Raw genomic sequence first — 127,200 nt, 5'->3', positions numbered from 1 at the left:
CAAAGTGTCACTCGGGAAAAATTCAATAATTTTAGAGCTCTTGTGTAATTACTACTGATAATTACACTCCAAAACGGTCATTTACTAGGCTATTAGTTTATTCATGCACTGTTTATGACAACTTACATTTTTCATCTTTATTGGTATAGTATAAATAGAAAAAAAAATAATAAACGACTACATTATAACATAGTATTATTCTATGAGATGAACAACTTTCTTTAATATATTCTACAATTTTATTAATACATACAATACATACATTCGATACATTGTATCATCTGATGGGCAACCTCATTTTCAATACTGCATTGCTTAAAAAACGTTGCGTATGTATGCGCAAAATAATATAACAATAACACATTTTTACATATATTAGACGACAAGATGGGGCCTCTGACATATTGGCCCCCGGCAAGCTTCATGCTGCGGGGGCCTCTGTTACGCCCCTCCCTGGGGTGAACCCATTTTACAAATTATCCAAGCTGTATGATCGCGCCCGTTAGGTAAATTATTCCGATTCGTTTTTTTTTGCACAACTTACCCGAAAAGAGGTCCTTATAACAAATCCAAATGGTACCAGACGGTGCCTGAGTCGGAAAAATTTTAAACATTTTTTTTAACTAATTCAACTTCACTTCGAACAATTTTTTTTTAGATTCTTTCGTTCATTTCGAGCAAAAAAGGTCATTTGTGATTTTTCTCTAAAATTAATTGTTGTCGAGTTATATGCGATTTAAAATTTGAAAAACGCGAAAATTGCCATTTTCAAGGCTTAATAACTGGGTTAAAAATTATTATTATGAAAGTCAAAAAATGACCAGGTCAAAGTTTAAAGCCCTTCGACAAGATCCTGAAGAAATTTGTGTCATTAATTTATTAATAAGCTGTTATTTTTAATTATTAACAATGAGCGCTAAGCGCCTATTGAGGCGGCCGTCAATGTGAGTGCGAGTGAGATGCACCATTGGACGGCCGGAATGGTGCATCTCTTTCGCACCCATTATTGAGGGCCGCCTACTCATCTAATCATCTTTGATTTGGTCACTTTTTGACTTTCATAATAATAATTTTTAACCGAGTTATTATATTAAGCCTTGAAAAATCACGATACTTCTTTTTCTCATAATGGCCCAAAGAATCTAAAACAAAAAGTGAAAAAATAATTGATTTTTTTAATTTATTTAAAGAAAATGTTTAAACAATTTTCCAACTGCAGTACCTCCTGGCACCCTGTGGATTTGTTATAAGGACATTCTTTTTGAGTACGTTTGTGCAAAGAAATGAATCGGAATAATTTACCTAACGGGGGCAAGTATACAGCTTGGACTAAAAATAAGTGCAATTTAAAACCTACAATCTACAAGTAGCCCAGTAAATGAACGAGAATTACGGCGATACCGTGCAATTTTTAGGGTCAACTATAAATTGAATGAAAATTTTGATTTAGGTTCTACTTACCCTCCACTTCAAAGTTGGACTTGTGCCGTTGGTTGCTTTTACTTGGGGGGTGACAGTCACCCCTGCTCGGAGGTGAAAAAACGCGTATTTAAAATAAGACTGAGAATTTATAAATTGACTAATTCTAAGCAACTAACTATTTTATCGAAAAAAAAAATATTCTTAGCCAAAAAATAAAGCATAGAAAAAACGAAAAAAATGTTCATTTGTGAAGTCTTTAGACCCAGCAAAAGCAAAGTTGTAGCTCATGGAAATTACTTGGTTATTCGTCAAATTCTAAATCGAATATTTCAACGTGAAAAAATTAGGCATTTTTGGCTAATTTGGGGTAAGACCCCATTACGACTTCTTTAACTTGTTTAAGAAAAACTTTATTTTTATTATTTACAAAAGTTTATAGCATCAAAGCTAAGCGAGTTACGCTTAAAATAAAGTTGGCTCCTTTTTTTGTAAAAAAATTGTGAAAATATCCTACTGTTTAGCACCCAAAATAAAATTAATCGCTTACTGCTTTACAAACTGTTTCCTTTACTTATGCATTTTTATATGATCTGTAAGTTTCGCCTGTTTAAAGTGCTTATTCCTGAAAGGGTTTTAGTTGAAACGGCTTGAACGAGTCACTAATCACGAGTGTATGCACCACTGCGTGGTATCATGGCATCTCTACTCCTAGCGGAGTGATTGCCGCCCTCTTTGGGCTCTTCCGATTCGTTTGTAGCGGTGAATCAATCCGCATTAACAATTTGGTTTTACAATTGGTTGTGTGACTTGACATCTTCTACAATTTTTCTCCATTCGTTCCTGTTTTTGCTTCTGGTTACCCATTCTCTGATTCCCATCTTTTTAAGGTCCTCCACTATCTGGTTCTCCCATCTAGTTTTGGGTCTTCCTCGTGGTCTGCCTGATACAGGTCTCCATTTGGAAATTTTCTTGATAACAGCTTCTGGATTCTTCCTTTCTATATGTCCCATCCATCTCTGTCTCTGTGCCTTGATAAATCTGACGATGTCTTCTCCTTTCAGAAGTTCTCTTATTTCGTGGTTCATGAGTTTTCTAAATTCCTAAAATTTCTAAATACCTAAGTTTAGTGGTCCTGCTATCCTCCGAATTATTTTCCTTTCTAGGATCCTCAATCTTTCTTCCTCTTTCTGTGTCAGATACATTACTTCAGCACCATATGTGATTACTGGCCTAATTGCTGCTTTGTAAATTTTCAGTTTTGTATTCTGAGTAAGCTTCTTATCTTTGAGGAAGTTACTGTATTTCCAGTAGGTTCTGTTTCCTGCCTGGATTCTTTCATTAATTGCGATACTTCTATCATTAGTTCCATTATCTGAGACTCCAAGATATTTAAAATATTCTACCATTTCAAAATCATATTCACCAATATTTAAGCTTATCATATTAACTGGGTTTTTTCTTGAACATATTAGGTATTTTGTTTTGTTTTGATTTATTTCTAAACCCCTTTTGGATGCTTCTTTGCATAACTTCATAAATTCTTCCTTTAAACTGTTTAGGTTTCTGCTAATTAATGCTATGTCGTCAGCATACGCCACAAGTTGCGACGTCGATGTTATAATAGTACCTTATTTATTTCTGTAGCTTTTATTGTTCCTTCTATAGCGACATTAAATAGTGACGTTGATAGGGAGTCGCCTTATCGTACTTACTCCACTTGCTATTTCTATATTTTTGGTGATTCCGTTATCTGTAATTATTGCTGCAGTCGATCCTTTCATTGTCATTTTCGTAAGCTTTATAAGTTTCATTGGTATATCTAGGTTTTGCATGTCTTCTATTAGGTCGGGTCTTGTTAAGCTGTCAAAGGCTTGCTTGAAGTCTATGAAAAGGATGTGTAAGTCGATATCATGCTCGTAACATTTCTTAATTGACTGTGTGATTATGTGAACTACGTCTATTGTTGATCTTCCCTCTCTAAATCCGTGCTGGTAGTCTCCTATTTTAGTTTCAATGTGTTTTGAGAGTTTTTGTCTGATTAATGATGTCAATATTTTGTAGCAGCTATTTAACAGTGTTACTCCTCTATAGTTGTTACATTTTGTGGTGTCCCCTTTCTTAAGAATCGGAAATATCCATCCAGTTTTCCATTCTTCGGACAATCTTTCTTCTTCCCAAATCCTTATTATTAGGTCGTATATTTTCCGTTGTAATTTTTCTCCGCCTCGTTTTATCAGCTCATTTGGGATTTCATCTGGGCCTGCTGCTCTCTTTTGTTTTAGATTTCTTATCACACGTAAAAAGTCCTTATATGACATGACGGCTTTTCGATTTCGATTTCATTATCAATGTCTGTTTCTTCTGTATATTCGAGAGTACTTTCTCTCTCCTTAAATAACTCTTCGTAGTATTTCTCTCATATTTTGGCATTAATCTTAACTGTTGATTTCTTCTTGTTTTGTGATTTTATATATTTGTAAAGCTTTACATTATTAAAAATAAAATTGTATACCATTTTTATTCAGTTGCAATGCGAAGGCAAAACAATCTTATTTTTCACTCAGAATACGAAGCACCTTCCAGCACTCTGAATCGACGATTTTCGACTCTTATTGGAGTTTCATGGAGTAATGATAAGGAAGGTAACTTACTTACCAACAAAGAGGATATATCTGTTATGATGGGTAGAGCACTTTCGAGAGTTACTGGAAGGGGAAGCTACTAACAATATAGAGCTGGAATACCGAAATGAGGAACTCGTGGCACCCCCCTGGGTAGAAGAAGTGAAAATATCTATAGAAAAACTAAAAAACCACAAATCCCCAGACAGCGATGGCATCCCAGCAGAGTTATTTAAGCACGGTGGAGAGCAGCTTACCAAGGTGATGCGAGAGATTGTTTGTAAAATTTGGTCTGAGGGAGGAGCAAATGCCTGAAGAATGGAGCTTAGGCTTAATATGCCCGTTACACAAAAAGGGAAACCAACTGGAATACAATAATTACCGCGACTATTCGCTGATCGTTTCAAACCGTTTGAAACCATCAGCGAATAGCGGACCAGCGCGAGTAGAGGAGATAGCACTGGTGACTGTATTGTTCTCTCACTGACCAACTGTTTGCTGACGGTTTCTGACTAGTTTGACTGTTTGCTAGAACAAACCTAATATATACCCACGGTTCTTCGACATTACTACGGTCACAGCCTACGATTGTCTGGATTGACTAACCAATGAACATTATATATAATGAACAGTATATTAATATTACGTCACGAGTATACTGTAATTTGAATCGTAATATGACTAATCGGTATTTTTATGTCTTTGATGTATGGAAAATAGTCAAGATAGTTAAGATGTAAATATGCTTAGTGGATTATAATACCTAATTATGGAAAACTGTTGATATTTATTCAATGGTTTACAGTGGCGGCTCGTATAACTTTAGGAAGGTAGTGCCAGAATCCGGGCAGCTGCCTAAATTTTTTGTGGCGGTTTTACGATATGGTCAAAAAGGATATAAAATATAAATAAAAAAAAATATCGATTCTTATCTACCTGTTAATTATGTTTAATTAGAGTATCACGATAAGCTGAATTTAATTGGATTTTTATATTTAACTTACCAAGCATTGAAAAGCTAAAAACGTTATTCATGTGCACTTTAGATTTTTCATGGGATTTCAATTTCTCCCATATATGTACAAGATCATCGGTGCCTTTGTTTGACCAAGTCTCGTCACCTCCAAACAAAACGCATACAAAACAGAAGAGTTTATTAGTTTGTTCGCAACCACACAACCAGCTATTTTTATCATAAATAATTTTATTAAACTTACGACAGCGAAGTTTTTGTCCATTTCCACTTTGTTTTTCAATTTTTAAATCGGGTAAAGGCCGACCGAGTTCTTTAATTTGTAGTTTTTTTTCTAACGAAAAACCACCAAAAGAGTTTTTTAATATACTAATTTGATTCATTGTCAATAAATAAATTAAACGTAGAAAATAATCAAAATATTATTTTTATACCTACGACACCCACGATTACAACGCACTAACTAATAATTACAAATTAAAAAATATAGTAGAGTATAAACACAAATATACAATACAGTAGTAGACAATAAACACAATAGCGTCAAGCGAACGCGTAAAGAAACTAGAAATATGTAGATCTAAAACATTGTATCTTAAGATCCACTAACTTCCTTTTCGAGATTTCGAGCCTGGCACGGAGACTCCAATTTAAACGTATGTTAAAAGTGCAATACCGCTCTCTCTCTGTCACTTACACAGGATGCTCATACAATCTTTCTCTTTTCTCACGAGCCACTATGCCGTTCGGCACTGGGATTTTTATGATTTTATCCTTTATCCGGTCAGCTGTGGGTGGCCAGAGTCGGTAGATTTGCATTGCGCTACACAGTTGCCAGATTTGATATAATTTATAAAAATAAAGAGAAATATTCACAAAAAAAATAAACAGGCATTAAAATGTTTTTAAGATAAAAAATATGTTTCTGCATAGTTAGCAAGGTAGTGCCATGGCTCTATGGCACTACCTCACGGGCCGCCACTGATGGTTTATGCAATATTTACGGAAATCTAGAACTTCAATCTCCATTCTACACTGAAAATTTGTCGCTGAATTTCCATTAATACTGGATTAATTATTCCTTAGAGGTCAGCTAGGATTATGTGAATTAGAATTACCCTATGTATAATCATGGGCGCCCATATGAAGATTTTCAGGGGGGGGGGCCAAACGTGAAGATGTTGCACATTATATTTTGTATAATTTGGATAACCATATATAGTATACAGCACCCGAAAAGCTAGGGGGGGCCACGGCCCCCCCTGCCCATGGGTATGGGCGCCCATGTGTATAATTCATTTTAAGAATTTAAATAATATAGGTAACAAATTTGGCCACACTACAGCCTGTATTACGTTAATATATAATGAAATTTTAACGTTTTAACCTACCTTATTACCTTATAAATATATTATTCTTATTTAAGCTCCTACAATATGTACGATGTACCGGGTGTCCCAATAAGAATGGCTCTCGGCCATATCTTAGGAACCGTTTATAATACAGCTTTGAGAAAACAATTTTTGTTACAAAAGTAGTCTCGGAAAGAGCCTGGAAATTATTTTTATAATTGTAGATTAACCGCTAGAGGGCGTAATTGTATATTAAAAATTAAAAAATCAAATTTAAAAAAAAAATGGCCTAATGGAAGTGCACTGAAAATCCGATCATGGTATTGTTCATAAAATTCTGCGTATATTTGATTTCACAAGTTTAAGTCTACCTTTGCAAATAAGAGGTAGGGGTGAGTGGGAACCTTGTTATGAAAAAATGGCTGTAAGTCCGGCTCTGCTAAATCGAATTTTACAAACTTGGTCTTGTTGAAAACTGCTCGTTTTCATCAATGTAAAAGTTATAATTTCGAACCAGTTTACTAAGTAATATGCCAGCTAGGAGGCGTTATTTCATTTTTTTTTCAGAAATCTAGTTTTCTTTGGAAAATATTAAATACAAGTATACATTTTTAATCCCATATTACAAAATTAGACCAATTATCATCAGAATAGCGAAAACCGCATGTTGATATCTTTTTTATATCTCGAGATATCTTACGAAACGTGTAAATTTAAAAAGGTAATTGTTACTGTCACCGGAAATTTAGTTAAGGAAAAGTAGTGTGCTATGGAATAAACAAAGGAACATTTTCCAGATATCAACGTTATATAATAGGGCTTTCCACTGCTTCTCATTTCTTTCGAACCTCTGTCATATTTGGTACATTAATATTATACACGAATTATATAAAATTATGACAGATGCTCGAAACAAATGAGAAGCGTTGAAAAGCCCTATTAATTAAAGCAACAATAAGACAAAAAACACTATAAAATATAACAAAGAAATAAAAACAACTATTTAGTGATGTCCTAAATGTTCAAATTGTTGCCCATCATTTTCGATGCAAGCATTTATTCTTTCTAGAGTAGATTGAAGAGCAGTCTCAATTTCTGATCTGGAAATGTTTTCTCGAGTAATATAGTATTTAAATGCTTGCATCGAAAATGATGGGCAACAATTTGAACATTTAGGTCGTCACTAAGTAGCTGTGTTTATTTCTTTGTTATATTTTGTGTTGTTTGTCTTATTGTTGTTTTAATTAATTTTATTTATATACGTTAACATCTGGAAAATGTTTCTTTGTATTTTCCATACCACACTACTTTTCCTTAACTTAGTTTACTGGTGACAGTAACAGTTATGTTTAAAATTTACACGTTTCTTAAGATATCTCGAGATAAGGTATCGACATGCGGTTTTCGCTATTCTATTACCAATTTAATCTAATTTTATAATACAGGATTAAAAATGCACACTTGTATTTAATATTTTCCAAAGAAAACTTGATTTCTGAAAAAAATTAAATAACGCCTCCTAGCTGGCATATTACTTATTACGCTGGTTCGAAATTATAACTTTTACATTTAAGAAAAAGATTTGTTTTCAACAAGACCAAGTTTGCAAAATTCGATTTAGCAGAACCGGACTTACAAGGTTCCCACTCACCTCTACGTCTTATTTGCAAAGGTAGACTTAAACTTGTGAAATAAAATATGCGCAGAATTTTATGAAGAATATGATGCTCGGATTTCCAGTGCACTTTCATTAGGCAAATTTTGTAAAATCTAGATTTTTTAATTTTTAATATTCAATTACGCCCTCTAGCGGTGAACCCACAATTATGAAAATAATTTCCAGGCTTTTCCCGAGACAACTTTTGTTATAAAATTTTTTTCTCAAAGCTGTACTATAAACGGTAACGGTTCCTGAGATATGGCCGAGAGCCATTCTTATTGGGACACCCGGTACAACATGTAATGTACAACTACATGTAACATGTAATAAATGACTTCATGAATCATTCAAAATAAGTTTTTACGGGAAACAACACCAAAATTACAAATACAACAATATATAGTAAACTAGAATATAAACGATAAAAAATAACACAAATAATACACATACATACACAATAATACACATTCATTGATCGAAAATCGTTTAAAAATATGGGCTTGTGAAGTAAAGTCAAAAATTTAAGTCTCTCCACTCTCCACCACCGTCGGACAAGACAACCGTAGTAAAAGTCTAATAACCGCGATAAATAATACCAGTCTGCTTTTTGCATGAGAGTTTAATGAAAGGGTAACAAATCAATTGGAAGTTCTGTCCGACCAGTGGCGCACCCAGGGGGGCGTTTTGGGGGTTAAAACCCCTCCCAGGCCATATAACAAAGATATATTTTATAAAGAATAGTAGTAAAGCACTAAAATCGCCTAAACCTCTAACTTTTTTAAAGTAAGACGGATCCTTATGAAACCTTTTGCATTCGATTCGGGAGAGCTTCAGGGAAATTCTTGAATACTTGGCATGAATAATTACAAATGAGAACTGCATTCTTCTAGGCGGAAAATCCATTTTCCAAAGTGCATCTCAAAGTGTTTACACAATAAAAATTCACAACTTGGAAAATAATCATGAGAATGAGTTTAATTTTCATATTCGGAGGATTTTGAGGTCGTTTGAGGAATGTAGGGTCGGCGAAGCTGTAAGAGGTATCTGGTGCCAGGAATCTACGCCATCTCTAGGAGTTTTATAGAAATTCGTTATTGAAAATAATTTATTATCTCGGGGTTTTAAGATCGCTGAACAAGAATATTGCAACGAAGACGCTGTACGAGATACCTGGTGCCCTGTATCTACGTCGTCTCTGGGAATTGTATGAAAATTCGTAATAAAATTTGTTGCAACTTGTTATTCCGGGGTTTTAAAGGTAGGTAACTAACAGTTTTAATCATATACTCGAGGTTCTGGCATCGCTATATCTAAAAATTATTAAACTGCGCGTCATAGAAAACGGGCACCCTAAAAAATGGGTCATTTTTGATGTCGCGTATCTACTAAACCTGTTGTCCGATTTAAATGATTTTTTGAATATGTTATAGCCCTATTCTTTGTCAATATCATTTTAATAATATTTTTGCAAAACAGGTAAATTTTCATTGTATACCGGGTGTACGAATCAAACTGTGTTTTTTCTCAAAGTTCGCAACACCCTGTGGATTATTCTAGGATTTATAAAATACTGAAATTAAAATTCAACTATAGCCTCAGGTTTTCTTAACATTCTGTTTTTTGATTCATTCGCTTATGTTGGATAATACAAAAGTTATGTACTTTAACAACTAGCCATGTTCTTCATCAGTACAGGGTGTTATAAGTCTAAAGTGTTTTAGGGACTAAGTAAGTTCGACAAACTTTAAGGGGTAATTCTGCATTAAAAATAATGACAGTTTGCTTTATAATCATATATCCGCAAAAGCTTCGTTTCCGAGATACGGGATGTTAAATTTTTTCTTACAAACTGATGATTTATTTATTGCTTTAAAACCGGTTGAGATATGCAAATGAAATTTGGTAGGTTTTAAGAGTTGGTTATTGCGCATTTTTTGACATTCAACTAAGAATTTTATATTCACTATTGGAGCGCATACGGGTAATATGACCGATCATATTATTCGTATGTACGCCAATGGTGAATAAAAAATTCTTAATTGTATATCAAAAAATGTTCAAAAATTACGTCTTAAAACCCACCAAATTTCATTTGCATATCTCAACCGGTTTTAGGGTAATAAATAAATCGTCAGTTTTTAAGAAAAAATTCAACATCCTGTATGTCGGAAACGAAGCATTTGCGGACATATGTTTATAAAGCAACCGGTCATTATGTTTTCATGCAGAATTACCCCTTAAAGTTTGTCGTACTTCTTTAGAAACACCCTGTACTGATAAAGAGCATGCCTAGTTGTTAAAGTACATAACTTTTGTATTATCCATCATAAATGAATGAATCAAAAAACTGAATGTTAAGAAAACCTGAGGCTATAGTTGGGTTTTAATTTCAGTATTTTATAAATGCTAGAATATGCCACAGGGTGTTGCGAACTTTGAGAAAAAAACACAGTTTGATTCGTACACCCGGTATATAATGAAAATTTACCTGTTTTGCAAAAATATTAATACAGTGATATTGACACAGAATAGGGCTATAACATATTCAAAAAATCACTTAAATCGGACGACAGGTTTAGGAGATACGCGACATCAAAAAGGACCCATTTTTTAGGGTGCCCGTTTTCTATGACGCGCAGTTTATTAATAGCAAAAAAAATTTTCGAATTATTTTTTTCATAATTTTCGCTCTGAACTAAAATAATTTACTGGTATTGTTACTCACCGTTGAATTTTTATAAAACTTCAGAAGACGAAGTAGAGTCCGGGCACCAGGTAACTCATACTCAGACAGCATCTTCCATGCAATATTTATTGCAAAGCTCCAGGAGATAATATAGATACCGGGCACGGTACCTCGTACATCATCGTCGAAGCAATATTCGGGTTCAGCGACCTCAAAAACCTCGGAATAAGTTTCAATGATTTTCATAATGAATTTCCATAAAACTCCAGGAGATGACGTGCCTATTGGGATACCGGGCACCAGGTACCTGTTACAGCTTCGCCGAACCCATATTTCTGTTTAGCAACCTCAAAACCCCCAAGTATGCTTTTCGCGAACGCACACGATGTTTAGAGCATGAGCGACAACGGAGCGAGTGCTATACATCGCGTAAATTCGCAAAAAGTACTTCACGCACAGTTTCATACAATATTTTACCTACGATAAACAAAAAAAAAACTGTAACTCTTCGTCTCTCGAATTCATTTCTATTCTACAATTTTTAGAACTTTGACATTTAAAAATTCTAATTTCATTCAAACCACAAAACTGTCAAAATTTTTGTTGTAATTTATTGCTCATTATGTCATCACCATGACAACGCGAAAGTTAAGGATATTTGATTATATGAAAGTGTGCCAAAAACAGTGCGAAAAAGTAAATTCCATTTAAAATACATTGTTACTTTACGCACACTTTAAACTCTTCACGCACTGCTATCTATAATAACAGTTTTTACTATATAATGTATACCATGTATTTATCTACTCTATGTCATATTATGTATAAGTTTTTAGTCTGTGAAAACTGTAATTATAGATAGCAGTGCGTGAAGTAACAATGTATTTTAAATGGGATTTACTTTTTCGCACTGGTTTTCGACACACTTTCATATAATCAAATACCCTTAACTTTCGCGTTGTCACGGTGATGACATAATGAGCAATAAATTACAACAAAAGTTTTGACAGTTTTGTGGTTTGAAAGAAGTTAGAATTTTTAAATGTCAAAGTTCTAAAAATTGTTGAATAGAAATGAAATCCAGTGACGAAGAGTTACAGTTTTTTTATTTGTTTATCGTAAATAAAATATTGTATGAAACTGTACGTGAAGTACTTTTTGCGAACTTACGCGATGTATAGCACTCGCCCCGCTGTCGCTCGTGCTCTAAACATCACGTGCATTCGCAAAAAGCGTACTTCACGAACTGTTTCATAAATAACTATTCTGTTTACAACAATGCAATTTTTATTTGTACCTCATGCCGAGCATTCAAGAATTTTCCTAATGCTCTCTCTAATCGAACGCAAAAGGTTTCATAATGTAATGCTTTACATCCTCGCCTACAGGAAAATGTAACTTGTTTTTTACAAACAATACAAAACAAATCTGTGTCTAAGTCAACCCCTCCCAGAGGAAAATTCTCGGTGCGCCACTGTGTCCGACAAAATACATGGGGCGTTTTTGTAGTCCTGTTCCACAATTAAAACTTCCCCTGTTTCAGTGTTCCCATACATCAAAGTTTGTCCGACGAGACACCGTTATTAAGAGGAAACAGTAGCGATCAACAGCAGGTAGCAAAAACGCGTTCCAAGATTGCGGCTGTAATTTTGAGTATTTTTTCGAGATATTTGCCACACGTATTCGTATAATATAATAAAGAATGGCAGTACAGAGCCCAATTTGAAAAATATATTAATATGTGGAAATTACTCTGTAATTAAATACAATATTAAAAAAACGAGCCTGTACCGCCATTAAGAAGAACAAAAAAATACACTTTCTTCAAATAAACTTTTTTATCCGATGCCTAGATTTTGTGTCATTTTGGAACTACTAAAATTTTTTATTTCATTAGTAGTTCCAAAACGACACAAAATCTAGGCATCGGATAAAAAAGTTTATTTAAAGAAAGTGTATTTTTTTTGTTCTTCTTAATGGCGGTACAGGCTCGTTTTTTTAACCTTTAACTACACGCGCCGGCGTATTTTGTACGCCAGATATAAGAATTATACTGCAAATATATTTAAAAATTTAATTTTTGACCTTGTTTATCTCTCTAACCTATCACTGGAATGTGCTTTGCAATTTGGTATTAGTTTCGTTATAATCGGCGTTCTGGGAAGATCGTAATTTAGTTTATTATTTGTTGTTTCTGGTGGCGGACAATATACGCCACGATTATATTAATATAAGTAATAATATAAGTAATATTTCAATGGTTTTTAGTCATTATGGCACAAAATATATTTTTGTTTATAAACAAAACTTTTTCTCCTGTAAAAAATCACATTTCAAAAAAATTTTTATTAGTAATTTTATTTATTATGGAATCCAGTTATTCCATGATTCCAGTTATAAATCCCAATTGGCTTACTGAGAAGGAACTCCAAGTATTCACTGATGCCGAATAAGGTTTATACAAACAACTAAGTGTATTTAAAAAAAAATATAAACAAATCCGCTATTTTTAAGAGTATTTCCTTGTGGCGTATAAAGTACGCCACGCGTGTAGTTATGTTATAACTTAATGCGCGGGTACAGAGTAATTTCCACATATTAATATATTTTTCAAATTGGGCTCTGTACCGCCATTCTTTATTATATTACGAATACGTGTGCCAAATATCTCGAAAAAATATTCAAAATTACAGCCGCAATCTTGGAACGCGTTTTCGCTACCTGTTGATCGCTACTGTTTCCTCTTAACAAATTTTCAGCTTTTGATCAACTTTTTTTTGGTACGCGGGATCCAGGCCTATTTGTGGGGTGGGAGCTAGTTTGCCTTGTTTCTCTTATTCGCAAAATTAAATTCCAACAGAGGGCGCTCAAAATTTCAAAGATGGACGACAACTCTAGGAAAACAATTCATTTTGTCATTTGAATTCACAGTTCTAAAACGTTAAATTAAAATCATTTACAGGAGTGTTTTGCCAAAGTAACCACCAAGTTTTGCAGCTAAGACATCTTATAAGTTAAAGACGAGTCAAAATTATGTTTAATCTGTATGCATTCATTAAAATTTCATGCTAACTACTGATTTGTTTTTACCTTTTTTTCATAAAAAAAATCTGGCCCCCGATAATCACGCAGCGCTCTAAAAATTACTAATCTATCTTAGGATTTCTAATTTTATTTTTAATTTAATTAATAGGTGCACTACAGTTTATTTTACACCAACTGATAACAATTTTTAATTAAATAAAAACTGGAAATTTAGTAGGTGAATTTATTTTATCATAACTGTGTTCTGGACATTACGAGGTGGTCAGGGTATTTTGCACAACTAGCACATTCTATGTACAGAAAATATACTACATTTTATTTATTTATTTAATTTTGCAGTTGCTTAAACATTAAAAAATACTACGTTTAATACAAACGTTAAATTAACATAATGTGTGATTTGGCATTGGTTAATTTAGGTCATTACGTAGAGTATAATAGAAATGAATACTGAGGAACACTGCAATAGTTTTTTTAAGTCGAAATTATTGTTAATTATAACATAAACTGACAGCAAATATGTACACTTCGCGTCAAAAAAAAACTGGTACAACTCTTATAACCGAAAATCGTGTTTTTCAAGTTGTGTAAGTTGGTCTTGTCAAATGTGTCATTCACAGACCATACATACTTAAGTATGTATGGTCTGTGGTGTCATTCCAATTTCTAGGGCAACGTTGTCAGTTCAACGAAAATATTAGGTTTGTTCCAACACGACCGAGAACCGTCACGAAACGGTAACGCTTCTGCGCAGTAAACAAAATCCGTTCCAACAAAAATATGATCGTCATCGGATCGTCCTTCCCACTGTTCCAACAAGAATTGTGATCTTTCGGTGACGGTTTCGTGATGATCATTTCAGTAATCGGGTAAATGCATAATGTGCTGGTTGGACTGACTTGCGCACTAGGATTTAATTCTTTAAAGTTTTTGAGCCTTTGATCGACTAAAAGCACACAAGCTGTCACCAACAAAAATGACAAATATATGATTACCGTCATGGGACGATAACTGGGCGATACAATTACGAACATGCGCACAACAAACGGTACAAGTAGTTTCGTGACGGTTTCTGGACCGTCCAAAAGTTCATGTTGGAACAAACCTTATATATCAAACTAGGTAAAAACGGGGCTGTGCGACAGACCGCATTTTTTAATATACTAAAAACTAAAACAATTGTAATTTTCCGTCATCTCAATTAAGTATCCATTCATTGATTCGTGTTTTATTATAATTTATGAAAATATTTCAATTCAAAAATAATGATAGATAATAAATCTTGACATGACTTTGAATTATTGATGTCAAATCGAGAGGTGTGATTGGTTTCTCGTAAATTGTAGGACAAAACTGCATTAAGTTGTGTAGAATAAATAAAACACACTGGAAAAATTAAAAATTTAATTTGAAATTAATACAAAATGAATAATTTTTACAGTGAACAAGTGTGTAATTTAAATACATGTATTACAATTCGAAATATACATTTTAAACGTTATTTTTTTGTATTTAGATGCAATTTTTTAGATGCGATTTTGTATTTAGTGCAATTCCGTTATCTGTGATGGCAACAACGAAGTGATTCACGAACAATGGGTGCATTCAGCAGACGCAATCGCTAACTAATCGATTAGTGATTTTCTGTTGAATGCCACATAAATTGTGGCATTCAGCACGGTTCTTAGACATTACTACGGTTGCCTAAATCGACTAACCAATGAACATTAGGGTGAGATTACGTCACGAGAGTTTACTGTCATTTGAATCGTAATATGATTTTTTTCGAATCCTGAGAAAACCAAGTATTTTAGAAAAATTTAAACGCAGGATGCAAGATTACAATATTACCGAGGGCGGAAAGCCCCTTAGAATAAACAAGCAGATTCTATTGAATGAAATATTTGAAATTAAATATCACACTTCTCTTTTATTTTCAGCCCTGTAACTTATTAAAATAAACATTATAGAAGTTTTCAGGTACTTTCAGCCCTCGGTAAAAATGTAGTCTTTCATTCTGAGTTTAAATTTTTCAAAAATATTTATTAGTTTTCTCAGGATTCGAAAAAAATGAATACAATTAAAACACATTGAGAATTTTGACATGCGTCAAAATTTTGCACTAACTCAATGTAAAATTCTGAACTGTTGAATTCCAGCTTCCCTAATAATTATTGTACATCAAAAGACATTAGAAACTATTTGTAGAGGATTGAAATCTGTATTGGAAATAACTATTAAAATTGGTATACGTAATTAAACATATTCCAAAATTTTGTAAAAATGCAATACATTTTAGTTTTCAGCCCAAACTTAGGCCACACACAATTCAATAATGTTCACATTTTTGAACTGTCAATATTTTTATTTTATCATTTATTGTTTAAAAACAATACAGTTGATAAGATACCCTCAGTTGCGGAGAAAGGATTAATAATAAAGATTTTTTTATTCGGTCAATGGTGTGAGCACTGTCAGTTAAATAGTAACGTGTGGCCTTACTTTTACAATACCTTTTGTGGCAAATGTATCATATTTTTCAAAATTTTTGAATGCATTTAAATCGTAGAACAATTTTAACTTTTGATTTTAATACAGATTTTAATTCTCTACAAGTATTCTCTCATGACTTTTGATGTAAAATAATTAGGGAAGCAGGAATTCAACAATTCAGAATTTACATCGAGTTTCCTATGACCCTTTTTACGATTCACCACCCGGTATAAGATAACATGTGTACCTACTATTTGTCTAATTATTTCATAATAACACAAACAATACACATATATACACAATAACACACATTCAATGATCGAAAATCATTTAAAAATATGGGAATGTAAACTCTTGTGACGTAAAGTCAAAAATATAAGTCTCCCCACCACCGTCGGACAAGACAACCGTAATAAAGTCTAATAACCGTGGGCATTCAGCTTAGACAAGGAAAAAAGAGAGGACGGGTAACACTCATTTAACACACACGTTCCAAAAGTGAAGCTTGGTTTGTTTGTCACCAGAAACCACCAGAAACATGGCGGTCACGTCAAAAATAACAATGGGTTGCCAGTGGTGGGTGTTCGTTGAAGGTTAAAATTTCATAAAAAATAAAGTAAATCATCATCTAAAATTCGTAATAAAAACATATGTATGTATTGAAACATATGTACGTAATATGAGAAACTTAATAAAACATTTACCGTACACAAATTCTTCATTTTAAATACATTTCATGTTTTTATTTTAAATACTCAATGCATAAAATACCCCAAAGATACGTCGATGATCAAAATCTCTGGTGTCAGTTTGGCTTCACTTTTGGTCATAGGATTACTCGTCCTCTCTCTTTCCTTGTCTAAGGCATTCAGCATGTAAATCACAAATCGATTACTAATCGATTAGTTAGCGATTGCGTCTGCTGAATGCACCCAATAATGGGTGGGGAAATCGATTTGTGATTTACATGCTGAATGCCACAATTTATGTGGCATTCAGCAGAAAATCTCTAATCGATTAGTTAGCGATTGCGTCTGCTGAATGCACCCAATGGCACCTATGTACGCCGTTGCTCCCGCCTGGCGGCGCTAGTGTAGTTGGAGCCTTGGAGGTCAAAGTTTTGAATATTCGTGAAGTTTGTATATGGTGTTTTTGATTACGATTTAATAAATAATAAATTATGGCCGAAATATACGGATCTTGGAGACTGTTTGTGCGTTGAAAAACGAATTGAGAAGGAATGCGAGAGTTACTGGAAAAAGGAAACACTTATCGAATGATAAACTATATTAATCATCGTCTCAATGTTTTATTTCTATAGCTCAGAGTGTATTTATTTGGTATTGATTAACTCCCAGGGTTGCCAGATGAAGTGAAGCAAAAATCGTGAAACTCGACTACTGAAAATCGTGTAAAATCGTGTAAGTCGGAAAATGCTTAATAAACCGTCCTTGAATGGTTACGAGTCTGCGCAGTAACGAAACCTGTGTTACTGCGCATAATTATTCGCTATCGCGCATGCGCGTAACCATTCAACAACGGTTGGTGACTGGCTAATATTTAATACCTTCCTAATATTTTCAGGGGATTCCCCTATATTTTACTTTAGTGTAAATTAGTACTTAACTTGAGACTCTTCCAATGATGTTTATGTTATCATTATTCATTATGGTATGTTATGATTAGGTAAGAAAGTATAGATTACAAATATCCGAGGATTTCTCTTTCTCTGCAAAGTAATTTTTAAAAATACAGGGAAGTATTAAGTGAATTTTAATAAAAATGTATTAAAAACACTACTGAAAATTTTTAATGGTAAAAATCGTAAGATTTCGTACTTGATTCGTGTAATCGTGTAAAATAGGAACAAATCGTGTAATTACACGATAATTCGTGTAATATGGCAACCCTGTTAACTCCCCACACGAGTCTGACAACTGTGTATAATATGATATGTGCGATCTGCCTTACTTTTTTTATCAATTTAAAATTCACAATTAAGTGCGCTCAGCATTAATTTTTGTGTTTATCTTATTTAAAAATGTGATATTTTCAAAATATGGCTGCCATGACAGTTGCGCATTTGGTGTAAATTTGGTTTAAGCATGCAATGCAATGTTGTCTTATTTAAAAAAAAATTATAATTCCTTATGGAAATATAGAATGTGTTAATAGGGCTTTTCATTCACAGTCATTTGTTTCGAGCTTTTGTCATATTTAGTATAATCTGTGTATATTAATATTATAGACAGATTATACAACATCTGACAGAAGCTCGAAACAAATGACAATCGATGAAAAGCCCTATTTAATAAGTATAATTATTTGGGTGTTTGTCTACGTGAAAGGCGACCTTAAATTTAAGGTGAAATTAGAAAAAATTAGGGTTAGGTTTGATCAGGTTATGTTTTAGTCACTAAAGAATATTTGAATGGTCACTTTAATTTTCAGTTAACTTATTTATATTATTTTCGATTAGGTTAGGTTTGCTCAGGTTATGTTTTAGTCATTTTAAAACATATTTTAAAGATAATATATCTCTAAAATGTTCAGTTATTAACTTTTTTTATATTATTTTCGATGACGCTAGGTTAAGTTTGGTCAGGTTATGTTTTAGTCACTAAAAAATATTGAGAACTTGAGAAATATTTAAAATTAGTATTTCACATTTTTCTATATTATTACTTCAAATATAAATTTTTTTACACGTTCACTCCATAAAAAGCGATTGTAGATGTGGCAACAGTGTGAATGTATATAGGGAGAGATCAGGGAGAGATTAATCTCTCCCATGTATATAATGCATATCTTGATCCGTGCGTTTATAATAAATTTTGATCTGAATTTTATAGTGAAGTATTCTATTTTTACAGTCGAATCTGGGGTCAACTTAATCTGTTTCAACAAAATGTTTATTGCAGATACGTGCATTTATTCTCGGCACATATTTATCCCTTCTTATTGCTACAATCCACTTTTTTCTCATCAGAATATCTTTGGGAAACCTGTATCCTGATGTTCTCGATGAGCACAAATGCACAGCACAACATTGAGGGATTTTATTTTCTCAAGCTTAATTCACACAGTGAAACAAATATGCAATATTTACTTGGAAATAGATTGATTTGAAATATTCACGTAAGTTGACATGACCTCCAACTACACGAGCGCCACCTACGTTGAGCTTTCCAGATTAGTCAGTCTGAACACAGGTTTACATTGGGAAAAAAAAGTGTACCAGTTTTATATGACGCGAAGTGTACATATATTAATGTTAATGGCAAAGTCATAGCCCCCTTTACTTTACAAGCCATGAAGTTGAAACTTGGCAACATCTAAGCGTAGACCGGTTAATTCTGACAGTTCTCATTTATTTTTAAATGTTTTTAAATAATATTCACTGTATTTACAGAAAAACTCAAACATTTTACAATATTTCGTGCTCCAAATTATAAAGAATATTAAAAGGTATGTATTAAGATGATTTTAGTTCAATATAATATATTTTTATATACTATATTTTATAGTATAATATATTTTTATATAAACTTACGTGCATATAGAAATGCGTCCACTTAAAATTTTTGTCATTTTTGATGTCTTATATTTACTAAACCTGTTGGCCGATTCAAGTGATTTTTTTAATATGTTATAGCCTGATTCTTTAACAAAATACGCTGTAATAATATTGTTGCTAAGCAGTTAATTCTAAACCCCAACACTTCACATCAAACCATGTGAGAAATTGTTGTTATAGTTATTTCTAGCGATATTTGTATATAATTTAAAATAAGATATTATTTATTTAAAATAAAGTACTTTACACATATTCTTGTTATTGGTTTTTTTTGTATAATAATAATAATATATTAAAACCCAACTATTCGCGATTGAAACGGAATATAGAGGGCAGGTCGAATGCAAGAAAATGGCCGATATAAATGGTATAAACAAACATTCAATTGAGGAATAGAACAATACCGATTTGATTTAAAATATTTTAATGTACTCATAATGCTAAAATTTACTAAAAATTTCTTAATAATGACCAAATTCCATTCAAATCAACAATTTTCTGGTTTGTTTATACCACTTATAGTAGTTTAAATTTATTCCACCAGAGGTCAGCTACTTTGGTTTACAGACTCTGGTTTTCTTAATAACATTCTGTTTTTTTTATTATTTCGTTTGTGTTGGATAATAAAAAAAAGTTAGCTACTTTAACAACTAGATTTTTGTTCTTTATCAATTCAGGGTGTTTCTAAATAAGTGCGAAAAACTTTAAAGGGAAAGGAACAAAATGCAAAATTTTGACTCCTGTGACACAAATTGACACAAATTTTCAGTGTATTTTAAATGCAATCATTTTTTTCGAATCCTGAGAAAACTAATAAGTATTTTTGAAAAATTTAAACGCTGAATGAAAGATTACTTTATTACCGAGGGCCGAAAGTCCCTTAGAATGAATGAAAAGTTGTTTTTGAATGACATATTTGAAACTAAAAATCACACTAAATTTTCTTAATTTTTCGCCCCTGTAACTTATTAAAATAAACATAGAAGTTTTCAGGGACTTTCGGCCCTCGGTCCTAACGTAATCTTTCATTCTGCGTTTAAATTTTTGAAAAATACTCATTAGTTTTCTTAGGATTCGAAAGAAATTAATCCCATGTATATTCTTGTTATTGGTTTTTTTTTGTATAATAAACGTTACTTACAAGGAAGTACTTTTAATTTTATTTTGTACAAACTTCTAATTAATAATATTTTCTTGTTCGACTCAAAAAATACTATAAATTTTACCAGAATTTCTACTTTAAAATTGTGTTTTCAAAAGCGGTAGTCCGAAAGTCGGACTACGCACGTCATCAATTGCGATGTTGCCTTTTTCTCTTCATGGCTTGTTAAGTAAAGGTGGCTATGGCAATACCATAGCCACCTTTACTTGGTGGCTTTGGCCTTAGACAAGGAAAAAAGAGAGGACGGGTAACACTCATTTAAAACACACGTTCCAAAAGTGTTTGGTTTGTTTGTCACCAGAAACATGGCGGTCACGTCAAAAATAACAATGGGTTGCCAGTGGTGGGTGTTCGTTGAAGGTTAAAATTTCATAAAAAATAAAGTAAATCATCATCTAAAATTCGTAATAAAAACATATGTATGTATTGAAACATATGTACGTAATATGAGCAACTTAATAAAACATTTACCGTACACAAATTCTTCATTTTAAATACATTTCATGTTTTTATTTTAAATACTCAATGCATAACAATACCCCAAAGATACGTCGATGATCAAAATCTCTGGTGTCAGTTTGGCTTCACTTTTGGTCATAGGATTACTCGTCCTCTCTCTTTCCTTGTCTAAGGGCAATACGCATGAAGGTTCCAAAAGAGAAGAAGTAGTGACAGTGACATTGGGGTGTCAACTTGTCATATTTGAAAATATGAAACTGAAACCGTTTGTTTTGAAGTTTGAAGTATGTTTACAAGTGCTTTAAAAGTTTGAATTAATAAGAAACCAACTTAAATGAATTAAAGTTTTTATTCCTTTATTATTTTCAGATTGTCACTACAAAATCATGTCCGATAAAAAAATGGAGAAAAAACCAAGTAGAACTTCCGTAAGTATTACACTGTTTTAAAATAATAATTGAATTTATGTAATACTCAATTTTTTTGTTGTATAGAAAAGTTCTGTATGTAGTTTTATAATAGTAAAGATTTACATTATGATCTTCATAATTTGATTACAAGAGAACTTGTATATCAAAAATTATTAAGTACAGTGGAACCTCGATTATCCCTCAGGGCACCCGACCAAGGGTATGACGGATAATCGAAAAGACGGTTAACAGAACAATAACAAAACTTAATTGATCAATCGACTAAGTGACACAATCAATGTTCGAATTTGAATCAAACTTAATTATGGTGACACACAGATATTGACTAATAATTCTTGTGCTGTGCATTTTTATTTTCGGATTGCGATTCTAAAAACAGAACTCCAAAAGCACGGTATCATTTATCACCTATTTAAATTGAAATTTAATCCAGAGCCCTGAATAAGAACAAAAATTATTTACATAAAAAAATGTGGTGGTGGCAAAAATACACATGGGTGTTTCTTCCAAAATAAATTTTTTGGGCTTGACTAGATTTAAAAAAAAATATTGTTGTTAAATTTTTGAAAATAATGTATAAAGCACTTTGAGAGGTTCTTAATTAAATGTGATAGAAAGTTGAGCTTAATTCTTTTTATATATAGGTTTTTTGAAAAAAAATGTCCATTCTAATGATTTACCTGCCACTCTAATGATAAAAAATAAAACAACCCCTAAGTTTACATCAAAAATCAACTTATATTAAAAGAAAAAAGAACATTTCATTTTAACATTTTGCCCCAAAAAAATGTAGAAATAATAAAAAAAGAAACATCAGCTATGTGAAACCATTCACTTGATTTCATTCCTTTACCATACAACATCTAAACTGAAGATTTAAATAAATTATCAATATAGTCATATTCTTGTATTTTGTAGAATCTATTGGAAACTGGTTCAGGTGGATGCACTAGCTGACATAAGATTCCATTTCTAGTAGTCACAGTTTGACGATCAGCGATATCTGGCCAGAAAAAACTTTTACCATTTTTCATCATAAAGTTAACAGTCATAATGTTTCGATCAATTTTTTCAATGATTCCTGAAAAAAAGTGTATAGCTTAATAAAATTTAACAATTAAATTTTAAAGTAAAGAAAAGCAGTATAGTAAAAAACTGTAGTCTCTTACCTGGATACCAATCATTATCAAAAATAGCTGTAACCCAGGTATCTTCACTAAATTCTTCTATTCCTGTAGGCCGAGCAGTGGCTCTTCCATTGTCATTTTCCTCACTTAAATATGAAGACTGTAGCGGCGCTACTTTATTTTCAATCGCATAATGAATACAATTCTCAAAGCTGCATTTAAAGCAGCTTAAAGTTCTAAAACTCAGCTCTCGAGTAATGTGATTCCAAGTTACTTGATGTGTTTGCATTGTCCCTTTATATGGTTTTGGTAGTGGAGGCAGAAAAGCATCAAATTTTTCAATATTATTTTCATTAAGACATTTGATATGTATATTGCTGATGTTTTCTTGAATACATTTCACAAAGACATCAAAGTTATTTATGTCATGGTTAAATGTTATGAGTTGATCTGCAGTTCTTTTAATGGTTGCACCAATACCATCTGGAGCTCCCTTTCCATGTCCTGCCTCTGAATAGTTCCAAGAAATATGTTGGATTTGTGGAAATAATTTTGGTAAGACTTGCTGTAGGTAAAAGAACATTTTTTTATTTCGATACTGGCTGCTTGGACTGTCTGAGAGAAAATGAATTGTTTTAAATTCAGTTTCTAACTCATGCTGGTAATGGTTTATAATTATTTCCATATGTGCCATTATGGAGGCAGGATCATGTCTTAAGGACTTGGAGACGGTACAAAAACCCTCTTTTTTTGATTTATGGTACATCATACCAGTATGAAGTGTTATTTGGTCTCGGGATGCTCCAAAATGCACAGACTGTGCTTCATTTGCATACTTGCAGAGAAAATTTTCGGAAAAATCTATATGAAATAGAATTTCATTTTCAGTTAGGCTTTCTTTTAATGTCTTCATTACTGAATATTGATGGTTAATTGTCAAAATATGTCGTAAAATTTTATTTTGATATAGTTCTAATTTCTGAATTAGTGTTGCTGGATTAGGCCTCACTTTCTCCTTTTTGGTAATCTGAACAAGAATGTCCTTTTTAGTTTTGACACTAATTCGTTTTTCTTTTAGCGTAATCCACCTCTCATATTCAAATTTTCTTATCCACATTTCATCTTCCACATGGTAGAATATCTTCTTAAATTTGCAATTTTCACATTTTCGTTCCAAACATGCTTCATTGTATTTTGAACAGCACAAAGTTTCAAGAAGTGTATCTATGTCCTTTTCCAATATTATTTTATTTGTATATAAACTTGTTATAAGCAATTTTACATTTTCATGCAGTATACAAAGGCATGTATCCCTTCCCGTTAATTTTTGAGAGATGACCCAAAATGGGCGAACTTTACAAAATAAGGCATATGACACTTTCAATGATGGATACTCTGACTGAAACTTGTGAAATAAATTCTTTAAGGTATTGTTTAGGTATCTTTTTTGCATTTTTTGGCATTTTCTTGTAACTGTATCTTTTTTACCAGGGCATATACGAGAGTTTTCTTCTTGTAAGTAGAAGTCATGTATGGTCTTTTTTAAAAAGCTAAAACCAGTAAATGATTTTCTTTCGTATTTAAAAACTTCTGTTCTATTCCTATTGGCCCTTCTTAAACCTGGAGGAAGGAATTGTTTGGCATCTTTGAGTAGTTTATATTTTCTCAAGTTGGGACCCTCTATTGCCTTTGTAAATATTTGTTTGGACTTGTCATCTTTTAGGGATAAAAATTTAGAAGAAAGATCTCCTTTTAGAGCTTCTCCAAAAAGTAATTGTCGTTTTACTTCCTTAGGGACTGTTGGTGAATTTTTAAGTAGTTCTGTAACCTTTGACTGAGGAGATAAAACCGACTTTTTTTTCTTAATGGCTCTGTAAAATCTTTTTTTATACATTTCAAATTTACATTTTAATTTTTTATTTTCCTGTTGAGTTTTTTTTTAGTTCCCTAAATAATTTCGTTTGGTTTCGTCTTTTAACCCTTTTTCCTTCCCTTTTTTGTCTGCTTACACTGCTAATAGGTGTACTACTAAATGACGAAGCAAAACTAGTGGACGGTTCATTTTCCTCAAAATTTACTTCTGGGTTTTGTTCTTCAGGCTCACCATTCTCACTGACTGGAGGTGTATTGTCATTTAAATTTTTGAAAAATTTCTGCCGGTTTCTATATTTTTTTGAATTCTCCTTCCAAGATTTCCTTTTTGCTTTTAGTTCCCTGCGACTTAAATCCTCTTTTAATTTAACAATGCCCTTTTCCTTAGCTTTTTCATATATTTGATGTTTTTTTCCTGCTCTATTTTATATCTTTCTACGATATTTTTAATTTTTTGTCTCCTTTTTTTTCGCATTCCCTTTTTTTATTTTTTTTTTCTTCTTCACTTTGCTTTTTGCGTGCCATTATTTACTAGTCAAAGTTAGTTTTTCAAAGTAATCTACAAAGATAAAAAATAAATCATTAGCATGGCATAACGTCATTAGCGTGGTTTAATTTGTGCACGCTAATGACGAAAATAAATAGCCACTCTAATGACAAAATGTGTATATTTTCTTATAAAAATTCCCTCAGTATTTTTTGAATAAAGAAAGATATTCTAATTAAAAGCTTATTTATTAGTGCCAAATATGATCATAAGTTAACTTTTTTAATTTTGATTTTTTCTGAAAAACTTACCTCCACTCTAATGACGAAGCTTAATACACGACCACGTGCACGTACTTTTTAACGCGTATCTATGAAGACTAAATAAATATTGCGCAGGAAAAATACCTTAACTGTATTGTTGGAGGGGATAGAAATTTAAATATAAACGGTAATTTCCGGTTGGGTATATCACGCGGGAATTTTAAACTGTTAACTGTTGGTCCACGCTAATGACGCGGACAGTTGGGGACAAACTTTAAGCTGTCATATTAAGTTATTTATATTACATTTTAAAACTGTTGTTGTATGGTTGGAATAAGTGGTTATTAGGGTACATGTAAACTATTACAAAATAAGTTATTAAACCTCCATGATGAAAATATTGCTATGGATTCATTGAAAAATCAGGTCGGGGACATCCACGCTAATGATTTTTAAAATTTATTTATTTTTGTTAAATAAGAAAAAGAGCAAAATATATAAGTTTTTATAAATTGTTTAAATTATTCTAAGGCCAAATGTTCTAACAAAGCAAAAAAAAATTGGTTTCTATTAGTTATTTAAAAAAAAACAAGAGGGACCTTAAAATGTTAGCTTGGGGAGAAAATACCACATGTACATTTCAACGAATTTCGTTTGGCTTATCGCAATGCTCAAACAAAATGAATTGATGACTAAATTTTTACTTATGTAGTCAATATAACTTATGTAGGTATGGACCCTGATGGTTAACAGAGGTGACGGTTAATAGAGAGACGGATAATCGAGGCTCCACTGTATTGCTAAAATTGCAATTATTTTACATTTTTTTATATCATTCTGGCATAGTCTACTTATAATCTTCATCAGCAGTGGTATTACAACTCTGGGTTCTAGTTTAGAACAAGGGTAGACGGTCTACAGATATGAAATTTATATCAATGAATTCTGTTTAGCTTACGGAGACTGAAAAGACAATAAACCTTATTGTTTTATTTCCACGGGACAAGCCAAATACAGTTACAATTTTTTTATAAATTTTAGAACAATTTAGTAGATACTAAATATAAGTCATATATAACACATAAAATATAATAGTTAAAAGAAATAAATTACATACAGAACAAATTAGAAACAGAGTGGTAAAGGTGGACAAGACAAAACAATTAAGAGGCAATATTAATGTGTTGCAAGTCACGTATACATTGGTTAGGTGTGGAACTAAAATTAAGCCTCTCAGTATTTTGATTTGCTAGACGTAACATTCTAGTTATAGGTTCATTGAGGCCATAATTACATCGATGAAATGGTACATGAAAAGTGGTTTCAACTGCATTTCGAGTACTGTATGAAGGAACTTTAAAACCAACCTTAGACAATAAATAATGACTATTTGCTGTACCATTTAACAAACTATACAGAATTTTCAAATCATGGTGATAACGATGTTCTTCCAGGGTATTGATATTTATATAAGCTCTAATTTCGTCATTACTATAAAACCTGTTACTCCCATCAATAGCTCTAATTTTAAATCACAAGAAAAGGAATTTATTTTGAACTTTTTCAATTTTTTCTGCGTAAACATTATAGTGAGGTGACCAAATACTACAACAGTATTCCAAGTGAGGTCTAACAAAAGAACAGTATAACAATTTAGGGCATTGGGACTTATCATAGCAGTTTCGTTTTATGAAGCCAAGCATCTGTAATGCCTTTGAAATAATAGAATCGATATGATCTGCGAATTTTAGCGATTTTTCCAACAGTAATCCAAGATCTCTTATTGTATTAACACAATCTAGTGGTATGTTATCAAGTTTATATTCAAACGGAATATACGTTCTACCTTGATAAAAACTAATTTTATGGCACTTTTTGACATTTAGCTCCATTTTGTTTTCTTTACACCAACCCTGTATTTTATTTAATTGAAATTGCAGATTTTCGGAATTGTCAGGGATAGGTATTTTCAAAAAAAATTTTAAATCATCCGCAAACAAAAGCACAGTTTATATCTGCATTATCATTTATAAATATAATAAATAATACCAGACCCAGATGTGAACCCTGAGGGACACCAGAACTGACAACTACATCCTGAGATAGACAATCCTGGATCCTTACTGCTTGGCGCCTTCCTATTAGGTAGCTTTTCAGCCATTCAAGCAGTTTCCCATTTACTCCAGCAGCTTCTAATTTAGACAATAGGATGTTATAATTTTACCCTGTCAAATTCCTTGGAGAAGTCTGTATAAATAGAATCAGTTTGATACCCACCCTCCAAAGCACTTGACAACGCATCCAAATAGCAAAGAAGATTTAATTCCGATGATTTGTGTTTCTGAAAACCATATTGCTCATCTACTGGAAACAATTTGAAACATACTGAGAGGCAGTCTGACATTAAGCTTTCAAATAACTTAGGAATAGTACTTAACCGCTTAACGCACACATTTATTTCCAAAAATACGTCAAAAAATTACCTGTTTATTTTATTACAGTAAAATAAACTACGAACAAGACTATTGTCACTAGATATAATCTAAAGTAAAAAAACGCATATTTTTTTAGAAAAATATAAAATATCAAATACTCTCATGCGGTCACCCGAGTTAACTCGGTCGTAACTTTTTACATACAAAATACTACAAGTAAGAGAAGAAAATCGCAATTATTCAAGTATAATAATGTTAAATATTGCTAACAGTGTGATACACTCTAAAACAAGGGGTTACACACAGAGGTACGTCACAGTCAGGGCAGAACGTGACGTCAGCAAAATAGAATTCTACTCATCGTGATCCCACCCCAGTCGGTAGTCGATCGTAGAAAGTTTAAAATTAGAAACGAAAAAACAAATGGGCACGGGCGCCCATATAAAAATTTTTAGGGGGGGCAGACGTGAAGATGTTGCAGATTACATTTCGTATACTTTTATAACCATATATAGTTTAAAGCACCCGAAAAGCTAGGGGGGCCACGGCCCCCCTTCCCATAGGTATGGCCGCCCACGCAAGTGGGGATACCGTTATTTAGCGCTAGAGGAGTTAAAACACGTAGGCGCCTTATATATCGTACAAATATTTTACACACGAGTTAACTCGGTTAAGCGAAAATAGAAACGTAGTTTAAAACCGAGTTAACTCGGGTAAGCACGTTAAGCAGTTAATATAGAAATTGGTCTGTAATTTGTAATGTCGGATCTACTACCAGCTTTATGTATTGCCGTTAAAAGACTTAATTTCCAAGGATGAGGAAAGTAACCAGTATACAAAGAAAAATTAAAAATGTTCCACAATGGTCTTGCCAAAATAAAACTGCATTTCTTTAAAACTATAGGAGGTATTTTGTCAGGACTAGAACCTCTGTTCACATCTAATGTCATTATTTTTTTATATACTTGAGATATTGTAATATTACAGGAATTATTCGTTATATTGGTGGTGGGAGGTAAAACACGTTTACTGATTGCTTTCTCAGAATAAACTGATGAGAAATATAATGCAGAAGCATTTGCAATATTACTTGGAGTTGTATAAGTGTTATTGTTCAAAGACATTTCATTTGGTAAACCTGTCCTTGTTTGTTTAGAATTGATGAATGACCAAAACGATTTAATGTAACTATGAATGGAATTCTCAGTTTTTTCTGTAAAGTTATTATGACATGTTTTTGTTAGAGCTTTACATTTACTTCTAAGGCTCGAAAATGCATTATAATCATTTAGAGAGGAACTAACTTTAAATTTTAAATGTGATAACTTTTTTTCAATTACTTGTTTCTTTAGTTCTGGCGAGAACCATCTTGGAAACTTTTTTGTTGACATCATTTTTTTGGCACAAAAATTTCAAAAGCACAGTACAGTGGAACCTCGATAACTCGGATTAATCGGGACCGCGACCGATCCGGGTTATCGAAAATCCGAGATAGCCGGAGAATATGGTAAAAATTAATAAAATACGGTATACTTACAGATAAACTCCGTTAGAATTGAAATAACATGAAATATATTGATAAATATGCACAGTACCTACTCATTAAAATTACCAAAAAAAAAACACCAAACACAAACGTAAGCAAATGGAAGCGAACAATACAAGACACACAATACAGTCCCAATGATGTAATGTTATTATTTAAGAACAGTGAAACCTAAAGACCATTGTTTATAAAAGAATTTTTTTAATAGTCTTTCCTAAACAATGCTGACAGTTTGAAATAAAAAGGAATAGATACTACAGACAGGTGGCTGTTGTTTCTGCGGCGTGTGCTATGAGTCATTTTTAATATCCTATAGTTCAAGTTACACACATACACATTATCTCTCAAATGTTATATTACATACATTTTTATTGTTGAAAGGTTTGTCTGATAATTAACTATTTTGATGGGAAATAAGCCACAAATAAATTGAAAAATACAAAATATTGAAAATCAAAATGTTTATCTGATGAAAATCGGTCCGGGTTATCGGGGACCGACTTATCGGGGTTCCACTGTACATGACTTCGTAGAATCAATATAACATTTTATCTAGACTTTGATTTTCAAGAATTTGATCCCAGTTAATACAAGAAAGGCATTAAAATCAGTGTTATTAAAATCCAAATAGTAAGAACTGTTCTGGTTTGTTGAGCAGTTATTACTACAATGAAAATCTTTTATGGCAATGTTCAAGGCATAATGATGCCTATCTAATGGAACTAATTCCTCATCAGAAGCTACAACTTGAATAGAACTGTCGTTAGCAAATATCAAGTCCAGTAAAACCCCACGAGAATTGGATATTATGTTGATTTGAAATAAATTGTGAAAATTACATAGATTTGACAATATCCAAGCAGATTGAGTTTCACTAGGAGTACAATATTGACTAAAAGTAACATTGGAAAACATCATTAGACCACATAATGTTTGGCAGATTAAAGTCTCCGAACAAAAATAATTTGGAAGCTGGATACTTTTCACTAACTTCACAACACTTTCACTGAATTCGGTATATACAGCTGGTTCTGCTTTGGGTGGAATATAAACAGTTCCAAATATTGCCATAGACTTACCACTGCCAACAGTAATAAACACCTGTTCAATATTACTGCTGCTTATAAATAGGGCACTCGAGATTGACTTCCTGACTGCAATCAAAACACTGCCACCCCTAGTGTGGATGCTAGTTTCACTTAATCTATCTTTTCGGTACATTTATTATACATTTTAAAGTAGAAGACTTTAAAATGATATCGCCAATATTTATGAGTTGCGTTCCTGGGACGACTTTACTAAAAGATAGTTCATTCGATTACATGAAATCAATCCCAACTCAAGAATATCCGTCACAAAAAAATCATAGCATGTGATCTGTCTTTAAAACGACAACCAAATGCAACGATGACAGTAAAATTCTCGCGTTAGAGAATCCATAGTAAATCGGAAAAAAAAAACAGAACAACTTAGAACGGGATCCTACAACATTCACAAGAAATAATACGAGGAAAATATCAATACCATATATAAGAGGACTATCCGAGAAACTTAAAACAATTGGAAATAAATTCTTTCAACAACATTCAAAACAACAAACACATTGAGATCTATTCTATCTAAAACTAAACCTAACAATGAACAAGAAAGAACAAATAATTGCATTTATAAAATACCTTGTGAATGTGAACCATTTTATTTAGGTGAAACATCAAGACCATTAAACGTTAGAATAAGTGAACATCAGTCTTATATTAAAAATAGAGAATTTGATAGATCTCAAATATGTCAACACGCATGGGATAATGAATATAGAGTTCAGTGGAGAGATTCAAGTATAGTCCTGAAAGAATCAGATAGTAAAAAGAGAAAAATCAAAGAAGCGGCTCTAATTATGCTAAATGAAACCAATTGTGTAGCAAATTCCTCGGTAGAATGCAGTAGGATGTGGTTACCCATACTGAAAGAGGAAGTCAATAGAAAGAAAATACCACGATTAGTAAGTCAATAACATATCGAGTACAAATTTTATATTTTAGTATTATTGTATATCTATGTATTATTAATATTATTTAAAATTTAAACATATTAAAGTCAGAATTTGGTATTAGTTTTTTGAAAGTAAATTAAATGTAAGACCAAATGCTTACGATGTCGGGATAGTATCACGAGGTTTTTTCCTGGTTTTCCCTCGTGACTTACTATGGAATCTAACGCGAGAATTTTACTGTCATCGCTGCATTTGGATGTCTTTTTAAAGACAGATCACATGCTATGATTTTTTGTGACGGATATTCTTGAGTTGGGATTGATTTCATGTAATCGAATGAACTATCTTTTAGTAAAGTCGTCCCAGGAACGCAACTCATAAATATTGGCGATATCATTTTAAAGTCTTCTACTTAAAAATGTATAATATACGTCTGAATTGCCAATATAAATGAGTCAGATTAAATAAATTATTAAAAGAATTTTTTTACTTAGCAACAACATTTTTGTTTATTTTAGTAGTATTTTGTATTTTGACAACGAAACCCGATTTGGGCTTCGAAACGTTAATAAAATCATTTTTTTGGTCAAATTGTGGCTTATTCTCATTAAAAATAGTTGATTATAAAAAATGCCACAAGGAAATAGCTTCAGAACAACATTAAGCATATATTGTTTAAAAATAGTCCTACAATTTTTTTCAATACACCATTTTAAAGTAAATAAAATAAGATTTCTTTTTTATTGTACACTGTATATACCTAAATATACAATAAAAAAAGTTATAATGAGAAATTTAAAAATAATCGTAAAATATATCAAAAATCATTAAAAGCATAAAATTTTGAACAACCATCTTGCTTAACAATAGTCATACAGCCTTCTACAATAGACCGTTTTAAAGATAATTGACTTTTCTTCCTATTAAATGTAACATTGCATATACCTAAAGCTGCGTAGAAAAAAGTTACAGAACAATGTTTGAGAAGTAACAAGGAAAATGGGCAAAAATCGCTGTGAGTGGTAAACTTTGAAAAATCATATTTTGAAGAGTATAAATCGTAGAGACTTCTACTAAACGTCATTTTAAAGAAGAAGGATGGAAGTTTCTTTTCTTTGAAGCAATACCTATACCTATATCCCCGTGGAACGAAGTTATGGGGCAAAAAGCAAAATTGCTATCTTTCGTGTTTTTTTCTGGCTTTTCTTTTGAATATACCTTTTGTAAAAAAAATATTTTTGACTTTAAAATGTGATCTTTCGATAATAAAATTATCCTGGAACAATTTTCCTGTAGACGTGTTTGTACCAAAAGTGCATATAACTCACTCTAATTCGCCCTGTGCCTAGGGACTAATCCAGCCCTTTCTCAAAAACGCATCCCTTTAAATGGTAGCACTCCGCGGGTTTTTCATATTTAGAGGTCCATTGACTATATGAAACAATAAAACCCCGTTAACGTTGCAGTTCCTTTCTAAAATACATAATCAATAGCCTAGTATAGGTATTTCGAGAATAAGGTTCAACCACAAGTTATACCAGTATTACAAAGAACTATGCAATTAGACATTCAACATACACCACTCACTCAACCGATCAAGATCATGTTGAAGATTAATACAATCTTCTGTATTGTTGATAATTGTGTAGAACTTTAGATCATCTGCAAAAATAAGAGGTGAACTGTGCCGGAAGCAGTGGTGTATATCATTAATGAATATGTTAAAAATATATGATGTTATTCTCTATAAATTATTCCTTCGCAATTAAGAAAATGTATACCAACTTTTTTTCTTTTCAATTTAGTCAAAACAGGATCAAAAACAATCATATTATCATCAGAAGACGACATTTTGCTAGAAGTTATAGACACAACTGACAAATTTGAACGATTTTTCTCGCTTTTATCCGTATTCACTGTGTAACCATTCACGCGCACGATAACCGCTCAGATTCGCGCGGTTTATTTTTTGTTTATTTATTTTAACGGTAGAACCATTTACAAAAGAATACAAAAAAATAGTAAAAGTAACGATCATGTACAAAAAACATAAAAAAATCAACGAATAAAAGACAATTAAACAGTAAAATTTGTAAAATAATACAGTGTATCAAATCACAGAAGATGAGAAATATCCCATATTTAAATCATTAAACTCCCAAGTTGTCTTGGACAGAATGGATCCAGTAGCGTGTCATTGTAAAAGCTGAGCATTCTCGACAAGGGAAAATGACAAGCATACTCAGTTCTATGAAAAGGAATATAAAAGAGTGCAGTGTGTCGAGTTCTACGTATTGTGTTTAAGTACACATTGTCCAATAACGAGGGACAATTAATAGCAATGCTTAGAATTTTAAATAGAAATAACATATCAGCTCTCAACCTGCGGTTCTTCAGTGTAGCAATGTTAAATTGATACATTATTCCAGAATAATCTATGACGAAATTTTCAATATTTCTTATATTAGTATGTGCTTTAACACGTTAAGTCCCGCGTGAGACAGCATCTGTCTCACGGTGGTGTGATCTTGGCGGACGGCGTGACCTGACCGTGTCTCTCACAGCCGTATTAAAATTAATTGCTGGTCCACAGATCTCACAAAAAAAATTCATTCACACGGGGCTTAACGTGTTAAAAGCTAAAGATCTTAGAAACTTCCGCTGAACGCTCTCCAATCCATCAATGTATACTTAATGAAATGGAGACCAAACAACAGAGCAGTATTCAATACCAGAGCGCACTAGAGAGCAATACAGTAATTTGAATACGGTAGGTGAGAGATCATGACTGTTACAATAAATAAAATCAAGATTGCAAAATCCTGTTTCCTTAATTTTAAGATAGTGGCTTCTAAATGTCAATGCACAATCCAATGATACACCCAAATCTCTAATCTCAGTAACTGAATCCAAGAGTACATCATTAAGAACATATTATATCTATTAGCTGTTAGATTATTTATACGATATACGACTAAATGAAATACAAGAACATTTAGTCGGGTTTATGCTTAAACCATTTTGTTTTGACCATAAACATATATTATTAACATTATCTTACAAGAGATCTCTATCTGATATATCATGTATTAGTCCAAGTATTGAAGCTTAAAATAGGACAAAACCTCGCAATTTTTACAGAATGGATCGATTTATTGAAAATTTGAGGATAAGTAGTGGATAGTCCAAGGATCAAAATCTATATGATGCCGAAAGGCGCCATTACCATGGGGGTGGTTGCCACCCCATTTCGGAGTTGGAAATTTTTTATTATATTTTGACCGCAAAAGTTGGTAAAACATTCATTCTAAGCAAAAAAGGTTCTATCCATTTTTTTGATAAAATCAATAGTTTTCGATTTATTCGCTATCGAATGTGTTTTATATCGAAAATGTCAATGTTTTTAATCAGTTTTCTGCTAATAACTCCAAAAGTTTTCGTTTTATCAAAACAACTTTACTTAACAAAAATGCATCTTTTGAAAAAATAAACAAAGCGTTTTTTTTTAATTTTCTTTAAGACCAATAGTAATCGAGTGATACTTTATTATATGTTAGCTCTTCTTCGTCAAATGCTAAATATTGTAGTTTCAAAGTCAAAAGACGGATAAACTATGCATTTTTCGAGGATAACTTGTTCAAACTAATTTAAAGTATTTAAAAAGATTTATCTCCAGAAATACAAAAGAAGTCTGTAATTCAAAAGTTAAGTGACTTATAATGAAAAGAATGTCAGTCCCTATTTTTTTTCAGCGAAAATGTGATGGGAAACAATCTCCTAATCACCACCCTAATTAAAATGAGTCATTGACCTTATTTGATCATCTTTATTTGTGTATTGTTAATAGGTTAAATATAGTAAATAGAGTTAAAAGCGAATAACGAATTTTTGTAGTTTGGTAAAAACTGCCCTTTTCTTCAGAATAGAAAGATTAGTATCAGAGATACAAAAAATGTTTAAATATGAAATTGTAGCTTATTTAATTCCCAAGAACTAGGTTTCCAAAATTTTTTTCTGCGGCAAAAATTGAGTGAGCTATTGACAATTAAAACTTGTAATAACATGCAACAACCACCTTTACTTACCCTTTCAAAGTCACCTCTTTTTGCGACCGAGGCTTTTAAAATGATTTAATATTATTAGTCTTATAGATCTTGTAAAAATCTACAAAATTCTTTTTTACCAAACTTTTTAAGATAAAAAATAAAAAAGTTACGGTTAAAAAATCAATATATTTTTTTGAAAAAAATAAAATGGAGAAATCCAATTGGAAGCACAATAATGTAAGTTAGCGGTATTTTTAGTCATTGGCCTTACTCAGTCTTCTTTATCTATGTAGTATTAATAGATTCTAGAAGTATGACTGGCTTAGAATGATTAGTTTGAAAAAACTGGAGTTAAAAGCGATTAATGAATTTTTGTAGTGTGGTAAAAAATGCCATTTTCCTTAGAATAGAAAGATTAGTATCAGAGATACGAAAAAATGTTTCAATATGAAATTGTAGGTTATTCAATTCTCAAGAACTTGGTTTGAAAAAATTTTTTCTACGGCAAAAATTGAGTGAATCGTAAATGAGTACCTATATCGAAAAACATTGATATTTTCGATATAAAACTAACACTTTCGATACCGAATAAATCGAAAACTATTTTATCAAAAAAATGTATAGAACATTTTTTGCTTAGAATGAACATTTTTATTAACTTTTGTGGTCAACATATAAGAAAAAATTTCTACTCCTGAGATGGGGTGGCAACCACCCCCATGGTAAAAGCGCCTTTCGGCATCATATAGATTTTGATCCTTGGACTATCCACTACTTATTCTCAAATTTTCAGTAGTAATTGCACAAGAGCTCTGAAATTATTGAATTTTTCCCGAGTGACACTTCGACAGTTTTAATTTCACGAGCCTTCGGCTAGTGAAATTATGTCAAAGTGTCACGAGAGCAAAAATTCTATATTAATTTCAGAGGTCGAGTGCAATTTGTTGCGATTATTTCATGAATAAAACTGTTCAAAACCAAAATTTTATTGTAATTTATTTATGTAAGTACCATTAAACACACAGTTTTTATAAATATTTGACGATTGAAAGTCATCACTTTTATAATTTTTAAAACATTAATTGTCATTAATGTCACTGAATGTATTTTTTCGTAGCAACGAAGGGCATCTGACGTAATATACTTAACGACGGGAGATTATCAAAAATTATCGATTTAATTCAGATTTCTGTAGCTTTCTATTGGTCAGAATCTCCTATGAATGAAATAATCAGTAGTAATTGCACAAGAGTTCTAAAATTATCGAATTTTTCCCGAGTGACACTTTGACAGTTTCAATTTCACGACCCGAAGGAAATGAAATTATGTCAAAGTGTCACGAAGGCAAAAATTCGATAATAATTTGAGAGATCGAGTGCACTTTGCTGCGATTATTTCATGAATAAAACTGTTCAAAACCAAAATTTTATTGTAATTTATTTATGAAAGTACAAATTAGTACAATTAAACACACAGTTGTTATAAATATTTGACGTTTGAAAGTCATCACTTTTATAATTGTTAAAACATTAATTGTCATTAATGTCACTGAATGTATTTTTTCGTAGCAACGAAGGGATCTGACGTAATATACTTGACGACGGGATATTATCAAAAATTATCGGGTATAATATCACAAGAGAGTGAGAATAAATTGAAAATAATGCGACAGTTTTCGAAAATTTGTTGTCTGGCAATAGACACGAGATCCCGCAGGGCTTGAGTGGCTATTGCCAAATGACAACAAATTTGAGTAAAAATGAAGCATTATTTTCTTATTTATTCTTACTCTCGTGTGATATTCGTAAGATTATTTTTTAATACGTATATTATGGATATTTTCTTAAATGTGACAGTTGTCAAAACTAGGAAAGTGGTTGCCATTAAACAAAAACAATCTACTTAAAAAAATTCTCTCTGTAATTTTCTACAGTAGATAATTCTCAGTATAATTTTAATCTGATTGGACAGAATTAAACACGTGATCAAATATCTTACTATACGATTGGAAGTTAAAATCATCAAAAAATAATGACTTTAATTTTTATTTATGTAGCTTTCTATTGGCCAGAATCTCCTATGAATGATATAATCAAGCAAATCGATCTATCCTGTAAAAATTGCGAGGTGAAAAGCTTCGGTTCCTAGACTAATATGTAACGAAATAACTTAAGATTACCAGCAAATATGTAGTAGAAAGTGCGAGTTTTTGATAGCCTTACCAATATTTTTAATGAACAAGTTAAAGAGCAAGGGACCGCAATGAAACCCTTCTGGGACACCAGAACAACAATGGAATTCTTTAGAAATGTAATTGTTAATACGAACTTGGTTTGCCGTAAGCGGATACCACTTCCACTGTGTTTGTACCCTAAGGCCGCGTTCAGAGTGGACGAGCAAAGAGCAACGAGCAAAGAGCAAAGAGCAAAAAGTGCACGTTCAGAGTGGACGAGCAAAGAGCAAAGAAGTGCTAATAGCGTGTAGTTACGCTATAATAGACGAGAGTTTAGTTTTTTTCCACTCGGCAGTATGGATAGGAGCGGTATACTTCGACAATTTTTAATTGAAGGTGTTTCATTGGCAACATCGCACTTAAAGCAAGTCACCGATAGTTCTCTTGTCAAATTTGCAGTGGCGTACCAAAGTAATATTTTAATTATTTATTACTTATTTATACACGTAATTACGTAAAAGTTAAATCTAAGATCGATGTAATTATTAAATTATCATGTATGTTTTGACAGATATTTTCTAGTTGTCTAACAAAATAAAGTAAATATTCTTCTGAATCTATTTCTTTGTGGCATCTTATGCAATTACATACAGTATGGTGCAAATGTTTGGAATAAATTGGTTATTTCGTAAGCCACCGACTTTAAGGAAAAATCCTAACAGGTCGATTTTTACTTTTAAATTATGATTTTTTGAGACATATATCCCACTAGTGACGTCATCCATCTGGGCGTGATGACGTAATCGATGATTTTTTTAAATGTCAATAGAGGTCGTGCGATAGCTTATTTAAAAGGTTATTCAATTCTCTATTCAGCAATATAAACATTAACATAATTATTTATACAAGCTGTTCAAAAAATTTTTTTTGAATTAAATTGACACAAAAAAAAAAAGAAGAAGGCATGTAATTTATTTAATTTAGAATACATTCTATTGCTTTCAGAAGACAAAAAAAAAATGGTTTTTGATAAATAAACATTGTTTTTCGCTTAATTTCAATACTCGAGCTGCCACCCATCTGCCCCTTGACAGTTTGAACATTATTTAATTTAAGCGAAAAACAATGTTTATTTCTGAATTAAACATTTTTTTCTATTTTCTATTTTTCTATTTTCCATTTATATCCAATATTAGTTATATGTTGGCTCCGTGCGTCTCCCCTCTACTTACAGTCACGTGACACGCTGTCAGATTTTCTCAAGACGTTTTAACATTGAGTCTTATGGGATTATTTTGTTAACCTTGAATATTTTATTTTGTAGTGATAATAACCGAATACAATTGTTAGAATTCATTCGTTATTAATTTATACTGTAATTTATAGTGCAACAAAAATATTTTCTTTTTCGTTAATAAAGATTTATTGACATAAACTGCGATAGTGAGGTTATGTATACAAAATCAAACTGATAATCAATATTGGAAATAGAAAAATTTATATCAGATTAAGTGCGTTTTTATTTTCTGTTTATATTAATACATAATATCACTACCGTGACACGGCATTTTTTTAAATGTCTCATTTAAACATACACAAAGCGTCCTGATAAATTTTCAAAAAACCGCCACCATGAGCAGATCGGTCGATTTTGCTTTGACACTTTGTTAACGCTCAGAGCGAATACACTATTTTACTTGGCAAATAATTTTGCATTTTGGCATATTTTCGACTTCCACTTCTGAAAGTGTTATTAATATTTTGTATTTTGATAACGATTTCCGAAGTGGAAGTCAAAACGTCAAATAAATTGAATTTTCAAAGTGGGCTTATTTTCGAAGTAAAATAATAAATAAAGTAAAATTTTATTAATTAAGAGTACCTATACAGTATTTCAAGGTCAATTTCCACTTTAAATTGTCATTATGATGTGTGTTTATAATAAGTATTGAGTTTCATTTACTATCCTTGATCTTTGGGAACGGCATGAATAATATTTTACAGATATTAAAACGTGAAAGAATAATGGCAATTGGCACCACCAAAAAGCAATGTTTGGTTTCATTTTAATGAACTATATCTCCAATTTACACGCCTACTAAAAATAGAAAGATGGTGGAGCATTTCTTTTAATCAAGTAAACGAAAGACAAGACAGTGAGAATACGAACAAGAGTGAAGACAATAAATCGAAGATTAAGATTTAATAGATAAATCTACTTTAAAATGTATAATATATTATGTCTGAATTGTCAATATGAATGAGTGAGATAAAATTAAATTATTAGAGAAGAATTTTTTACCAAGCAACAAAAACAAAATTTGTTTAAATTATTAAAGTTGTGTATTTTGATAATAATTTCCAAGTTGGAAATCGAAACGTCAAATAAATTTAATTTAAAACTTAATTGTGACTTATTCCCATGTCACAAGAAACAAAACACCCCACGTCGACGTCTATGCGGATAAGGACACTTGTTGACGAGTAAAATATTTCTAAGAATTCTCACCCTTCGACGGACATAAATATATAGACCAGCGAAGTATTGATAAGGTTACCAATGATTCACAGTATTCAACGAATTTGTTCAACTTAGCCACTTGTAAATTTGACCCATCGGCTGGAGGTATATTGCTACCGAGGCAAATTTTCGGAAATCATCTAATTTTTTCACTTATCCACATTGGCAAAGGATACACAATCTATAGGACTATAGGATATTTGCTCTTTACTCTCACAGTAGTCCATGTAGTGAGACCGCTCCCGTCTGAAAAAATTTCCGATTCGGTCTCTTTGTGGATTCCTATTTAAAAATATTTTAAAATTTCCTTTAAACAAATCTGAAGGGTGCCGGACGGAATTTTTGGGCAGAAATTGTTTAAACAATTTTTTTTAAACAAATACAAAAGATCACGTTTTTTGCTCTGGAACATATATTTTTAAGTTTTGTGGGTCATTCTAAACAACAAAGGTATCTTGTAAATGTTCTCAAAAATTGATAGTTTTCGAGTTATAGGCAATTTAAAATCTGAAAAATGCGAAAATACGCATTTTCGAGGCCTAAAAACTCATATTTAAATTAGTATTTTTGAGGTTGCCAGATACTTAAATTGAAGTTTAAACATTGAGCCTCAAGACTCTGAAGAGTGATCGCGTTTAACCTTAATTTATACCGTTGTTTTTTAATTGTTAAATATGCGTGTTTATCCGATTTTTTGCCGATGTGGCGCGCTCTATTTCAAAAATCTCCTATTTTCCTCCAAAAATTATTTTTTCTAGATTGTTTGGGATTTTCTAAATAAAATAAGTTTCTTGACATTTTTCTCAAAAGTTAACAGTTTTAAAGTTATAAGCGATTTAAAATCCAAAAATGAGTTTTTTTATTAACTTATAACTTTAAAACTATTAACTTTTGAGAAAAATGTCAAGAAACTTATTCTATTTAGAATATCCCAAAAAATCTAGAAAAAATAATTTTCGGAGGAAATAGGAGATTTTTGAAATAGAGCGCGCCGCACCGGCAAAAAAATCTGATAAAGACGCATATTTAACAATTAAAAAACAACGGTATAAATTAAGGTTAGACGCGATCACTCTTCAGAATCGAAGCTGAATGTTTAATCATCAATTTAGGTATCTGCTAACCTCAAAAATACTAATTGAAATATGAATTTTTAAGCCTCGAAAATGCGTATTTTCGCATTTTTCAGATTTTAAATCGCCTATAACTCGAACACTATTAATTTTTGGGAAAAATTACAAGATACCTTTTTTGTTTAGAATAACCCAAAAAACCTAAAAATATATAATAATAAAAATGCGAACTGAATAAAAATGGTATACATTTTTATTTTATAGTCGTATTACTCCGTAGAGTAAGTGCACACCTACATTGGATCCGATTTTCTCCGATCAGATCAGATCAGATCAGATCCGATCCGATCCGACAGGCGGTGCCTACATAGGGCTTTTCATTCACAGTCATTTGTTTCGAGCTTCTGTCATGTGTCACATAATAATAATTTATCTACGTCATACGTTATTGGTATATAAACAATACAAACCAAAGACGTATGGCGTAGATATATCAATATTATGTGACACATGACAGAAGCTCGAAACAAATGACAGTCGATGAAAAGCCCTATTAGATCCGTCTTTCTCCGATCAGATCAGATCCGATCAGACCGGTTTTCCGGCGAGGATGCCTACATTGGTTCAGTTATCTTCCGACCACCGACCACCGACAATAAGTTGCGATGAAGTGTTGAGATGATGACATTGAATATATTTAAACATGTTAGCTTGCAACCCCCAACTTGCAACCAACTTGCAACCAGTTTGCAACCAGTTTGCAACCAACTCGCAACCAGTTTGCAACCAATTTGCAACCAACTTGCAACCATCTTGCAACCAATTTGCAACCAACTTGCAACTAAAATTGCAACTCAACGTGCAACCAATCGGAATGAAACCAAACACTTCTCGATGAGAATAGGAGAAGCTACTCCCGACGTCGGCCGATATCGGATCTGATCTGATCGGATCGGAGAAAAACGGATCCAATGTAGGCACTCCCATTTAATACTATGGGTTTATTTTTTATTCCGACGTCGGCCGACGTCGGATCTGATCTGATCTGATCGGATCGGAGAAAAACGGATCCGATGTAGGCACCCCCATTTAATACTATGGGTTTATTTTCTATTCCGACGTCGGCCGACGTCGGATCTGATCTGATCGGAGAAAATCGGATCCAATGTAGGTGCGGCCTAACTAGGTGCATTTTTCCGTTGGAACTGTACCAGCTGCAGACGGGGGATGTGAATTACATAGTGTAGAATTCCTTCCCTCTCGTCTTCACTGCAGCATCCATTTGACTTGCAAATTGTAGAAGTCTTGGTGGTGTCACCAGGAAAGTGTACCAATAAGTTTGCAATTTAAAAATCTTTTAGTAATATTTTTAATATTTTCAATATTAATAATTTACTATTAGGATTGAAAACTACTTCGTCTAAAAATATATGTTCCGGAGCAAAAAAACGTGATCTTTTGTATTTGTTTAAAAATAGTTATTTATGAAACAGTTCGTGAAGTATGCTTTTTGCGAACGCACGCGATATTTAGAGCACGAGCGACAGCGGAGCGAGTGCTATACATCGCTAAGTTCGCAAAAAGTACTTCATGCACAGTTTCATACAATATTTTATCTACTCTACCATAAACAAATAAAAAAACTGTAACTCTTCGTCACTGGAATTCATTTCTATTCTACAATTTTTAGAACTTTGACATTTAAAAATTCTAACTTCTTTCAAACCACAAAACTGTAAAAACTTTTGTCGTAATTTATTGCTCATTATGTCATCACCATGACAACGCCAAAGTTAAGGATATTTGATTATATGAAAGTGTGTTAAAAACAGTGCGAAAAAGTAAGTCCCATTTAAAATACATTGTTACTTCACGCTCACTTTAAACACTTCACGCACTGCTATCTATAATGACAGTTTTCACAAACTAAAAACTTACACATAATATAACATAGAGTAGATAAAATTGTTTAAACAATTTCTGCCCAAAAATTCCGCCCGGTGCTCTTCAGATTTGTTTAAAGGGGACATTTTTGAATAGGAATTGACAAAGAAACCGAATCAAAAAATTTTTCAGACGGGAGCGGTCTCACTACATGGACCAAAGAAATCAAACTTGTTTGGTTTCGCCGCTTTGCTCTTTGCTAGCACTCTGTGCACCTCCGTTTGCCAGTATGAGTTTGATTTCTCCGCTTTGCTCTTTGCTCTTTGCTCTTTGCTCTTTGCTCTTTGCTCTTTGCTCGTCCACTCTGAACGTACGCTTAGTTAGGCTGTAGCACCTTACGAGATAGTGACCTGTTATAAACGGGAGGTATCAGAGATAAAGTAAAAGACATTTAATTTTCAAGAAGACAAGAGCAACCAGTATGTTCTAAAATTCATACCAAATATATTAATTTACTAATTATTTTGTTCCAGATATTAAAACCAAGAAAAAGTATAAACCAGTCTGACTTGAATGATTCTAATTCTGAAGTTCCTGCCAGAGATGCTAGACGAGTTAGTTTTGCAAGTAGTAATTTTGTCAAGTGAGTAGTTGTTTTAATTCTATTAATTTCAGCAAGATTTTGTAAGCAATAGTATATTGTACAACAAGAGAGAAAAAAGACATATTTCTCACGAGCGCAGAAGTTTGTTGGCACGAGCCGAGGCACGAGGCGAGTGCCGCAAATCAAGCGAGAGATAATTATGTCATTTTCTCTCGTGTTGTACACTGTACTTTTTCTATGGATGCGTTTTTGTCAAGAGTTCAAACTTCAAAATTAAATAATTTAGGTGCTTTTAGGTATATTATATGCCTAAATTGAAATAAAATACATATATGCACATAGGTATTTAATATTCTTAATATTTATATACTTTATTTATTTAAAATTATAATTCACAGTTGAACAGTCTTAAAAAGTAATTTTTGATAAGTTTTGACAAGTTTGAACACATTTTGTTTGACAAAAATAATTGTGTTTGTATTGTGCATGTTACCATGGAAATGGCGATCATATGTATGTAAACCGGCGGTGAACCCGTGAGAAAAAATATTTCTCACTGCAATGGCCGACTTTTCTCACTGCCTGAGAAATTGTTCGTTTTGAATGTATGTAAGTAAGTAGTGAGAGAAGTTGCACATTGTATAGCATCCATAGAAAAAGGCCATATCTTCACACTAGTTTCAAAAAAAGTAGTTTTCATCACTCTCTACACCTCTTCCTATCACCCCCTCCATAATTCCTTTTTCCTACCCTCTGTCTCTCTCTCTCTATCTCTCTCTCTCTCTCTCTCTCTCTCTCTCTCTCTCTCTATCTCTCTCTCTCTCTCTCTCTCTCTCTCTCTCTCTCTCTCTCTCTCTCTCTCTCTCTCTTTCTCGCTCCTTTAACTGATAATCCGCCCTCCTCATTTCACGACTCTTCGTTATCTTGGGCCAGTGTAATAGTGATGTTGATTATAGTTACTTTCGACTATTCGTTACAAATCGTTACGTTTGTATAAGTAATCATTTACAGTATTCGTTCCTTTGATTACTATGATTACTTTTGTTACTTTTGTATTTAAGTACCGGTGTAATCATATCGAGAATCGTATTTCTCAGTAGGTAGGTATTTTGTATAGGTATTCCGATATAACAACGACCTTCACCGATCTGTTAAGGGATAAAAATGATTTGATTACTGTGATTACTTTTGTATTTGAGTACCGGTAATCATATCGAGAATCGCATTTTTTAATAGGTAGGTATTTTGTATAGGGATTCCGATGTAATAACGACCTTCACAATCTGTTTAAGGGATAAAAATGATTTGATTACTATGATTACTTTTGTATTTGAGTACCGGTAATCATATCGAGAATCGTATTTCTCAGTAGGTAGGTATTTTGTATAGGTATTCCGATATAACAACCACCTTCACCGATCTGTTTAAGGGATAAAAATGATTTGATTACTGTGATTACTTTTGTATTTGAATACCGGTAATCATATCGAGAATCGTATTTTTTAATAGGTAGGTATTTTGTATAGGGATTCCGATGTAACAACGACCTTCACAATCTATTTAAGGAATAAAAATGATTTGATTACTATGATTACTTTTGTATTTGAGTACCGGTAATCATATCGAGAATCGTATTTCTCAGTAGGTAGGTATTTTGTATAGGTATTCCGATATAACAACCACCTTCACCGATCTGTTTAATTAAGGGATAAAAATGATTTGATTACTGTGATTACTTTTGTATTTGAATACCGGTAATCATATCGAGAATCGTATTTTTTAATAGGTAGGTATTTTGTATAGGGATTCCGATGTAACAACGACCTTCACAATCTATTTAAGGGATAAAAATGATTTGATTACTATGATTACTTTTGTATTTGAGTACCGGTAATCATATCGAGAATCGTATTTCTCAGTAGGTAGGTATTTTGTATAGGTATTCCGATATAACAACGACCTTCACCGATCTGTTTAAGGGATAAAAATGATTTGATTACTATGATTACTTTTGTTACTTTTGTATTTGAGTACCGGTAATCATATCGAGAATCGTATTTCTCAGTAGGTAGGTATTTTGTATAGGTATTCCGATATAACAACCACCTTCACCGATCTGTTTAATTAAGGGATAAAAATGATTTGATTACTGTGATTACTTTTGTATTTGAATACCGGTAATCATATCGAGAATCGTATTTTTTAATAGGTAGGTATTTTGTATAGGGATTCCGATGTAACAACGACCTTCACAATCTATTTAAGGGATAAAAATGACTTGATTACTATGATTACTTTTGTATTTGAGTACCGGTAATCATATCGAGAATCGTATTTCTCAGTAGGTAGGTATTTTGTATAGGTATTCCGATATAACAACGACCTTCACCGATCTGTTTAAGGGATAAAAATGATTTGATTACTATGATTACTTTTGTTACTTTTGTATTTGAGTACCGGTAATCATATCGAGAATCGTATTTCTCAGTAGGTAGGTATTTTGTATAGGTATTCCGATATAACAACCACCTTCACCGATCTGTTTAAGGGATAAAAATGATTTGATTACTGTAATTACTTTTGTATTTGAATACCGGTAATCATATCGAGAATCGTATTTTTTAATAGGTAGGTATTTTGTATAGGGATTCCGATGTAACAACGACCTTCACAATCTATTTAAGGGATAAAAATGATTTGATTACTATGATTACTTTTGTATTTGAGTACCGGTAATCATATCGAGAATCGTTTTTCTCAGTAGGTAGGTATTTTGTATAGGTATTCCGATATAACAACGACCTTCACCGATCTGTTTAAGGGATAAAAATGATTTGATTACTATGATTACTTTTGTTACTTTTGTATTTGAGTACCGGTAATCATATCGAAAATCGTATTTCTCAATAGGTAGGTATTTTGTATAGGTATTCCGATGTAACAACGTCCTTCACCGATCTAGATAAAAATATAGAGTTCTCGCATTCGATCTTTGTTAATGACATACATTACATATTTTACGAATACCATTATATCTCCCTCTGTTTCATCTTCTATCTTCTCCTCACCCTCACAGTGTGAGGCTCTGAGGCTCACACCCTTAAAACGCTTCACACCGATAACGATATTCGATAACACTCGTAAAATACCGATCCCGTCCGTTACTCGCTGGGATACAATGTATTAGAAAGTAATCAAGTGTATTGGTTGTAGATACAATAGTCGTTACTCGCTCTGATACGATTGGTACGAAGTAATCAGAGTAATCAAAGTAACGATTTGCCTCTCTGTACATACAGAGTGGGCCAAAGAAAAGACTCCACCTCGATATTTGGCAGTATTTATTAGATTTTAAGGAAATGACGAAACAGGTTGATTTTTGATCTAAGGGGGACACATTTTTACGCTACATACATCTGTCATTTGTCAATCCCCTCCCTTCCACTTCCCCCACCCCTTATTTTTAAATAGGGAATAGGGGTTGTGTGCTAGCTCATTTGAAAGGTTATTCAGTCCTCTATTCAGTAATATAAACATTAATATAAATATTTATACAGGGTGTCCAAGAAAAATGTTTTTAAATTAAATTAATTGACACAAAAAGAAGAATGTATGTAATTTATTTAATTCAAAATACATTCTACTGCTGTCACAAAACAGAAAAAAATGTTTTTTGATAAATAAACATTGCTTTTTGCTTAATTTCAATGTTCAAGCTGTCACCCATCTGTCTTGGTAGGTTAAATATTGAATTTAAGCAATAAGCAATGTTTATTTATCAAATAAACATTTTTTTTCTATTTTCTGTCAGCAGCAGAATGTATTTTGAGTTAAATAAATTACATACATTCTTCTTTTTGTATCAATTAATTTAATTCAAAATCCACGAGGAAAATAAACTTCCTGTAGCTGGCTGTATACCATAAATCACAAAAATACCAAAAAACTTACAAGAAAACTAAAAAAAACTTACAAGAAACTTGGTATTTTTTTTTAATTCAAAATAATTTTTCTTGGACACCCTGTATAAATAATTATGCAATGTTAATATTACTGAACAGAGAATTGAATAACCTTTCAAATGAGCTAGCACACGACCCCTATTGTCTATTTAAAAATGACGGGTGGGGCATATGGAAGGGAGGGGGTTGACAAATGACAGATGTATGCACCGTAAAAATGTGTCTCCCTTGGAACAAAAATCGACCTGTTTCGTCATTTCCTTAAAATCTAACAAATACTGCCAAATATTGAGGTGGACTCTTTTCTTTGGCCCATTCTGTATATTGGTACGAAGTAATCAGTAATCAAAGTAGCGATTTGCCTTTCCAACGGCGGATCCAACAACCTTGCAAGGTGAGGGCAATGGAATAAAAATTATCTCGTGACTGACGTACGCAGGATTCTTTTTCGGGATGGGCTGTTATTTTCTTATTCTTCATGTACCATGTCTTTTCAGAACGTTGGTTACCATCATAGGTATCTTAATTTTATTTATTGTCACCCTAAATCAACCATGAAGTTCTTCTTCGTCCTGGACTGCGTTTGCCTGCTATTTTCACTTAAATAATATTTTGTAGCCACTCATATTTGGGACCTCTCATTAAATGTCAGAAATAATCCAGCTATCTCTTCTTGATGCTTTTTATAATCGCAGTAGTGTTGCTGAGACATTCTAGTATTGTGTAGTTTCGGATCTTCTCTATCCAATAAACTTTTAAAATTCTTCTCTTGCACCACATTTCGAGAGCCACAAGGCGATTTAGTTCGATTTTATTCACAGTCCAAAACTCGACACCATACAGTAAGACCGAGAACACGTAGCAGCGAAGTAGTCGGATCCTTAATGCCAATTTTATGTCTCTGTTACATAATACTTTGGACATCCTTCTAAAAGCGGCTCTTATTCTGGGGGTTTTACTAAATGATCAAATTACCATAACATTTTATTTTTTTTTATAGCCTTTTTTTCTATTCGAAATGTCGAATAAAGGCCTCTCCCATTTCTCGCCATTCATCTCTGTTGTGTGTGAGGCGTTTCCACATTGGTCCTGCGACTCTTCTGATGTCATCGCTCCAGCGCATTTGAGGTCTTCCTCTTGGTCTCTTCGCTTCGTACGGTCGCCAGTTTCCAACTTCCTTGCTCCATCTACCATTTTCGAGACGTTCGTTGTGTCCAGCCCATTTCCATTTTAATTTAGCCGCTTGTTCCACGGCATCCCTTACTTTTGTTTTGTTTCGAAAACAAAACGAAACCATAACATAGCACCGGCAATTACTATTTTTATCTCGTCTCTGGCACTGAATTGAATACTTTTTCATTTATTATGTTCCAAAGACTTAATAATTTTCGATTTCATGGAATTCTTCCATATTTATGTTTCAGTTATCAACAGGACACAAAATTCACTATTTATAGGGGAGTGCATTTAGATTTTCACTTCGGAAAAAATCAAACAAGATAAAACTTTTTGTAATTTCATTAAGAAATGTTTAATAAACAACATATAAAAAACTTCTACTCGAGAAGTGGGTGCTTCATTTTTTATTAAACAAATGAACAGCGAAGTTAGATGTTTTTTTTAAATAACTCCGAAAATATAATTTTTAGAAAAAAACTGACTTGACCATTGAAAAACTCAGAAAATTTTACAAAAAAAACCTTATATAAATATTTTTCTAAAATTAAATCTCTAGCTTCCGTAATTTTTTATTTATAACGCTAAAGTCACCCTTCTCACACACATTGGCGCACTGTAAACTAGCGTTTGAAGAAGTGCACGGTTGAGTTTTTTTAATGTAATTCTTTAACTAATGGATCAAAAGAAATTTTACAAATTGGACATGAAACAATATGAAATAAGCTATTTTATGGTTGTAATAAAAAGAAATAAAATGTATGGATATAAGTACGGTGTGGGCGGAAAGTGAGACTTACATGAATTTTGTTTAAAAATGATTTAAAAATCTGTAACTAATACAATTTTACTTATAAAGCTCTCAAATTTGCACAACTTACCTCTCAATCATCTTACTAAACGATGTTTCATTCAAAAAAAATCTCAAAAATGTAATTCAAATAATACGCTGTCTCAAAAAATGTAATTTTTGAAAACTTCGTAGTTCTACAGAATTCCCACCACTTTAAGACGGTATTACTCAAGTTTGAATAAATCTAATACAATTTTTTTTGATATTTTTTTAAAGCCTAGGATGTGATCTTTATAAAACACTGAATTATTTTAGTCTAAAAATGAAATAAACAATTTGTTTTTGAGAAAACTAAGTAAGATAACAAAAATGTAATACAAAAACCGAAAATTACCAGCTGAAAAATGTATATACAGAGTGATCAAACCTTTTTTCTGTAAAACTTACCTAAAATTAATTTAATAATAAGCTTCAATGTTCAACAAAAAATTTTTTTTTAGCTCTTATACAGTATGTTTGCGTAACTTGGAACCTATTGATAACTTTTTTAATATCAGTTTTACGAAAAAAAGTTATTCTTTATAAAATACTCTGCATCGTATATAACATAAGATCCAACCATCAAATATCAAATTTTGTTAATTTTGTAAGAGGTATGTCAAAAAATATGAATTTCACTCAAGAGTAAAGAAAAAGACATAGAAAATTTGTTTTTTTTTAATATTGTTTCAAATTAATTATACCAAACATCATTAAATTTTCACTTATTATTTATGATAACTGATTTATTATTAATTTTATGAAGAAAGTTATTCGTCATATTCGTGTTCATGGTCTAACACTTAATATGCAAATATAAAATATTATATTTTATCAATATTATACGAGGTATTATGTAAAAAAATTGCATAAAAGTGTAACTGCATATTGACACATCGTTTTTAATTTTGAACAGCTTTCCATAATAACAATTTTCAGTATTATGAAAAATATAGGTATTTTACTCCTAACTGAAATTTTTATTTATTGACATATCTTGTACAAAATTGATAAAAATTGATATTTTATGATTGCATTTAAAGTTTTAGAATATGCAGAGCTTTTTACTAAGAATAACTTTTTATTTATGATCCCATTGCAACAATTTTTTGAATATTGAAGAGATAGATTTTGAATAATTTGTTCTTTCTTTCTAATACATTTTAATTTTTAATATTATTGTGAAAATTATTTGTTTATCTTTTTTTTTTAAGAATGAAATTTCATATTTGTTTGATTGGATTCTACTTGTTTTTCATTTAAATATCCGCCATTTTGGATCCGCCATTTTGAAATTTAAATTTTTAATCTTTAATTCAGATTCAACAACCTGTTAAAAATAAAGACAATAAATGTTTTAGAAAAATGTTCTTTTTTATGTTCTTTTTATAAAATCCGCATTTTGGATCCGCCATTTTATAGTTTATAATGTTAACATTTAAGTTAGGTTTATCAAAGCTCTCAAAAATAAATATATGTAGAAATAAATACATTTTGTAAAGAAATTATGATTTTACAACTATTTTTTAAGTTATCCGCCATTTTGGATCTGCCATTTTATAATTTAAATTATCAAAATTTTATTCGGGTTCAGCAACCTCTCAAAAATATCCACATATATGTAAACAAACACGTTTTATAAAAAAAATTCGGATTTTACAACTGCTTTTTAAGGAATTTTAGGAAAAAATCCGCCATTTTGAATCCGCCATTTTGAATTTGCAAATTGTAATGCCAGATTCGGGTTCAGCATAATCAAAACTAAAATAAAAACATTTTTTATCAAAATAAAATGTTGAATTCACCCATATTCTTAACATTATTTATACAAAACAATTGTTATTGTTTAAACAATTAATAAACAATTAGCGGCGAAATTTGTGAGTAGAACTTTTTACTTTAACATATTTATAAACTAACAAAAAAAGTTTTAGAAAAATATAACCTTGTTTGATTTTTTCCGAAACATTGTATCTTCTCGTTCTAATTGCACTCCCCTATTATGTTCAATCATAATGTCTTTCTTAAAAACATTGTCAGTAGACACCAGGCGAGATCACAAAGAGGGGGCAATTGACTCCAATGATCCCCCCTTGGATCCGCGCCTGTGCCTTTCTGTATAGTAATCGTTACTTTCGGTATTCGTAAGTACGGAGTACTTTGTAACGAATAGATACTTTTTCAACATCGCTACAGTGTAATATATTCATCACCGTCAATGGCATTACAACTCTTTGCGAGTATTTGCCGCGTTTACCATTGCATTCTATACATATTTGACGGCCATGTGTCACTGTTTGTCATTGTCCCACTCCTATTTACTCGAGATCTTCTCTGACTGCATCTTTCCATCTTTTCCTAGGCCGTCCTAGAGACCGTCTTCCATTTGGTCTTTCCCAAAAAACATTATTTATAAGGTGATTGTCATTACTGCGTATCACATGCCCTGCCCATCTTAGTCTATTGGCCTTTAAATATATCTGACTAGATTTTCCTTTCCAAAGGGAGACTCTAACTCATTATTGTGTCTGCACCGTCATTCGTTTATCACACTGCCTCTGCAAGTTCCGCATATCACTCTTTGTAGCATCCATGTTTTGCTTCCATACGCAACTGCTGGTCGTATTATGGTCTAATATATCGGGATTTTTGCATCTTATGAGAAAAGTTGATTATTTCATTATCTGTCAGATCTGTTTCCCATCATTATTCGCTTTTCAACTTCTCATTTTATTGTGTTGTCATTGGTGATTGTTGCTCTTAGATATTTAAACTCTAACCACTTACAAGTTATGATCGTTTATAGTCATATTTTGTCTTATTCGCCGTCGTACTTATTTTGAAACGACCATGTATTTTATTTTGTCTTGATTTATTTTTAGACCGATGTTTAATGCAGCTTCTTCAAAGGTCCGGCAAATATCCTTGACTATTAACTTTTACTGCATCTAGTTCATTGGTAAAGGCAATTTTTCGCATGACATATTCTAAGGCCATATTGTTGAACAATTGATTGAATCATTAGCCTGTTTAAAATCTACACTAAGCATCAAAATTATTGCACCACCTTAAAAATGGGACATTTTTGATATCTCGTATTTCTTAAACCTGTTGTCCAATTTGAGTGATTTTTTTAGTATATTCTTCAAGCTTTATTCTTCAAGAATATCGATGTAATAATATTATTGCTAAAGAGGTAAGTGTCATTGTATATCGGGTGTAACAATGATAGTGTGTTTTTTCCTCAAATTTTGGAACACCCTGTGGAATATTCTAGCGTATACAAAATATTGAAATTAAAACTCAACTGTAGCCTTAGGCTTTTTGTTAAAGGTTGGATAATAAAAAAGTTACTTTAAAAAAGGTACTTTAACAACTAGCAATGTTATTTATCAAAACAGGATGTTTCTAAACAAGTGCGACAAACTTTAAGGGGTAATTCTGCATGAAAAAATAATGACTGTTTGCTGTATAAATATAATGTCCACAAATGCTTCGTTTCCGAGATACGGGATGTTGAATTTTTTCATAGACTGACGATTTATTTATTGCTCTAAAGCCGGTTGAGATATGCAAATGAAATTTGGTAGGTTTTAAGAGGTAGTTATTTCTCATTTTTTTAACCTACAATTAAGGATTTTATATTCACCATTGGCGTGCATTCGGGATGTATCTACAATGTTTATACCCGTATGCACGCCAATGGTGAATATAAAATTCTTAATTATATGTCAAAAAATTACGCAATAACTACCTCTTAAAACCTACCAAATTTCATTTGCATATCTCAACCAGTTTTAGAGCAATAAGTAAATCGTCAGTTTGTCAGAAAAAATTCAACATCCCGTATCACGGCAACGAAGCATTTGCGGACATATATTTATAAAGCAAACGGTTATTATTTTTTCATGTAGAATTACCCCTTAGAGTTTGTCGCACTTATTTAGGAACATTCTGTATTGATGAATAACATTGCAAGTTGTTAAAGTACTTTATTACATTGCTTTTTTATTATTCAACATAAGCGAATGAATCAAAAAGCAAAATGTTAAGAAAGCCTAAGGCTATAATTGGCTTTTAATTTCAGTTTTTTATAAATGCTATAATATTCCAGAGGGTGTTGCGAATTTTGAGAGAAAAACACAGTTTGATTCGTACACCCGGTATACAATGAAAATTTACCTGTTTAGCAAAAATATTATTACAGGGATATTGACAAAGAACAAGGCTATAACATATTCAAAAAACAGGTTTAGGAGATACGCGACATCAAAAATGATCTATTTTTTAGGGTACCCATTTTCTATGACGCGCAGTGTAGATTGCCCTGTACTTGTTAAATATTCAGTAACAGAGACGTTGGTAGTAAACTTGATGTACAGTAGTGAACGCATATTTTTGGCTGATATGCGGACTTTTCCAAACTTTAAGGAAAAAACACACTATCATTGTTACACCCGGTATACAATGACACTTACCTCTTTAGCAATAATATTATTGCATCGATATTCTTGAAGAATAAAGCTATAATATACTAAAAAAATCACTCAAATCAGACAACACGTTTAGGAAATACGAGACATCAAAAATGTCCCATTTTTAAGGTGGTGCGTTAATTTTGATGCTTAGTGTATAAGATCTGATGCATGTCTTAATTATACTCCCTATATTTTTCAAGCACTTGTCTTATAGTAAATATTTGATCAATAGTCTACCGTCCACGCCTGAAATCACACTGGTTGTCACCAACTATTTCTTCAACGTATGGTAGTAATCTTTTTAGTAATTCCGAAGCCAATATTTTATAGTATTGATTAGTGGAATTCCTCTATAGTTCATACATGATTCCTTTTTTCCTTTCTTGTTCATTGGTACAGTAATACTACTATTCCATTCTTTTGGCATTATTTCTTGTTGCCAGACCTTTTCTATTAATTGATGGATTTTACTTACGAGTTTATGACCGTCTTTTTTAATTAACTCGGTATCAATATTTTCCAGACCATATAATAATATATTGGCACCCTTTTTTTTGTGAATTTGATGGCTTTGGCCGAGCCAATTAGCCAGACATTTTGTTATTTTAAAAACAAACTTTGTTTTTTCAATCATAGGAATTTTTTCTGTATTTCTAACTCTAAATACATAACAAACTAACATATTACAATTAGTATCTAAATAATACACTGTTTTGGTTGTAAATATTTTTTTTGTACATATTTATTTTTTTATATTTTTTTAATTTTTTTATATCTTTAATTGGAAAGTGGCTGAGGTCATAATGATCCTTAAACCTGGAAAACAACCAAATACAGTATCATCGTACAGACCGATTTCATTGCTACCCGTAATTTCAAAGCTGTACGAGAAGCTTTTGCTGAAAAGGTTGAAACCTCTCATAGATGCTAAGGCTCTAATTCCATCACACCAGTTTGGGTTTCGAAAAAGTCATTCAACTATCGACCATGTCCATAGAATAACGGATATAATAGAGAGGTCGCTAGAAGGAAAGAAAGTTTGCTCCTCTGTCTTCCTCGACGTGGCGCAAGCTTTTGATAAGGTATGGCACGAAGGACTTAAGTACAAATTAAGCAGGATTTTGCCAAGACAATACACATAATTATTGGAATCTTATATATCAGAGAGAGTTTTTAGGGTTAAGCAAGAAGAAGCCTACTCGGAACTAAAGGAAATCAATGCAGGGGTACCACAAGGTAGTGTGATAGGACCGGTCCTATACCTATTATACACTAGTGATATTCCTGAAGTACAACATAATACAATAGCTACCTTTGCTGATGACACTGCCGTCTTAGCCGTAGGTGAAGACCATGAAGAAGCAGCAAGAAAATTACAAATATCTCTTAACAGACTTAACGAGTGGACTAAACGCTGGCGAATTAAATTAAACGAAATGAAGTCAGTGCATATAAATTTTACAAACAAGAAAAATCAATACATTCCTGTTAACTTAAATAATACTCAGATACCATATGCCGACACCGCAAAGTATTTGGGTATTACACTAGACGCTAGGCTACGCTGGAAGGCCCATGTTAAAAAGAAACAAGAACAGCTTAACATGAAGTATAAAAAATGTATTGGCTATTGGGAAGACAATCCACTCTCTCGATCTATAATAAAATACTTTTGTATAAACAGATTATAAAACCTATATGGACATATGGCATCCAACTATGGGGCTGCGCTAGTAATACAAATTTAATTATCATTCAACGATTCCAAAACAAAGTGCTAAGGAGCATTGTCAACGCTCCATGGTACTATAGGAACAGTGATCTCCATAGGGACCTAGACATGGATACTGTTAACAAGACCATAGAAAAATTTGCCAAGAGTCACGAACAACGACTTCTTCAACACGTCAATGTTGAGGCCATCCAGCTCCTCGACAACACGGATCTAGCTATAAGACTCAAGAGGAAGAAACCCTTCGAGTTAGTTAAGTGAAAAATAGTGCACGGTGCAAGTGATGGTACAAGTTAAAATTTGTGCAATATATTAACAGAATCTAGGGGGTACTATCGAGTTTGTCCTTAGTCTTAAGTTTTTTAGTAGTAATTTAGGTTAGAAATAAGTTGCTCATTGATCACATTATTTGATCAGATTGTAATGTCCTTAAGCATCTTATTGGTGTTTAATAAAAAAAATATCTTTAATTTGTTTTTTTTTATTATTACTTTTTATTAATTGTTTTTTTGCTACGTTAAGACGTAAACCCGATTCAACATCTCGGAGGTTTACATCTTCTTAGTTTTTTTTTTCTTTTTTATATTGTGGCATTCTTATATTTATATATTTCCAGGCCATTTGCTGCCGATCCCGAGAAAAATACTATTTGGGATAATACATATGAAGAAGAGGTGAATCATACAGATTCAACCAGTGAAACTAAAGGATTTTTGGATAAACATTCTGTAAATGCTCTTACGTTTAATGATGGGAATGAGGAAATTAAAGCAGAGCCATTTTTTATAGGGCAACAAAATACTTCAGTTAGATCTCTGAGTATAAACACTACAAACATTGATGAATTCAACAAAGAAAATTATGTTCCGGTAATACTGAAGAACCCATTTGTCGCAGAGGGTAGTATACATGTTCATGACAGTATGTTTAAAACAGAAATGAAGACTTCAAAAATTCAATTTACAGATTTAGACAGTATACAAACTCAAAATCAGGAAAATACTATGGAACTGACGTGTATGTCTAGTATTTTACCAAATAATAATATTTCTGTTGAAAATACAACGCAAGACATGGAACTTACAGATATTTCGTTAAAACTCACAGATTTTGCACCAACTTCAAATTTATTTTATACACAGACAGTAAAAAGATTTGAATCTGATCTGAACAAAGAAAACATTGTTGATTTTAATATTCCTATAATTGCAGATAATAATTTAACAAATGTTTTACCAACAACCAACAATACTCAAAAGGTTCCAGATTTTTTTCAAAACCCAGAATTATTTCGAAAAAATAAGATCCAAGAATTAGAAATTACAATAGTAGATCAGACCAATACTGTAGCCTGTCCAGATATGCAACTCACCTGTACCCATTCAAAAGAAGATAACAATATTCCTGAAAAAGATTTTAATAATTCAGAAATTAGTATGGAAATAACCTCTGACATACTCGTAGATGAGAGTAAAAATGTAAGTATGATAAATGTCGAAAATTCAGGAGCAACCATGCAACTCACACAAATAGTTTCTACAAATAATAACGGTCACATTTTGGAGAGATCCTTAGGAAATCGAGAAGTAAATGATACAAAAAAAGATAATGATACCAGCTCTATGGATAAAAGATCTGTATATGCTGGTGGGAATTGTGAAAAATCTTCTGAAAATACTACCAAAAACAATATTGACACCAGTATGAAATTTACATGCGTTTTTCCACCCATTGGCCAACTAATTTCAAGTAATATAAATGATATAAAAACAGATATGGATAACAGTATGCAGATGACTTGTGTTCATCCAGATACCAGCAAAATCATTAAAAAATTTGCTGATATGGGTAATCAAAAATCTTCTGATAGTATTACCAGTAAGAATACTGACAGCAGTATGCAATTTACTTGCGTTTTTCCAAACCCTAGTCGAATAATTTCAAATAATGTAAATGATACAAAAACAGATATAGACAACAGTATGCATATGACTTGTATTCATCCAGATACTAGCCAAATCATTAAAAATTTTGCTGATGTGGGCAATGAAAAGGGTTCTGAGAGTATTACCAGTAAGAATATTGACCCTAGTATGCAATTTACTTGCGTTTTTCCAAACACTGGTCAAATAATTTCAAATAATATAAATGATACAAAAACAGATATAGACAACAGTATGCAGATGACTTGTATTCATTCAGATACTAGCCAAATCATTAAAAATTTTGCTGATGTGGGTAATGAAAAGGATTCTGAGAGTATTACCAGTAAGAATATTGACACCAGTATGCCATTTACTTGCGTTTTTCCAAACCCTGATCAAATAATTTCAAATAAAATAAAAGATACAAAAACAGATATGGATAACAATATGCAGATGACTTGTATTCATCCAGATACTAGCCAAATCATTGAAAATTTTGCTGATGTGGGCAATGAAAAGGGTTCTGAGAGTATTACCAGTAAGAATATTGACACCAGTATGCAATTTACTTGCGTTTTTCCAAACCCTGATCAAATAATTTCAAATAAAATAAAAGATACAAAAACTGAGATGGATAACAATATGCAGATGACTTGTATTCATCCAGACACTAGCCAAATCATTGAAAATTTTGCTGATGTGGGCAATGAAAAGGGTTCTGAGAGTATTACCAGTAAGAATATTGACACTAGTATGCAATTTACTTGCGTTTTTCCAAACCCTGATCAAATAATTTCAAATAAAATAAAAGATACAAAAACAGAGATGGATAACAATATGCAGATGACTTGTATTCATTCAGATACTAGCCAAATCATTAAAAATTTTGTTGATGTGGGAAATGAAAAGGGTTCTGAGAGTATTACCAATAAGAATATTGACACCAGTATGCAATTTACATGCGTTTTTCCAACCAGTGGCCAATCAAATATAAATGGTACAGATAAGGATAATAGTATGCAGATGACATGTACTGATCCAAATACTAGTAAAATAAATGAAAATTTTGCTGATATGGGTAGTGAGGGTAATACCAATAAGAATCTTGACACCAGTATGCAGTTTCCGCCCACTGATCAAATAATGTCAAATAATATACATGATATTAGACAAGCTAGTATGAAGCTAGAAGAAATAGTTCCAAATAATGTACATCATAGTAACAGGGATATTGATACTAGTGTGCAGATTAGTTGTCAATTCCCAGAATCCAACAAAAGTGTTAAAACATCTTCAAATAAAAACATCATCACTAAAACTTCCGAAGAAAATACCAATAAGAGTTTTGGCACCAGTATGCAGTTAACCTGTGTGTTCCCACAACCCGAAGACGACATCTTAGTTAATTACAAATCTTATAGTGGAACTGTAAATTGTGAAAATTCAAATATACAATTAACCAATGAAATTGTATGTAAGGATGCTGTAAACACAGACACATCTATGGTTAGCAAGAGAAATATTAATGGAACATTGTGTGATATAACTATAGATAAAACAGCTGGCGTACATGCAACAGTGTGTGATATGAGTATTGATGAGACACACAATTTAGAAGATATTGCAGTCACTTATGTCATACCCAATGATGGTACCAACCAGAAAATAACAGATAATCTTAGTAAAAATTTGTGCAACATGAGTATTGATGAAACACATAATTTAGAAGGTATGGCAGTCACTTATGTTGTACCCAATGATGGTACCAATCAGAAAATAAGAGGTAATCCTATTAAAAATGAGTGCAACATGAGTATTGATGAAACACATCATTTAGAAGCTATAGCAATCACTTATGTCGTACCCAATGATGGTACCGACCAGAAAATAATAGATAATCCCAGTAAAAATGCAACGATCGAAAATGGTACAAATATTTCAGACAGAGTGGATAATATTAAACCATATGAACAAGCAAAAGATGAAGAATATTTGGTACCTATTAAAAAAACTAAATTTGCAGATACACTGCAACATATTGCTTATACTGACCAAGAACATACAGGAGTTGATGAATATAAGAGAAAAACTCAAGAAAAATCTTTAGAAGGTGGAGCAATATCTAAAACCCAGATTAAAAAGTCTTGTGAAGAAGATAATATGCGTAGTGAACACAAAATATTTCCCCTAGAAAATGATGAAGATTCTAAAATGCGTCTTAAAGAGAACAAACACAGTTTCGCTGGCAAAATCCAAGAAAATCCTACGGTGTCAAAAATACTAACTAGATCTCGAGAACAGTTCCTTAAATTTCGTGAGGAATTTAACTCGGCCAAACAGAAACAGGATAATACAACCACTAACTTAGCGGAAATTAAAGACAGACCAGTACTTATTCATAGCAACGAAGAAGATATTGACAAAACTCCAGTAGAGATGCCGACATATGCTCAAAGTAAAAATCTTCAGTTGTGTGAAGATTTTAATATAAAGAAACGTGTAGAGTTAGAGTATAATGTTGCCGAACACCAAACCAGCGCAGGTATCTTTAAGAGTCCGGTTCCTACATGTGACGATCCGCTTGTATCGTCACATGTACTAACCAGATCTAAGCATGCATTGCTACAACCTGGCGAAGATTATAATTTAAAAACAAGCAAAATAAATAATAAAATGAATATCCTGGAAGAAGATACAGAACTAAAATTGACAACTTCAGGAATTGTAACTAGATCAAGAAATAAAGTATTGAAATCGTGTGATGATCTTAAACCGAAACATCATGAAGACCACGATAAAAATAATGATAATGCAAATATAAGCAAAGATTCTAGTTGTATTCAATATCCAAGGGGTGATCATGTGTCATTGTCCGATAATAACTCAATGGACGAGAGTTTTAAAACTAACGAGGCAAGATTAACAAGCCCTACAAATAAAGGATTTCCTTCAATTGTAGAAAGTAGATTAAAAACCACAGATAAAAGTGAAATAAATGCAGGACATCTATTGATCCCTAGAATACAAGAAGAGTTTGGTCCCAATGATACAACTTTAACAGTATATGATTCATCTTCGCTCAAAGAGTCCTCGGTGACTTCAAATGATTATCAAAATAGTCAGGAAGCAAAATCTACCAACAGCCAACTAAGCAATAATCTTCTGGATTGCGCCAGCAATGCTGGTAAGCCAGCTTTTTCATTTGACATTGGTCGTAGCAGTACTTTAGTAAATAGAACTGTTATCAATGATGATGATGAAATAGTCGACACTTGTAACCTCAAGAAAGAAAAGATAATGAGACTAAATTCCGATGTTTTACGAATGGACGATGCATCTTCATCATTCGCTTTGATGTTAAGTAATAGCCCTTATCCTGAATATCCAGGAAAAAAGATTTATTCCACACGCACTAGACCTCTACTTGGCGTAAAAAGAGATGGTAAGTACGTATTTTCTGTAATGTATAATGTATTTCTTAATATTTGACAGCACACTAAACTGCCAATCAAGCAGAAGTAAAAGTACGGGATCCGAATAGGAGGTCGAAATGTACCCATCTGCTTGCCGGATGAAACATTTTTTTTTATTAAGTTTCATATATAGACAAATAATTCTATTCTTTTTCTCATGATCATCTTTCAGTGCGTCACAGTTTTTCGATTTCTCTCTAACGCATTAAATTGTATGTGACAGAAAAAAAGGCACGTCTGGGAATACTTCGGTAATTATTCTAGTTCGGTGATTATTCTAGTTGTCGATAGATGGCGCCATAATCAAAAAAGAATTATTTATTAAATAAAATAATAATATTATCAATATAATCTGTACAATTTATAAGACTATACAAATGAAAGAAAATACCATTTTATAAATGCAATAGACACAATTGATTTGGTTTTATTCCAAATTGAAAATAAAATTTGACAACTGTCAGATTTAACTAAAATGTCACGTTAGAATAAATGTCATAAATATGTATTATCACGGACTTACCTTTTTTTCTATAATTTGTGACGCACTGAAAAATGTTCATGAAAAGGAGAATAGCATGGGTTGCCTATCAAAATCGTGTCATAGCTATCTTTAAGGGGGGGCGTAGGGGTTGAAATCAACATTTTAAGCACATTTTTGTGAATTTTTTTTGAAAGTATCCCTTTCAGACCTGAATTTTTTTTGAGTGAAAATGAAGTTTCCCTTTGAATAAATACGATATACGGTATCTAAAAAAAGTGTAGAAAATGCAGAAAAAAATTCATTGTTTGAATCTGTCACAAATGACATGTCACGTTCGTGCGCTCTGGGCTTATGTTCTATGAATGCAGGATCGTAAGTGTATGAAAAAATTCATTTTTATTAAACGTAAAACACCATTAGGGACAAATAAACATTATTTTTATAATTGTTTAATATGCTATTACATACTAACTAAAATAGAACAAATTTTTTTTGCTGAAATGTCATGTCTTTCCATTGCCTCTTTGCTCAAGAAGAGCTCGTTAAGGGAACAGGTTCTTCATTCAATACAGGTTCTTCTTCTAATACAGTTTCTTCAATATCATTGTCATCGGTGTTATTTTTAAACATTTCAACGTCAAAAGCAACATCATTTTCGCCATCTAAATCTTCTATTTCGGACTAGTTACCATCATTTCACACCTCTAGAGCCAAATTGTGGGCGAGAGGCACACCTGTAATAATTAGAAAAACTACTTTTATCATTAAAATGTAGAAAAATTAATAAAAAGTCACACTAATAAATATTTAGTATTTTAATTTCCTGCTTTGAAAATTGAATGTGTGACGGCAACTCACTATCGTGATATTCAAATTTTACGGGACAAGATCTCTACAAACAAACCAATAATTTCTTAAATTTTGTTTATAATTTTGAAGTTGAAACTTTATCTATACCACAACCCCGTTACAATAACATAAACACTTATAAAAAACAAGATATAATTTACTTACCTTTATCGGTTTTGTCGTCAAAATACACAGCCTTCTTTTAAGGGTATTCTATTGCAAAGTAAACGGGAATTCGTTAAAGTTAAATAATTTCAGTTACTCTGATAATACACGATAGACACAACATATTGATATCATCTTTCCTAGTAAAAATATGTTTATTTTGATATTGATACTCACATAAACATGAGCTCACGATCGTGTCAGCCGGTCACGAAAGGGGTATGAGAGAATAATTTTATTTTTAAATTAAATAAGCATATTAAATCTGTGGTGTTATGGCAGAAGTTGATATGTCCAAAAATTCGTGTTTTTGGTTTTCAATTTCAAATAAAAAGGATGTTTAACAAGGTGACATAAGAAGATATGTGCCTAAGTGAAAAGTGAAGGTGTTATATGCAGTGGCATAAGTTGATATGTCAAAATTAAGAAAAGTTTAAGTAGCCAGAACATGATATGTTACATATCAAGTGATAGTAAAATGAATAATTTGTAAATATTGATACTAATTAGTTTTATCTTTTATACTATTTACTTACTATGGACCAATACAATACGTATTTGTTTTCTTAAGTTTGCAAATAATTTTGTAATTATTATCAATCTCCTTATTTTGATATGTCCTACCAAAATTAAAAAAAAAAGATGACAAAAGTTGATATGTTTTTCCCCCTCCGATTTTTCCCCTCCTATGTAATAAATTGTATTTGAAAGTAAAAAATTTACATAATGCTTTCCATATATTTTTGTCTAATACTATTTGATTCACATATTCGAGTGCAACCGTTTTATATTAGCCGAGCAAGTTGTTAAAAAAAAGAGATGGCAAAAGTTGATATGTTTTTCCCCGTCCGATTTTTCCCCTCCTATGTAATGAATTTTTTATGAAAGTATAAACTTTATATACTACTGTCCATATATTTTTGTCTAATACCATTTGGTTGACATTTTCGAGTGCAACGATTTAATATTAACAGGACAAGTTGTTTTTATCATTTGCCAACAAATAGCAATTTGGACATATCAACTTTTGCCATAACGCCACAGAAATATAATTCAAGGAATATTCAAAAAATCATTCCAGAAAAAATATTGAAAAATAAGCCAACGGTGGCAAATTTTTAAAGATACCTCAAAAAAAAACAATGAATTTTGCGGTGGACATCAGAATTTATCATTGGATCAGGATAGACAAAAAATTCAAAAAGATTTTATGAGCTTATGAGTTTCTAGCGGTAACGCTGTCAAGTTTCTTTTAGTTTTAATGGTCTTTGACTTTTTAGTATCACTCAGAAGTCAAAACAACGAAAGTTTTTACAGAAAAAAGGTGAAAATCAACATATTTATTATCGTTAAACAAAATATAAGCATAAAACAAAAAATATCTTGACAGTGTTACCTCAAAGAATGTCTAATAAAAAAAGAATGTGTGTGTACTTTGTACGCACGTAAGAAGTTATACTTCTATTATATGATTTCTTAAAAATCAATATACTTCAAACAGTTTGTTTTAATTTTTTTTTCAAAACACCAAATTAATTTTGTGCTGACCGCTTTCAAAAAAATAAAAAAAAAGTATAGGATTGCACTGGATTCGAACTCAAGACCTCTCGATCTCTGGCCGAATGCTATACCAAATACGCTACGACGACTGTGTCTGTATCGGTTCGAACGTACCTAATGACAATTCACGGTAACAAACAGACAAGGTGACGTATAATAAATATACAATAAAATGTTTTAATAATACTCATCTTACTCCTGAGGAAGACAAATCCAAAGACACAAAAATTATAATAAATATATTTACTAAAAACACTAATATATTCTTTTCAGACCTTTTCTTGCACTGATATATTTATACATAACCAGAAAGATTTAGCAACTAAACGCCATACTATCTGTGTGCGCATTCGCGCAGTATTATGAAATTTTACTCTCAATCGCGTCTAAAGAAGTATAAATTCAAAAAAAGTTTTAGAAAAATATAAAGGTATCCGAATATCTTCCAAGAATATGCGTTCTCTTCTCTATATCAGGAAATTTACTACCAACGTTTCTATCACTGAATATATCACCAAGTACAGGGCAACCTACCTTAAACTTATAAAATCAGCTAAAAAAGACTACTACCATAACCGTTTGGGAAGCTCAAAAAGTGTTGCAAAAGAAACTTGGTCCATAATAAACGATCTTCGAAATAAAACCCACACTGCTAAAACAATTTCCCTTCCAGACCCTGAAAATCTAAATGAATACTTTGTTAATGTGAGTAAAAATATTACATCAACTATTCTGCCACAACAAGATCCCATTGCTTATCTCCCTAATTCAAGAAAGGTCTCGAATTCATTCTTTATAAAACCAGTCGATAAATCTGAACTGATCCAAACAATCAATAGTATCAAAAGCAAATCCTCCTGTAGTACCGATGGTCTATCGATAAAAATTTTTTCTAATCTCCCAGAAAATGTGTTAGAAGTCCTCATCTCACTAATTAATGATTCCTTTGAGAAAGGTAAATTTCCAGAGTGCCTGAAGACAGCCATCATTATTCCTCTTCATAAGGGTGGTGAAATATCTAATACCTGCAATTATAGACCTATTGCACTACTACCGGTACTCTCCAAAATTATTGAGAGACTCATAAAAGCCCGACTTATGTCCTTTCTAGTTGAAAACAACATTTTATCACAAAATCAGTTCGGCTTTTTAAATAATAAATGCACCACTGATGCCATCTTTTCTGTACTACATGAGGTTTATCAAGCACTGAACAATAATCTTCACACTGCCACCGTTTTTTGTGACTACGCCAAAACTTTTGATTGTGTAAATCATAACATTTTCATAAGAAAACTAAATTTCTACGGAATTCGAGGTATTTCTTTAGATTGGTTCCAATCTTACTTGGATGATAGGAAACAACTGGTTAGAGCAAATGATACAGACTCTAGTCTCAAAAACATTGTATGTGGGGTACCTCAAGGTTCAGTATTGGGTCCTCTACTTTTCCTTATCTTTATTAATGACATCACTAGTTTAAAAATCGATGGAAAAATCTTTCTTTTTGCTGATGATACCAGTATCACTTGGAGCAACTCAAATATTGCAACTCTTCATGCTACTATAACTTCTGATCTACTTACAATAAAAACCTGGTCTGACTCTAATTTACTCTCGTTTAACGTAGATAAAACAGTAGCATTGTCTTATAAAGGAGTCCTTCAACCCTTACCTCTTAATAACAGCCAGATCAGTACCGTTGATTCTGTGAAATTTCTTGGTATTTTTTTAGACAGCAACCTTAAATGGTCCCACCATATCGATTTGTTAAGGAAGAAACTATCCTCAGCTTGCTATGCTATAAGATCTGTTTCGAATGAACTCAATTTAGCATCTTCCAAAATAACATATTTTTCTTTGTTCGAGTCACATCTTCGTTATGGTCTTCCTTTTTGGGGTTCTGGTACAGCTGCCCAATTCGATGTTATTTTCAAATTACAAAAAAGAGCAATTAGATATCTGTTTGGCCTCAGAAGAACAACACATTGCAGAAGTTACTTCAAAGATCACAGAATTTTAACCCTTCCATCTTTGTATATTTTAGAAACTGTTTGCTTAATTCGTAAACATCTACATGTCTTTCCACCAAGACCTAATCATGACTACTTCACGAGAAATTCTACGTTTGACGTCTATATGCCGACCCCGTCCTCTGAGTTAGTAAAGAAATCTATATTATATTCCGCAAAAAAACTTTACAACCTTCTCCCTCTACAACTTAAATCTGCAGCATCTTTCCCCAAATTCCGTAAACTGACAAAAGCCTACCTATCTGAAAGACCATATTATTCAGTAGAAGATTTTCTTAATCAATAACTAAGAAATTACAGTACCCTTTGCACACGTAGTATTTTTATTATCATTTTTTTTTTGTCTATATTTGGGTGTCATATGCAGCAGCTTAACTTTTAAATTTATTAATTGCTAGGTAGACTATGCATTTGCCATTTACTTAAATTTTGCAATTGATTACTTCTGTTTAACTTCATTATTATTGTTATTATTGTAAATATATTGACGATTTATGTAATTTTAGTAAATTGGATTGTTATTGTTTTGTTTTCTTGACTTTTTATAAGCTTTGTCGATAAAGTTGTACAATTTTTCATGACAATAAAGCATATTTCTATTCTATTCTATTCTATAAGATTGTTTCATTTTTTCCGAAACAATGCATGTTTTCGATCTACATTGACTCCCCTGTTACAGAGTGACACTTAATTTTGAAGTATTACGTAATTTAATACCTAAAATTTTACTTTTTGGAATTAAAACAAAATGATCAATTTTTGCTATGTTGCATTGCTTGTCATTTTTTAATACAGATACGTTTTTTTAGACAGCACTACCGAAGAGTATTCCAAATATGAAATAAATCCAGTGCTAACAAACGAAGAAAGAAAAGAATCAGTAATTGCTAATATAGAGGTGGAACCAACTACACATTTAAATAACACTCCCAAAAACCAGAGCTTGCTTTTGTGCGACACTAGCCCGGTAATCGTGGATATGACTATTGATGATGAATATATTCAAGAGACTGACAAATCAAAAATAGATACACTTAAAACACGTCTTTCAAACTCTTTCAATCAACACCCTTCAGAATACAGTATTTCTTTGGCAAAACTTTTAGATGAGTATCAGCAGTGCTTAACTCTGCCAAATATAGAAATTCCGGAAACTGACAACGATTTAATCATAAAATTTGATAGCGTTTCAAAGAAAACGGAACAATTATTAAAAAATTTAAATTTTTACAAACGAGATGTTGTAGATTTAGAAGAATTGGACAAATTAGAAAACTTTGGAAGCTCTAGTACCAGCAGGTTTAGCGAGGAAATGTTAAGTGCAGACTGTGTAAGTAATAACACTGGAGAAGATACCGGATGGGGTGATATGACAGTCTCTAAAAGTTTAGAAGATAAAATAAAAGAAGCAGCTTCAAGGTAAATTAAATATAGAAATTTTCTCAAATGTTGACTATTTTAATTTTATGAAACTAAAAGTAAAGATGATTCAGATTTTATTACAGAACAGGGCATCTACTACAGTCCGTCCAATATACTTAACGTTGCACGTCATTATCTACGTCAGAGATATAAGTTGACATTGTTGCATAAGTACAAAAAAAAAAATGTGTGTACCTACTTTGTACGCACGTAAGAAGTTATACTTATATTATATGATTCCAACGAAATTAATATATACTTTAAACAGTTTATTTATATTTTATTTAAATATTAAACTAATTTTAATACTTAGGGTAGGTGGTCGGCAAAAGGTGGTAGGTGATAGGTAACCTAGGGTAGGTGGGGGCACAAGTACGCACGGGGCAAAGGTACGCACTTACATTTTTCAGTAACTTCTTATATGTTGGCGACAACATCTTGTGGCATATGCTTGTACTACTCAGTAGCATTGGATGAGAAACTGGCGCAATCAGGGCGAATACAACAACAAAAATGAGGTAAAAATTATTTTTGTACCTTTTGATCTAATTTTTCTTAAAAATTGATTGATTCTAATTCTTAATCTTTCAAACTCAGATTATTATTGGTTAGGCATGTTGAAAGTTTATTGTTAGAAGACTTCTTCTACATGACAGTTTGAAGTTCACATGTGCATAGTTTCATATTGAGGTTAGATATATTATTGGTTGCCGGATGGGGCAAAAGTACTCACACAAATGGAGCAAACGTTCGCAGTGCGTACCTTTGCCCCCAGTGAGGTAGACTTGACAAATGCATGTTTTAAGTCAATCTTCAAAGCGAATGTCAAGTTGAGCTTGATATTATATCAGCTAATTTTGTCTCAATTGCAAAATGTCTCAAATCCGCAAAAGTACGCACATGCGTACTTTTGCCCCATTGGCTGCGGCAAAAGTACGCATTTACATTTTTTTTTCAAAAAGTTATAAACACTCCAAAAATAATATTGAAGAATTTCCATTTGCCTAATATGATTACAAAATGTATCAATTTCACTTTCATCTATACTCTGTGCCAATTCAAGCATTAGGAAATTCACTAGAGATGAAAATTTAGAAAATGCATACCTTTGCCCCCACCTACCTACTTTCCAAAAATTTTTATTAAAACAATACCAAAAATTTAAAAAATAAAAGAATAAAACACACAAACACATTGAAAAATGCCTCAAAGAAATAATGATTTCTGAACAATAATTGTTGGCAAAAATTTGAACTAAATATAAAATATAAAAAGGAAAGGATCCCTCTCATTTTACTTCTTCAGTAATTTTAACTAAATACACATGTTCTGAAAAAAAATTATACAAATATACTTACAATCATAAAATGTATAAAAAAAAATAAAAACTTGCATTAGGATTCGATCCCGCGTTTATTAGGCTGCTAAGGATTTGAAAACGAAGCCTCTACTCATTTAACCACTTACACACACCCGTCATGTGCGAAGATAGGCCAACTGAACGTTTTACTTTTTGACAGTTCTGAATTTAATCAAATTAGTTTGATTTTTGTGTTAAAATACAACAAAACATAGATAAGAAAACAATATTAGATGAAGATTGGTAGAAATTTTGTTGGTAATCAAATTATGTAAATCAAAGCATTACTTACTAGATAGGTACACCTGGTTCCAAAAAAAACTGATACGACTCTTGAAGCGTATTTTGTAGAAAATTGAGCAGTGTATTTTGAAGGATAAATACTTAATATTTACATACTGTCAATGTCACTGCCAAATCTTAAAATTTGTCAGATAGCTTATTCTGTTCCACGGTTATTAGACTTTATTATTAATCTTTATTATTAATACTTTCTCCGCAACGGAGAGTATCTTATCAACTGGGTTTTTTTTTAAACAATAGATGATAAAATAAAAATATTGACAGTTCAAAAATGTGAACATTATTGCATTGTGTGTGGCCTAAGTTTGGGCTGAAAACTGAAATGTATTACATTTTTACAAAATTTTGGAATATGTTTAATTACGTAGACCAATTTTAACAGTTGTTTTCAATACAGATTTCAATCCTCTACAAATAGTTTCTAATGTCTTTTGATGTCAAATAATTAGGGAAGCTGGAATTTAACAGTTTAGAATTTTACATTGAGTTAATGCAAAATTGTGACGCATGTCAAAATTCTCAATGTATTTTAATTGTATTCATTTTCTTCGAATCCTGAGAAAACTAATAAATATTTTTGAAAAACTTAAACTCAGAATGAAGGACTACATTATTACCGAGGGCTGAAAGTCCCTGAAAACTTCTATAATATTTATTTTAATAAGTTACAGGGCTGAATTGAATATTAATTTGTTTTGTTGTATAATCCACGTTTACAATAATTATGTGATCTATTTGATGTAAAAACTATCATTTAGATAGTTAATATAAAAGTTTAGATAGATTTAAAATAATATAAACATTTAGACCTTAATAATTAGTACAATTTATGAATTAACATAATATGTAATCAGTTGTTTGTTGTTTGTTTATTTTATTATTTGTATGTCATAATAAATATAATGTCAGATCAATCAAATACACTGCTCAACATGATCAAATCTTACTAAGAGTCGTATCAGTTTTTTTAGGAACCGGCTGTACATACATTTTCCAAATAGGTAAGTACCTATGTAATTTTTTATTACAATACTGAAACATTTACAATTAGGTACGTACCTGTTGCTTTTAAAAATCAGTTAAAAAGTCACTAGAATTATTATAAATTTGCTTTTTTTTCTGTCCTCAGAACAATAAAAACTAATATACACAACATTTGTTTACCCATAACCGACATATTGAACAATTGTTGACAGGTCATTGTAATTACCCAATCAGAGCCCGTATTAACTTCATGATGTTTATTTAGGAATAACAATAAATATTTACAAAATAAAAAGCATAATGAGTACTACCTAAATAAACATAAATAACTCACTGAAGTTGAGCTACCCTGTATATATATTACTAATATACATACAAAAGTATCACCCCTTGTGCGTGAGACTTAAAAATATAATATACTAATTTACAAATATAAACAAACACAAAAAATATTTAACAAATGTATAAATGTATACAGTTATATGAAAATTTATAAAAATACTAAAAACTCTAACATTAATCAAGAAAAAATAAAAATATAATAATTTTAATATAATTTGTGATATAAATGTGGCCATCAATAATTCAAGAAATGTCGCAGTTGATAATAAAAATCTATTTAGATACAATTTTTATTTTCGATATAATTTTTTATTTCTTATTGAAGTTTATTTATTACAATTATTGTCCATTGATAAGTTCTTCGCAGAAATTTGTTGATTTGTTCCCAATCCATTGTTTAATTTCATATTTATATCTATGTTTTTTATAATTTTTAAATTGTTTTAAATTATCCGGTAGCAAATTGTACAATTTGGGCCCTATGTAACCAACATATCTTTGAAGGATGGATTTATTACATTTTGGTAGAATTGTATTATGTTTTATATATCTAGTTTGGTGGGCATGACTGTTAAAATTTAATATTATCTTTTTTTCATGTATATGTATAAGAGCTTTATAACAGAATAATTTACGTACATTTAAAAATTTACTTTCGTTATATAACAGCTCACTAGAATATCTTAAATTTTTCCCGTATTAATTAGCCATTTCTGAATAATATTTATAGAATGTAAGTAATTATTGCGTATTCCACCCCATCCTAAAGGCCATATGTGAGTTGAGATTGTATAAGTGCATAATAAAGAATTCGCAAATGAGTTATTCCTAAAAATTGTTTTAAAAATTTAAATCTTGATAAGAGTCCTCTTAATTTATTTACTATATTATTTGCTTGGGTGTTCCATCGTAAATGTTTATCAATTATTATACCTAGATATTTAATCTCGTATGTATGTGGAATTTCATTTTTTGCATCAATTTTTAATGAGCCAAGATTTGGGAGGTTATTAACATATGATGTAAATGGTATATATTTTGTTTTTTTTTAATAATATATATTTTATAATACTCAATTTAAATAAATAAAAACTTTAGAAATAGAAAACACGAATAAGTTATAATCTTACGTTAAAGTAAATAATAAAAACGGTAAATATAATAAATCAAATACTTATACGCTGTGAGCTCGTAGGTAGAGGGGATATTTAAAATTTCGTGAGCGCCAGTAGTGACAAATCAGTGAACGTTCGGTGGAAATTTGACATAATTGTACTTTTTTTTTTTTTGAAAAATGGCTTTGGCAGAGCCAGTTAGCCAGACTTGTTTGTGATTGATTGCAGATTCATAGTCATAAATTTCTTATTTCATAAAATAAGTACATACTACAATATTATTTTTAGATACATAGGTACATTGTGTTGCTTTTTTTTATTTTGTTTTTTTTTTAATTATTTTACTGTTTTTTTAATATATATTTTAATTTGTGCTAAACACTTCTTTTTTACTTTCTTTTTTTATTTTTCTTTTCTTTTTTTATTTTTGTTTCATTTTTTTTATATTTTTTTTTTGTTATTATTTTACTATGTGTTTTTTATATATTTTTTTAATTTTTTCAAACCACATTAACAAATTATGCCTAGTTAGTAGGTATATATTACATTTACAAATTGTATTTACATAATTTAACATGTTTATAAATGAGATGAAGAATTTCCATATCATTTGTAAATTTTAAAGTATTAAAGGGTTATTGGGAAAAAATATTTAAAATTTTTTAATTCCTTATAAAGGTTGTTTATATTATTTATTTGTAAATGACGTTCTACTATGACATGTGTTAGATCTCCGATTTTGCCACAAGTACAATTAGGAGTATCTGACAAGCCGATTCTATGCATGTAAGATGGCGTAAGAGCATTATTGGCTCTCAGCCGATTAATGGTCTTTATAAAATGTCTATTATATTCTGTGTAAAACCATCTTCCTGAGAATATCCTAGGGTTACAATGAGCAAAATTTGAGCCAGTATTACATTCTCTGTAATACATTTGCCAATTATTTTTAAGTTTTTGTCTGCTGAAGTATCGATATCTGAAGCTGGAATTAAATTTTTGTTTATTTTTTCTCCGATCATATAAGCTGATTTAGCAAAATTGTCAACTATTTCATTGCCTTTTATTCCAGAATGGCCCTGAATCCAAGCAATTGTTACATTTACTCCCAATTGTATAGTTTCAAACAGAGTTTTAAGAATATTCAATTCAATGTGGTTTATATGTTTGACTGTTTGAATGTTACTCAATCTGTCCACCACGCTTTTACTGTCAGTAAATATAACATAATTACTAGTTGGATTCAGTAGTACATACTGAACAGCAAACATTACTGCTATCATTTCTGCTGTGTATATTGAGCATTCAATAGGTAGGCTATATTGATGATGGTAATTTTTATTTTCGTGGAACACTGCACAGCCCGTTCCATTTGCGTCTTTTGACCCATCGGTAAATATGTACTGAAAATTTGACCATTTCTCTTTAATAAGTATATCAAACATATTTGGGGGTAAATGTGAGTTTAAATAACATGTTTTAACCTTGTTAGAGAATAATGCTTTTGTCATTTCATTGTAGTAAGGCGGAATTTGGCTTTTATAGATAACGTCACTGTACTTTACCGTACTTAGATAACTTTCTACCAAAGGTATAGATTTTTTAGTTCTCCAGTACCTATGAGTGAGGTATAAAACTGATAGCTCATGTAGATCTTGAAGGTATTTACATTTTTTGGACAGAATTCGAGTTGTAAATTTATCACTGAGAAATTGCTGGCGTAAATGCAATGGAGGTTCCACTGCTTCATTTTCCATTATTTGGACTGGAGTGGATTTTAAATAACCTAGGCATAATCTCAAACATTTATTTTTTTAAATTTCAAGTTTATTTAGAAGTGTATTGGTCGCTGATCCAAATAAATGACAGCTATAGTCGAAAATGGGCCTGATCATGTTACGGTAAAACATCAAAGCGATATTTGGGTCTGCTCCCCAATTTGTTTTACAGAAAGCTCTTAAAATATTTATTGAGTTTTCTGATTTTTTAACAATATGATGAATGTGATCTTTCCATGACAATTTCCTGTCTAGATAGGTACCAAGATACTTAACACAGCTTTTAATAGGAAAATTAAATTTTCCAATATTAAGATTGCCTTGTGGAACAAGGTATTTGTGTCTCAGTTTTTGTGTCAGAAATTTATAATCCTACTTCTTCATAGCACTGATTTACGATTTCTAATGCGACTTTTAAATTATCCTCACATCTACTTAACAATTTTCGCAAGAACGCAGCTGCTGTAGACTTATTTCTTGTAAAGTTAAGCTGAATTGACGTAACTAGAGCTGCAGTTGCATCTTTAGTGGACCTAGACTTGCGAAAACCATACTGGGATCTTGGAAGTATACCATCATGTTCTAACCAATGTTCAAATCTATTTTTAATTATTCTTTCGAATGTTTTTAAAAGACATGAAGACAAGGAGATAGATCGGTAAGAACTTGGATCACGGTCTGGTTTTCCAGGTTTTTTAATAGGAATTATCAGGTATTCTTTCCAACTATTTGGTACTGGTATCTTATTTGTCCAAATATTGTTGAAAATGTTTAGTAGTGAAATTTTATGTTCAATCGGTAAGTTGTACAACAGCGAATATGACACATTGTCTATACCTGGAGAAGTATTATGTCTTTGTTCAAGGGCTCGATGCAATTTCCATAGATGAAAATTTTCGTTTAAATTGTGGTTTTGTCTGGATACTGTTTGAATATGATCTTGTAGGATGTCGTCATTTGGAACCCATGCCGGAGCAATTTTTCTGTGGAAATCTTGCAACCATGTATCTTCTGGATCAATAGGTACTCTGTTGGCTTGTTTGCGGTTTTTAAAACAATTAACTTTTCGCCAGACATCTTTTAATGGTGTTCTTGAGTTTAGGCTTTCGCAAAAATCAATCCAATTCTTCTTTTTTTTTTCTGTTTGAAGATTTTCTTTGCAACAGCGTCAAGTCGTTTATAATCTATCAGATTTTGGAGCGTTGGATTCTGTTTATAATTAATGAACGCATGTTTTCTACTTTCAGCTGCTCGTTGACAATGATTATTCCACCATGGTTTCGGAATATGGCTTCTGATTTTTTCGTTAATGGAGGAATATTTTGGAATAGCGATCTTGGCTGCCTGGTTTATATTTGTTAACAATTCTTCGTACATTGATGGAACTTCCATTGTTTAAAAAGTACTGGCATAACTCGTCCAATTGGCTCTGCTAAGGTTCCATATTCTATGTTTTCTACTGGATGTGGCTTCTGTTGCGGAGAAACTTTGTGATGAAATAATGATTGTCACATGATCAGATCCATGAGGTTCTTGTAGAGTATTCCAATGGAAATAAGAGGCAATATCTTTGAAACAAATGGTTAAGTCTACAGCAGAAGGTTTTTTCGAAATAGCGAGAGTGGGAGACCCATCGTTTAAATATTCTAAATTACAATATTCTATAGCATCCAAAAGATCTTTACCTAATCTATCATCAACTTCACAGCCCCACGCCAAATTGTGTGCGTTAAAATTGCCTCCTATTATAAATGGTTTTGATCATTGTTGAATTGAAACTTTATTATTGGGTTCATTATATAGGGAAATTATATGTAAAGGTTTTCTGAAAGGTGAAATTTTAATTGAAATACATTTATATGTAAACGAATACGTATTTGGAAAAATTATTTCTTCACATTTTATGTTAGATTTCAAAAGGATGGCACATCCACCGTATCCATCAGGGCGATCAGCTCGAAAACAATTAAATTCTTTAAAATTATAATATTTTCCCGGTTTGAACCAGGATTCGGATAATAGAGCTATACTGATGTCGTTCTGATGAAGTAAATATTCTAAATTCTGTTTATTAGCAACTGCCGAACGACAGTTCCATTGTAATATGTTTATTTTAGTTAGGCCTGCGATTTGATGTTACATTTTGGTTAAAATGGTTACTAATTAACTGAATTACATCAGATTTTGAAATATTAAAATAATTATTTTGTTTAATTGAATTAACAATTGTAAGAACTGATTCTAAAGTGACATTTATTACAGAAGAATCTAACTCTTCTGACTGTGAATCTGCAACGTTTGAGTTTTGTTGGTAGAATTGACTTTTAACTATTTCCTCAGAATGTTTTGGAGGGGAAACTACAGATATTATTTCTTTTCTGGCTATATCAGTTGGGTCTGGACTATTTGGCTTCTGCCTTTTATTTGGCCTACTGGTGTTGGTGTGGGGATTAAATATAAATTTAGCAAAGTTATTTCCTTGGGCAGAAGTAGAAGGTTGTGAATTTTGTGAAAAATTTGTATCATTGTTTGTTACATTGGTTCTAACAATACTAGCATAAGAATTCTTTGGTATATTTTTATTTGCATCGTAAAAATTAACGTTTGTTAAACCCATCGTCTCTTTTATTAACTTTTGTCGTGTGAATTCTGGACACGCGCTTAAATTCGTAGTCAAGTGATTCCCCTTACAGCTGAAACATACTTGTGTGAACTCAACTTTAGTACAATTCTTAGAATTATGAGGTTCTTGGCATCTGTTACATCTTTGCTGACTCCTACACTGATTTCCTAGGTGCCCGTACCTAAGACAGTTGAAACATAACAGAACTTTTTGCTTATACACTTCAATTTCTTTAATAACCTTATTTATGACTACATATTTAGGTAAAGTTTGCGATTTAAAGGTCACAATACAAGATTTAGTAGGGACATATTCGACAATTTTTTCCTCATTAACAATTTTTTGTAATTTACGCGTAATTCTTTTAACGTTTGCAATTTCAAATATACAATGACTATCATACTGTTTTATTTTATTTTTTATATACTCTTCAGAGAAATCTATGTCTATGTCTCTAATAACTCCTTGTCTGTGTAAAATAAATTTTGAAATATAAAGATCTAAATTATTTGATTTAAAAATTTCCAGATATTTGTTTTTAATAAGATTATTTGCAGTTTTATAATCTTTGCATTTGACTCTAATTCTATTTCGTCCGATGGCGTCTATACTGGAAATCATATTGTCTGCTTCAGGAAAGTTAGACAAAATAATTTCACCAATTTTTAAAGAATTTAATTTACCTTTAAAATCCGAAGAACTATTTTCAATATAAACGTGATATGGTCCTAGGTCATTACTATTAAATAAAAATGTTTGCCTTACCTCTTTTGAGATCAGTTATGTTTCATTACAAACATTCATATTCGGTGTATTTGAATACTGGTTGTTGTTTTGGTTTGTCAAACTTATAGGAATGGGAGTACTTACAGAATGTTCCATTTCTGCATCAGTTTGACTATCAAATATATTAGATTTTATGGGTGGTGGATCAGGCGGCCTACCTCTACTATTGACACTCATATTGTAGTTTTACGTCGTTCAGCAAACGATATTGCAGCCGTAAAAAATGTAAACTAAATTAAGACAATGGGGGTTATCTGTAGTCTCAATTATAGTTGTACCGAAGGTACGTCCGATTTCTATGATTATTACTATAAACTGTAGAAAATAACGTCGAAAACTAATATTTTTTAAAGAGCAATTTAAAAAATTGGTTTTCACTTTGACATTTTTCTGACAACTCGACATAAATGTCAAAGTGATTAATTTAAAAAACATTGAAATTAAAAACATTAATAGGAAAAAATATTAGTTGGTCAAAGCTATTTTGGTGTATATTTTTACCTTAAATATACTTACGTTTTAAATACTCAATTTAAGTATTTTTAATATTTCGTAATATGTAATTATAAATTAATCTAAACGCCATCTACACGATAATTGTGAAAGTATCCTTCTTCTTCTTCTTTTTATATAGACATTACTCTGTCTGTTTTTCAATGTGCATCCAGTAAGTTGTCATTCCATCTTTTTCGTGGTCTTCCCACTGATCGTCTTCCTATTAGGGAACTGTTTCTCGCCGTCCTTACTACTCTATTTGTTGTCATTCGGTTTATGTGGCCGTTCCATTCTACTCGTCTGCTTTTCACCCAGTTGTTAATGTTGTCCACCTTGCATCTCCTTCGTATATCTGCACTTCTAGCTCTATCCCACAGCGTCTTACCATCGATTTTTCGCAATGTTTTCATCTCTGCTATTTCTAGCATTCTTTTTATCCTTTCTGTATCAGGTCGTGTTTCTGCCGCGTTTGTCATTATTGGTCTGATGACTGTTTTGTAAATTCTGCCTTTCACTTCTTTTCCGATGTTTTTATTTCTCCATATTGTTTCATTCAGGTAACCTGCGGCTCTGCTTGCTTTATTCGCCTGATCTTCCACTTCTGATTCGAGCTTTCCGTAGCTGCATAGTGTGATGCCTAGATATTTAAACTCCATGACTTGTTCTATTATTTGACCCTCCAGCTCTAATTTACACCTTATTAGATCTGCTGTTATAACCATGCATTTAGTCTTTTTTGGGGAAATGAACATGTTAAATTTTCTAGCGGTTATATTAAATTCGTGCAGCATACGTTGTAAATCATCTTCACTTTGAGAGATTAGTATTGCGTCGTCTGCATAGAAGATTATTTTAAGTTGTTTTTCTCCCATTTGGTATCCTTTTTTTTTCTTACTTTTTTTATTATTTCGTCCATGATCAGGTTGAACAACAGAGGACTCAGGGAATCTCCCTGTCTTATCCCATTGCCAGCTTCAGTTGGGTCAGTTAGTTCTTCATCTACTTTTACTTTTATTGTGTTCTGGTAGATATTTTCGATCGTTTTAATTATTCCTAGAGGTACCTCTCTTGCGTACAATAAATGGATAACGTCCTTTAATTTGACCCTGTCAAATGCCTTCTTAAGGTCCACGAAACATAAGCATGCCGGTTTGTTGTATTCTAACGATTTTTCTTGAATCTGCCTCATTATAAATATAGCGTCAGTGCATGATCTTCCAGACCTAAAACCTTGTTGTTCTTCTGCTAATGTTATAATTTTATTCATTTTGTTTGTTATCACTTTGGTCGTTAATTTTAGTGTTGTGTTTAATAAGTTAATTCCTCTGTAATTCTCCGGGTCCGATTTTTCTCCCTTTTTGAAGAGAGGTATTAGGATGCTAAATCTCCATTCTTGTGGTATTCTGTTTTGTTCTATTATTTTTTGGATAAGTTTTAATCATTGTGTGGTCAGGTCTTGTCCTCGATACTTTAGGAGTTCATTCGATATTCTGTCCTCTCCTGGTGATTTTCTATTTTTTAATTTCCTTAATGCTTCCGTTACCTCTGCTTCTTCAATATTTATTTCTTCGTTTGTTGTCACTTCAGGTGTTGGTGGTTCGTTATCGTTATCTTTAGCAAACAGATCGAAAATAGTCTGCTTAAGTTTCCTTCTGCATGTGTTTCGTTTTTATTAGTTCGTTCATCTCTTTTCTTTGTCCTCTGATCATTCTCCATATTTCCTTATGTGTTCCGTACAAGTCGTGTTCCATCTGTTTTGAGAAACTCTCCCAGTGTTCTCTTTTTATTTGTCTGACTAAAGTGTTTGTTTCGTTTCTAATTCTTTTATAGTTGTTGTATGCCTGTTGTGTTTGTTGTGTTCTGTATTGTAAAAGGCTTTCTTCTTGTTTTCACATTTTATCTTCACTTCCTCTCGAAACCATGGGTTTTCTTTTTTGATATATTGGTATTCGTTACTTTCCTCTCTCCAAGTGATTCTGTTGCTGCGTTAATTATGTTACTTTTGAGTTTTTCCCAGCTTTCCTCGATGTTATCGTTTTCTATTATTTCATTATCAGCAATCTTCTCTGATATTCTTTAAGTACTCCGTGGATTCCGTACTTAGTCCTTTGACTTTGATTTTTGTTTGTGTTGGTGCCACTCTCTTAGGTGTGAAGCATTTCATGGTGATTCTAATTTTACATAATACTAGAATGTGGTCACTACCGACATCTGCTGAGTTGAGACATCTTACGTCAATTATTTTTGATGGATGTATATCTCTGTTAGTTACAACATAATCTATCATAGATCTTTGTCCACGGGTATTATTGAATGTATATTTGTGTTGGTCTTTGTGGTCAAAAAAGGTGTTGTTTATTCGAAGTTCGTTATTCGTGCAGAAGTTTATCATCAGTTCTCCATTTTCGGTTTTGACGTGAAAGTATCCGAAGTAAGAAATTAATATTTTATTAATAGAACGTTAAAATGATTAGCAAAATCTTTAAAAAATCGTTTACAATTTAATTACTTTTTTGCGTTGTAAATATTAAGCGATAACAATTAAATAATAAATTAAAAAATTACCGGCGAACGTTGCATTAGTAATCCGCTAGTAGCGACACCAGCGAAGCTCAGAGCGTATAGTAAAGAATAAAAACAAATATGAAGTGTTATCACCGCAACTGTCAAATAAATGTTACCAATTTATGCCAAAATGTCACCTTTGCTCGATCTCAGTTAGAGTGTAATCCGAACAAGTGTGCTTTATAAAAACGCTTTGTATTCCACTTATACAAATTAAATGAAACAAATGATACTTTTTTGCGTTGTAAATATTAAGCGATAACAATTAAATAATAAATTTAAAAATTACCGGCGAAAGTTGCATTAGTAATCCGCTAGTAGCGACACCAGCGAAGCTCAGAGCGTATACGCTGTGAGCTCGTAGATAGAGGGGATAATGAAAAATTCGCGAGCGCCAGTAGTGACAAGTTTGTAAACCTTTACTGGAAATTTGCTTTTTGACGTTCTGCATTAAGAGTTGCATATTATAGCTTTTAAATGTCTCACGAAAGTTGTTGTGTATTAAAGAGTGTCGAAATACTGGTTACAATAGTAACTGTGTATTTTACAACTTTCCTTTCGCTAAGCATAAGGTGATTTAACGACAAAAATGGATTGATGCAATTAGAAAAAAGTAAGTAAACACAATTTTAATTTTAAAACGGTAGAAAATTTGAGCTAAAGGATCAGTTAGCACACTCTCGAATTTTGACGGTTTTAATTTTACAATCCAATCCTGAAACAAAATTTGAATGCGTGAAGATAACGACCAATCACAGCAAACGTAGGATGCCATTAACTGTCATTCATAAGTTAATATTTAAGAAGTAGTATTATACTATAATTATATTAAATTATTATACTTTTTTGTAGAATAAATTTTTTCTAATATTAGTTGTCAACATAAACGTCAAAACGATAAGCAAAATCTATGAATAATAAATTCTGTACTTACTGCTATTAATTATCGATTACAATCCAATTACTTCTTTACGTTGTAAATATTACACGATAAGAATTAAAAAATTAAAAAAAGTTTGAAACAACTATTATTTGCTTTTCTGCTGTCCTCCTTAAAATTCCGGCCGAAATAGGAACACTAGTCAACCGTTAGATGGCGATAGCAGCCATACCAGCGAAACTCACAGAGTATAGGCAACACTTTTTCCTTTCCAGAAAATTTCCGGTAAAAGTTATACTAGTAATCCTGTAGGTAGGTGGCGATACCAGCGAAGCTCGGAGCGGATAGTAAAGAATAAAAACAAATATGAAGTGTCATCACCACAACTGTCAAATAAATGTTACCAATTTATGCCAAAATGTCACCTTTGTTCGATTGCAGTTGAGTGGAATCCCAACAAGTGTGCTTTATAAAAACGTGTTATATACCACTTATACAAATTAAATGAAACAAGTAAGGGTATGTTTCTTTAAATGTACATTAATAGAAATCTTCCAATATTAGTTCTACGCGTATATAATAAAATATGTCTAGTGGCTGTAATTCCCGTGTACTCGGCTAAATGATTCCAAAAAGGAACAGACCTACCGCCTAAATATTTCGTGTTGGCATCATGTGACGTCACGGGCTATGACGTGGATGACGTGCAACGGTAAGTATATTGGACGGACTGTGTGTGCTTATATGTATTTCGGGTTTAACTTAGCCTCATCGGAGCACCTGTGTAGAGACACTGAACTGGAATCAAATCTTTTCATCTTTTCGGTGTAATTACTAAAATAATTACAAAATATGCAACAGCTCCATCTATGAATAGTTAGCTCAAAGAGTCAGGAACTAAAATTCGAATTGTTATCCTCTGAAGCATTTTAAGATGTAAATATAATGTAATACAGAGTGATGCTAACTATTCATAGATGATGTTGCATCTTTTGTAATTACTTTATAGTGTAGGAAACAGGTTGAACCTTGCAAAATGGACACAAGTCCGGTTTTATTTTTTTTTCTATTATATCAAGGGGTGCTTATTATAAGACTAACTTTTTCTGAAAAAACTTCGCCCCGGAACCCCCCTTTTCACCCGTTTAAAGGGGGTAATTTGTGGTTTTTGCGGAACGTAGCCCTTCCTGTACCTTTTACAAAAAATTTTTTAATAGAAATATGAAGAGGACTATATTTTCTACGATTTATTTCCCAACAGGATATGTCTATCATCCACCGTTTAGCGGGGGTGGCGCCCCAAAGTTGACAAGTTTTTAAAAAAGATGTTTTTAAAAAAATATATTTTTCCCTAACTGTAACGGAAATTAAGAAGAAATTCTGCGACAATTATTCACAAATAAGTGACTGATTTTTTGGTATGGGTTTCACTTAAGGGTAATTGCCCTATTTTTAATTACAGGGTGTTACATTTTAAAAAACCCCTTTTTATACCATCTGAACCGTTTATGCTAGAGTAAAAAGACTTTCAGCGATTACCCATGTACTGGTGCTATTTACAAATTTGTTTATTTCAATTTACAAATAAATGAAGTGATTTTCTTGGAATCCTTCACACACAATGCCCTTTATTAATATGCTTTATATATCATTTTGTGCACCTTATTATTACCCATGCATGGACACCAAAAGCAATTTCCTAGTGCAACCCCTGTAGCAAAAAAAAATAAAATGAGGGGTTGAAATTTTTTTTTGTTCTTTGCTTTTTGATCCATATGGGCATATGCTTCATCAATAGTGCTTTTCAAAAATATATATGGTTATTGCAACATCCCTGCGGAAACCACCCCTATCCTTGAAAATATACTGCAGAAACTACCCCTATCCCTTGGCGAGGATGTTTTTACGATTTTCTCATTACCTATGCATTATTTTTAAACAAAACTTATACAAGGTTAAAGACCACTATTTACTCTAAAAGTTAGGTCCTATTCATTTTTTTCGTATAAGCAACCGTTACGGCACAGTGGCGCCGTAAATCTCATATATGCTTTGGCGGGCTCCAGTTTTTGTTTTTTTTTTCTTCATCTGTTCGTTTTATTGATAAAGTACTTATATAAAATAAAACAACACAGTGTAACCTACAAATTATGACCTATGCACATTTTACATTCTTTGCTCCCCAAAGCCACAGTGGTGGCCCAAAATCAATTTTTGCATATTTTCGCCACCTACACGCATTTTATTGCAATAATGCTACCTTAATAGCACAATATTCACCCTTAAGTGGTCGCTAAGCAGTGGCGGATCCAGAGAGGGGTGATGAGGGCGATCACCCCCACCCCTCTCAAACCAAGTGATGTTATATTTAAAGATTATAAAAATATTCATTTATTGTTATAGAAATACTTATATTAATATAATTTTTATAAGAATGACTTTTTATGCTCTAGCGACAGTGGCGGATCCAGCATCGTTAAGAGGGGGGGGGGTGCCAATTGGCTAAATTTCTATAAAAATAAATGAATATTTTTAGAATCTTTGAATATAATATCATTTGGTTTGAGAGGGGGGGGAGGTGAACACCCCCATCACCCCTCCCTGAATCCGCCGCTGCTTAGCGACCACCTAAGGGTAAATATTGTGCTATTAAGGTCTAAGGTAGCATTAATGCAATAAAATGCGTGTAGGTCGAAAATATGCAAAAATTTATTTTGGGCCACCACTGTGGCTTTGGGGCGCAAAGATTGTAAAATGTGCATAAGTCATAATTTGTAGGTTATACTGTGTTGTTTTATTTTACATAAGTACTTTATCAATAAAACGAACAGATGAAAAAAAAAAACAAAAACTGGAGCCCGCCAAAGCATATATGAGGTTTACGGCGCCACTGTGCCGTAACGGTTGCTTATACGAAAAAAATGAATATGACCTAACTTTTAGAGTAAATAGTGGTCTTTAACCTTGTATAAGTTTTGTTTAAAAAGAATGCATAGGTAATGAGAAAATCGTAAAAACATGCTCGCCAAGGGATAGGGGTAGTTTCTGCAGTAGATTTTAAGTATTTTTAAGTGAAACCCATACCAAAAAATCAATCAATTATTTGTGAATAATTGCCGTAGGATTTCTTCTTAATTTCCGTTACAGTTAGGGAAAAATATATATTGTTTAAAACATCTTTTTTAAAAACTTGTCAACTTTGGTGCGCCACCCCCGCTAAACGGTGGATGATAAACAGATGCTGTTGGGAAATAAATCGTAGAAAATATAGTTCTCTTCATATTTCTATTAAAGAAATTTTTTGTAAAAGGTACAGGAAGGGCTACGTTCCGCAAAAACCACAAATTATCCCACTTAAAGGGTTGAAAGGGGGGTTCCGGGTCGAAATTTTTTCAGAAAATGTTAGTCTTATAATAAGCACCTCTTGATATACCAGAAAAAAAAAATAAAACCGGACTTGTGTCAATTTTGCAAGGTTCAACCTTTGTTTCCTACACTATTAATAATTACACCTAAAAGATGAAAATATTTGATTCCAGTTCAGTGCCACTACACAGGTGCTCCGATGAGAGTAAGGTAAACCCGAAATACATATAAACACATAGTAGATGCCCTGTTCTGTAATCAAATGTGAATCATCTTTACTTTCATTTTATCTGTATTTTTTTTTGTGAATATAAAGGGAACTAGTTCGCTAAAGATTGTTTCATCAGGTCGTGGATGAAATTATTGATTCCCTTGGCGACTAATTCATCACTCTGTATTGGATTATATTTACATCCAGAGGATAAGAATTCGAATTTTAGTCTCCTTCCTGCAGATTTCTTCTTTCCATTGCTTGGTCCACTTCATCTCTGAAAGATCTTCGAGGTCTGTCTCTCGTCCTTCCGGGTCCCACTCTGTTATTTTATTTATCCAACGATTTTAGTCTGCTCTTCTGACATGTCCGTACCAGGTTAATCTCTTCTGGTCGATGTAGTCTACTATATCTGAGTTCACTCCCATTCTTTTCTTAATCTCTATGTTATTTATTCTATCTCTCCCTGTTACTCTGCAGCTTCTCCTTAGGAATTCCATCTCTGTTGCTCTTATTTTATATTGGATTTTTTATTTATTGTCCCATTTTCACACCTATAAGTGAGGATACTTCTTGTCATGGTATTATATATTCTTCTTTTTGTTTTTATGCTGATGTTCTTATCCCACAGTACCGGGTTCAATTTTCGTATGCAATCTCTTGTTTGTCCTAGTCTGTTTTTTATATCTTCTTCCGTTGCTCCTTTGTTTGGATATTATGAAACCTAAATACACTGCGCGTCACAGAAAACGGGCACCCCAAAAAATGGGTCATTTTTGATGATTTGTATCTCCTAAACCTGTTGTCCGATTTAAGTAATTTTTTTAATAACTTATAGCTTTATTCTTTAAGAATATCGCTGTAATAATATTGTTGCTAAACAGATAAATTCTCATTGTATACCGGGTGTACGAATCAAACTGTGTTTTTTTCTCAAAGTTGGCAACACCAACAAATGAAATTAAAACCCAACTATAGCTTCAGCTTTTCTTAACATTCTGTTTTTTGATTCATTCGCTTATGTTGGATAATACAAAAGTTAGGTACTATGCTATTTTTAGGTGCTATGCAAAAGTCCGCAGATAGTGTGCTACTTTTTTTATTAACAAAATGGCGCCCCCAAATCGTGTTGTTTTCAATTATTGGTCTATAAATTCGAAGATTTTAACTTTACAGCAAAAACATTAAAATAAAAATTCACCCCAATTTAATTCTACATAGAGGCATGTTTTTCCCGATTTGCTCCGACGAAAATTTTCCTCGGAAAATGTGGGTTTTCCCAACAAAATCTCGAATTTTCAAACAAATTTTTTTGGGCAAGAAATTATTTATCTATAATTAAATAACTTGGTGAAATAAAAGCTTTCTTGGTATAGATTATAACTGACGAAGCCGGTGAAAATTAAACAAATATGTTAGCAACAATTCAATTGTTAATTAACAATTTACAGTCGCAATAACAACTAAAGTAATCATGAAACATTGATTAAACTTAGAAAGATTATAAAGATGTGATGCCTATTTAATATTTTGTCGACAAAATATAAATTTTTCATTTTTTTACATAATCTTTAAATGTTTAACAAAAACAGTTATAAACAAATTAACATTTCTCAGAAATTGTTTATTATATTATAATTTTAAAAAATGCTTAAAATGCGTATTTCAAAGGTCTTGAAAACGAATGCTTTAATATTTTTTTCCAACCATTTGCAAAAAAGTTATGAAAGAGCAAAGTAAACATACGATTACTCCGTTTTTTATAGTTTGTTTTAATTGTTTCAAAGCGTAAAAATGAGTTTATGGTACAAACTAATTACTCTCAAAAAATATCAAACATTAGTTTAATGGTTATATATTAATCAAAGATTAAAAATGTTTTTTTTTTGTAATTTTTAGCGCGAAAATAGGCTTGATAAAATTTAAATATTTATAATCTTTAATTAAAATGTAGCCATTAAACTAATAATCGATATTTTTTGTAAGTAATTAGCTTGTACTTTAAACTCACTTTTACGCTTTGAAAGAATTAAAAAAAATTATAAACAACATAGTAATCGTATGTTTACTTTGCTATTTCATAACTTTTTTGAAAATGGCTGCAAAAAAGTTTTAAAGCATTCATTTTCAAGATCTTTTAAATACGCGTTTTACCTATTTTTTAAAATTGGAATATAATAAAAACTTTCTGAGAAACGTTAATTTGTTTATATCTATTTTTTTTAAACATTTAAAGATTATTCAAAAAAATTAAAAATTTATATTTTCTTGACAAAATATTAAATAGACATCTTATATTTATAAGATTTCAAAGTTTGATTAGTGTATCATAATTATTTTGGTTATTATTGCGACCGTAAATTATTAATTAACAATTGAATTTTTGCTAAAATATTCGTTTAATTTTCACCGGCTTCTGGAACTATAATCTAAACCAAGAAAACGTTTATGTCACCGAGTTATTTAACTATTGGTAGATAATTTCTTATCTAAAACTTTATTTGAAATTTAAAGATTTTGTTGGGAAAATTTTCCGAGGAAAATTTTCGTCGGAGCAGATCGGGAAAAACATGTCTATATGCAGAATTTAATTTTGGTGAATTTTTATTAGGGTGTTTTTGGTGTAGAGTTAAAATGTTCGGAGTTATGGAGCAAAAATTAAAAAAAAACACGATTTGGGGGCGCCATTTTGTTAATAAAAAAAGTAGCACACTATCTGCGGACTTTGCATACCTATATTATTAATATATATATATAATCATAAGCTTCGATTCCAGCAATAAAATTGCTGGTAAATAACTTTTCCCAAAAATGGCCTATTCTCCGATAATCAGCCCAGACTATAATAAGTAGTTGAAACGGTCAAAACAAAGAAACGCACACTCATCAAAAATACACTTGAGATTCTCGTATAATCAACATTTACTGAATCGATCCAGAAAGAGTCCACTCCAACTAGTAAAAGTTGATTTAAATTTTTAAAATCAACTTTTACTTCTCGTTTCAGTTGGAGTTGACTCCAACTAGTTGGAGTCAACTCTAACTGAGAATCAACTTGAACTGTAACGTATACATCTCAAAAGCATCTATTCTCTTTTCTGTTTCAAAGTCCATTGTCCAACTTTCACAGCCTTACAAGACAGAAAACACATAACATCTGATCATTCGGATTTTGAGCACCAGACTAAGGTCTGATCTTGTAAAAAATGTTTTCATGTTCATGAGTGTTTTCCTCAACTGTTCGATTCTTGATAGGATTTCTCTTTTTTATGGACGTTGAGCTCTATTATTTGTCCCTTGCATATAAATGTACGTTTATTGGTGTCTTTGAGAATACTAAAATTTTTAAATTTAGTTGAGATAAAGAGTCATAGAAAAAAGTATGAGATGTCAAATATTGGAATTAATTCTGTGACCGTTTCCCAAAAGCTGATATGTCCACTTTTTGTGAATTGGCCTTTTTTGTGCCAGTTGATAGTGTGTGATTATATGCTCCATCTGTCCAAAGTAGATATGTCCAGTGTACTGTGAAATGCAGTTTACCTTCCATTTTTAAATCTGGATATGTCCACATGACCAAATCAACGTTTGCAAAAAGCTGATATGTCCCTTGTCAGTTGTAAGTCATAAAATATTGCGCGTGCCAAAAGCAGATATGTACACTTGAAGTGCATTTATCATATTTTGGCAGACATTTTTTTCTATATTTTTTGAACTTATCTTGTTTCTTTAGGAGAAGTATTTTTTTATTTTGTATAAAGATTTTGTTTTAAAAATGTTTAAACTATATTGTGTTGGCAATATTTTTGTTATTTAGGAAGCTTACATATAAGCTTATAGTATACAGAGTGTTTCGAAATAAGTTTGACAAACTGTAAGGGGTACATAAAATAAGTACATCAAAAATGAATATCCATTTTCAATTTCGTTGCAACACGAAACTACAGCCGCATCATTATTCCAGTTCAATCAGAGAGTGCAGCAAGCACCTCTACCGGTTTCGAAACTTATTAGACTCTCATCAGGAAGCACATATGCTGCTCTCTCTGACCCAACTAGGACAAACCCCGGCGTGCAGTCACAGATTGCAACGAACGAAATGGCAGGGATGCCCTAGCGGCAACTGCTATCAAAAAACTAATTTTCAATCTAATAGCACATAAAACAACATCCAAAAATGTTATTCTACATCCTACCAGACTGAGGACTTTTTTTTTTAAATAAGTACAGTTTGCTCGATAAACATATGTCCGCAAATGCTTCGTTTCCGAAATATGGGGTGTTGAAATGTTTTTTCAAGCTGCCAATTTTTTTAGTACTCTAACACCGGTTGAGCTATGAAAATGAAATTTGGTAAGTTTTAAGCAGTAGTTATTGCGCATTTTTTTACATACAAATAAGAATTTTTTATTCATCATTGGCGCGCATAGGGTAATGGTCTGAATTTTTTTAAATAAAAAAATTGTACGCCACTGAGATATTCAAAATTAAAAATTATTTTTTAATTCCGTGGTTAATTTCTGATAAAAAACCTCTCTTGCGGTATTGTCATATATGATGCACCATTTTTATGCACAAAAATAAACATCTTAGCGCGTATTTTTCATTTCATTAATACATTACCAAGAACTATCTAATACAATAATACTAAACTAAATACTAATAAGATTTTAACTAGGCGCAAAGCTACAACATATACTCAAAATGACCTTCTTCACTGGTGGCAGAAGAATTTTATATTCATCACTGGCGCGCGTATGGGTATTGGTCTGAATTTCTTTTTAAGAAAAAAATACTATGCCACTGATATATGTCAAATTAAAAATCATTTTTGAATTGCTCGTGTAATTTGTGACAAAAAATATACCTTGCCTTTTTCATATGAGGCGCCGTTTTTATACAAAAAAATAATACATCTTAACGCTTAGAAAGTATTCAAGGTAGTTTCCATATGTATAGAAGCTTATTTCAAATACTTGGTAAAATCATCTTCATCGTATGAAAAAAAGACAAGATTATCGTACCTTGAACGAGAAATTCAAACATGATCTTTAATTTAGAATATCGCAGTGGCGTACTATTATTTTAATTAAAAAACTCAGACAGTTACCCGTACGCGCGTCACTGATGAATATAAAATTCTACTGTCACCTCTGAAAGAGGTAATTTTGAACATTTGTTGTAGCTTTGAGCCTAGTTTAAATCTTATTAGTGTTATTTTCTATTATCGTTCTAGTTTACTATTATTTTATTAGCGAGTTCTTGATAATGTATTAAATAAATGAAAAATACGCGTTAAGATATTTATTTTTTTACATAAAAATAGTGCACCATATGAAAATAAGACAAGAGAGGTTTTTTATCATAAATTAAACGAGGAATTCAACGATAATCTTTAATTTGAAATATCCCAGTGGCGTACTATTTTTTTCTTTAATAAAATTTATACCATTACATGTATGCGCGCCAATGGTGAATAGAAAATTGTTAGTTGAATGTAAAAAAATACGCATTAACTACCTCTTAAAACCCACCAAATGTTATTACAATGTTGCCAGTAGTTTATTTAAAAAACGTTTGCCAAAAGCTGATATGTGCACTTAGATCCGTAAATTTTTTGCATTTTGCAAAATTAACAGAAAATTTTTATGAAATTTGTAGCTAGGTTATATGTAAACTCATATGGATAGGTGTAAGAAAATTAAACTTAAAACTAAATATGATATTTCTAAAACTGTGATTTTATCTACGTCGTAGAAGTTTGAATTTGCTCTTCTGAAAAGTAGCAAAAATGGACATATCGGCTTTTGGCAAACGACCACTCAATTTAGTATTTGTTTTAGATCTGACAGGTATTGGGAATATGTAAAAGCAGATGATGAGTTTTACTATTTTTATACATATTATAGAGTAGTTCCATTTAAAGTGAAAGTGCATCCAGATTCAGGAATTGTGGATAAAATTTATACTTATACTAATTTAATAGGTAGGTAAATTTAATAGGTAGGTAACGTTAGATAAATAGATTTTACGTAAAATTATCCTTTCGTTAAAGTGAATGAAATCTCGAGGACCATACGATAATCAATTCTCGTTTCTCGTACTAAAACCATCTCATACTCTCTGGAATGTATGAGCCCAAACTTTAGAAGTTATTTGCTAGACAAATAAAAATACTTTAATAACGATAAGTTTTGAATGTCTTTATGGCCTCAAAAGTATGTGAAAAGTGCCTTAAAACTCACTATTTTACACCTAATTTTTAAACATTTTCTGTACTTCATTCTGTTGTTTTACAACACTTCCCCATCAATTTCCAATAAAAATTGATTTCGCTAAAAAAGTAATAATTAAATTTATTGTTTTCAGAGCTTTGTCCTCTTTTCATTTTTTGGTTTGTTTCCTTTGTATTTTTTTTCTTAAGGTGCCGTGAATTTCTGCGTAAGTGTCCACCGTACACCGTCAGTTAAGATGTTAGATACTCAGGTTTTAATAATTCTGTTTTTAGCAGTATTACGAAGCATTTCATAGCTGTGGATTCCTGTATAATGGCGAATATTACGCAGCCCTGACATATTTTTACGTCACATACCCCTCTTACCCTCTATCTTTCCTTCAAATATCAGTTTCTGAAAAGTGTATCTTTCTCCTCGTAATATGTGCCCCAAGTATAAAGTCTTCTTACTTTTAACATAATTAAAAACTTCCCTATCCTGTAAACCCGCTCTTCTTAGTACTTCCTAATTTCTGCCTCTATCCGTCCATGGTATTCTAAGCATTCGACGCAGGCACCACATTTAAAACACTTCAAGTTTGTTAATGGAACTGGCCTTTAACGTCCATGCTTCCATTACGTACAAGAGCACAGGCCAAACGTAACAGTTTATCATCTTGTATCGGAGGTTGAAATCCAACTTGCGATCTTACCCTGCTCTTTATTTCATTTTCAGGGTCCCAACCCTCGTTCAGCAAACAACCCAAGTATTTAAATTGCCTGACTTTTTCGATTTCTTCTCCAGAGACATATTTTATATTTTTGCGATGGGGTAATTGTTTCTACTTATGATCTTTGTTTTTGTCTTCTTGATATTTATTTTCAAACCCCGAGCTTCATTTGCAAGAGTTAGATCATTTAAAAGGCATTGAAGATATTCGATGTTATCTGCCACTCTCGCTGTGTCATCTATTCAAGATATGTCATTAACTTTAATACCCTTATCAGAGTTTGCAACTGCTTCTGTGAAGGCTTTTTCGACGTATAAATTGAACAACATTGGAAACAGTATACAACCTTGCCTTACTCCTTTTTTAATTGAGAAATCTTCTGTTTCTTTGAAATTTTGCTGTCTGGTTTCAATACAGATTGGTGATAATTCTTATATCCTTGGCAGACAATTCTAACTATTGTAGATATTTTACAATCAGTTCATGTTTTACATTATCGAATGCTTTCTCATAATCGATGAAACAGATAAAAACATCCTTTCTTTGATCTAAACAATTCTGTATTAATGTTTGCATACTAAAGATTGCTTCTCTCGTGCCAAGTCCATTTTTGAAACCAAACTGACTCCAGCCACCGACCTCTTCGCATTTCTTAAATAATCTAGTGTATAGTATTCTCAAGAAAAATTTTAAATGTAGAGCGAAGCGAATCTTTTGGAATCTGGCCCGTATCGCAGTGGCAGCTGGTCAGGGTCGGCAGTGCCGACCCACACATTTATGGACACATTATAGATTTTTTTAAGTATTTAATTTAATCAGAATTGATGATATTCGTTTCTATAAAATAAAACAATATCTGCGAGATAATACAGACTAAATTTTATTCATTGTTTTTAAAAGAATTCGATCGATCCGATACGTTAAGTGATCCCTGTGCGTTGTGCGTAAGAGACTTTTCAAATTAATGATCCTATAGCCATGCACCCGATTGCGATAGGCCCGCTTCGACAAGCCGTCCCCAGATTGACGATTTGCTTGTAATAAGAAGCTATGGAATATTAGCCGATAGGCAACCAATTATATATTCCCTGTATTCATTTGAATGGCAAGTTCGGCAGATACCAATCTGCCTATCGATGATCTGAAAACGGCAGCAAGGCGCGTACCTAGCCAGGTACCTTGCTAGCGCGCCGGGGATGAAACTATGAAATAAGTAGTTTTACGTCGTTTAATTATTGATATTGTAGTTTTTTTAAGTTTCCAGGAATTACCATTTAAGGGACAGGATGAATCGGAGCATTCGTTAAATCAAGTTAATTATAGAGAACAAATAAAATTGTTTAACAAATACGATCTGGAATTTTCCAATTTACTTTCTGTCTCGAAGAGATTTAGCGGCGTACCTAAAACATGTCATTTACATGTCATAAAACATGTCATTCACAATTATCAATTGTTCTTCGATACGCGTTACGTCTAATATTTATGAGAGGTTTTTAGGTTTTTAGACGTGAGTAGAAGCCATAAGACAGAATATATTTTTGGTGTTTTAAAGGACACATTAAAATTTTTTGATATCAAAAATAAATTGGTAAGGCAAACTTATGACGGCGCTGCTTGATGTCCGGTGAATTGTATGGTCTCCAGGCAAAAGTTAAAACTATTACACCCCCGCTTTATTTACTCACTGTCATAAGTCATTTACCTCTTTGACGATTCAAAATTTAAAAGTTACGCCAAAGAATTTTCAAAATATCTATTAGACAAGTTCATTAAAAATTATCCATCATTCATTAATTAAATAAAATAAGAAAATGAAATTTTATATGCTGATTCAAATATTTTCGGAAGGTGGGATGTTACAAGATATGTATAATTTTATATAGGTACTGCAATTCATTAGGTACAACAAAACTGTTCCCGAAATTAATAAATTGTTGTTCTCAAATGTGGGCAAATTCTGCCTCAAATGAACGGGATTTCTCTTGTCTCAAAAGAGTCAAAACGTATTGTCGAAACACCATCAAACTAGAGCTTGTCTCAAATAAAAAAATAAAAATAAACTAAAACCACGAACCGCCACTGCCGTAGCGAAGATGTCGTTAAAGAGCTTCACAATAATGTCTAGGTTTTCTTCAATAAGTAACTTGCTTGTTTCTGCATACATATCATCTGGTTCTGGGGTTTTGTTACTTTTTAAGTTTGATAGCGTGTACAACCTCAGCTTTCAAAATGCTTGAGCGATAAAAATGGTCTCACAATTGTGGTGGCTTTTGTGTTCTGTGATCATTGAACAAATTGGCTGTGTACATTTTCCAAGTATTATATAGCTAGGGTCCGTTATTAGTTAATTTTGGTCATATGTATACCACTGACTTCTTTTTTCTTGAAGATACCAGCAATTTTCTTGTGAATATTGAAGCTGTCGTCGAGTTTATATAGGTTTTCAGCCTCGGTGCAAAGTGTAGTCATCCAGATCTCCTTCGGCGCTATAATTTCTTTACGAATTTGACTGTGTATACAGGGTGTCCAGAAACTCTACCAACAATCAATGACAGGAGATTCCTTAGGTAATTTTAAGACAATTTAACCAAATTCATAGTCCGAAAATGCTTCCTAAGGGAGCTAGAGCTCTTTGAAAATTACGTCTTATAATAAGTTTTTCTTAAATACCTCCAGAACGCTTCTAGTTAGAAAAACAAAAATTGGTACGCATATTTATCTTCCAGAGATAAATCGATTCCATCCATTGCGAATTTATAGTACCGGTTATAGGCGTCTGTTTTGGGTAGGGTAACGGTTATTTTATCGCATAACCTTTTTGTCTTTAAATTTTAAGCATTTTTTACTTTGGATTATTAAATTTTGAGGTATGCTAGTACTAAAAGGTACTCTTGATTTGATTTAAGTCGGTAGGACACACCGTTTTCTAGAAAAATCGATTTGAAAATTTTTCGTCTTTTGAATTTGAAAAAAAATTGAAAAAAAAAACGGTGTATTTTACCAACTTAAAGCGAGAGTAACTTTTACTACTAGAATCCCTCTAATCTAGTGTCAAAAATGCTTAAAAATTAAAGACAAAAAAAGGTATGCGATAAAATAACCGTTGACCTACCCAAAACCGACGCATATGACCGATACTAGAAATTCGCAATTAATGAAATCCATTCATCTCTGGAGTATAATTAAACGTACAAGTTTTCGTTTTTCTAAATAGTTTTTTTTTTTTAAATTTAGAAAACGAAAAATTTTCAAGTCGATTTTTCTAGACAACGGTGTATCCTATTTAAAACAATAGTACCTTTTAGTACAAGAATACCTTACAATTTAATAACCCAGAGTCAAAATGCTTAAAAGTTAAAGACAAAAAAGTTATGCGATAAAGTCATCGTTGCCCTAACCAAAACGGACGCCTATGACCGGTACTAGAAATTTTTCAACGGATGTAATCGATTTACCTCTGGAAGATAACTACGCATACCAATTTTTGTGTTTCTAAATAGAAGCGTTCCGGAGGTATTTAAAAAAAACTAATTACCAGATGCCATCTTCAAATAGCTCTAGCTCCCTTAGGAAGCGTTTTCGGACTAAGTAAATTGGGTTAAATTGTCCTAAAATTAACTGGGGAATCTCCTGTATTCGTTTGTCGGTAGAGTTTCTGGACACCCTGTATAAGAAATTAATACAAATATACATAATATTGATTGACATGAATATTTTTTTGTTTGTCAGATAATCCCGAACCACTTTTCTGCTACAACTCGAAATTTTTGCTGGAAAAATTGAAAAACGAAAACTTGCTACTAGCCCTCGGTGGAAAATTTGATCTCGTCACTTTACTTGATTATATTTCTATTTGCATGGAAGAAATAATAGATTTTTCCACGGAATTTAATAAGTTAAAAGTGGAATATGGCCCAACTCACAAGTTCAGAATGAATTCTGATTCAAGGTGAGTATAATTATTTCATATTGTAGGTCAAGTTTACCAAATAGCCGTAAGTTATTTCCTTATAGTCTGAGCAGATTATCGGAGAATAGGCCATTTTTGGGAAAAGTTATTTACTAGCAATTTTATGAATCGAATCTTATGATTCTATATGTTAATAATATAGGTATGCAAAGTCCTCAGATAGTGTGCTACTTTTTTTTATAAACAAAATAGCGTCCCCAAATCGTGATTTTTAAATTATTGCTCTATAACTCCAAATATTTTAACTTTATACCAAAAACACCCAAATAAAAATTGAACGTAATTAAATTCTACATAGAGACATGTTTTTCCCGATTTACTTTGACGAACATTTTCCTCCGAAAATGCGGGTTTTTCCAACAAAATCTTTAATTTTCAACTAAAATTTTAGATAAGTAATTATTTATCAATAATTAAATAATTTATAGGTATATATTATATTTCCAGAAGCCGACGGAAACTAAATGAACAGTTTAGCAACAATTAAATTGTTAAAAATGAATAACCATTTTCAATTTCGTTTCAAAACGAAAATACCTTCGCACCATATTCTAGTCCAATCAGAGAGTGCAGCAAGCACCTCTACTGGTTTCGAAACTTATTAGTCTCTCATCAGGAGGCACATATGCTGCTCTCTCTGATCCAACCAAAACAAAACCCGGCGTGCAGTCAGGGATTGCAACGAACGAAAAGGCATAGATGCCCTAGCGGCAACTGCTAGCAAAAGACTAAGTTTTCACTCTGATGGCATATAAAACAACATAATGTTACTCTATATCCCACCAGACTGAAAACAAAGGGAACCTTCTCTGGTTACACCTCCGAGGCTTCTACAATTTGCAAGCCATGCGGATGCTGAGACTATTAAATTGTTAATCAACAATTTAAGGCCGTTATAATAACCATAATAAACATAAGAATAAATATGATTTTTGTATAAAAAGGCTTTATACTAGTCGGAGAAATAGAAGCGGATTTTGTGTGTGATAAGTAATATGGAAAAACTATACGGGGATATGTTGAATTAGTTGTGTACATGACTTTCCCCAACGGCCGGAAACCAGAGTGGGGGACGAGGGTAGTTATAAGGGGTCAAAGTCGCGGTTTTTATTATTTTTTTGTGACGCTCATGATCGAGATACAAAGGGGTGAGGCAGGGGTGAATATAAAAAAATATAAGGGGTTTTTTGCGACGTTCGTGATTGAGATAGTGCACCAAAATTTGGGAATATATAGACCATGACATAACTATGTAAAATCCCCGTAAAATCCCCAGAGCCGGAAACCAGAGTGGGGGACGAGGGTAGTTATAAGGGGTCAAAGTCGCGGTTTTTATTATTATTTTTGTGAAGCTCAAGATCGGGATAGTGCACCAAAATTTGGGAATAAGTATGACATGACGTAACTAAGCAAAATCTTCAGAGGTGGAACGGTGCGTGGCCGACAAAGGGGTATGGGTGAATATAAAAAATGTAAGGGGATTTTTGCGACGTACGTGATTGAGTGCACCAAAATTTGGGAATAAGTAGACCATGACATAACTAAGTAAAATCCCCAGAGCCAGAAACCAGAGTGGGGATGAGGGTAGTTATAAGGGGTCAAAGTCGCGGTTTTTATTATTTTTTTTGTGACGCTCATGATCGAGATAGTGCACCAACATTTGGGAATAAGTAGGTCATGAAGTAACTAAGTAAAATCTCCAGGGGTGGAACGCTGCGTGGCCGCCAAAGGGGTAGGGCAGGGGTTAATATAAAAAATATAAGGGTTTCTTGCGAAGTTCGTGATTGAGATAGTGCACCAAAATTTGAGAATAAGTAGACCATGACATAACTATGTAAAATCCCCAGAGCCGGAAATCAGAGTGGGGGATGAGGGTAGTTATAAGGGGTCAAAGTCGCGGTTTTTATTATTTTTTTGTGACGCTCATGATCGAGATAGTGCACCAAAATTTGGGAATAAGTAGGTCATGAAGTAACTAAGTAAAATCTCCAGGGGTGGAACGCTGCGTGGCCGCCAAAGGGGTGGGTTAGGGGTGAATAGAAAAAATATAAGGGTTTTTTTGCGACGTTCGTGATCGAGATAGTGAACCAAAATTTGGGAGTAAGTAGATCATGACGTAACTAAGCAAAATCTCCAGAAGCGGAAACCAGAGTTGGGGATGAGGGTAGTTTTAAGGAGCCAAAGTCGCAGTTTGTATTAGTGTTTTTGTGACGCTGCACAACATTTGTCCCCCACGCAACGTTCTGCCCCTGGAGATTTTACTTAGTAATGTCATGATCTACTTATTCCCAAATTTTGGTGCACTATCTCAATCACGAACGGCAAAAAAACCCCGTATATTTTATACTTACCCCTGCCTACCACCCCTTTGTACCCCAAGCAGCATTCCGCCCCTGGGTATTTTACTTAGTTACGTCATGACCTACTTACTCCAAAATTTTGGTGCACTATCTCCATCATGAGCGAAAAAAATAATAACCGCGACTTTTACCCCTTATAACTACTCTCGTCCCCACTCTGGTTCCGCCTCTGGGAATTTTACTTAGTTATTGTCTACTTATTCCCAAATTTTGGTGCACTATCTCAATCACGAACGTCGCAAAAAAAACCCTTATATTTTTTATATTCACCCCTGCCCCACCCCTTTGTCAGACACGCAGCGTTCCACCCCTGGAGATTTTACTTAGTTACGTCATGACCTACTTATTCCCAAATTTTGCTGCACAATCTCGATCATGAGCGTCACAAAAAAAATAATAAAAACCGCGACTTTCCTTATAACTACCCTTGTCCCCCACTCTGGTTTCCGGCCGTTGGGGAAAGTCATGTACACAACTAATTCAACATATCCCCGTATAGTTTTTCCATATTACTTATCACGCACAAAATCCGCTCCCAGCTCTTAGACTATAAATATCTAATGCACTTTACATAATTGAAATTGGACCGTTTAGACGGCCTCAGGAATATTTTAAAAATATAAACAATTTTTTTGCTTATAAACAAATAGAATATCTCGGCAACTGTTAAATTAAATTATGAAAACAGTATTGGAAAAACGCGACAGGACGCTTCTTTTGAAAGAAAAAATGTGTAATTGCGATAAGTGGTTCCCGAGACACAACCGGTCAAAGTTGACCGGCATGTACGGCGAAGATATAAATAATAGGATGATAATTTTTGAACCATTGCCTTTTTATTTCGGCTCTGTTTCTCCACACAAATTTTCATATCTTTAAAAGACTCATAACATACATTATAATAAAAACTATCGGTATTACGAGTGAAAAATACCAAAAAAAAAAACAAAAATTCCAATCAAAAATTAGGTTGGAGAAATTGGAATCTCAAAGTTCAAAATCGTTTTACGTTAAAAACATGCATTATCTCGGCTTCCCATGGAGCAATTTTCTTCATTTTTTTTGTTCCCAAGTAACTCGAGTAGAGCCATCTAACTAACGCATTATTAAATGTCAAAGTTGCTTTTGTTTCGTTATAATAAATTAATTTATTCATAAGAAAATAAAACTACTTATTTTTTCCAGTTGTAGACTTTTTTTATGACAAACTTACCACAAGTGTACCTTTTAACGTTTAAAATACAATGTTGTTCTGAAGCTATTTCCTTATTTTCCTATTTAAAATACAAATATTCTCCTTTGAAAGCTGTATAATTATTTAAACAATCTTTGTTTAAACAAATTATAAATCTTTGTTATAAAAGAAATTAAGAAAATTGCTTCATATGAAGCCGAGAAAATGCATTTTTTTAGTATACCGATTTTGAACTTTGAGATTCCATTTCCTCGATCCTAATTTTTGATTGGAATTTTGGTATTTTTCACTCGTAATACATATATTTTATTATTATAATATATGATATGAGTCTATGAAAATATGAAAATTTGTGTGGAGAAAGAGGACCGAAATAAAAAGGTGATGATTCGAAAGTTACCATCCTATTGTTTATATCTTCGCCGTACATGCTGGTCATCTTTGACCGGTTGTATCTCAGGAACCACTGATCGCAATTAAATGTTTTTTCTTTTAAAAGAAGCGTCTTGTCGCGTTCTTTCCAATACCGTTTTCATGATTTAATTTACTAGTTGCCGAGATATTCTATTTGTATACAGTGTGACCCATTTAGATTGGAAACACCTCTATAAAATTTGAAGTTGTTAACCGATTTTAACCAAATTTTTTTTAATGTCATGTAATAAAGGTCTATTGCGGGACAAAATATGAAATGTTTAGTTAAATTTTCAGGGCATTCTACGATACTTTTTCTTCGTCGAAAATGGAGAATTTGTATTAGCGATTTTTTTATTAAAAAAAATCTATCCCACTGGATTTAGAGTGGCTTCAAATAGCTATGACAAAAATTTCATTAAAATATATTTATTAATAATGAAGTTATGACAACTTAAAATTTTAAAACTCACTAAGCTACGAGTCAAAAAAGAACATCCTGTATCAACAGATAACCATAAAACTATTAATTTTTCAAATAATTTTAATATTAATAATTAACAGGATACTTTTTCTTCGTCGAAAATAGAGAATTTGTATTAGCGATTTTTTTATTAAAAAAATTTCTACGCCACTGGATTTAGAGTGGCTTCAAATAGCTATGACAAAAATTTCATTTTAAATTTATTTTAAACATTTTTTTGTCTAGTAGTGGTTTATTATTAAAATTATTTGAAAAATAATTAGTTTTATGGTTATCTGTTGATACAGGTTCTGTTCACAGGAGTGTGATACAGGTGTGTTCTTTTTTGACTCATAGCTTAGTGAGTTTTAAAATTTTAAGTTGTCATAACTTCGTTATTAATAAATATATTTTAATGAAATTTTTGTCATAGCTATTTGAAGCCACTCTAAATCCAGTGGCGTAGAAATTTTTTTAATAAAAAAATCGCTAATACAAATTTCCCATTTTCGACGAAGAAAAAGTATCGTAGAATGCCCTGAAAATTTAACTAAATATTTCATATTTTGTCCCGCAATAGACCTTTTATTACATGACATTAAAAAAAATTTGGTTAAAATCGGTTAACAACTTCAAATTTTATAGAGGTGTTTCCAATCTAAATGGGTCACACTGTATAATCAAAAAAATTGTTTATAATTTTAAAATATTCCTGAGGCCGCCTAAATAGCCCAATTTCTATTCTCTAAAGTACATTAGATAGGTATAGTGCTTTTTTTTACAAAAATCATATTTATTCTTATGTATCATAATTAGTATGGTTATTATAGCGACCGTAAATTGTTAATTAACAATTTAATTTTTGCTAAACTGTTCATTCACTTTCCGTCGGCTTCTGGAAATATAATTTATACCAAAAGTTCTTTTATGTCACCAAATTATTTAATTATTAATAAAAAACTACTTCCCTAAAATTTTAGTTAAAAATTAAAGATATTGTTGTAAAACCCCGCATTTTCCGAGGAAAATTTTCGTCTAAGTAAATCGGGAAAAACATTTCTCTATGTAGAGAAAATACAAATGTTTGGCTGTTTTTGGTGTAAAGTTAAAATCTTTGGAGTTATAGAGCAATAATTGAAAATAACACGATTTGGTGTCGCCATTTTGTTTATAAAAAATGTAGCACACTATCTGCGGACTTTCCATAACCTATTATTAATATATAGAATCTTAAGATTCGATTCCAGCAATAAAATTGCTAGTAAATAACTTCTCCTTGTATTTTGCTAATTAGCCCAGAGTATTAGTATACATCGTGTTATGGGGATGCTATTTTCTTTATGGATACACCTCAAAACAGTTATATGTTAGACACAATATTGATTACCTAATAAAATATTTACTTTCTCGTTGTTCTGAAATACACTGCGCGTCAGAGAAACGAGCACCCCACAAAATGGGTCATTTTCTAATGTCTCGAATTTCCTAAACCTGTTGTCCGATTTAAGTGATTTTTTAATATATTATAGCCTTATTCTTATCGCTGTAATAATATTTAGTCTTATCGCTGTAATAATATTGTTGCTAAACAGGTAAATTGTCATTGTATACCGGGTGTACCAATCAAACTGTGTTTGTTTCTCAAAGTTCACCACACCCTGTAGAATATTCTAGCATTTATACAATAGGTACTAAAATTAAAATCCAACGGTAGCCTCAGGTTTTTTTAACATTCTGTTTTTTTAATCATTCGGTTACGTTGGATAATAAAAAAGTTAGGTATTTTAACAACTATCCATGTTCCTTAGTACAGGGTGTTTCTAAATATGTGCGACAAATCTTAAGGAGTAATTCTACATGAAAAAATAATAACCGTTTGTTTTATAAAAATATGTCCGCAAATGCTTCGTTTCCGAGATAGGGGATGTTAAATTGTTTCTTACAAACTGACGATTTATTTATTGTTCTAAAACCAGTTGATATATACAAATTAAATTTGGTAGATTTTAAGATTAATACGAGTATTGCGTATTTTTTGATATACAATAAGAATTTTATATTCACCAATGGTGTGCATACTGGTAGTACATACATATGTAGATATTTTACAATAAATCAAAATATTAATTTAAGTTTATATGTGTATATATCCATGCCCCACATATGCGCTCATATCGTTCGGCAAGATGAAGGCGCGAGACGGGAACGGGAGACGAGAGTCGAATATTACCATCAGCAGCAGTAAGACGTGTTTGTGCCTAGTAACAAAAGCTACCCTTGTTTTGTAAGTGTTATCAATAAACATATTCACAAATTCACTATAAACGTATTACTTAAGACGAAGACGTGTAGATCTAATAGAAGACGACGACGAATAAAGAAATATCCAAAGACCTACACATACATATCCGTATGCACGCCAATGGTGAATATAAAATTCTTAATAATTGTATGTCAAAAAATGTGCAATAACTTCCTCTTAAAACCTACCAAATTTAAATTGCATACCTCAACCGGTTTTAGAGCAATAAATGAATCGTCAGTTTATAGGAAAAAAATCAACATCCTGTATCTCGAAAACGAAGGATTTGCTCACATATGTTTATAAAGCAAACGGTCATTTTTTTATGCAGAATTACCCCTTAAAGTTTGTCGCACATATCTAGAAACACCCTGTACTGATGAACATGGCTAGTTGTTGAGTTACCTAACTTTTTTATTATCCAACATAAGTGAATGAATAAAAAAAAGAATGTGTGTGTGTACTTTTTACGCACGTAAGAAGTTATACTTCTATTATATGATTTCAACGAAATCAATATACTTTAAACATTTTATTTATATTTTATTTAAATATTAAACTAATTTTAATACTCACTACTTTATAAAAAATTTTATTATGTATGTATATACACCGTTCATAGGCGTCAACGCCCTTCGGTAGGGATCTATGGGGAAGTATCACCGAGCCGCAAGCCCTTATATCCCTTACCGTACTGCTCCCTCATAGGTCGATCAGATGCCCGCATATTCAGGTCTAAGCGCCAGATTCATATTTAGAATTTTATACTGACGCGTTAGCCTTTTTGTTTTCCGATGGCCTGGGCTGGGCTTGAACTCTCGTACCTCACGGCGAAGTGAAGTGCGGGTCAGCCGCTAGTCGCACTGAGCTATTCGATCGACAATCCGAAATTTTTATTATAACAATACCAAAAATTAAAAAAATAATAGAATAAAACACACGCAAACACATTGAAAAATTAAACAAAGAAATGATTTCTGAACAATAATTGTTGACAAAAATTTTAACTAAATACGTATTTTCTGAAAAAAAAAAATATAGTAATATACTTACAATCATAAAATGTATAAAAAAAAATTAAAAAAATAAAAATTTGCATTGGGAATTGAATCTGCGTCTATAAGGTTGTTAGATTTTGAACTCACCGCACGTAGAACTTAGCTAGCGAGACATTTGAATAATGTGGGAAGATATTTATAGCAACTAAACGTTTTAAACTTTTTTGACAGTTGCTTATTCTCTTAGTTTAATTAAATAAGTTTGATTCTTGCGGAATTAAAATATTAAAATACAACAAAATATAGCCTAAAAAAAGCAATTTATTAGATATGAAGATTGGTAGAAATTGTATTGGTAATCAAATTATGTAAATCAAAGCATTGCCTACTAGCTAGGTACCTACATTTTCCAAATAGGTATGTAGGTCCTAATCTTTTATTACAATACTAATACTGAAACATTTAAAATTGCGTACCTGTTGCTTTTAAAAACTATTTAAAAAGTCACTACAATTATAAACTTGCTTTTTATGTCTGTCCTCACAACAATAAAAACTAATGTACTACATACAATTTGTTTACCCATAACCATTGACGTATTAATAAAATAACCGATATATTGAACAATTGTTGACAGATCATTGTAATTACCCAATCAGAGGACGTATAACGTTTAAGCTGCGCCGGGGACCAAGATTTTGATGATTTCGCGCACATATAAATTTACTCCCAACGCGCCTAAAGAAGTATAACTTCAAAAACAGAATGTTAAGAAAACCTGAGGCTAAAGTTGGGTTTTAATTTCAGTATTTTATACATCTAGAATATTTCACAGTGTGTTTGAACTTTGAAAAAACATTTTGATTGGTACACCCGGTATACAAGGACAATTTTAATTGTTTAGCAACAATATTATTATTACAACGATATTACTAAAGAATAAGGCTATAACATATTAAAAAAATCACTTAAATCGGACAACAGGTTTAGGGAATATGAGACATCAAAAATGGCCCATTTTGTGGGGTGCCCGTTTTCTCTGACGCGCAATTTATTTACTTTTGTTTTTTAGTTATCTGTGCACCAAACTCAAACAAAAAATTTAGTTGAGATAATTATTTTGAACAAAAATATTTAGACTTTTGTGTAGAATAAACCGTTCTCTCAGAAACAACGCTTGAAGCGACTCGAAATCATTTTTTTAAATAAAATTTGTATCAACTCGATGGTAAAATTCGATATCTTTTGATCAGAGTCCTATCGACGAAAATCAAATGTGTATTAAAGGTGAAGAGTACAACTTTCGTATGCAATTTTTGCATTTTGTCGCAAATGAATAAATATACAGTATGTCCCTGTAAGTTGTATCCAAATGGAAAACTTTTTTATTATTAACTTTACGAAAAAAAGTTATTCTTCATAAAAAGCTCTGCATGGTCAAAAACCTAAGATTTAACCATCAAATATCAAATTTTTTAAATATTATACGCGGTATGTCAAAAAGTTTGAATTTCACTCAAGAGTAAAGTAGCTTTATTTTTCACAATATTGAAAATCCCTATTATGAAAAGATGAACTATATTCTAATATGTAATTACATCCTTCTAATTGAAATTTTTTTTTTTTGAAAAATTATGGATTAACATTATTTTCAGTTATTTCAATTCAGATAACTCTTTTATAATTAATTTTACGAAAAAAGTGATTCTTAATAAAAAGTTCTGCATGATCTAAAACATAAAATACAACCATCTTATATCAAATTTTATCAATTTTATACGAGGTATGTCAAAATATGAATTTCGTTCAAGAGTAAAATACGTTTATTTTTCACAATATCGAAAATTGTTATTATGAAAAGTTATTTAGAATTAAAAACTATGTTTCAGTATGTAATTATATCCTTCTAATTGAAAGATTCTGAACTAGAAAAATACTTTACTTTTGATCTAAATTTATATTTTTTGACATACCTCGTATAAAATTGATAAAATTTGATATAAGATGGTTGTTAGACCATCCAGAACTTTTTATTAAGAATCACTTTTTTCGTAAAATTAATAATAAAAGAGTTATCGAAATTGAAATAACTGAAAAAATATTAGTTACCCATAATTTTTCAAAAAAAAAAATTGCAAGATGTAATTGCATATTAGAATATAGTTTTTAATTCCAAACAACTTTTCATGATAGCAATTCTCAATATTGTGAAAAATAAAGCTGGTGAAATTCAAACTTTTTGACATACCTCGTATAATATTCAAAACATTTGATATTTGATGGTTAAATCTTAGGTTTTGGACCATGCAGAGCTTTTTATGAAGAATAACTTTTTTTCGTAAAGTTAATAATAAAAAAAGTTTTCTATATGGATACAACTTACAGGGACATACTGTATAAAAGTTACACGATTTTTGTCATTTTTTTACTTCCAATGTGCTGCTCTGCCGTATTGTATACAGGGTGTTTGGTAAAGAATGGGTCATAGCTTAACCTTAGGTTCCTGAGGTTAAAATAGGTTGATTTAAGCTAACTTACCTTAGTACAAAAGTTGATAATAACCGAAATACAGGGTGTCAATGTTAAACTTTTATTTTATTTATTTTTGAATATTTCCTGATAGGCATGGGACAACAACACGAAATTTGGTAAGTGGTGCTGGTATTGTACAATCTACTAAATTATGTTAAACAAACGTTTCTGGCTACTACCAGAGGCGTACGATGCGGGAACGTGAATGGTTGACCCTTCCCAAATTCTACGCCACTGGCGGAATTGGTATTTTAGAGCAATTTTTTGATTCTCCAATACTTTCTATGTAAAAAACATACTCTTCATTCGTAACGATTAAGCTATTAGTTTTCGAGATATTTGAAGCTAAAAACGATGGGGCATAATACAGTAATCAAAATAAGTGTGCCTTTTCATTTTTAACTTCAAATATCTCGAAAACTAATGACTTTATCGTTACTATCGTTACGAATGAAGAGTATATTATTTGCATAGAAAGTATTGGAGAATCTAAAAATTATGCTAAAATAGCAGTTTCAGCAGTGGCGAAGAATTTGGGAAAGGTCAACCATTCACTTTCCCCTGTCGTACGCCTCTGGTAGCAGCCAGAAACGATTATTTAACATAATTGAGTAGGGTGTATCATGCCTACACTTTCTGCCAAGTATCACACGGATATGTCAAATTATTTTAAAGTATTTTTTTTTAATAATGTATTCTTTACTTAAAACTTTAAGAAAGTTGTGTGCCCGGTACTATAAAACTATTTGAGATATCCTTATGGTACTTGGCAGAAAGTGTAGGTACTGTACACCCTACTAAATTATGTTAAATACTCGTTTGTGGTTAATACCAGAGGCGTACGACAGGGGAAAGTGAATGGTTAACCCTTCCCAAATTCTACGCCACTGATGAAACTGCTATTTTAACATAATTTTTAGATTTTCCAATACTTTCTATGCAAATAATATACTCTTCATTCGTAACGATAAAGTCATTAGTTTTCGAGATATTTGAAGTTAAAAATGAAAAGGCACACCTATTTTGATTAATGTATTATGCTCCTTCGTTTTAGCTTCAAATATCTCGAAAACTAATGGCTTTATCGTTACGAATGAAGAGTATGTTATTTACATAGAAAGTATTGGAGAATCAAAAAATTGCACTAAAGTAGAAATTCCGTGAGTGGCGTAGAATTTGGGAAGGGTCAACCATTCACGTTCCACCGTCGTACGCCTCTGGTAGTAGCCAGAAACGTTTGTTTAACATAATTTAGTAGGGTGTACAGTACTAGCACCACTTACCAAATTTCGTGTTGTTGTCCTATGCCTGTCAGGAAATATTCAAAAATAAATTAAATAAAATTTTAACTTTGACACCCTGTATTTCGGTTATAATCAACTTTTGTACTAAGGTAAGTTAGCTTAAATCGACCTATTTTAACCTCAGGAATCTAAGGCTAAGCTATGGCCCATTCTTTACCAAACACCCTGTATTGTCTCTTTTGATCATTTTAATTGTCTGTAGTTAGGTTTTCTTCGAAGTATTCTTTACATCTCATAATAATCCATCCTATTATTCCATCCTATAATTTTTTGCTTCTCTGTTAGTAGTTCTCCGTCCTTATCTTTGCATATGAGAACTATTTACTAATAATTAACACTATAAATTTTTAAATTTACGTTTATAGTCCAATAAACTGGCTATTTCCAGTTCAATTTTCGAGTTTTTCGCAATGCCAATTTTTATGAACTATAATTCCTTATCGAAATTAAATCTTTATTACAAATTAATATTAATTCGTCATATAATCGTTAATAAAATAATCATTATGAAAGGCGTTTTCCATAAATTCATGTTATCAGTTAATTAATTTGATAAAAATGGCACATTTGTGTGATAATATGGAATTAGAAGAAAGAGTTAAGATTTATAAAGGTTTATTTATTTATTAATGGCTTTGACATAGCCAATTAGCCAGACTATTTGTTTTTTTTTGTATTGTATTACAATAACAATTTTAAGTTAATATCTAAGCCTACTTATTATCTAAATTTACAGGGTGTTATAATATATTAATGAATACATTTTTCAATTTTGTGTGATATTTTTACAGTTTTTAATTTTATTATCTAAGCCTATTTAAAATTTAAATTTACAGGACGTTACATATTCGTAAAGACATTTTAACGTCTGCTTATTTTTTGGAAAAAGAATTTCGTTTAAATTGACAGAATTTCGTTTAAATTTCGTTTAAAAAGGTTATAGGATGTCTAAATGCGATACTGATCACTGGTCAAGATTGATGTTCACTTATTCTAACGTTTAATGGTCTTGTTGTTTCACTTAAATAAAAAGGTTCGCATTCACAATTTATTTTATAAATACAATTTTTCGTTCTTTCTTGTTCATTGTTAGGTTTAGTTTTAGACAAAATAGATCTCAATGTGCTTTTTTGAATGTTGTTAAACTGTTAAATTTAATTCCTCTCCCGTTATAAGTTGTTCTGTTCCATTCAGTCTATTCTTGAAAATTTCTTATTTATAAACGATAAAGGATAATCATTCTTTAATAAAACGGATGTTAACAAAATTTGTTTATTTAATTTAAAATTTAATGTTTTTCTTCTAAGAACGAATTTTCGTTAGAACAAGTACTTTTGACTCCTATCATTTTCTTCTTCTTCTTTTTCAGATGTAAATCCACTAATGGATGTTAGCGATAACATTTCCATTGACTCTGTGTTTCTTGCAATGTGTATCAGAGATTGTATGTCGTTATTCCCTGTCCATTGCCTTATGTTTCGGAGCCAGGACATTTTCTTGCGTCTAATTTCTCTCTTGAATTCAATTTTACTCTCGATTATAAGTTGAAGGAACTGGTATTTTTTGTTTCGCATGATGTGACCCAGGTACGCCTGTTTCCTTTTCTTGATGGTTTCGAAAAGTTGGCGTGCTTGGTTTATTCTTTTAAAAGGACATCTACATTTGTGACTTTATTTAGGGTACGGCGATAAAGACACATTTCTAAGGCTTCTAATCTGTTTATTTCCCTCGTTTTGAGTGTCCAGCCCTCTACGCCACACAACAGCACCGACCATACGTAGCACTTAGTAAACCTTAGTCTCAGTTGAAGATCGAACTGTGAACAGGTCAGTACCTTCCTGAATTGTACGAAAGCTTATTGAGCTTGCTTAATGCGACAGTTTACTTCCCTGTCCTATGCCCAGTCTTAAAAAAATCCACATTCTCAGGAATTTAAATTTGCTCACTCTTTCAATGGACTTGGTATACAGTGTTATGGTGGCGTTTTCATGTGCATACAAGCTTCTGGAGATGCTTTGGTCTTTTTGGTATTAATCTCTAATCCCATTCGCTTACTGTATTCTCCGATAATAGTGACAATGTTGAAGATCGACCATGTTGTCACAAATTAAGACACCATCATCAGCATATCTTATGTTGTTGATCAATACTCCATTTATCTTGATTTCAATCACTGCATCTTCAAAAGACTCTTGAAATATGGCTTCCCAATAAATGTTAAATAAAAGAGGGGACAGCACACATCCCTCTCGAACACCGCTTCCTATATGTATGGGTTTGGATATATAATTGTCTATTTTTAATTGTGCCGTTTGATACCAGTACAAGTTTTCAATGCATCTTATGTATTTTTGATCTCTATATTAAGTTTCTTGATGATCTACATTAACTTGTGGTATTGGAAACGATCAAACGCTTTTTCGTAATCTAAAAAGCATAGGAACACGAACACGTCCTTTCTCTGATTGTAACAATTTTGGACCAGCACCTGTGTTGCTATTATTGCTTCTCTTGTTCCTAAAGCCGAACTGAGAATCACTGATGTCCCATTCACATTTTTGTATAATCTTTGATGTAATAATTTTAAGAATATCTTTAAAGTGTGACTCATCAGACTAATGAGTTTGTGATCTTCACATTTTTTTACATTGACTTTCTTGGGTAAGGGAATAAATGTAGAGCGTAACCACTGTTGAGGATAGCAACCAGTTTCATAAATAAAATAAAATATTTTATGTAGTGCTGAAATTCCCCTTTCATCCAGTAGTTGTTTTTGAATTTAATATTGCCTTTTCTATCTCCTTTTTAGTGATTGAAGGGTCAGTCAGCTGGTCGTCTGTATGTATAGGGATTTTCATTCACAGTCATTTGTTTCGAGCTTCTGCCATGTGCAACATACTATTAATATATCTACGTCACACGTTATTGGTATCTACTAATGATACAAACCAAACAGCGCCAGATAAAGGGGCGGGCGACCGCCCGGGGCGCCGAACTTTGAGGGGCGCCAAATTTTGAGGGATGCTGATATAAAAATAAAATATTTTTTACATTGTTTTTTTTTGTAACTTTGAGCATTATTCCTAAGACATGATTGAATAATAATTTTAATAATTAGAAAGCTATTGCTAGCTATGATCAGAATCAATAACTCAAAAAAAGAATAATAGACAAAAACAAAAATTTTCTAATCAATGTAATGCAACCTAAGAATTTTTATCGGCCATACAATATTAATGCAGATTAAAAATGTTTCTTACGATTTAAAAAGTTTGTTCAGTTTTTAAAAGGACATTTTTGTCACGTACCTATCACTTATGGTAACAATGTAATACATACATACTTAAAAAAATTGACAAAGATCAAATTTATGAATAGTCAGGGATATTATAATACTGGCACTTGTATATTATGTCTGAAAGATCTGTTAAATATTGAGAATTTGTGGTATTGTGGTATTAATTAGGTATTTCTTTTACTTTTACGTTATATAAATTTCGGTAAGTAGGTATCGACGTAAAAAATATATAAAATTTATGGTAGGAAACATAATATTAAATTGCACATTTTCAGGAGGTAAACAGAATTTTGAACATTTGAAGAGAATTTTGAACATTTGAAGTGGTTTTTAGAATTATTCTCGTCCCTGTTAGTAAATAAATTTACCTATTCTTTCATTTAAAAGTGATTTAAGTATTTCTTCTTTTGACAATTTTTTCTGTCAATAAACTGAGTATGAACGAATTAGAAATGACAAGTTCTTTTTCATATGAATATATTATAGAAACTTATTTCGAATACTTTAATTTCATAAAAACGGCATGTTGTCTTTTTTTTAATGGCATGGACTTTATGTCATTCAGCCAGTCACAACATGAGCATTAGTGTCATGTGTAGTGTGCATGTTGAGTAAGTGTCTTGTTACTTTGCAAAGTCGACGTCATTGTCTTTGCAAAGAGACGCTAATTGTATCCGAACGTCTGCGGTCCCTCCGGTGAGTACCGATCCCACAAGGACAGAAACTATATTCATTTATTAATTTATAATAAATGAAAAATTTCTGACCCTGGTGAGATTCGAACCCACAACCTTTCGGATTTTTTCGATCCAAAGGCAGGCGCTCCGGCGTGTTATCATGTTTTATTTTTTGCATAAAAACGGCGCGTTGCATGAAAAAAGGAAAGATCAATTTTTGTATCACAAATTGAACGAAGAATTACAAAATGATATTTTATTAGAAATATCTCAGTGGCGTACTTTTTGTTTCTTTAAAAATTTCAGACCATTACCCGTATTCGCGCCAAACGGTAGATATAAAATTCTTAATTTTATGTCAAGAAATACGCAATAATTATCTCTTAAAACCCATCAAATTTCATTTGCACATCTCAACCGGTTTTAGAGCACTAAATAAATCGTCGGTTTGTAAGAAAAATTTTAACAGCCTGTATCTCGGAAACGAAGTATTTGCAGACATACGTTTATGGAAACTGTCATTATTTTTTCATGCAGCCCTTAAACTTTGTCGCACTTATTTAGAAGGGTCTCGGTGAATTCGTAACTATTTTAAGCCCCCATCCTAATTACAGGCCAACTCGTAACTCTGGCGCGCAGGTAATTCTTCGATAACCCACTAACTACCGGTGAATTAGTAACTTTCATTTTTAAGTAATGTTGATCATTTAATACCGGTATTCCAGGTATGTACCTGTAAAAATTACTCTCTTTGAAGGTGGTGTAAAAGGGATTCATCATTTATGTATTGTCTTTTGGAAGAGTTACTAGAGAAAATCCAAATAAATTTTGTGAAAATGACTGAAATTCTTGTAACAGATAACAGATTTCGTAATGAGTGCACGTGGGTGTAAGTTATTGATGGTAAATAATTTTAAATTTCAATTAAAGAAAGTGCTAAAAAGTGGAAAATATTTATGGTACTGTTCTGCATCTGATTGCAAGGCAACCTGTTATACCGACGGAATCATACGGCCTGCTATCATACGGCCCCTATTCTCATTTAAAAAAATCATCGATTGCGTCATCACGCCCAGATGGATGACGTCACTAGTATGATATGTGTACCAAAAAAATTGGAATTTAAAAATAAAAATCGACCTATTTCGGGATTTATCTCCAGAGACGCCCATTCTCCAGAAAATGAATTTATTCCAACTCAAACGTCCTCACTGTAATTGTTTATAAGCCGAAAACTTGTTTATAACTTTAAAACAGTGCTGAGGCCGCTTAGATAATCCGATTTTAATTCTGTAAAGTGTATTAGATAGGTAGAGAGCCTCTTTATATGTGAAAACATTAGCAAACTTCTAAATGGTCTACTTTCTGTTCAGAAAGCTTTTAAAAAATTTAAACTTTTTAAAAAAAATTTAGATTGCAAAATGAGTATGCAAAATCTATCAGGTCGATTTTAATGAAATTTGGTGGACGATTTAAGTATGTTATAAGGATTTTCTATGCGAATTACGAAGGTTCTAAGTGCAATCAAAGTTGTTGAAAAACACTGAATAAAAAGAGGCCTATTTTGCCCTCTTATTTTGTATTTATTGCTATTTTTCAGAAAGGGTAATAATTTAAGACATTTTTAACTAGTCGTATATCATAAAAAATTCAATTATCTTTATTTTAATTCTATACAACTTTGCTCCAAAATGAATCGTTTTAAAGTTATAAGCAAAGAATATAGAAAAAAATTAATGTTTTTCGAAATTTTTAAATATTTTAATTTTTTTATTAATGTTCCGGGCATATTTGAGAAGAAGCATAAGTCAATTATTATTATTGAAGTTGTCACCTAACTTTATCTACAAAAATTCGAATGTCACCTCGCACATCCACAAATAGACGTTTTTTTACAGATCCGCCCTGGTCTATACATATAAGTAATATTGTTTCAATCAAAAGAGATTTCAATTTTTGTTATTTTTTTATAGGTACATATAATACACAACATGTTTTTAAGCAAACCAAGAACCATTCGCTTACATAATAATCTATATGCTCCGTGTCCCCGTGTTGGCTTAATCCGTTACTGTTCAAATTTATTTCTTACCTTTTAACCCAGCAACTACCTGGCGTATTAGAATTAAACAATGGTTTCGAATTCACCTGTATAAAGTTGCGAGTTGGTCAGGTAGTTAAAGGTTACGAATTGGCCGGTGTACATTTTGATTTAAAAAAGTTTGTCATTAAGAGTTACGAGTTGGCGCGTGTCCATTTAGAAATATCCTGCATATTACTAAAGATCTAAGCAGTTTTCACTGTATTGGATTAAATGGACTGCATATTCTATTATCCATTTGGATAGCTACTGTTTTATTCTTGTAGACTGCTCTTATTAATATTAGTGGATTTCGATGTCTTCCATTGCTTTCCATAGTTTGGTTCTGAGTATCGAATCATAGTCCCACATTATATGAGATAAATAAAAAATTAATGAATGATTTTAATTGAATTTAGATTTAGATGATTGTAAGGCCAAGGGTATGACAGTGGCTCTAACACGAATGGATAAAATAAAGGTGTACAAGCTCGTGTTTGCAAAGACTATCGTTCTGCTTTTTTATGCCATATGGATGCCACTCCCTCAATTTGGTCATTGGGGATGCAGCTATATCTTGCGCACAATCAACATCTTTTTTGGTATTGTACAACATTATTAACATTTTTTCTGCTTATTGACAATGTGCATTTATCTTTATCTTCTATCTAGCCCCTTCGTCGTTTGAATTTCCTTATGCTATGTCATATGTTGGATCAGTTATAAATAATAACCACTGTACTATTTTTTAAATAAATATATTTTCACATACAGTAGAACCCCGCAAATCCGAACTAATTGGGGGGACAGCCTGTTCGGATTCCGAAAAGTTCGGATTATCCGAAAGTTAGCCTTAACTAGTAGTTCAAAGCTTTCATTGTGATTTTGAGTAGCCAAACGTTCTCGCAAGAGTGTGGACAATATTTTTGGACTCAAGTTGACTACGAGCATCTACGAGAGAACCAAAGTAAGTTTGTGTTAACCTTTATAAACACTTTATAAACCTATATATTAAAGTATAATATTTATTTTTAAGAAATTTTAAATGTCAAAGTCCTAGTAATCCTACATTGTCCAATTTTCTGGCTTTACTCTGTATAATAAACATGTTTTAAGTTTTTGTCTTGAATTTTTAAATTTTTTTCACTTTCCGTTGGTTCGGATTTGCCGAAAGTTCGGATTCGCGGGGTTCGGATTTACGGGGTTCTACTGTAGTTCTTTATAGTGAAATTTTTATTTTCTTGCCTTCTATTTTTTTTATATTTGCCGAAAATTTGTAGGTATATTCTTGTATGAAAGGGCGCCAAATTTTATTTTGCCCGGGGCGCTCAAAACCCTAGAATCGGCCCTGAAACCAAAGACGTATGACGTAGGTATATTAATTTTATGTGACACATGACAGAAGCTCAAAACAAATGACAAATCGATGAAAAGCCCTATGTCTGGCGTGTATAAACTTCACTCATGAGTCTTTCGTCATGGAAGAGCTCCTGGATATAGCTTTCCCATTGTATATATCTCCTATCATATAAGAATTTAATAATAATTTACATTATTTATAGATGTTAGTTTGACAATTCATGAGTTACGAAAGAAACAGCAATTGGTTTCTGGCATTTGCCAATGTAAATAAACCATTCGATTATTCTTTAATCCAATTTAATTTATAAATTTAATATTGTCTTGGTTGTTAAAGATTACTCAATTTGATATTTTTTGTCTTTTTTAGTGTTTGTGTCGAAGTAGTACATATTAAGTACGTCATATGGTGGGTCATTACTATAGAACTTTCAATACATAATTTAGGAAGTATAGACCATATTACAGCAAAACAGATTTATGAAGAAATCGACGAAAAGCAGATTCAGAGTCTAGGGAAAAATTTTTCTGGTTCTTTGCAGCTCAGAAATTTCATTATAAACTTAGATCAGCATGTGGAAAAAGTAGGCAAAAGAGTTTTAGCTTATAGGCAGAATGAATTACTTACGTAAATTTTTTAATAAATAAAAACTGTTAGGTGTTAAAAATTGTAAATGGATAATGATAGAAGGCCCACGAGAAAAGAAAAAGTACAGTGTTTGTATATATAAAATATTCTGTTAACTGTACTATATTTTGTTGAGTGATCAAAAGTATACAGATATATAAAAATGAATTTCTTATTTTGTAAGAAGAAATATTACTTTAGAGTATGTTTGTCATATGATATAATGATTGTTCATATAATATGTTTATAAAAAATCGGTGGCAGAGAATAACATGGAATTATTTTCTAAATGAAAGAAACTAAAGCTAAAGAACTAAACTGAAAGACTTGTGTTAATCTATGACTTTATTTAACATTCTCTTTCTAATATCTTCAATCTCTTGATTCTCTACCAAAATAATAATCATAAAATAAGAAACCATTTTAAAATCGTATTATTTGTATAGAAATAAGAATTATGAGACAAATTGCTGAACAGGTCTGACTTAGTGAACCAGGTCAAATTCGATTTGCTTATCACTATCATAAAACTCGGAAATAATAAAAACAATATTTTAACAACCTTTTTCCCGTGGACCTTCAGTGATAAATATATATATTTATTTTACAGAACATATTTTTTATTTTATGTGTGAGTGTGTGTGTGAAAAAATGGCTTGGATGCGAGTCCGTTAGCCACAGATTTTTATTTTATTTTTACCTCAATTTATTAGTTTTGTTATATTTATACGTATTTCACTTAAATGATTATATTTGTTTCTTTCAAGTAGTTTATGAGTAATTTAAATATTTCCATTTTATTGCAACTTAGTAGATATTCTATACTAATTGGAAAATGAACTTGTGTTTGTCGTAAATTGTAATATAATTGATTTATATATTTCTCGTTAATTTTGCATTCCAAGAAAATATGGTTTAAATCTCTAATCGAAACATTATCACAAAAACATACTGATGAATTAATTATTCCTAATTTGTGCAGATGTGCCTCATATTTCCCGTGTCGAGTTTTTAATCTGACGATAGTAGAAATATCTTGCTTTGGCAGGTTATATTTAAATATGTATTCAGGTGGCGGAGGAAGTTCTTGATGTAAAGAAAAATATAAATTTTTTGACATGCTTGTAATATTTTTCCATTCTTTTTTCCATATTTTATTTATTCTAACTTTGACGTCATTTATTGCATCTGCCGATAAGATGTGAGTTAGTATCTCACCTTTTTTTATTGCATCTTTGGCCAACTCATCCACTTTCTCATTACCCAGTAAACCGGCATGCCCTTTTGCCCATATAAATACTACTTCCACTTTAGACAAATTATTTTTTATATTACATAAAATTTTTGATTTGTATGAACTAAAATCAGTATTTTCAATTGCATATATTGCAGATCTGGAGTCTGTTATTATCACAGCTTTTTCAATATTATTCTCTTTGATCCATTCTAGAGCTTTTTCGATGGCTATAATCTCAGCTGTAAAAATACTACTAATACTAGATAATTTGTAATTATTATGTTGATGGGTATTTTGCACATACATAGCACATCCTACTCCTGTTTGATTTTTAGAACCGTCTGTATAAATTACTGTGTAATCCACAAAGTCGCTCAGTATAGTTTTTACTAAAATATTATTTAAATGATTTGATTCTGTATATTTAGGAATTATGATTCTGGGTTTTTTTATCAAAGTTTTATACGGAAATTTATAAATTGGTAATAATTTACTCTTGTGTAAATCTGTATAATTCCTGGTTTCAATGAATACATCTGTTAGTGGTGGTGAATTTTTTATTCTCCAATATTTACTAGTTAAGTTTTCCATGTTTAATAAAGCCAGATTTGTTAAAAGGTCTGACTCAGTGTTTCTTAGCTTTATGCAGTATTTTTGAGCTAAAAATTGTCTACGTAAATTTAATGGGATTTCATTACACTCTGCTAGCGTAACGTTTATTGGAGTGGATACCATTGCACTTAAACATATTCTCAAGCATCTGTATTGTATCCGATCTAAAATTTTTAAGTTCGTATTGCTTGCTGATCCATATATCCAACACCCATAGTCCACGACTGACCGAATACAAGCATTGTAGAACAATAAAGCTGTTTTGGGATCTGCACCCCATTTTCCGTTGGTAATACACCTTAGTATATTTATTTTTTTTTCACACTTACCTTTGATGTATTGAATATGTTTAGTCCACAGAACTTTATTATCTAGTACTATCCCTAGATACTTATACTGATTCACCACTGGTATAGTACGCCCACTCGAGGTTACGTTTCTCGGTGCGCGCAACCTATGCCTGGTGAAAAACATAATATTGGATTTTTCTGTGGACATTGTCATATTATTTTCATTTGTCCATTGTATAATAATTTCAACTATATGCCTCAATGATCGTAGACAGTCGTCGTAGGTTTTTTGGGTGGAGTATATACAGATATCATCTGCATATTGTAAACATTATATATTTTTTATTTTATGTTTAAGTTTTAAAACAATTTAAAATATTTAGACATTTAGAAATGTAATCAGAAGCGGATATACCTTAGATTGCAAAACACTATCCAGCAAAATGCGGTAAATACTTATCCTTTACGATATGATTAAAAAATAGATTTAAAAAGAACGTTTTTAAAAGTTTTAAAACATCTTAGAACTTTTTGAATGTTCAAAAAGATTATAAGACTTTTTGTTTGTATAAGTAATGCAATTCCAATAAATATCTGAGAACACAATCTTCAGCAGCATATTTCTGGTATCATCATCTAAATATCGATAGAAGTAGATCGAAATAACACTCGAAAAAAAACTCAATAGACTTCGTCGTCCACCGGAAAAACAAAAAATGAACTAAGCAGGTATAAAAAAGAAACAAGAAAAGGAAGCAGCAAGAGTAATATATCGGTCAACTTCAAGAGTAAAAATAGTTATTTGTTAAAAAACAGTATGTTTTAGAAAATTTAACATTACCTACTACATACTCGTATAATATGGGAATTAGCATAAGAGCTGTGAGACATTTTTGAGTAGGTATTTTAGGCAACCTAAAAATTTTTCAGGTGACTCTTCTATGATAGCCTAATACAAAAATGCCGTTCTGGCAGGAGGGTAGCCGTTATTTTCCCCAAAAATCCTCCCCAAAGTTAAAAAAAAGGGTAAAAATTGTTATTACAAAAAATATCATTGACGTGATTTTAAAGTAAATTTAAATATTTAAATATAAAGAAAATAAACAGGCCAGGCGATTTGAGGGCGATTTTAACTCTGCAACATACTTGCATGGGCGCCCCAGGATTATTTTCAGGGGGTGCATCTGAACTTCAGAAGATTTCATCTGAATCTGTACATACTATTAACGAGTATAAAATATACAACTATACATGCATAGCTAACGAGCGATCCACAATTATTGGGATCAAAGCTAGCCGTGCAAAAAATTACGTATGTCTTGTTTTAATCTGAATTTATATCATTGGTTTATCAATTAATTTTGATTAACATTATAAAACATAAAAAAATCAGTCAAAGCCTAACACAGAACTTTAATCAGAAATAAAAAGAATTAACACAATTATAAGTAACAAATAAAATCAAACAAACTACATAATCTAACTTTTCTTGTTTACTTGACGTACACTGCAAAGTTGACGTAAACTGGAAAGTATATCTGAATTAAGAATAGACATGAACTGTATAGCTATCTCTGTCGTTCAAAGCCACCTATAGTTACAATAATTTTGGATCACACGTTATGTACATTCCTTCCGGACAGGGAGGTGCAATTGTTATTTTGACAGGGTATTTTTTAATTTTAAAAATAAATATTCTAAAAAAGACAGGTTTTTTTGGTTAAATTTTCCAACTGCTATGTGATCAAACAAATTACGCGTGCATATAAATGAAAACCGCAATAGGTAAGCAGCAGTTTGAGAAAGAGCGTGCACCGATAGCTGTTTGCGTCCTCTGTTGTAGCCGAGCGAGTCCGCTCGCCCGAGAAAATCACGTGACCTGGCGATATCCATGTTGTGCCTCGAAACGTTAGAGTAATTATTATATATATTATAGTTTTTTAAGTAATTTTTCTTAATTAAAGGAAAATAATACGTACTATGCAATAGATTTTGCTAATATGATAGAAAAATACAAATTTATTATTATAAATATATAGGTAGAAAAGTATAAAACTATAAACTAAATTAATTCTGTGTCCGAATCTTGTACTTCTTCTTCAAACTCCTCATCTGAGCTTAAATATTCATTCTCTTCTTCTTCGTCAGACTCCCCTCGAGACTCAGATTCCTCTTCTACATTATCTGTAAATAGTTGTAATGTGTATTTAGAATTAATTAAAAATTAATCAGTGATTAATTAATTGAGTTGCTACGTATTCTCTGTCCTTTTATATGGAGTCGAAGCCTGGACAATCACGGGCGCATCTGAAGAAAGACTTGCCATTGTTGAGATGTGGTGTTATCTAATAGTGTAAAAAATATCATGGACACAACACGTAACAAACACGGAAACGTTAAGAAAGATGAAAAAGGCAAAAGAAACGCTATGAAGGAAAGAAAAATGAGCTAAAATAAATATTCATTCTCTTCTTCTTCGTCAGACTCCCCTCGAGACTCAGATTCTTCTACCTGATCTGTAAATAGTTGTAATATGTATTTAGAATTAATGAAAAATTAATTAGTGATTAATTGATTGAGTTGCTATGTATTCTTACTTATATAACCAATGCTTAATACTTTTCCTTATATAACTAATCACATCACGTTTTTTATTTCTTAGTATATGACCAAAATAGCTCATGTTTCTTTCCTTAATATTGTTGAGTATTTATTTTGCCTTTTTCATCTTTCTCAATGTTTCCGTGTTTGTTACGTGTTGTGTCCATGATATTTTTTACATTATTCGATAACACCACATCTCAACAATGGCAAGTCTTTCTTCAGATGTGCCCGAGATTGTCCAGGCTTCGACTCCATATAAAAGGACAGAGAATACGTAGCAACTCAATTAATTAATCACTGATTAATTTTTAATTAATTCTAAATACATATTACAACTATTTACAGATAATGTAGAAGAGGAATCTGAGTCTCGAGGGGAGCCTGACGAAGAAGAAGAGAATGAATATTTAAGCTCAGATGAGGAGTTTGAAGAAGAAGTACAAGATTCGGACATAGAATTAATTTAGTTTATAGTTTTTTACTTTTCTACCTATATATTTATAATAATAAATTTGTCTTTTTCTATCATATTTGCAAAATCTATTGTATAGTAGTATAGTACGTATTATTTTTCTTTAGTTAAGAAAAAAATACTTAAAAACCTATAATAATAATTACTCTAACGTTTCGAGGAACAACAACATGGATATCGCCAGGTCACGTGATTTTTCTCTAGCGAACGGACTCGCTCAGCTACAACAGAGGACGCAAACAGCTATCGGTATACGCTCTTTCTCAAACAGGTGCTTACTTATAGCACTTTTCATTTATATGCACGCGTAATTTGTTTGATCACCTGGCAGTTGGAAAATTTCACCAAAAAAACCTGTCTTTTTTAGAATATCTATTTTTAATATTAAAAAATACTCTGTCAAAATAACAATTGCACCTCCCTGTCTGGAAGGAATGTACATAGCTGTGCATGTATAGTTGTATATTTTATACTCGTTAATAGTATGTACAGATTCAGATAAAATCTTCTGAAGTTCAGATGCATCCCCTGAAAATAATCCTGGGGCGCCCATGCAAGTATCTTGCAGAGTTAAAATCGCCCTCAAATCGCCTGGCCTATTTATTTTCATTATATTTAAATATTTAAATTTACTTTAAAATCACGTCAATGATATTTTTTGTAATAACAATTTTTACCCTTTTGTTTAACTTTGGGGGTAATTTTTGGGGAAAATAACCGTTACCCTCCAACCAGACCGGCATTTTTGTATTAGGCTATCGTGGAAGAGTCACCTGAAAAATTTTCAGGTTGCCTAAAATACCTACTCAAAAATGTCTCACAGCTATTGGACCAAATCCAATTTACACATTGAATATATCTAGAAGGTAGAAGTTCGAACCTAGAAGAAGTAAAAGTACAGGGTTCAAAAGCCGCAGTCAGAGTAGATGGACAATTGACTCCCCTGTTTGACATCAACATTGAAACAGTGCAAAAGAACGCAATTATTTTGCCGTATCCAGTAGTGGGAGCACGCAAAATAGAATTCTATTTTAGTGACATTACGTTGCCTAGCAGCCGTCGATTCTTGCATTATGAAATTCGATTTTGTGACGTCAGCAAAATAGAATTCTATTTGGCGTGCTCAGGGCCCAGAAACCAAAAATTTGTAAATGTATTGTAACACATTTTTGTCCCACCCCACCCTACAGACATAAGAACGAATATAAGGAATTTATTTCTGTTCAGAAAAAACGTTGCGAGTATAATTCAATATGGAAGTTTATCAGTTTTGTTAAAAAAAAGACGTTATATTATTTTGCAGACATATCTAATTCAGGCTTCCTGTGTTTATATTATCGCTCGAAAATTGAACTCGTAACGTACATTTTGTGAAGTAGAAAAGAGTTACAAAATATTTTTAATGGTCAATGGCGCCACGAATTTAGGCAGTTAGATACACAAAACGTGCTACTTTGGTATCAGAAAGCGCAGGTGTAAGATCGTGGACTCAGCAATATTTTTCTTGAGAATGTTAGAACGGAGAGATGTTCGCTGACTTTGCTAAATGATCCTTATTGGTTAGAGAGTATAATTTCCTACCAAAGAGGTTGGATTTAGAATGTACCTACTTTAATTTTTCCTATTGGTTGATAATAAGCGTAGGAAGCTTAGATATTTTTTTATTGGCAAAAAAATATAATTAGGTGACAGAAAGGAGAGGGAATAGAGTTTAGGACAGAAAGTCAAAGTTCGTAAGAAAAAATAGTTAAGTTTGATCTGACATGCAGCGAAGTCCAGTTTTTTGTGGTTTGCGCCAAGTTAGGCTCAGCTGGAATTTGAGTAGATTCTGTAGTGAAAATAGCGAGAACGATGTGGTTGTCGTAAATACCATACCGGTATATTCTTGTGTTGTTCCGGTGGAATAAATGGAACAGTGTATCTAATAGTGGCGTAGAGTATGCCTTTTTAAAGAATAAATTAATTCAAGCTTCGCGGGACGTGATTCCCGACCTTTTAACTAAAAATCAATTATTTAAACAAAATTTTGCTATGTTCAAGTGGTCAATGTTTAAATTATTAAAATGTTAGATGCTTCACTAATAACCAATTAAGCAGTTACCTTTTGTTTTAATAAAACAAAAATACCTTTTGTTTTAATAAAACAAAAAACTATGGAATTTTATCTTTCGTATAAAAACAATTTGTGTAATAGTACTTTAGAACAGAAAATGTGAAGTGTTGGTTTAACAGAGTTCCAGCCGAGTTACACAAGGCCAGCCAACAGACAACAGTACAATCCAAGATCAACAGGTATTTGTAACGAACTGTTTTAATTCTTTTTCTTCGAACATTTATTGCCAATTCAGTTTTGCTTTTTAACTATTTTTTTCTATATAGTCCAGAAAGCCACTGCGCATCCGCTAGGAAAAATATTCCGATTCGGATTTTTTGCACAATCTTACTCAAAAAGGACACCTGTTAACAAATTTGCGTGTTGCCAGGACCAAAAGTGAGTCAAAAATTTTTTAAACGTTTTTTTTTGTTTTTTTTACTAAAATTTTTTTTTGCATTGAACAAAGTTTTTTTTAGGTTTTTTGGATCATTCCAAATAGAAGAGGTCTTTAGTGACTTTTCTCTAAAGTTGATAGTTTTTGACATATAAGCGATTAAAAATTGAAAAATTGCGAAATCAGCCATTTTTAACCCTCAAAAACTATGTGAAAAACTGAAAATTTGAATTAAAAAAAAGGCGGCACATTGAGAATCAGGAGAAACGACGGGGATAATGAATTAAATGAAGCTTATGATAGTGTAAGATTTATGAAAAGTCAAAGATTGTCATGGCTGGGATATGTCCAGAGACAAGGCAATGCAAAAACAACAAAGAAAATATTACAATGGAAATGGAAGCATATAGGAAGGCTCAAAACGAGATGGTTGGATGACGTGGAAGATGGCCTGAAGGAAGGACATAGCCAGACAGGCAAATACCCATGCAGGGTTATGATGTCAAAAGAAGAAAAAGAGAAGTCAGAACAGGGCATGAAAAACCTCGCACGTCATCAACTATGTTTCCTTAACGAAAATGTCATCGCTTTACCATGAGTAACAATGCTAGAGCTAAGGCGTCATTGAAGTTTGGGAGTTAGTTTAGGTTCTTGTTCTTTTCAATTTCGTGTCAATTAATTTAATTTAAAACAAATTTTTGGACACCCTGTATAAATCATTTTGTTATATTACCGAATAGAGAATCGAATTACCTTTCAAATGAGCCAGCACACAACCCCTATTCTCATAAAAAAAATCGTTGATTAAGTCACCACGCCCAGATGGATGACGTCACTAGTATGATATATACGCCAAAAAAATATAATTTAAAAATAAAAATCGAGCTGTTCCAGGATTTTGCCTTTTGCCTTAAAGTCGCCGGCTTACGAAGTATCGACTTTATTACATGATCTAAACACAGTTAATGGAAAAACTATTACACTGTCAAAAATATTTTGATACATTTCAAGTACAGTCCGTCTAATTTACTTACCGTTGCACGTCATTATCTACGCCAGAGATCTCAGTTGACATAGTTGCCAAAGTATAAAAAAATCCTGAATCCATTTTAAATCAAATAGATCACATAATTATTGTAAACGTGGATTATACAACAAAACAAATTAATATTCAATGTACAAAAATAATTGTCAAAGTTAATTTAAATTTGGAAATCTCTCCGAAAAATATTAATTTTTGGCGGATTATTTGATTTATACCGTTCTAATTTAGTTTGTTTAGTTTTGTTAAACTTTTCCTTATTTAGTTTACATTTTGAAAGTGTTCATAAGTTAAACGTTACTTGAAAACTCCTCTATGGAGTTATCTAGTGGAGGCGAACCGCCTGATATTGAGAATTCGATGGATAGTAGCTGTGATTTACAAGATTTAAATGGATTTCTACCCAACCAGCCTCAAAATAAGATAAGTAGTAGTATTAATCTTAACAATATTAATGAAAAACAAAATACTTTAGTAAACTCAGATCAACCAGAAAAAACCAGGCCTGTTTATTTATACGAAAAAATTGATTTAGGACCTTTTTACATTTTCATTGAAAACTCCAGTTTAAATTTTACAGGAAAATTAAACGCTGTTAAAATAGGCGAGATCCTATTTACGTTACATCCAGAAATTGACAATTATATAAAAAAAATTGACTCAATCGGACGCAACCGAGTTAGGGTCTCATTTAAAAATTATAGTAGCGCAAATGCTTTAGTTACTTCCAAATTCCTTATTCAAAAAAATCTGACCGCATACATTCCAAAATTTCAATTGTTTAAACTAGGTGTAGTAAGGGATATAGATTCAGATATATCGGAAGAATATCTTAAAAATAGAATAAAGGAATTTGATCACCATTGCAAATTCTCGGTTGAGTATGTGAAACGAATAACAAGAAAAATAGTAGCAGATGACAAAGTAATATTTAATCCAACAAAATCAGTTATTGTGTCTTTTAAATGCCAGAATATACCAAAGTATGTAGTAATTAATCATGTCTTACACACTGTTGAAAAATACCAGCAAAAGGTAATTATCTGTTACCACTGCTATAGGTATGGGCACATGAGTAAGCAGTGTAAAAGTAATCCTCGCTGTTTTAAGTGTCATGAATCTCACCTTTCCGATTCTTGTTCTTTATCATCGTTTAACAAAAAATGTCTATCCTGTGAAGGTGAACACTTCACTAATGAATGGGAGATATGCCCAGAATTTGATCGCCAAAAGAAAATAAAACATTATATGTCTGAAAACAGCTTATCTTTTAAGGAAACAATTAAACTCTTTCCTAAGATAACTTATGCATCTATAGCAGCCAATAATTCCTCAATAAATTCTCATCAAACTCCAAATATGAATGCACCATCCTCTTCATATTCCTTTACTCAATTGTCCACGTCTCAAACATCTTCCAATCAGTTCGCTCTACCTTCAGTTTCAAATAGATATACAATAATAAAACCACCAAAATACAAACGACCTATCTCTTCCTCACCAGACCAAGTAACAATGGAACATCAAAAAATAATAAAGTTAAACCCCATGTCCAACAGACCTGGTGGTATTATCACCTCTTCTTCGTATCAATCTACATTTAATCCAGAACAAGGATCTAAAATACATGAACCATCAAAAGAATTAACAGAATTAATATCAAATATAGTTACAAGTATTATCTCTAATATAAATCACAAAAATTTTGAAATTCCAGAAAAATCAGTTCTAGTAAATTCAATTCAATCAGTTTTAAGTTCTCTCTTATATAATAATGAATAGATTGGTAATTTGTCAATGGAATTGTAGATCGGCTAACTCTAATAGAGAAAACCTTATCCACCTATTAGAAGACCAGAAAGTTGATATCGCATTATTATCAGAAACTAGATTTAAACCAGAAAAGTATTATAACTTTCACGTGTACAATATTGTCAGAGACGACCGCTTTTCAGTAACTGTTGGCGGTGGCTCAGCAATTTTAATAAATTCAAACCTATATTACGAGGAAGTCACCATGAAAGTAGATTTAATAAACGTCAATAAAGTAGCAATAAAAATAAAGTTTAAGTCATATACTGTCACATTTATATCTATGTATGTTCCCCCAGGAACCAAGTTATTGTTACAACAATGGAACAATTTCATAACATCTATAGAAAGACCATTTATAATAGGAGGTGACCTTAATGCTCACCACATTGCCTGGGGCCTAGACAACCAAACAGATATGAAAGGTAAAATCTTGATGGACTGTATAGACGATAATAATTTAATATTCAAAAATGATGGCTCTCCTACTTTCTTTAGGAACTTCTCGAAATCGGCAATAGACCTGACCATTTGTACTCCTGACTTAAACCACCTGATCACTTGGAAAACACTTCAAGACCTATTTGGTTCAGACCATACACCTATAAGAGTAGAGTTAGAGGATCAACCAACTCATACATATAATCCATATTCACAAAAGTGGAATTTAAAGAATGCCGACTGGAAATTATATGAACAGTATTCGGAAGATGTATTCTCTCAATTTAAAGATATAAATTCTTATGAACAAATTTTGCACAATATAAATACAACTGCATCCTACTGCATCCCCAAATTTAAAATAAAAAAACCGACTTCCAGAGGAAAATACTGGTGGGATTTAGAATGTGAAGAAGCAGTCAGTAGAAGACAGGAAAGTTTTTGTATATTCAAAGAAAATCCAAACCATGAAAACCTACTTAAGTATAAAAAAGATGATGCACATGTCAAGAAGATCACTAAACAAACTAAAAGAAATAGCTGGAGAGATTATGTCGGATCCCTAAATAGGTCAGTCCCTATTAAAGATGTATGGTCAAAAGTTAACCGAATAAAAAATAGAAAAACAAAGAACAAAGTCCCTGTTATTCTGTCGGAAGCTTCGTGGATAGAAGAGTTCCATCAAAATATCACACCGCCGTCTGCAGAATTAGTAATTCCTGATTTACAACTAAATGCTCTGTACGACTATCCAGAACCAATCCGTTTCCTAGTCAAACCATTTTCTGCCACTGAACTAAACTTTGCGTTGAAGAAAAACTCAAATTCAGCACCAGGTGCCGATAATATCCATTACTCGATGCTATCAAATC

General features: G+C 32.0%; 2 protein-coding genes across 4 annotated transcripts; one reads left to right on the top strand and one right to left on the bottom strand.

Annotated features, from left to right (window-relative positions):
• Nucleotides 1-21,660: 21,660 nt before the first annotated feature.
• Nucleotides 21,661-115,941, top strand: LOC126883017 (uncharacterized). 2 transcript variants are annotated; one of them, XM_050648186.1, is made up of 8 exons: nt 21,661-21,734; nt 21,820-21,878; nt 43,832-43,941; nt 56,699-61,449; nt 67,381-67,990; nt 90,645-90,787; nt 95,479-95,698; nt 115,072-115,941. In XM_050648186.1, the coding sequence occupies exons 2-8, from the start codon at nt 21,837-21,839 to the stop codon at nt 115,331-115,333; spliced, it is 6,138 nt and encodes a 2,045-aa protein (XP_050504143.1). In that variant the 5' UTR covers nt 21,661-21,734; nt 21,820-21,836; the 3' UTR covers nt 115,334-115,941. The 2 variants fall into 2 exon arrangements, with proteins under 2 accessions (XP_050504143.1, XP_050504144.1); XM_050648187.1 differs by lacking the exons at nt 21,661-21,734; nt 90,645-90,787; nt 95,479-95,698 and having other exon boundaries at nt 21,741-21,878.
• On the bottom strand, nt 22,567-26,255 carry LOC126883018 (uncharacterized). 2 transcript variants are annotated; one of them, XR_007697459.1, is made up of 2 exons: nt 25,679-26,255; nt 22,567-22,962 (listed from the first exon to the last, which is right to left on the bottom strand). XR_007697459.1 is itself a non-coding variant. In XM_050648188.1 (2 exons), the coding sequence occupies exons 1-2, from the start codon at nt 23,919-23,921 to the stop codon at nt 22,745-22,747; spliced, it is 1,089 nt and encodes a 362-aa protein (XP_050504145.1). In that variant the 5' UTR covers nt 23,922-23,999; the 3' UTR covers nt 22,567-22,744. The 2 variants fall into 2 exon arrangements, 1 of the variants encoding a protein (XP_050504145.1); XM_050648188.1 differs by lacking the exon at nt 25,679-26,255 and adding an exon at nt 23,051-23,999.
• Nucleotides 115,942-127,200: the final 11,259 nt, after the last annotated feature.

Source organism: Diabrotica virgifera, chromosome 4 (genome assembly GCF_917563875.1).
Source record: "Diabrotica virgifera virgifera chromosome 4, PGI_DIABVI_V3a".
NCBI lineage: Eukaryota > Metazoa > Arthropoda > Insecta > Coleoptera > Chrysomelidae > Diabrotica > Diabrotica virgifera.
The sequence above is the reverse complement of the archived record's forward strand: the minus strand, read 5'-3'. Positions and strand labels throughout refer to the sequence as shown.

What these genes read in the sequence shown, in the direction of transcription:
- LOC126883017 (XM_050648186.1), top strand. Translation starts at nt 21,837, where the DNA reads ATGTCCGATAAAAAAATGGAGAAAAAACCAAGTAGAACTTCC. An exon ending in AAAAACCAAGTAGAACTTCC is followed by an intron (nt 21,879 to 43,831) that starts GTAAGTATTACA and finishes ATTTTGTTCCAG; the next exon opens with ATATTAAAACCAAGAAAAAG. An exon ending in TACTTATACTAATTTAATAG is followed by an intron (nt 90,788 to 95,478) that starts GTAGGTAAATTT and finishes TTTGTTTGTCAG; the next exon opens with ATAATCCCGAACCACTTTTC.
- LOC126883018 (XM_050648188.1), bottom strand. Translation starts at nt 23,921, where the DNA reads ATGAAGACATTAAAAGAAAGCCTAACTGAAAATGAAATTCTATTTCAT. An exon ending in TGATAATGATTGGTATCCAG is followed by an intron (nt 22,963 to 23,050) that starts GTAAGAGACTAC and finishes ACTTTTTTTCAG; the next exon opens with GAATCATTGAAAAAATTGAT.